The sequence below is a fragment of the Mustela lutreola genome, chromosome 3 (genome assembly GCF_030435805.1).
Source record: "Mustela lutreola isolate mMusLut2 chromosome 3, mMusLut2.pri, whole genome shotgun sequence".
Taxonomy (NCBI): Eukaryota; Metazoa; Chordata; class Mammalia; order Carnivora; family Mustelidae; genus Mustela; species Mustela lutreola.
In genome coordinates, this window is record NC_081292.1 from 186,018,424 (window position 1) to 186,162,602 (window position 144,179).

The 144,179-nt window shown below is 37.8% G+C and overlaps 2 protein-coding genes across 2 annotated transcripts; one reads left to right on the forward strand and one right to left on the reverse strand.

The window, feature by feature from the left end:
• Positions 1-5,107: 5,107 nt before the first annotated feature.
• Positions 5,108-87,939, forward strand: BARD1 (BRCA1 associated RING domain 1). The gene is made up of 11 exons (XM_059168128.1): positions 5,108-5,386; positions 17,030-17,086; positions 22,224-22,372; positions 34,764-35,698; positions 44,416-44,496; positions 46,226-46,398; positions 66,174-66,282; positions 72,278-72,410; positions 72,968-73,060; positions 84,501-84,598; positions 85,623-87,939. The coding sequence occupies exons 1-11, from the start codon at positions 5,244-5,246 to the stop codon at positions 85,953-85,955; spliced, it is 2,304 nt and encodes a 767-aa protein (XP_059024111.1). The 5' UTR covers positions 5,108-5,243; the 3' UTR covers positions 85,956-87,939.
• Positions 87,940-138,127: 50,188 nt separating this feature from the next.
• Positions 138,128-139,309, reverse strand: LOC131827490 (OCIA domain-containing protein 1-like). The gene has a single exon (XM_059168129.1). It carries the CDS (start codon positions 139,161-139,163, stop codon positions 138,420-138,422), a length of 744 nt encoding a protein of 247 aa, XP_059024112.1. The 5' UTR covers positions 139,164-139,309; the 3' UTR covers positions 138,128-138,419.
• Between the last annotated feature and the right edge of the window lie 4,870 nt (positions 139,310-144,179).

Sequence of the window (144,179 nt, forward strand, 5' to 3'; positions counted from 1 at the left end):
ATTCAAAGACACAAATCTCATACCACTTCACACCTGTCAGAATGGCTAAAATCAAAAACACAAGAAATAACAAACGTTGGCAAGGATGTGGGAAAAAGAAAGCCTTGTGCACTTTTGGTGGGAATGCAGAGTGGTGCAGCCGATGTGGGAAACAAAGACAAAAGAAATGTAGCTTAAAATCTCCTTACAGCTTGCAGCCCACTGAAAGATACCCGAAACCGGCAGAGTGGGACCTTCCACAAGGAATTCATGGCTGCCTTGGTGCCTTCTTGTTTAAAAGTAAACTTATCTTGGCAGCAGCTGGCCCCTGAAGGTCCTGAGAGTTTTGCTTCCAGATTCCCTGGATCTTGCCCTATCCCTAACCCCACTAATTAAAAAGTATACAATCAGGCACTCCTCACAGTCCCAGTACAGCCCTTCTGCCCACAGGTCCTGTCCCTTGAGTAGGGAAGTGGTTAAGGTCTAGGCAGGAGCCTGGCCTCGGCTCTGAAGCTATTCCTGGCAGGTGGAGATGCTGAGACAGAGCAGGAACAAGAGGTAAGGGAACAAACCAAGACAGCCCAAGAATCTCCAGGCCACAAGCTTTCCAGTCAGTTCTCAATCAAAGACTGCCACTAAAAGCCCTCAGTGGCAACCCACTCAGGACCTCTCTCACTCTAGAGAGCTTTTTCCTCTCCTTTCAGCTCTCACCTTCACTTAATAAGCTTTCACTTCACCTCACCCTTTTGTGTCTGTGAGATTTGTTCTTCTACTCTGTGAGACAAGAACCCTGTCTCATTCTTGTGCAATACAGTCACTCTGGAAAACAGTGTGAAGGCTCCTCAAAATGTTAAAAATGGAATTATCATATGATCCAGTAATTCTGCTACTGGGTATTTAACCTAAAGAACACAAAACAGTATGGAGGTTCCTCAAAAAGTTGAAAATAGGGCTACCCTATGACCTAGCAATCACACTACTGGGTATTTACTCCAAAGATACAAATGTGATCTGAAGGGGCACGTGCACCCGAATGTTTATAGCAGTGATGTCCACAATAGCCAAACTATGGAAAGAAGCTAGATGTCCATCAACAGATGAATGGATAAAGAAGATGTGGTGTCCACACACACACAGGAATACTATGCAGCCATCAAACCCCCCAAATCCTGCCATTTGCAATGACATGGATGGAACTAGAGGGTATTGTGCTAAGCGAAATAAGTCAATCAGAGAAAGACCATTATCATATGATCTTTCTGATATGAGGAATTTGAGAGGCAGGGCTGGAGGTCGTGGGGGTTAGGGAGGGAAAAATGTGCAACAAGATGGGATCAGGAGGGAGACAAACCATAAGAGATCCTTAATCTCATGAAGCAAACTGAGGGTTGCTGGGGGGGGGGTGGTTAGGGATAAGGTGGCTGGGTGATGGACATTGGGGAGGGTATGTGCTATGGTGAGTGCTGTGAAGTGTGAAAGCCTGATGATTCACAGACTTGTATCCTTGAGGCAAATAATACATTATGTGTTAATAAAAAAAAAAAGTACATGCACCCTTTATTTGCAATAGCCAAAATATGGAAGCAGCCCGGGGTGCCTGGGTGGCTCAGTGGGTTAAGCCTCTGCCTTCGGCTCAGGTCATGATCTCGGGGTCCTGGGATTGAGCCCCACATCGGGCTCTCTGCTCAGCAGGGACCCCGCTTCCACCTCTTTTTCTGCCTGCCTCTCTGCCTACTTGTGATCTGTCAAATAAATAAATAAATAAATGAAATTTTAAAAATGTGGAGTTTAAGAAACAAATGAACTCAGGAAAAAAAAAAAAGACAAATCAAGAAACAGACTCTTACATATAAAGAATTGGTAGTTACCAAAGGGCACTTGGGTAGGGGGATGGGTGAAATAAATGAAAGAGATTAAGAGTACACGGCCTTTTTTTTTTTTTTTTTTAAAGATTTTATTTATTCATTTGACAGAGAAAGAGAGGCAGACAGAGGAAGAGGGAGAAGCTGACTCCTTGCTGAGCAGAGAGCCAGTCATGGGGCTCAATCCCAGGACCCTGAGATCATGACCTGAGCCTCCCAGGACCCCAAGAGTACACTAATCGTGATGAGCGCTGAGTGTATAGAATTGCTGTATCACTATATCATACACCTGGTAACTAATATAACACTGTGAAAATTATCCTGGAATTTAGCAAGTAAATTGTCAGCCATATGCACTGTGACAGGGCAGGGCTGGAAGGAAGGAAGTGGGAGGGAATGTTGCAGATGGGGAGTAACCTTGCTTATTCTCTTGATGAGTTTATTACGGCCACCATCAAACAGCTGCTGGGAATTTCATGAGATTTGGGGAGAGGTACTGGGGCAATGGCAGAGGAAAGAAAAACAAACTGATGTTATCATTGCCCCTGTATCGCCATTCATTTATCAGCACCACACAAATAGGCCAGTGACAACTGTTTGGTCCTTATAGCATTTTACCCAAATGTGAAACTTGCATTTACTCTCATCAGTTACATTATGTAGTAGTTATTTTTTAAGATATTATTTATTTGCCAGAGAGAGTGTGCAGGAGAGCGAGCGAGCGAGAGCACAAGCAGGGGGAGGGTAGGTAGGAGAAGCGGGCTCCCTGGTGGGCAAGGATCCCAATATGGGACTTGATTCCACAACCCTGGGATCCGGACCTGATCCTGATCTGAGGGCAGATGCTTAAATGACTGAGCCACCATGGCATTGTTAGGTCCGTAATCAAAGGAGCGAGACTGATACAAAGCAAAAGTGAAGCAAAGCTTTATTTCGCGCCAAGCATCAGAATCAAACCAACCGCTCCTGAACCGCCTCTTACAGAGAGGGCGACCCCTCCCTGCCTTACAGACTAACTTTTATAGAGCAAAGGCTCTGTGGTTGAGCGTCACACTGCTTGGTAGCTAGGGAGATCATACGCGCGCCCGTGCCCCACTGATTGGATGACTCCACCTTGCCCGACTCATTCCTGAATTTGGGCAGCTGTCTCCACCTGACCTGACCCGACCTTGTATTTGGGCTCTTTGTTATCAGGGACTGGTCGACTATATTTTACTGGTTTCCCAGACTTGCTTTTAAGTAAGTTCCCCTGGGGGGTGGGGCAGGGTCAGTTTAAACTTTACCACATAAACAACAAAATCACTGTTTAACCGGATAGAGCTGCTCTGGCTAAATAGGCCCTTACAGCATCACATATTATGCCCTAATTAAAAAAGCATCTGATGGGGCGCCTGGGTTGGCTCAGTGGGTTGGGCCTCTGCCTTCGGCTCAGGTCATGATTTCAGAGTCAGAGCCCGTATTGGGCTCTCTGCTTATCGGGGAGCCTGGTTCCCCCTCTACTTGTGATCTCTCTGTCAGATAGATAAATAAAATCTAAAAAAAAAAAAAAAAAAAGCATCTGGTAAAAAAATTTAGTGTTGGGGCGCCTGGGGGGCTCAGTGGGTTAGGCCGCTGCCTTCAGCTCAGGTCATGATTCCAGAGTTCTGGGATCGAGTCCCACATTGGGCTCTCTGCTCAGCGGGGAGCCTGCTTCCTCCTCTCTCTCTCTGCCTGCCTCTCTGCCTACATGTAATCTCTCTCAAATAAATAAATAAAATCTTTAAAAAAAATTTAGTGTTATTCTGTGGTAAATGAAGCATTAACAGAAATGGATATATATATACACACATATATAATTATATTAATATTAGCTACTGTTGAGTAGTTATGATGTAGATGATTTTACATTTATCTCCTTCAATAATTCTCCAGATCTACAAAATATAAATATTATTCTCACCTTATAGGAAACTAATGTTCAGACAACTTAAGACTTGATTTAAATCACATAATTATATAGTAGAGGAAGTAGGATTATAAATAGGACTGTTTGGCTCCTGAAATCCCCAATTTACTCCATTACACACACCATAGCATCTCTTCAAGTTCAGCATTTCTAGAGTTTGATTTCTCTGAGGCTCTGCAAAGAGTAAGCAATGGCTTAACAGGGTTAACAATCAATTTCATGATTACCTGTGAGTTTAAGAAAAAAATTGAATTGGGGGCACCTGGGTGGCTAAGTGGTTTAAGCCTCGCCTTCGGCTCAGGTCATGATCTCAGGGTCCTGGGATCAAGCCCCACATTGGGCTCTCTGCTCAGCAGGGAACCTGCTTCCCCCCCTCTCTCTGCCTACTTGTGATCTGTCTCTGTCAAATAAATAAATAAAATCTTTAAAAAAAAATTACATTTGTCTTCAGTAATATTTAGAATTGTTGAATTACTATATTAAAAAAATTGGGTTAGTTTACCATGTTATTATACCCTATAAGATTTTACTTAGTTTTGTCCATTCGGCTTTTACTAACCAAGGGTTTATTTGGAAATGTTATTTTATTGTTTTATTTTACTTTTACCATATAATGTATTAAGTTTTTTCAGGGGTACAGGTCTGTGACTCATCAGTCTTACACAATCGAAATGTTTTAGATGGTTACAGTGTAGCCTAAGGATTGGAGAGGACTTGGGTGGACACAGGGATATCAGCCAGAAGGCTTTGAGAACCATCTAGGTGAGAATGAGACAAAGGGCCTGAGGTGAAGACAGAAATGGGTAGATTTGAGAGTAAGTGTTGGGGTGGGGGATGCAAAGATCTGGGAGTGGACTGAGTGGGGAGGGTGAAGGGTTCTCTGCCTCTGTTGTCCCTATAATATGATGGTCAATGAAGGATTCCTATGTGAAGGGTAGACACAGCTTTAACAAACAAAACAAAAAGCCTGGAAAAGGTGGAAGGGAGGAGAAAGTTACTTTTTTAGAAGAAGGCGGCACATTCAGTGTCATGATCAAAACTCTTCCAAGCTTTCCGGCAGCCGAAACAGCACTCCTTAGAGATGACTCTTAACCAAAAATTCCTCGGTTTGTGGCTTTCCATCCCTTAAGCCTTGCCAACGGTCCCTAGAGCCAAGGGTTCGGGAAAGTCAAGGACCTACATTTTTTTCTCATTTTCACCCCTCCGGGCGGTCTGGACCCGCCCCCTTTCCCGCCAACCGCAGGCCCCACCCCTCCCGGCCCCGCGCGCTCCGGCTTTTGGCGCGTTTCTGCGGCCCCGCCCCTCGGCCCCGCCCCCCCACCCCCCAGCGTCCCTCCCGCCGGGACTCGGGGACCGCTCGGGCTGGGGTCGGGTCGCAGGCCGGCGGCGTCTCGGTCGTTGCCCGAGCCTGCCGCGGCTCCAGCCCTCTGAGGTGCCCTTCCCGGGAAGGCGGGGCGATGCCGGGGAACCGGCAGCCGAGGGTCCGCTCCGGGAACGAGCCTGGTCCCGCGCCCAGTATGGAGCCGGAGGGGCGCGGGGCCTGGGCCCACAGCCGCGCTGCGCTCGACCGGCTGGAGAAGCTGCTGCGCTGCTCGCGTTGGTAAAGACGGACCCTCCGGCGGGGGGCTGCGAGGGCGGGGGGCAGGGGTCGCCCCAGTCTCGGGGGAGGGTCGGGGATCTTTTCAACCCCCGGGATCCCTCTTCCCCTTGCCGTGGGGCAGTCGGCCGGCGAGCAGAGTCCAACCTCCCCTGGGGTCTGGTTTTAGTTATCGAACCTCCCTGGTCCCCGTTCACAGCCTTCCCGCGCGGCTCTCCTGCCTTTTCCTCACCAAACCCAACTAAGGTGGTAGTTTTCGAACTTGAGCGGGCCGGAGACGCGCCGGGGGGCGTGGCTAAGGATGCCGCTCGCAGGCCCCGCCTCCGCGGTTGGAATTGGTGCGGGCGGGGCTGAGACGTCCGCGCGTCCTGCCCGGCGCGGGGTTCCGCGGGACCCGAGCAGTCGCCGCGCCTCTGCGGGGCCCTGCTGAGTGGGCGGCCGCTGTCGCTTGTCGCTGAGCTGGCCCTTTGACCGCTTCTCCGTAGCAGCTCTTTCTGGGTACCCTTGTGGGAGGTAGATTGAAGATAGCAGTGGGATGACGCCGCCCGTCCATTTCTCGTTCAGTTTCTCCTTTCCTTGGTTTAGTCAAAAGCCTGGACGGCTCGGGGTTCCAGCTCTTACAGATGCTGTTTATTATCATTTTTTGTTACTTATTTTCCTTCATGCTGTCGCACCCTGGGAGTCTTCTCACTTCCAGGTTTTCATTATATCTGGAGGCAATCATTTTCATGACTGGCCCTCCATGCTTCTTGTCCTGTAGCTTTTCGTACTGCACACACCAAGGAGGTTTATAAAACGCAAAAAGACTTGTCACCTTTTTCATTTCTTCCAGAAGCACTGATTGAGTGAGGGCACGCTGTGTGGACAGCTCAGTATTTCTGCATCAGTACCACTCAGGCAGGTTTTCTGCCTGCTTGTAGCTGTTCCTGACTGTATTTCTTTTTTGGACTTTCTTTTGATTTGTGTTTTTTTCCCTCTGATTTCCAACCAGTAGAAATTTGATATACATAAAGTACAAGTAACACCGCAGCTTTTTCTTTAAACATGAAATGGACTTAACTGGTGGCTCAGTAGGGTAAGGGTAGGACTCTTGATTTTGGCTGGCATCAGTAATCTCAGGGCCCTGAGATCTAGCCCTGGGTAGGGAGTCTGAAATTCTCTCTCCCTGTCCCCTCTGTCCCTTCCCCTGCTCGCTCTCTCTCTTTGTCTCAAATAATAAATCTTAACAACAACAACAAAAAGAAATGGACTTAACTGTTACAGATCTTTTGCACTTACATTTTGTTTTATAAAACTTCAAAAAATCATCGCACCTCTTAGAAAAGTGGCACTTTTGCTAGAACACATGGAGACATTCTGAGTTGTGTATGTTTTTTCATAACACAGGTCATCCATTTGAGAATAAGAAATTTAAAACTGGCTCTGCTAGTTGCTATAATGAAGCAATTATAATCACATCTTCATAGTTTAACAAAAGTTAGACATTCACGTGCGGTTTCTGTATGGAAGACATGAGGGCGGCCGGCATCATAGTACTTCACCCAGCCTGGAGAGTCAGGCTGCCTGAGTTCAGGTTCCAGCTTTGACACAATGGCCCGGGTCAAATTCGTTGCCTCAGTTTCCCCATCTGAGTGATAATAGTGCTCAACTCATCCACCTGAGTCTCCCTTAATAATAAAAGATATTCGGGGCTCCTGGGTGGCTCAGTGCATTAAAGCCTCTGCCTTCGGCTCAGGTCATGATCCCAGAGTCCTGGGATCCAGCCCTGCATCGGGCTCTCTGCTCAGCGGGGAGCCTGCTTCCCACCCCCCCCCCCCCCGCCCCACTCTCTGCCTGCCTGTCTGCCTACTTGTGATCTCTGTCTGTCAAATAAATAAATAAACTCTTAAAAAAAAAAAAAAGATTATTGTGCCCCTGCAAAGTGCTCTTTTGGCCTTGGGACTTCGTTAGTGAACAAAGACAAAAACCTCAATCCTTAGGACCCTAACCTTCTGTAGGAGGGAAGAAACGAAATGAAATTATACATGTGAAGGGTTGAGTATGGTGGTTGTCATGGGATAAGTGATAAATAATAGCTGTTTTATAAAAATACAAAGAGGTATAGCCTGTTTCCTGAATGGTTCGGGCAAAACAAAGTATGTGATTTATAAGAATAATCTACAGGTTGTCCTAAAATCTAATACAGCCAATTCCACTTTTTATCCCCTTCCACATATTTTTCCAGTTTCTGTCTGAAGTGAGAAGACAAGAAGAGCCAAAGGACTGAAAGTGGACATCAGACTTTTTATAGGTGCAGACTTTGAATGCAGTTCATTCTGTTGGCTGGAGAATAATAGTGAACTCCAGTGATTTTTCTTAAAAAATTAATACATGAACCACTGATGGAATCACTACACTCACCAGTTTCTTTGCATTTTTTAACCCAGGGCTCTGCAAATTTCTTCTGTAAAGAGTCTTTTTATGGTAACTGTTTTAGGCTTTGCTGGCCACAGTCTCTGTTCCTATTCATTTTGTTTTTTTACAGCCCTTAAAAAGAGAGGCATGGGGGTGCCTGAGTGGCTCAGTTGGTTAAGCCATTGCCTCCGGCTCAGGTCATGATCCTGGAGTTCAAGGATCGAGTCCCACATCGGGCTCCCAGCTCTTCGGGGAGTCTGCTTCTCCCTCTGACCTTCTCCCCTCTCATGCTCTCTCTCTCTTTCTCAAATAAATAAAATCTTTAAAACAACAACAACAACAAACCAGGGGCACGTGGATGGGGTGGCTCAGTCTGTTGAGGGGTCTGCCTTTGGCTCAGGTCATGATCCCAGCATCCTGGGATGGAGCCCTGCATAGGGCTCCCTGCTCAGCGGGGAGCCTGCTTCTCCCTCTCCCTCTGCCTCTCCCCGCTGCTCTTGATCTCTAGCACACACGTGCTCTCTCTCTCTCAAATCAAATCTTTAAACAAAAACAAACCCAAAAAGCATTCTTAGCTCAAGTCTGTACAAAGACAGTCTTCTGACTAGATTTGGTGCATAGGCTATGGTTTTCCAAGCTGTTAAAATGAGTAGAATGTCTGAAGTTTAAAGATCCTTCTCAGGGTATATATTATATCACATGAGACTTAATATTTATTCTATTTTTTATTAATTATTGAGACTTAATATTTAGAAATGATTTTATGTTCTTCTCCATGAGTCTTTCTGTTTTGGCACTGTTCATAGTGAATAAAGGGTAGCCAGTTTCTCCTTACGCATGGGAAAAAAACAAAAAGACCCCAAACCGATTGTTTCCACCGCTGCCATTTCCTAGGATCCGCCGGTTATCATTGCTTGAAAGGAGCAACTCTGGGCAGTCTGCTTCTTGCTTTTGCTATCCACCATTCATAGTAGTGTCATATTATTTGAAATTGTGTGTCAGTATGCCCTTTTACAGAGTTTCAAAGTTCTACCCAGTGGGCTGGTGATTACCCCGATTACCCTCACATTCAGCTTGCAGCTGTTATCTATATTGTGTTCCCAGGTGTCACCTGTCTCGTGGAGCATATTGGATCTATTTTGCAGGAAGCATTACTTGTGAGTGAGGGTGGATTGGCTACATTACAGGGCATCCTTTCTTGACCTTTAACATAAGTGTGGCTCTAAGGTGAAGCGGATGGAATTTTTCAAGAGGCCAGATGTGACATTTGTGTTAGGTCCAAGCCTCACAACCAGATAGAAGCTATTTAAAGATTTGGAAAAATGAGACAGGAAGAACATATCATTTGAGAAGCTGACAGAAAGCATAGTTAGTAATAATGTGTTCCTAAAGGAAGTAGGAAAAAATAATAGGAGCTGTAGTGTTAAAAGCCCAAGTGTCATATGACACTGTTTTGTGAATTAAAATAATTAGGTACCTCTTGCCATTTGGGGCGGTGGCGGGGTGGGGGGGTGGGGGAGCTTTGGTCTCTACTACAATATAATTTGGAGTTCTAGCACGTTTTAAATCAACTTTTAGTAAAAAGTAAAATAGTGATCTTGTGATTTTTTTTTGGGGGGGTAGGTGATTTTATTTTTCTAAATCTTTTGTCATTTTAAAGGCAGTCAGGATTGTTTTTGTTTATTGCATAGCTTAGTTTTTAAGAGCATTGATTTTGAACACTGGCTTCAAATAGTGGCTCAGTGATTTTGGATAAATTATTTTATCTTTGTATGCTTTTTCTCATTTGCAAAATGAATTAGTAATAGTTTCTATCTTATAAGGTTGTTATGGGAATTAAATGAGTTAATATTTATAAGATACTTAGAGCAGTGCCTATTATGTTCTAAGTGCTGTATGAATGTTTGTAAAATACAGGATAGATTTCCTGACCCCAGCGTTACGCTTTTGCCTTCATTAGTTTTGAATGTTCAGAAGCATTTTAATAGGCCAATGATCCTTAAATGGGATGATTACTCCTTTGGCTTGCTCTGATGCTGATTCTTCATTAGGACCTCAAGCGATCACTGAGGCACTACATTAGTGATGCTGTGGTGAGACATTTTCCACCCTTAAGGAGCAAATGCTTAACTATAAAGGATAAAATGCATGCAGAGTTCGGGCAAAATTATCATGAGGGCCAAAGAGATGCAGGGAGGAGTACTTGGATGGTGCCAGTAGAGGAAAGCTGAATGCAGTCTTGGAAAGATTTTCATAGAAAAGAAAGGTGGAATGTGCTAATCACAGTATGCTAAAAGGTAATGTAGAATAAAGGAAAGGGAGTCAGGTGGGCAAAGAGTTAAGAAAGGGTCAGATTAGACCCTGTTTAGTGGCCTAACAACACACTATTCAGTTGATTTGCATAGTTCCTATGGAGAAGCAATTCGTGTAAATTTCCTATAATTCCAGTGTCCTCATCTATAAAATGAGGAAGCTGGACTAAGTGCTTTCTAAGACTCCCTTCAGTTTGCAGATTCTATAATTATTAGTTTCCACTAGATGTAAATCGTCATTTAAAACTTTCTTTTGAAGTTTAACATACATCCAGAAAAGGGCAGAAATCATTGGTGTTCAGCTTGTATCATATATCCTTCCTAATTGTGGGATTTACTTACTCATGTGGTATTTTGATTCTTTGATACCTGTTGCCTTCAGTTATACTACACATTTCATAAAGACAGGTACACATTTCGTAAAGACAGGTTCACATTTCTGAACACATAGTTTCTTAGTGTTTGTTAAATTAATGAGTGTATCAAAGAATCTAGGTTAAGTTAGGATCATATTTGAGGAGCCTTTGCAGGTGGAAATACTAGAAAGACCTGGTTAATTTCACTTGCTCACCAAGAATCCTCCATAGGTTCCTGGGGTTAATTACCCAGAGTGAACAATGACTAAGGTCTTAGGGCAAAAGTAGAAGGCAAAGGTCTTTGCCCCTGGGAGTTAGGGCTAGAACAGACCCATCACAGGCCTACACATGCCTGGTATTATATAGGACTTGGGACTGCCAAGAGAACCTTCCTATAGAGACATTGAGCACCTGTTCCTATAGTATAGGGGATCATCTTACAAGTGGAGTTATTGTTATATGGGTCTGGGACTTAGAGGAAAGATTTCAGGCTGGGAGTACACTTGACAGTCATCTGCATGTAGATGGTAATTTAAGTCCTTTTCTAGAAGTGAGCAGGGAAGCGAATATAAAGATGAACGACTGTGTCCGAGCCTTGAAACGCAACATTTGAACATTAGGTGGAAGAAGTGAAGCTTTAAAGACAGTTACTTAGGTACTGATTGCTTTGGAAGAAGGGGAAGAGAGGACAGAGTCAACCAGTACTATTTGAGTCAGATGCACAGGATATTCTCTGTGGCTTATCTGTCTCATAACAGTAGATCCTATTATAGTTAATTGTTAGTAGAAGTCTGTTACCCATTTGGCTTTTGCTATATTGGCTCATTGGTTTATTCAGCATTTATCAACACTAAACAATCAGACATGATTTAAAAAAATTTTTTCCCATGTGATTTAATCTGGCATACAAAATACACAGAAATAAGATGCTCTGTGTCATTATTCATATGCCTTACTTGATAACAATTTTGTTTATTCTAAAGATAGATAAAAGAAATTGTTTAATTGGCTTAGAGAGCCTTTTAACCAAATGTGTTCGTGCACACTTGGCAAAGTAACTTGGCATTTTTCTAAAATGTAAGAGCACTGTGGTAGCTAGCTATTTTGCCTGTCATTAAATAGCAGTTTATCTCATAGAAGCTTAGGGAGCCATTCTGTTAAGAAATAGGTCTGCCTCAGTATTGTAATCTCAACTGAATTTACTTTGCTTTTTTTCTTTGCAAAGAAATTTTTATTTCAGTAGGATATATTTTTTTAAAAATTGTTTTTTCTTACTACTTAGTTCTTCCCTAAGTTATAATCCTCTGGCCACGCCAATCTCTCCAAATCGACTACATGTAAAGTAGCAGAAATATGACTACAGATGGGAAAAAGTAGAGTAGCTGAATTTTCAAGGTACAGAAATCCTGTTACCATGCAAATGTCTTTTCTTATTCTTTTGGATTTTTTTTCTTTCTAATATATATGTATATCAAACAAAGAATAGGGTAAGGATAAAATAGAATTGTTAATATAAATTCATTTTTGCATGTAGTTTCCCATTTGCTTCATTCACTAAGGATTTATCGAAATTCTGCTGTTCATATAGCACCATGCTAGGGAGGTAATAGTGTGGTTGGGGAGCACAGAAAAAATAAAAGTCCAGATTTCTCGTTTGTAGGGCTACAGTCTATTTGGAGACTAGCAGGGAAAATAGGGAATCAAGCAGATAAAAGAGAAAATATTTCTCTTTCAGCATTGATTTCCAGAGCTCCAACGAGATGCCATCTCTCTGGAACTTTATAGAGTATTTCATATTTTTCTGAAGTCATATACTAACTTTGCTTATAAAATCACCTTGTTCAGTTATAAGCCCCTTAATATACAGATTGTGTTGCAGGCAACATTGTGTCCTTACACATCTGGCACAAGGTACAGATTTTGCATAGGTGATGGTGTGGAAATTGAAATCCAAGAATTTCTGTGCCTAAACTTTGTTTAGTGTTGTTTTTATTACATCATCCTGCATAGTATTTGGATGTGTTGGGCTTGAATAGTTTTGGGGGTAGAAGGGAGGAAGGGTATTCTAGGCTGGGAAGAGTAGTCTCAGCGATCCTGAGCTTGGTTTTGGACATTGGGTATTACTTGAGGAATGTTACAGAGAGCAGAGTTGAGAGCAGAGTTTTTGTGGAGGAGCAGTATAAGAAAAGGTTGCCTGCTTTGAAGTTACTGGGTTGTGAAGAACTTCTTAATATTAAGTTTTTAAAAATTGAAACTAATACATGCGTTAAAATATCAATGTATGTGGTGGTCATTAAATAAGTGAATGGCAGGTGAGCCCCAGTCCTTTTCTTTCTTTTTTTTTTTTTTAATTTTTAAAAAAAATATTTTATTTATTTATTTGACAGACATAGACACAGCAAGAGAGGGGACACAAGCAGGGGGAGTGGGAGAGGGAGAAGCAGGCTTCCTGCTGAGCAGGGAGCCTGATGTGGGGCTCGATCCCAGGACCCTGGAATCATGACCTGAGCCTAAGGCAGATGCCTAATGACCTGAGCCTAAGGCAGATGCCTAAGGCAGGCGCCCCCCAAATCCTTTTCTTTAAGGACCCACTATGATCAATTTTTTGTAATCTTTTAATAAGAGGTCGTCTGTATTTATATAAGCAGAATATGCCTCAGCTGGGAAGATGTCAGGTATCAGGAGGTGTATCATGACACATGTAACATTTTCTTGTTGATTAAAATTTAGATTGTTTCTGGTCTTTTGCTATAATCTGTGCTAGAGTGAATATCCTTTTCCATCAGCCTTTACATTTTAAAAATTTTTATTAAAATTATCCATGAACACAGTCAACAAAGTCAATAAAGCAAAGGCAATAAAAACATTCTTTTGCTTCATCTATACTTTAGAAATAGCTTCTTTCATCTCTTAGTTCTTTCAAGATTTACGTCTGCATTTCCAAATGACATGTTTCTATTGCTACTTCTTGAATTTTTCCATTTTAGACATTTATTTATCCACTTTCTAACTTCTTCCTCTAAAAGATGGTTTTCTTATTATCTATTAACTTTCTAGTATGGAAGATGACTCGGTTAGAATTTGTAGTACAAAATAATTTTCAGTCGTTATTTTGAAGGCCAGACATCCCTTGTTGTTACCCTTGAGATGTATTATGCTCTTCTGAATCCTTAAAAAAATTAAAAAAAAATATATACACATATATACACACATATTTATGTGTATACATTTATGACATTTTAGTTTTATTATTTCTTAATCTCTGGACTCTCTTGTTATCCTAAGTAGATAGCTTTGATGTTTTGAAGTTTCAGTTTTGTAAGCATCTGAGTATCTCTAAAGGATAAATTCCTGGCAGGGGAAAAGTTGAATTGAAAGTAGGTGCATTTAAAATTTTGATAGAAACTGTCTGGTTGTAATAGAAGTATCTTCTCAGCTAAGCAAGCTCTAGGCATTGTCAGAAAGCCTGGCTTTGACGTAGATCATTGCCACCCTCTGTATCTGTGTTTCTGAGCTGTACGTTAACGTTCTTTTGACTTGACATGGTCCCCGCCCAGGCTTGGTTATAACACCCTGTCCGTGCTCCTTCCCCTGTGCTCGCGGGCACATACTTCTCCATCACTCCTCCACTGTTGTTCTTTATCTATTAACAGCAACAAAATATATTCTCGCTCACTAATTAGAATAATCAGTACAATTGATCAGTTATTCATAGAAACTAGATTTAATTGCTAATCAAACTAGCATCTCATTGCTAGGGGAAGGAAGGGTCAGAACCATAGATAAAACGTTCAGAGTCATCTTTGAAAGGACATTTAAGTTTAGAAACAGAATCAAGGCACTGAGTGTAGAGTACTATGATAGAAAGCCAAAAGTCTGTGGACTGTGTTATGCGGAAAAGCCTACAATGGAGAGATGGGAAAGAAGCAGTTAACAAAATGCTAAAATAGGCAGAAAATGTGTTATAAGAAAATTAAGACTTAACTGAAGGAAAGGTTTCAGGAAGAACGTTGAGGTCAGTTTCCTTCACAGAAGGGGGAGGGAGAATGAGGCCTGAAAGTGCTTTTGGAGAGCAGGTTCAGCATTGTCGGGAGTTAAAGCTGGGGAGGTAAGGAGACAGAGTGAACACTGTGGAGCCCTCTGTTAGGACCTTCCATCTGTCGGCAAGAGCAGGGGCAGGAGGAGGTAGAGTTAGAGGCAGGAGCGAAACAAAGTGCTGTTTTTTCGGGTGGAGGAGAGAATGCCTACTTGTGCATGTTTAGGCAGATGGAAGAAGAAAGGTGGCTATAATGAGGAGAAGAGACCACTTTAGGAGACAGAAGATAAGGGATCTAGGGAGAGATGGAGCAGCGCATTTTAAGGAAGAGTGACTGCAGGAAATGTTTTCCTCTGAGCCTGAAGGGAGGGTTAGGATTATGGATGAAGAGGTAGGAATGGGTTCAGGTGGTAAAACACTCACACTGTTCGTCTCCAGTCACGTTAATGGAATTTCAGAGCATGGAGATGGTTTCAAATAGCATTTATTCATTTGTTTACTCACTGAAAATAAAATGTACTACTTTGGTAGAGAGACAAAGGTGAAGAAGCTACCAACTAAATTCATAGAGATCCAATCATCTCTCTCTCTCTCTCTTTTTTTCCTTAAGAGAGAGCAAGCAGGGAGAGAGGCAGAGGGAGAGAGTGGGGGAGAGAATCCCAAGTTGACTCTGCATTAGACCCAAGGCTGATCTCTGTCTCATGACCTTGAGATGGTGACTTGAGCTGAGATCAAGTCCAATGCTTAACTGCCTGAACCACCAAGGCACTCCTGCCTCTCTGTCTTTGTACAGTTATCTTGCCTCTCTGTCTGTTTATTATTCATAGCCTGAGATTAGGAGAGGAATGAGCAGGGCCTATCTGGCACTATAGATTGGCATCTGTGAGTGTCTAAGAGGTCAGTGGAAATATGGTGGTGGTGAAGGTGTGGCCTAGGGAATCCAAGGAGCTAGTGACCTGAATGGTGGTCTCTCGAGGTGGAGAGCGACCTGAAGGTGGAGGTTTGGTCGGAGTGATGGAATGAAGAGATACAGGGAATTATTATGATGGGGGAGGTGAAACACCACCACTTCCGAGATCGTAGAGCAGAGCTTGTAATGAAGTAGAATTCAACACACTTGATTAGGAGATAAGAGACGAGGTTTGGTAGATGAGATCATGAACAAAAATTGCAAGAGGAGCATGATCGTTGGAGCAGAGATCATCTTAATTTGCCAGAATCACAAAAGTGGCTGGCACGTCACAAGTCATATTTTTAGCGCTGTGATCTGTGTAGTGTGATAGAAAAATCAGATATTGTGAGTTTTAAAAAAGTAATGGGTTTTATAATGTCAGTGAACACCATTTTTGGTATCTTGAGGATAACATTGTAGATGTGTACTCTGTTTTTAGCATTCTTTCTGAAAGCTCAATTTCACTTTAATGTTCGGATCTATTAAAATGTGCAGCGCGATACTTTTGATCTTTGAAGAAATGTGGAAAACTGTTTTTATTGATATGTGGTAATGTGTACAGAGGTAATGGGATAATAATGGTGTAAATACCTTAAGGTCCTAAGGTTAGTGTAATAAACCAAGCACAAAAAATATACATCCTTTGAGAGCCTTATTTTTCCTGTTTGCTCTCACTGCATTATGCCCCCTGAAAATAATGACTTGATGTGTTTATTTTATTTTTTTTTTGATGTGTTTATTAATAAGTACTGTTACTTACAGAAGCTTATCAAAGGTAACAGGTATTTTGATGGACAATAATTGTATTTCTGTCTTTCTTCCCCTAATGCCATGAATTTCATTCAGTCTGCACAATGTCAACCTGAAGATTCCTATTTGTAGTTGCTTAAAGTACGAAACAGTCAACCAACTGTAAACTGAAAGAATGTCTGTATTTTTGACAAGGCATTGATGAAATGTAAATGGCCACTTAACAATAGCTAGAAGCCAATGTATTTGTATGGGAAACCGTGAATTCTTAGGGTCAGAGTGACCAGATATCCTGATTTTCCTGGGTCAGCCCTGATTTATACCTGGGTCCCAGTGTCCTATTCACTTATCATGCCCTTTCACTTGCAGAAATGTTCTCATATGGATAATATATGGTCATTCTATTTTTAAGCCTTACTTTGAAATGTATGGTCTGTACTTTGAATCATTAAGTGAAGCTATATCTTGGTAGTTGAAAGAAGCAGCCTGTGGTTGGTTTTGCCTGTAGGAGGTATAGAGATCCTGGCACAAAGTTGCTTCTTTGATTTCCCAGTATGTACATTATAAAAAATGTTACACTCTGTACCGAGTTTGGTAGTAGCTATTTGAGTCCAGCAGATGTGTGATGATACAGTATTTAATCGGGTACCAACAGCCTTTCAAATAAATACATCCTTCTGCTTTGAGGAAGAGAAATATGCTAGTGTTAGGCCTTGAATTTATGAAATGTTGGCTGTAAAATGTTTATCTAACAATGACCTAAGTCACTGGATTTATGAAATGTTGGGTGTAAAATGTTTATCTAACAATGACCTAAGTCTTGATTGTTTTCCTTTCTTCAAACAGCACTCATATTCTGAGGGAGCCTGTGTGTTTAGGGGGGTGTGAGCACATCTTCTGTAGGTAAGTAATTTTGATTTGATACTTAGTATAACTACAGTTTTTACTAGGTCATCATCATGTAATCATATTAATAACATTGCGTTATGTGTATGTAGCTCTCGTAAACTGCAGATCGCTCACTGTACATTCGCTCATTTTGATTCTTATAACTGTCTATTTACAAATAAGAGCATCAGAACTCAAAGGGGATGGCTTGTCCAAAGTTGCCAAGCTTACTAAGTACTTGGCAAAGCTTGGGGAGGAAAACCTGTTGTGTGTTTGAAGTATGTCTCTTTTTTCCTTCCAGTTACTTTTGAGTCTAGACTTTCCAACTTATGAAAATCTAATTCTTGTAGTTACTGGGTTGGTTTTCTAGGGCTGCTGTAACAAAGTATCAAAGACTGGGTGCTTTAGAATGATAGAAGTTTATTGTCTCACAGTTTGGGAGGCTCGAAGTCTGAGAGCAAGGTGACAGGCAGGGCTGTGGGGAAGACTCTGTTCTGTGATTATCTTCTACCTCCTGGTGGAGAATCTTTGTCTTCTGTCAGTCTTTGGCATTCCTTGGCTTGTAGAGCTATCACTCTGATTTTCACCTTCATGTTGACACGGCATTCTCTCTTGTGTGCATGTTTGTCCTTGTGTCCAAACTTGCCCTTTCTGTAAGAATGCTAGTTATGTTGGATTAAGCCTCACCTTGATGATCTCATGTTAATTTGATCATCTTAGAAAGTTCCTATTTCCAAAGAAGATCACATTCTTGGGTACTGGACATTAAGACTTCAACATCTTTTTGGGGGACACAATTTAAGCCGTAACAATTACTATGAAGTTAGATCCATGTTTTAGTAGGAAAGCTCTGGTTTATAGATTAGAATACTAGATTTTCATTTCATTCTATTTCTTATTTGGAGAAATAAATTCAAGGACCAAATGTCTTAGTTTAATTGTGAGACAGGGTTAATATAGCCTCCTTTGAGTAGTTTTTTCATGATTTCAGTTACGACTGTGTAACTTTCTGGCATGAGCAACTGTGATGTGAAGTTTAAGCAAAATGAAAATAATTTACTGTGTGACTGCCGCGGGCTGGGGATGTGTGGGAAGCAATTATGCTTGGGATCGCAATTTTCTTTCTGGAAACGTGGATCTGATATGTGGGACATATCCAGCTGGAGGGTGGGATAGGTGATAGTACCTTTACCTACCTGATAACTCCATTTGGAGGGTGACAAAGGATTTCAGACTTGACATGTGCAGAGCATGTCTGTTGGACACTCACCCCTTCCACGGTGCCTGTCTCGGTGATCTTTGTGCCCATAAAGGGCACCACTGATTGCAGAGTTACTCCAGGCAAAAACCACAAGTAATACCCAATTGCTCTTTCCTTCCTTACCACCTTATTAAGTTCTGTCACTTCCATCTCAAAATGTGTCTTGAATCTTGAATTTTTCCTCACTTTTCTCCATATTTACTACTGTTAACACTTTGGTCCAAGCCACTATCCTATTATCTCTCCTCAGATTGTTGTCATAAGTTCATAACTGGTCCCCTTCCCCATTTTCTGCATTCTTATCAGTGGTCTTTTAAAAATATAAATCACATCCATATCATTACCCTCCTTAAAATCCTCCAGTGGCTTCTATTACAGTTAGAATAAAATCCACACTCTTTGCTCTAAAGTTTGGAAGAACCTGTACAGGACCCAATTCCTACCTGCCTCTCTAACTATACTTCCCGCCAGCTCACCCTGTTCCAGCCATCTTCTCTTTTTAGTTCATTAAACATACTGAGTTTACAACTTCCCCAGGACTTTTGCACTTGCTATTTCTTCCATCTAAAATGTACTGCCAAATTTTTGTGAGGCTGACTTTTCATCAGTTACATTTTAGCTCGTATGTCACCTTCTCCAAAAGGCTCCCATGAGTTCTTTTAATCATTTAATCCCCTTATTATATGATGCCCCATTCCTGTCCTCACTTGCTAGTAAGCAGATTGATTTTGTTCTAGCTGATGGACGCACTGTATATAATATATCAGTGACAAATCTGCTGGAGCATATCAAACTCCATGAAATTGTAGGTAGTGGGTGTATGTGTGTGTGTGTTTGTTGAGTGGGAGAGAGATCTGTGCCTTGATGGGGTTCTAAAAGGGTCTGTGACTTAAAATGTTCAGTGAAAGGTTAAGATAGGCATGAGAACATCTTAAAGAGAAGGTCGTCATCTCTATATGACCTGAACACAGGAAAGAATAGATTCAGTGCAGTTTTGGTTCATTTTGATTATGACATGCCAAGAATTAGGGAAACTGTAGTCTTTGCAGATTTGAAGCTATGTAAAACTGTTGAGCAATGCTATAAATATCATGCAATTTTAAAAGATGGTTTGATATATACCAATCTAGTTGAAGCATAGAGGTGGGGGGGGCGGGTTGAAGGGGCACTGATCTTCAGGCATTGACAATGCTGTGGTAGTTTCAAGGTACTTTTCTGCCAATCCCTGATAAAAATAGTCCATGTATTCTTTTTAAGATAGAAATTGTTTAAAACTTAAGGCAGACATAGGCAAACTTTTGGGCTTTGGATCGTTTTACACCCTTAAAAATTGAGGACCCCAAAGCAGTTTTGTTTGTATATTTGCTGTGTGAAACCGAGACATTTAAAAAAATACTATTCAGGGACGCCTGGGTGGCTCAGAGGGTTAAGCCTCTGCCTTCAGCTCAGGTCATGATCTCAGGGTCTTGGGATCGAGCCCCGCATCGGGGTTCTCTGCTCAGCAGGGAGCCTGCTTCCTCCTCTCTCTCTGCCTGCCTCTCTGCCTACTTGTGATCTCTGTCAAATAAAGAAATAAAATCTTTAAAAACAAAACAAAACAAAAACTATTCAGTTAAAAGTAGCAATAATAAACTCTTTACGTAGTAACATAAGTAATACTTTTTTAAGGAAAAATAACCATAAACCAAGAAAAACTAGTGAGAAGAGTGACACTTCTATTTATGCAAATCTCTTTATTGTTTTGCTGTATAAAAGACAGTAGATTCTCATACCTGGTTATGTAATCAGCCTGTTGTGATATATTCTTTTGATTGCAGCATGTGAGGAAAATCTTGTATTATACATGTGTGTAACTAGAAAAAGGAAGGGTGTTTAGTTTTTTCAGGTAATTGTGGATGTTCTTTGATACTACACCATTATTTGGCAAGTGCTTGTTCCTTTAGATTTGTTACTTTGTGGAATCTAAGAGGATAATGATGAGTTTTTGGTATCTGTTACATTAAATTTCACTTGTTTATCCTGTGTTTTGAATGGGTCTTTTACCCAGCAGGATTTTCTTTTCTTTTTCTTTTTCTTTTTTTTTTTTTTTGAAGATTTTATTTATTTATTTGACAGAGAGAGAGAGAGCGAGATCACATGTAGACAGAGAGGCAGAGAGGCAGACAGAGAGAGAGAGGAGGAAGTAGGCTCCCCCCTGAGCAGAGAGCCCGATGTGGGGCTTGATTCCAGGACCCCGGGATCATGACCCAAGCCGAAGGCAGAGGCTTAACCCACTGAGCCACCCGGGCACCCCTACCCAGCAGGATTTTCTGATGTCATGCTTTAGTCATCTGGAAAATATTGACTTACTGAGTTATACAGATCTACTAAGAAATTACATCTGTCCCCAGAATTCTAGATTTATGTTTACTAAATAATTTGAGAACAGTTAAAAGATGAATATTATAGAATGTATAAAATAGACTGATCTGGGTACCAAAGTGGTAGTACATAATAAGTGTCTTACCTAACTGAATCTCATTTTCTTCATCTGTAAATAAGGTAATGATTCTGAACGAGTGGATTGTAACTGTTAAATTGAGGAATCAGTTTCCCTTTTTATATGTGGCGTTTTAAGTTTTTAGTTTTTAAAGTTTTAACTTTTTAAAGTTTGTATGTGGGGTTTTAAGTTTTTTAAAGTTTTTTCTTTGCTTGTAACTACAAGCAAAGAAACTCTAAGAAGTTCCTTTATTTGCTACAGAAGATTGACATTTCATGATTTCAGGGTTGTAAGATTGAGCCCCCTGAGTGTGGAGTCTGCTTAAGATTCTCTTTCCCTCTCTGTCTGCCCACAGCAACCCCTTGCACACACTCTCCAAAAAAAAGGGAGGAAAGAAATTTGACATTTATTCATTTATTGAGTGCAATCTCTCCTAGCTCTACTGTGGTTTACAGATTTGTTCTATAACATTTATTGATGTTACTTTGCATCAGAATTATGCCAGAATCTGGGATGCGGAGTAGAAATGCCACAAGCTTTTTCTGGAAGGAGCTGATATTAGAAGAATCCTCTGTGCCTACAAATGAGTAGGTCCCGTGGAAAGGAATGTGGTGTTTGGGGGAGATGTGGCTTTCATCACTGTTAGGTTCCCAGTCTTGCTGGAGTTCCTCTGGTGAGGCTAAGGAGTGGATTTTTAGGTTTTTTATTTCTGAATCCAGAGATAAGCTTTGGTGGGGGGATTTTGAACCCCACTCCCAATTCTTTTTTTTTTTTTTTTTAAATAAGAGTTTATGTATATCTTCAGATATGCAAAGGATTTGAGATTTAACTACTAGGCAGAAAACCTGTGGTAATTTAATTGAGTCTACAGGCTATAAAAGTGTCTGAAAGAACCAGGTATCTTTTCTCAGAAACCACATTAAAGCCTTTAGACACTTGTCGGTAACAAAACAAAAAATACCTTTCCTGGTGTCTTTGCAGTATTGTTCCATGAAGCACAGTGTTAAAATTTAAGATACGAAAGGTTGAGATGCATGGCTGTTATGCATTTGGTAGTAAATGTGTTTATTTATGTCCCTTTCTGTACTCTTACCCTTTAGAAGCTATAGATTTATAGATTTATTTGCATGAAAAATTATGCAGACTAACGTCTGGCTAATTAAAGCCTCTTAATATTAATTTTCCTAAGGAAATTTAGATTTAGATTGTGTATTAGACTCTTTCAGAAACATTATTTAAAAAAAAATTAGGTTTGCCCATTGCTTGTTAAAACAACTTTTGCTTCATTTACCTCTGTTCAAAGTCTGTTTATGCGTATATTTTGGAATTGAGATTCTGTTGAATGCATTGAGATATATAGATATACATGTTACATATATATATATTTTTTTTTCTTTTAACCTTTTTTAAAGTAATTGTGTAAGTGACTGCATTGGAACCGGGTGTCCAGTGTGTTACACCCCAGCCTGGATACAAGATGTGAAGATAAATAGACAATTGGACAGCATGATCCAGCTTTGTAGTAAGCTTCGGAATTTGCTACATGACGATAAGCTTTCAGGTGAGAACCATCACTGACTCTCTTCCTTAAATAGCTGATGAATTCATATTGATCATATAAAAATGTAAACATCTATCAAGAATTCTGATGACATATTTCAAATTTTAAGATTTACAGTTTACAGTTACTTTGAGAAGTGACAGATAACTTAGAGATAACTTAGAGAAACTGAGGTCCGGAGAGGTTAAATGATCTTGCCTAATGTCACGTGTGTAGTTAATACCAGGAGCAGGAGACACAGAGCCCACTTCTTCTGAGTGTTAGTCCAGACGCTTTCACCACCTGAATTGCCTGTTTTTATAGTTATATAACTGTAAGAATTACAGTTATAGTAATTTCTGGGTAACATATATGGAAAAGAAATTTGTCTTTAAATTCACTTAAATACACTTTTACATGATAGAATACAACTTTCTGTGTGCATCCCTTTTCCAGACTGAATTAATTAGATGAGCACATTTTGAAAGAGCAAAAATCTAATATTGATTTTCTTTTCTATTTAAATGGGGGTTAAAGTTTTTCACATTGTTCTTAGACTCTGTGTATTTACTATGTATCTTCCCATTGTGCTTTCTGCCGAGAACTAATTAGCTAGGGAAAGAAAGTAAAGCATTTTGAGTCTTCATAATTAGATGTTAGAATTACCCTTTTATTGACCAGAGCATGTCATTTTGCTTATGTCCATAGGATAACCTTTTCTTGACTGGCAGGATGCTGTGAATGATTGATATTGTTTATATAAAATGGCTGAATTTCTGTTTTTAAATGTTTTGATCTTAGATGTCTGACACGATGTGTTATTGTCAGCTACTAAAGGTGATGTTGATTAGACAAAATAAACAAGACAAATACTTTGAGTCTTATTGATCAGATCTGACCAGATTGACCATATTTTTAAGAAGAATTTAAATTACATAGTCTACCTATGAAAAGTTTTTTTCATCTGATCATTGTATTAGACTCTGTTCTTTCAGGATAAAATGTGCTATGGTAATAAAGTTTTACTTACTTCTCAGGTGTAAGTATACACACACAGAGTTCAAAAAATACTTACCTTTTTGAAAATATAATACGTGTTATAAATCCTTTTAAGAACACAAAGAGGAATAGTTGCATTATTCATCTGTATTTTCCTTCTTACTCAGAGGTAGGGGTGGTAGTGTTTATTTTCTAATTAAAAAAGTTCAGTATATGATCTCCACCCCCCATACAAATACCATTGACTAAAGAGAGTTCCTGCATCTTTGGCATGTTGGGGGTAGAGAGGTAGGATTGAACTTTTTTTTTCTTTATTAAGATTTTTTAATTTTTAAGTCACTTGCACACCTAGGGTGGGGCTCAATCTTACAACTCCAGGATCAAGAATAAGAGTCACTTGTTCCACTAGCTGAGCTAGCCAGGTGCCCTGAAACTTTTGATTTAAGTGTACAGCATGAAGAATGTTCATGTCTGTGGGAGAATGGCTTGCATCAGATTCTTAAAGACGTGTGGTGTATTAGAAATGTTGGCCATGCATTGACATTGGGGTGCTACCCTGAGAATTCTTTTGGGATGTTTTGATTTGATTTTTCTCCAGTTGCTGTGTGCTAATATATTAACTTGCTTGGGGCTGCAGTAACAAACTGGGTGGCTTAAAAAATACAAGTTTATTGTCTCACGGTTGTGGAGTCTAGGGATTTTACACTGAGGTGTTGGTACAGTTGGTGCTTTTAAGGTCTGTGAGGGAAGGGCCTCTCTGCTTGGTTTGTCTTTGTGTCCCCGTGGTGTTCTGCTTGTATTTGTGCCAAATTTCCTCTTTTTATAAGGATATCAGTCATATTGAATTATTAAGTTCTACCCACTCTACTCATTTTTGCTAATTACATCAGTAATGACTCTGTTTCCAAAAATAAGGTCACGTTGTCAGTTGCTAGGAGTAGGTCTTGGATATATGAATTTGTGAGGAGTATAGTTTAAGGTGTGACAAGTAATGTGACATTTTTTTAAAGTGACATTTTTAATGCTGATCAAAAGGAGATAGGGTAACTCTTGATTGGTAGTGAATTATGGCATAATGGGGTACCGATACGGTACTTTGGAGTGCAGAGAAGAACACGCTAGGGAACTTTTCCAGAAATTTTATTGTGGTTAGTGATGTTTAAATTTTTAGTATGGTTTTCCTATCTTGCGGACTCGGACTATGAAATGCATCCACATTGCATCATTACTAAAGATATTTAGGAGAATCATTGGGTTTAGAACAAGATTTTGAGTGGTGCCTGAGGCCTTGTAGAATGCTGTCTTTCTCATCTAAAAATAGATGTGGTGGGACGCCTGAGTGGCTCAGTCAGTTAGTGGCTGCCTTCCGCGCGGGTCATGACCCCATGGTCCCGGGATCCCATTCTTCCTCTGCCTCTGCCTGCCGCCTCCCTGCTTGTGCTTGCTCTCTCTGAAAAATAAATAAATAAAATCTTAAAAAAAAAAAAACAAAAACAACCCAAAATAGACGTGGAGTTTGGGTAGGGAATTCAGTGATTAATTTTTTGAAAGCCATTTTGCGTTCATTTTCTCATTATAGTGAGTAGGAACTACTTTTGTCCTTACAGACTTTAGCAGTTCTGGCTTCAACATTATTATTATTATTTTTAAGATTTTATTTATTTATTAGAGAGAGAGACAGCAAGAGAGGGTCCCCAAGCAGAGGAAGTAGGAGAGGGAGAAGCAGGCTCCCCACTGAGCAGGGAGCACGATGTGGGACTGTATCCCAGGACCTGGGATCATGACCTGACCCCAAGGCAGACACTTAACGACTGAGCCATCCAGGGACCCCCAACATTACTTATTTTAAGATGAATTGACATTTCAGTTTGGATAACATATAATCAGAATTTTAGGAGCAGGAAGGTCATCTTGAATCCCTTTTTCTGTGGGTGAGGACATTGAGGACTTAGGTTATGCAGGGAGGCCACACTGGAAGTTTCTTGTTTATCATTTAGCTCAAAGCTTTCGTGAGGAGTCTAGGTGTTCATTATATTTGTGGAATTGGGACAGATTGGCAGTGCTAAGGCTTAATTCCTATCCCGAAGACTAAACTTAATTAAAGCAGTTTTAAAACAAACTCTTGGGGTTTGGTTTCAACCATTGGTTCTCTAATGGTAACATCCTCCTTTGTTCCTTTTACAGAAGATGAGAATTCTCATTCTAGAGAATAAGCATATTGAAATAAAAATCTCTGTCCAGATCTGAAAATTACATGGTGCAGAGCCTTGTCTGCTTACCAGTTACCTTGTTATCAGCTTTTCCTCTGAGGGCCTCAAAGCAAACCAGCCTCAAAGGGCATTTGAGTTGGAGAGTGTTGCACTGTCTTTATGGCACGTTCAGTATTTGCTGTAGTAATTCATGTTAATTTATGTAGCAAGTACTTGTAAAAAACTAAAGCGGTATAAGGTGTCCTACTAGGTGAATAGGTACAACCAGTTGGGGACAAACAATGGTTTCTCCTCTTTATAATGAGGAAATTGGAAATGGCTCTCATAAAATAAAGGTATTAAATTAAAGTCTGGCTTAAAAATAATATGATTCTGTTAAATGGGTGTTGAGGATGATGAATTAAGCGGGATGGTTGGATATCTCCTACATCTCTTTTTTGTTTAAACCCTGTAGTTCACAATTTACCTTTCAAATGAACCTTGTTCCTTGCATTTACTATAAAATATATAATTACCATAATTAAGGTGGGTAATTAGGAAGAACTTGTCAAATCATGGACATGGTATATGGTATACTGGAGATAAAGAAGCCTGGTTTATAGTAATACTTTTTAAAATCAGCTTCTAAATACTCGAACAGATTTTCCTTGGTTCAGTGTACTTTAAAGAGAGAAGATTGTCGGTCACAAATTTTTCTGACAACCATTTATGGATAATTTTACCTTATTCTTTGTAACATAATCTGTTTTCTACTAATAGAGTTGAATTTAAAAGTTTATATTTTAAATTGCATCCATCATATTAAATCAGACCTGCAGGTGCTGGTCAGGCTCTGTGAAGAATGTGTCGGTGGTGATGCAGTTAAAAAAAAAAGGAAAAAGCACTTTGATTATGCTTTCATTGCATCACAGTTTCCTTTTCTGTTTCCTGGTTTCCGGAGAGATGCTTGTTTTATTGGAGCGAATTACATAGTGTTTCATATATGCTATGACTTTTTTATAATAGATGAAGATGAACATTTGAATAGTACTGTTGCTGTTGTTTCTTTTTTAAATGGAACTGAATACTTCTTAACTTACAAAATAATCATTCTTCAGTGAAGGCGTTAATGTTGCACAGATGGTAGCAAAGTACTTCCCTTTGATTTTTAATAAGGGACTAGTTTGTCAAAGAGATTTCTCAACTTCTGTTGTGAAACCTATAATAGAGAATAATTTGAAAGGCACACAATGTACATCATTATAATCCTTTGATGTAGATTAATGATAGCTAAATCACATTTTCTAATTGCCTCCTTCTTCTGTGGTTTATTATTAAATTTTAAGAAAAAACTTGGCTAAGCTGCTCCTTAGTAACATGTGTATCTCTGTTCCTTGATGTTTTGTAAGGTTGTCTGAGAAATATTTATATTCAGAGAATAGAATTTTTTAAAATGTCATCATTAAGAAATTTACTATGTAGAGGAGGGACCAGCATTTTTCTTCATGGAATGAATATGACAATTTATCGTGCTTCAAAGCATTCACTCATAAAAATTGTTGTTGCTGTTTAGTAATATGATTTACGTTCCAGCAGGGGTGGTGGTTTTGCTTTTTACGGTCTTAACTTAGATATGCTTTGTAAAATCCAGGATTTACAATCACATTTGCTGTTGTGGTCCTTGCTTAGTTAGGACAAGAAGCATAATTTCAAAAGCAAGTCATTTCTGATATAATCTCAAATCTAGAGGAAAGGTCAACATGAAATATTCCTGAGTGTAGGCATTGTTACTAGATGATTAGTCAATTATTGTGTACATATAAATTACACGAACATATGCTCTTCTCATTCACTTCTAAGGGCCAGGTACACCCGACTATGCAATTGTTTTTTTAAATTTTAGATTTAGATTTTTTTTAGTCAGTTGAGTGTGTTGCTGCTACTTAGCAGCCTTAATTTTCCTTTAAGTGCCTTATTCTACATTTTGTAAATTTTGTAAGTATTAAAGACCTCAGCATTTGACTTGTGTTTAATTGAAAATGTCATCATCTATCTTTAAAATAAATTTTAGAACATCAAATTTAAGTTTTTACAGACTACCAGAGGATTAACCTTTCAGTCTTTCTAATCCTGAGTCTTAAAAAAGCAATCCTGGTAACATTTCATGTTGACCTTTCTTCTAGATTCGAGATTATATATCACAAATGACTTGTTTTTTGAAATATGCGGGTCACCGCAGAGAAAAGACCTTGTTAGAAATTAGACACAAAGTCTCTGTGCGAATGGATACCTCATTCTGATTATTTTTATTTTCAAGATCCCGACCTGATAACACTTTGTGGATCAGCTGATTTTCAGCTGGGACATAAGAAGGGTGTCCCAGAGTTTGACCTTACTCAGATACACGCTCCTGCTTCCAGCTGGGTTTGTTGGCTCCCTGTCTAGCTACTTGTAATGCTTCCATCTGTCCCAGGAGGAAGAGATGGCTTCTTTGGAGTAGAATGGAGTTTGACTGAATTTCTTTGCTAGGCAGAGTAGAAGGTCTATGAAATTTCTACAGAGTTAAATATGAATTATTTGTTTTTTATAATCCACTGTTTAAAAATTTTTTCTTGCCTGTTTTAATTACTGTCTTTGCTTGGCAAATCTACTTATAAAGATTGGGGTTTTATACTCAAGAAATAATGAGGTGGAAGAGGAATAGAAGAATCAATTTTGAACTTGAGAGATTTGAGAGATTGTAGTTTACTAATCCTCTGGTGTATTAATAATTTTAAACTGATAAAATAAGTGTTTTGTGTGAATAAAAGACACAAAAGGAATGAAAAAATAATATTTCATAATGTCCTTTTCCCTTGCTGAGATTTTAAGACATGAGGATGTTGAGAAAAAATGTGTTCCCAGAAACAAATAAGAAAAATGAAACTAAAATTATGTTTTATCTCTTAAATATTAAAACTTTTCAGGAATAAGCATACTTGACAATTTTATATAACACCTTTGTAGCATCAGACACATTTATTTCCTACACAGCAGATGTTACCAGTTCTTAGGAGTAAGATGGCATTCGTTTTCTTCTTAAAGAAACTTAGTTTTAGAACTAAGTTCATTAAAACTTTGCTTTAGATTCTGTAATGGAAGTGAAGGCTTATAAAGGGTTTCTTCATCTTGAATGAAGAGTGACTTCTCAGGAGAAAAACATAATCCGATAGCTTCCTTTTTCTTTTCAGTCGGACGAATGAAACATATTCTAAGTATTCTAGTTGGTCAAAGGAGATTAAGTCTGTGTTAATTTGGAGAATGAGTTATCAGGCAGTAGGAACTTATTTGTCAGGCATTGTTACTCCTGAAAAGTGGTGGTTTTCGAGTTTCACCTGCTGTTCCTGTGCTCGCTCTTTGACTGAAAGAGCCTCTTGGTAACCCAGTTCGTGTAGGAGAGGAGTGCTGGATTGGGAGGCCGACCTCCCTCTTTCTTTTTAACTTTAATTTCTCATCTTTACGTGAGAGAATTGAATGTATGATTCTCAAGTTTTCTTCTTCTAGGCCTTAAAAATCTAACCTTTCATATAAATACTTGTGAGGGTTTAAGAACAGATATCGGATAATTTATTCATCAGTATTTTTTGAGCACTGTTGATCGTGCTCACCACTCTACGGGGCAGACCTGGGTTGGTTTTACCTGTCCGTGTGCAGTGGGAGGAGAGAATGTTTAGGGAATGCTTTTTAAAGAGAAATGAATGGGCTTAAAGGCAAAAACAAAATAAGACAACTTGAAAGGGGAATCCCTGACAGAATCAGAAAGTAGATCACCATACAGCTCACTCACCGACTGTTTCGTAAGCATTGTTAATGGGCAAGATTGGTAGGTCTAAACAAATACAATCCATATAGAGATTATAATATACATAGTCTGAAGAAAAGCTCACTTTGCCTGTATGTTTCCTCTGTTTCATTCTGATGTCGTTTGTGTAGGTTTTCTACACATTTAGCCATTCTGTGACACTGACTGGGTCTCCTACAATTTCTTTCACTCAATTCTGACACTGCCTGCCTGCAGATAAATGTCAGAGCTCCAGGTTAAGAGCTCAGTCCCCAGGGCACCTGGGTGGCTCAGTGGGTTAAGCCCCTGCCTTCGGCTCAGGTCATGATCTCAGGGTCCTGGGATCGAGTCCCACATCGGGCTCTCTGCTCAGCAGGGAGCCCGCTTCCTTCTCTCTCTCTGCCTGCCTCTCTGCCTACTTGTGATCTCTATCTGTCAAATAAATAAATAAAATCTTTGAGGGGGGGAAGGCACAGTGAGGTTTAAAAAAAAAAAAAAAAAGAGCTCAGTCCCATAAGACTCCCCTCCCCACCCCCCTTACCCCACTTCAGATGCTGACTCTGTATTGGAGGTTCCCATGACATCCTTGGGTTTGATTGATTTGCTAGAGTGGCTCACTCAAGAAAATGTTTTACTTATTAGATTACTGTTCATTATAAATGGAGATAACTCAGGAGCAGCCAGATAGAAGAGATTTCATGTAGGTCAAGGAGTGTGCGAAGGGGTGTGGAGTTTATATGCCCTCTCTGGGTGTGCCACTTGCTAAGCACCTCCATGTGTTCACCAGTGTGGAAGTTCTCCAAACCCTCCTTTTGGGTTTTTCTTTTAAAGAAAGAAAAACCTTTATTACATAGGCACAATTGATTAAACCTGTGGCTCTTGGTGATTGATTGAACATGTAGCTCTTCTCCCTTCTTGGAGGTTGAGGGTGAAACTGCAAGTTGTCACCTGGATCTTGATTGGTTTCCTGGGCACCCAGCCCCCGTCCTTAGAGGGACTCCAGAAGTCATCTCCTTAACGGGAGTTTAGGTGCAGTTGAAAAAACTGTGATGCATAAGAGAAGACACCCATTTCCTCTTTATTACTCTGGAACTACGCTAGGCCCTGGAAATGTGACTAAATACTTAAAACAAAAGATACCCGTATGGATTCTCTAGGAAATTACTAGGGTTTTTGAACCTCTGTCCTGGGAGCCATAGATGAAGACCAAATATACTTTCTTACATTACAATATCCACATATAGGGTATACTTGGTGAAAAGTTTTAATGTTTAATTAGTAAAAATAGCTATGGCTTCAAATCCCAGCTCTTTCAGGAACCAAGTTTATAACCTTAAACATGTTTTGTTTTGTTTAATTTAGATAAGAAATAAAAGAGAGCATTCTTTTTTACAACCGATTAAGCTATATTAAAGTGTATATAAAATAGTGTGAAAGTCCTCCTCTACCCTTTTTCCTCAGCTGAAAAGTAGAAAATCCCTTTCTTGTACTGTTTTCATTGTTTAACTTTCTCCTTTTACTTTTATGAATTTATGAAAATATTTGGACATAAATGCAGTAGAACTTTTAGAACACAAATGGGATTGTGCTATGTAGAAAAGTGTCTTGTAGATCTTTGGGTTGTCCATTGACAAATACAGTGACCACATACGATTTTGTAGTCTAAATGCTCCATAGCTAACTGATTGCTGACTGATGAACACTGACTTTTTCCCCTAATTTATGCTGTTCAAACACTGCTGCAGTTAACATTCTTACACATTTATGTTTGCAGGTACATGTGTGGATATTTTCAATATTTGGTAAGAAAGATGACTAGAAGTGAAATTGCTTTGTGAAAGGGTATATACATTTAAAATTTGCAAATATCTTACTGTATTGCCTTGGAAATTCCTGGATTTGATTTGCTAATGTTTTATTTAGCAATTTTTCATCTTTGATCATAATTGGCAAAGGCCTCATCATGGATTCCTGCACATACAGTTGGTTGCAATATAGGAAATGAACTCTCACCTTGGGGAATTGACTTTGCACAATAAGCAGAAATAGGCCTGCTTTTTTTCCCCACTACCACATCCCTCAGGACTGATGCGAACACAGCCCTGAAAAGTGGCCTGGGTAAAGAGCAGCCAGGATCTTGTCTTCTTGCCATGCCCTGCAGTAACATACAGGTTTCTCAGGATCCCTGGCAGCTTGTGTCCTCCACATCAGTGCTTGTGTGTGCCTTCAGTGGTGTAAGCCAGAAACATGTGAATCATCTTATCATCTGCCACTGTCTTATACTCACTTCATCACCAAATTCTGTAAATTTTATCTCCTGAATACTTTTCATGAAGAGTTGGTTTTTTTTTTTTTTTTTTCCTTCCCTTTTTACCACCTTCCCAGTCTGTTATCTTCTACTTATACTCCTACTTTGGCCTCTTACCCATTGCCTTCTTCCAATCTGTTTTCTCTCCAGTCAAGGCTGATCTTGTTAAACACAGATGTAGTCATGCCATCTAACTTACATAAAACATTTTATTGGTTTGAGAAACAGCAAGGAAATCCAGTGGCTTGAATGGAGTAGGGAGAGAACAGGAAATGGAATCAGGAAGGTAGTGGAAGATCAGGTTGTTTCTGACCTGTTAGACGGCTACTAACATTTCGGCTTTTATTCAGAGTCAAGTGGAAGTCTGGAAGGTTTTAGTGACATGATTTGACCAATTAGAAAAGGATCACTGACTGCTGTGTTAAGAATACACTTACAGGGGAGAAAGTAAGTACATAATCAGGGAGATGATTTAGGAGGTTATTATAATAATCTAGTGCAAATTGATGGTGTCTTATACCATGTTAGCAGGAATGGAGGCAGTAAGTGAATTTGGATTTATTTTGTCCGATTTTGGATGTAATTTGCAGGTAGAACTATAGAACTTGCATTTTGCATATAGGTTATGAAAGAGACAGAGGTAAGTTTGATTCTAAAGTGTTTGTCCTGATTGATGATGTGTCATTTCCTGAGATGGGGACAATTGTAGGAGGAGCAGGTTTGGGAGGACGGAGATCAGGAACTCATTTTGGTCATGTTCAGTGTGAAATACTTACTTACTAGGAGTCGACTTGCTTGTAAGAGCTGTTTAGTAGTCAGTTGAATATCAGTCTGGAGGTCATGGGAGAGGTCTGGGCTCTATGTACCCATTTGAAGTTGTTCTTGTATCTATCGATAGATAGATGTAAGGTTACCAAGGGAGTGACTGCAGGTGGAAGAGTCCCAAGCCTTCCCACTTCAGAGCTGATGGAAGGAGGAACACCAGCAGTAAAACTTGAGGCTGACTCCACAGAACGCTTTTGCTTACCTCTTGGACTCCATTTTCTCCTTCTCCATACTCCAGCCACAGTGGCTTTCTGTCCATTGAATGTGCTAAATCATTTCCAACTTAGGACCTTGGTACTTGCTCTTCCTTGTACTTGGGAACCACTTTCCTAGATCCTTATGTGGTTGTTTCCCTTTGTCATTTGTTGTGAGGTCTCATCTCGGAAGAGAGCTTTGCAGAGAGGCCTTCCTTGATGACCTTAGCTAACACAGCTAGGTGTTTGTACAAGAATACTCACCCACAAATGTGGCACCTGGTCTACTTAGAGCAGTGATTCTTTTCTTTCTTAAGCTCTACTGAATCTTTGTGTTTTAATATCTGGTTATTAATTATAACTATTGCTTGGTGAATTTTCACAGGCTGAACTTACCCAGAAAAATCAACAATATTCTGGAAGTCCCTCTTGCCCCTTTTGAGTCATTAACTCCTTTCCCCAGGGGAGTTATTGAATAATTACTAATGTTATTGGATAATCACTATTATGACTTAACATATCAGATCCATTTTAGCTGTTTTTATGTATTCTTTTGTATCTGGCTTCTTTTGCTCAAGAATATATTTGAATATGTAGTTGTAGTTCATTCATTCTCATTCTGGTTTACAAAGCTTGAGGTTATATTAGGTGGACCTAAAGAGTTGTGACCATTGTCTTTAATCCCCTAGATTGATTTTGTCTGAAGTCAGTTGAAGTTCAATCATGTGAGTCCTCCGGTTTTGTTGTTCTTCGGCATGGATTTGGCTATTCCAGGTCTTTTGCTTTCCATATTATAGCTCCTTTGCTTTCTCATGTAAGTTTTAGAATCAGCTTGTCTGTTTTTACAAAACAAAGCCTGGAATTTTCATTGGATTATATTACAGTCTGTAGATCTCTTGGTGAGAATTGACATCTTGGCAATTTTGAGTCTTCTGTTCATGAACAGTGTTTTATAATTTTCATAACTTGTACATACTTGATTAAATTTACTTTAAGTACTTTGTTTTTTTGCACTTTTATAAATACTACCAATTTAAAGAAATTTTCATTCTGCATTTGTTCATTGTTCTATAGAAATATAGTTGAAGTTGAACTTGGTATATTGACTTTGTATTCTGTGACCTTGGTAAGTTAAAGTTACTCGTTAGTTTCATTAAATTTAAAAAAAAATTTCTTTGGGATATTCTATATAGTGATGCAAGTCAATTGTAAATATGTAACAGTTTTATATCTTCCTGTATAATCTCTGTGCCTTCTGTATCTTTTTAAAAATTTTTTTTATTAATTTTTATATCTTTTTCTTACTTTGGTGTGCTATCTAGACCTTTCTCTATGTTGCTGAATAGAAGTGGTGAGAACACACATCTATGCCTTGTTCTTGATAGTAGGAACAAAATGGTAATTGTGGTCCTTTGCTATTAAGGAGGATAGTAGCTCTGTGTATTTTTGTAGATGTCCTTCATCAGGTTGAAGATTTCCTTTCTATCCCTAACTTGGTGATTTTTTAAAATCATAAATGGTTATTGGATTTTGTCTCCTCCCCCATTTCTGTTGACAAAATCATATGATTTTCCTTTAGCTTAGCTATGTAGGAATTGTTGATTTTTGTAGTGAATTACTGATTATTGTAGTGTGTTCATTGTTTTTCAGAAGTCTTTTTAAAAAATTAAGCATCAACAAGTCTTAAATTTTTTTGACTACTGCTTATTAAATCCCACATTGGCCTGCTTGTCCATCCAATATATCTTTTTTCCATGGTTCTTACTACTGTCAGCATGCTGTATGTTCTACTTATTTATTTGCATATTCTGCCCATCCCCAGTGGAATTTAAGATCCATGTTTTGTTCTCTGTTGTATCACCAGTCCTTAGAATGTTGTCTGGAATTAAAGTAGGACTCTGTAAATATTTGTTCAGTAAGTGAATATCTGCTCTTGAGGAACTTACTGTCTAGGAAGGGAGAAAGAGGTACGGAAATGTGATACAACTTAGGAGAACTAAAAAAACAATTCTTTTGGAGCTCAAGATGGGGGAGATTAAGTTCACGTAACAGATTTCTTTTCCTTTTTTTCTATCAGATTTGGAAGAAGACACATCTAGGGGAAATTTATTTAATGATGCAGAAAATAAGAAGAATTCAATAAAAATGTGGTTCAGTCCTCGAAGTAAGAAGGTGCGATACGTTGTGAGTAAAGTTTCAGTGCAAACCCAGCCTCAGGTGATAAATGATGAGGGCGCTCGGCAGGCCTCCATGTACGAATTTGTTTCTGCAAGTCCCCCAACAAGTGTTTGTGAGAGGGCTAAAAAGGCTTCTACAAGATCTAGAAAAAAACAAAAAAAGAAAACTTTAGCTGAAATCAACCAAGAATGGAACTTAGAGGCAGAGAGAGAAGATGGTGAACTTGACTCCAAAGAGGAGTTGAAGGAGAAGCTGGTGTCTTTCTGCAGCCAGCCATCCGTCATCGCTAGTCCTCGGACAAATGGTGAGATAGACTTACTTGCCAGTGGCTCTGTTGCGGAATCACAGGGTTGTGGCAGCTTCACTGAAGTCTCTTTACCGTTGGCTGAGCACATAGATTCTCCAGAAGCGGAGGGCAGGAGTGAAGATGTGACTCCCGAGAAGAAGCTCTGTGAGAATCCTCGTGCGTCAGGTCCCAGTGGGCGACGTGGCCGTCGCAGCGGACCGTCCAGTCCCGTCCCTAAGCGATGCAGGAGCAGCATTCCTGGCACCAGCAGACAGCGCATAGTGCTTGCAGACAACAAACCGTTGCCTGGCTGCTCCTTACCACCCTCGAGCAAACTCAAAGCTGGTGACACTCTGAGGAGGAAAAACAGTAATGCATCAGATGAGTCCACGAGCCTCTCCCCAGGTACACCACCGTCCGCACTGAACAGCCCGAGTTACAGACGGATGATGTCCAGCCCCTCAGCTGCGAAGCTGTCACCCACTAGCCTTCTGGCTGTGAAAAGAAATCATAGAGGAGAGACTCTGCTTCATATTGCTTCAATTAAGGTAGGATGCTTACCCTGAAATAAAGTTTGGGGGTAAGACCAGCCATAAAGCAATTTCTGCAGGGCTTAGGGACTATAACGTAAGATGACTAGGATAATTACCCTACCACATGTGATGCTTTGAACCAGAGAAGAAAATTCGCAGGGACTGCATCCCCACCTCAGAGCAGTGGCCCCTGGGCCCGAGGAGCATGATCTTGTAGGAGAAAATGAATATTTCAGTATTTCAGCTTCTGCTTTGCCAAGGGCTTTCATTTATCTATTCCTTAATGGTTTTGTTGAGTTTTCACCACGTTCTCCTGCTTGCTTCATGAATATAGACAATTGCAGGTTATTGCTGGCTGTACATCTTTACCTAGCCAGAGAGCTAGGGACTGTGTGGGGGGCCACAGACTTGGCGTGTGGCGCATGCTTGTAGTGGGCACTGCCCGGATTTGCAGGGTTGAAAGATGTGGTCTGTACATTTTTCCAATGACCCGGACATTTGACTCTCAGAAATGGCCCCGTGGTTGACCATGAGGGACTTTGTCTGTATCCCACAGCCAGCCGTTTCTTTTACGAGCCTGCTCATTATAGTTACCTCTCTTTATTTACTGCCTTAACACTGGTAATGTGAATTTTTGGGAACGTAGCCCATTTGTCAGGCATGAGATATACTTGCAAGGGTTCATCTTTGCAACCGACTCAAGAACTGTACATATGGGCAGCTGTTAGCACCATAGCTTCGTAGACTTTGTGATCTCATGCAAGTGTTACCAAAATAAAATATGGGAGAGCTTAGGACTGAGTTCGGATAGCTTTTATGATCTGTTAGTAAATTCACAGGAAATCTTTGGGTCTTTTTCATGGATAGAGAACTTCGGGAGATCTGGAGGCCATTGGAGATCCCCACACAGACAGCTGGTAGGCAGCATGAAACATCAGGGAAGAACGTGGAGAAGACATTGAGTCCAGGCCTTTCTACGTTTTTGTATGGAGAAAGGGAAAATCACAAAAAGGAGTTTCCCCAATGGTTAAGAGTTTTATTTTTTTATTTTATTTTTTTAAAGAGTTTACTTATTGATTTGTGGGAGACCGAGATAGTGAGAGACAGTAGGAGCAGGGAGAAGAGGGAGAAGCAGGCTCCCCACTGAGCAGGAGCCGGATGCAGGGACTCTCCATCCTAGGACCCTGGGATCATGACCTGAGCTGAAGGCAGATGCTTAATGGACTGAGCCACCCTGGCGCCCCTAGGGTTTTATTTTTATTTGTTTATTTGTCCTTGCTTTATATTCTAATAAATGGTGAAAAAAGAATATTCTATATCTGATACCAGGGAGGAGGAAAACAGCTAGTTTCTACGTACATGTCCTTTGAACAACTTGAATTTTCAGTTTGTCCCAGTTACACTTTAGTTTATTTTTTGCAAAGCATTAATTTAAAAAATCAGACTATATTTTTTGTCCTGCTTGTTTTATATTTAATATATATGCCCATAAGCTATTGTAATCTTAACTTTTTAATGCTATAAACGCTTCATTAGACATCAGTAGCTAGAATAATAATAATTTTTTCATTTTTCTGACTAATGCATAAGAATGCAGACTGCTTTAGTTTCTACATTTTGCTTTCTGGTAATTATTTTCAGACCACCAGGCAAGCTTCCGTTTTCATTGGTAGAGAATTTTTCTTTTAACCATAATATTAATATATCTTTACTAATGAAGATCTCTAGGAGCTAGACCATTGTTTGACAGACTTTCTTAAAGGGGCAGAGTGAACATTTTCAGCTTCATGGGACATACAGGCTCTACAGTTATTCCTCTCTGCCCTGTCTGCCCGTAGTTCAGAAGCAGCCATAGACAATATGTATGTAAACCAATAAAGTTTGACGTGTAAAATCGTGTGTCTGGCCTATAGGCCATAGTTTTCCTACCCTAGGCCTCAGCAATGGAAAAAAGACACAGAATTTTAAGACCGGGGGAAAAAAAGATGCTATCTTGCAAATTTTCTCCGTTGAAGGATTATTTATCTAGGAAGAGTATTGCCTGTGTTAAAAATTACTCATTTGATTCTCTTGAATTTTAGCAAATACTGTTATTGTCATTTGTTGGCAAATTCTGATACAGTACTTTTAAGAAAAGCTAACGGACTTCTGTTGTTTTTAAGTTACTATTTAACAAAGATGCACTCTCTTAAAAATTTGTTAATGAGTTGAATGAAAACCCCCCACCCAGGTTGATTTTTTTTTTTTTAAATTTTATTTATTTATTTATTTGACAGACATCACAAGCAGGCAGAGAGGCAGGCAGAGAGAGAGAGGAGGAAGCAGACTTCTGCTGAGTAGAGAGCCCGATGTGGGACTCGATCCCAGGACCCTGGGATCATGACCTGAGCCGAAGGCAGAGGCTTTAACCCACTGAGCCACCCAGGTGCCCCCAAGTTGATTTTGATAGAACAAATACTTGGGAAAAATCCCAGTGGATTTATCAGGATATTTATCTTTTTATAAATAGTATTCATTTCACTTTCTGCCCTAGTTTCTCACTTGCAGGCAAGAATGAATGATCTGTGTGTCCTAGAAAAGCACATACTGTGAGTCTGCTATCTCGATTCATGTTTTGTGCCCACCTACTTTAGGAAAAGATTTGAGGGGGCTCTGAAGTTCAGATAGTAAAAATGGAACAAGGAGCAGGGGAAGAGGAAAGATTTCCTGTGGCTGAATGGAATGTAGATCTGATGACCTTTCAGGCAGCCCAGCCAGATCAGGGGCAGTACCAGGTTTTTGCTGTCAGAGGTAGATTTTTGTTGTTGATGTTCTTCCCCAGAGTGTCTCGGTAGACTAGCCATTTCCATTGTTTCAGTCAGCTTCTACGAGTGCACTTGCTTGGTGTATGTACTGAGGGTAGAGGACCCCTCCCCCCAGCAGTTATATTGGGCTAGTTGTCCAAGCTAGTTAGCTTCTCCTCTGCAGGTACGGCTTTGCAGAATCATCTCCGATCTTGCCAACATCATTGATAAAAGTTCTTCAGTACCTTGCCACGCACCTGTCTCTTGGCATCTTTCTTGGGTATAACCTTTCCACAGCTACTACCTTAGTGGAAGTTACTTATCTTTCTTGCCCTGACCTCATGTTTCCTGTTGCTGTCATAGCAAGTCACTACACATTTAGTGACTTAAAGCAAATTAATTTTTCTTTCTTCTTGTTCTTGTTCTTTCTTCTTTCTTCTCCTTTCTTCACCCTTCTTCTTCTTCTTCCTTCTTCAACAGTTCTGTAGATTAGAAGGCCAGTATGGGTCTCACTGGACTAAAATCAGTTTGTCAACTGTGTTACATGCTAGAGGCTCTAAGAGAGAACCTGTTCTCTTGCTTATTTGGGATGTTGCACAGAACTGGATCGATCCTTGTGGTTGGAGGACTGAAATCCTGTTTCTTGCTGACTTTCTGCTGAGGGCCATTCTCTCTCTCTCACTTTCTCTCTCTTTTTAAAAAGTAATCTCTACACCCAATATGGGGCCTTGACCTCACAACCCCGAGATCCAAGAGTCTGCATGCTCCACTGACTGAGCCAACCAGGTGCCCCCATTCTCTTGTTCTTTAGTTTGTGTCCCCTCCTTCTCCTGTCTTCAAAGCTTGCAACAGCAGATGCTTCTAAACAACTCCTATAGTTAGACTGGGGTGACCCGGACAGCGCAACAGAATCTCCCCATCGAAGCTCATTACCCTAAAATATAGTAGAAACTGTAGCACACGGCAAAGTCCCTTTTGTACAACATATTCAAGTTCTGGGGGTTGGGACACAGACAGTTCTGCGGGGGTACGGGGGGTGATTATTCTAACCATCACCACTGAAGTAGCTTCCTAATTTCTTGCCCTGCTTTCCTGTACACTTCCTGTATTCAGATCCCTATATGGAAGCCAGAATAAATTTTGACCTAAATTTTGATCCAAGTCAAAATTTGTCATTCTCTGTTCCTCTACCATAACTTCCTGGCCCACTGAAAATCACATCCACAGTCCTTCCCGTGGCCTACACAGCCCAGCGCATTCATCCTCCTCCAGGCTTCTGCTCAAATGTCAGAGGGACTTCCTAGCTTACCTAAAGTAGCAGCCCTGCTTGTTTTATATTTCTTCCTGTTATTTCCCGACATGATTATAGATCTCTTAGTCTCCTGCCTTTCTCTTTAGAATGAGAGCAAGAATTCTGTTTGTTCACTGTTCTGTCTTCAAGATCTAGAACATTGCCTGGAACATTACAGGTGAATTTGATGAATAAGTGAGCAAATTTTCTATGTCGTCATGATCTGAACCCCATTCCATTCTCTTGTCACACTGAACTTTAGTTTTATGAATTGTTCAGGTACGTTCATTAATGCTATTAATGTTCTTTTCTCTGACTCTTAAATTCTTTCCTTTACATGCTTCCTTTTTCCTTCCTGGCTCTTTGTACACAACCTTCAAAATCCAGTTTACATCCTACCTTTTTTAATAAGTCTCAGAATTCCCAGAATTCGTTTCTTCTCTATGGTGACATTATTTTGTTTGCATTTATATTCATTTAGCTTTATGCTTATGGCATGACTCAAATAGTGTGGTTACCTAGAGCATATTCTCATTTAAAATTTAACTTCAAAATATGAGTAATAACCGCATGTTTTAAAAATAAGAATAAAAGTATTTGTAGTAGAAAACTTCACTTCTATTTTGGCCCCTAGACAACACCCTATTACTGGCAAGCTCTTTTTCCTCCTTACCTTTCTTAAACTTGTGTGTCCTTTGTGAATTTCTTTATGTAAATATAAACGAATGCTTTCATATTAGGACAGAGGTTTCTGTATATTTTCATAGTTGCATTGCTTTTTATCAATTTTTTCTGTTATTTTGAATTATTCCCTTACTGATAGATGCCCATTTGTTTCTATTCTTCTATTTTTATTAACAGTGCTGTGGTAAGCAATCTTTGTTTCATATGTGAGGGGGTGTATCTTTAGGATAAATTCCTGGAACTGGACTTCTGGGCTAATGGAAGACATCTATTTATCTTGATAACCTCTGTACTTGGCAACAGAAGGGTCTTAGTAAATATTCAGTCTGCCTAAATTCAGGCTACCTGAACGTAGACAGCTACTCTGTTGCCGGCAGATTCTGTTTGTATGATTACTTCTCAAATCCTTTTTCCCTTAGAATCATGGATTTACAGATGAGCCATCTAATTTTTGGACATTCAGCACTGTTTGGATGCCAACCCCACAGAGGATTATTCTTGAATTCCTTATTTATACTTTCATTTTATTACACTGTGGAATTTCAAGCAGAATATTCATTAATAGGATGTCTGGGATGTTGTGCACATTCTCATTTAACCAGAACATAAGTGGAGATCCAGTCAGTTCTCTTTATTGCCTGTGTTTCTAGGTGTATTTGAATGTAAATGTCACCTATAGTTAAAATGCTACTGAGAACATTATGTCATAAATGTGAGATTTTATGAGAAAGTGTTCCACCTAAGTAGAAACTACAATAAACACTCATTATTTATTCTTCTGATTCCATTTTTAAAAACTTAGTATTTGATATTTCTTTAGACATAGAGAAAATTTTGATTTGTTATTTTATTATGTCACCTTTCCTTAAAGATTTGTAGTTGCTGGAGTAAACATCCTCAGATTTCTAGCAGATTCTTAAAATGGTAATGATTACTCATAATTCATGCCACAGCATTGAATGTATCATGGAATTGAAAAAAGTCTTGACCTTGACATGTCACGATACACTTTTGATGCAGAAATAATGAATCATATTTTGAAGGCAACTTACAAGGCATGATACACTTAACAAAGTGGGAGATGGGGCAACTTACAAGGCATGATACACTTAACAAAGTGGGAGATGGGAATCTCCTGGGTAGAGAGAACATCCCTTGTGAGGAGTCTCCTTTAGGATTTGCCTTTGTAATTCATTGAATTTTAAGGCATTCATGCCTTAAACATGACATAAAGTCATGTTACTACATGTCCTTCATGCTACCTTCCTGAGAAAGTAGTAAAGGACTCACGCTAACTCGCAGCATATTTTCAAGATTTTAATTTCTAGAACATCTTTTAGATTCAGTATCCATTTCTCCCCCTGTCACCTACCACTTTTATAATACTGAACCTCCTTAATATCGGGAACTTAACCATCCCGGACTAGGTTGTCAGAATCATCTGTGAAACTATTTTATTCAGTAAAGTCTGAGAAGCCAGGGAAGTGTTTAATATATTTTAGAGCTTCATTCTAGATGACTAAAAACAATTTTTTAACAATATCTAGAAGTTTTAGGTAGCCGATTAGTTCATTTATGTGGAAAAGCTTAACCATTTGGGTAAGTTGTCATTATTATAATGTTGGGTACCATTTTTATCAAAATATTCTTAATTGTATTTTAGAAGAACTGGTCTTTATAATTAGGAAAATAGTGTGTGTGTGTGTGTGTGTGTGTTTGGAAAGTTAATTTATACTGCTGTAACATGTATGGATGTGTGAAGGATCTTTTTGAACAAAAGTTTAGCAATAAGAAAATTGATTGTGGTACACATCTCCCTTTATTTTCAGCCTCTTAGGTATTCCTTGAAAATACCAAACCCATTTAAAATTTCTTACAAGCATTAGGAAAAACTCCTTAGACGATTTTTTTTTGATTTTTCTTGCTGAGGTTTAAGAAAATCTCAATTATTCTTTTAAGTTGTGGGGAGTCTAAAAGTGAGTGCTTATTATTCAGAAAATATTCTGTTAGCAAAGACAGTAATTTAAAGAAATCAGAGGCAGAAGTTAATTTATTTTCCAGAAACTCCATACTGGTTCAAGCTTACTCATTTGGTGTGGACTCTATCTATAATTTTCATAATTTTATTTATGTGCATGACCGTAAATTTACATAAAGTAGAACAATGAAATTATGACAGACTTTTAAGTACTAGGGAGGAGAAAGCAGGGTGGGTATAAATAAGAAGCAGTTTGCATGCTGGGTATGTGTTTCAGGGAAGTCTAGGGTTGGTTTGTTAACAGAAGACACTTTGATAGTATGACAAGGTGACATAAAAGAAAAACGGCACTGTCTAGCAACCTTACAAGAGTCTTTAGATTGTCACTATTTCTGTGTGACTGTTTCCCCGTGATTCTTCATCCCATAGTTGTGTTTATATTATTTTATGGACTTCTTTAGGTTAATAGGTTTTCGTGACTACTGTGTAGAGTTAGAATGAGGAAATCTTTTAGAGAGCTTATTGTGTTTTGTGTGTGTGTGTGTGTGTGTGTGTGTGGCCATGGATACTTTCATCTGATGGTTGGAAATGTATGAATGTATGTGGTTCTGGCAGTTCATCTGCCTCTACATTCATGGAATTGTTTCACTTGATCTTAGCCAAAAGGCCGAGAAACGATTCATGGGATTGTTTAAAAAAATTCAAGGGGCGCCTGGGTGGCTTGTCATTAAGCGTCTGCCTTTGTCTCAGGTCATGATCCTGGGGTTCCGGGATCAAGCCCCGCATTGGGCTCTCTGCTCCGCAGGGAGCCTGGTTCTCTCTCTATCATTCCCCCTGTGTGTGTTCCCTCTCTTGCTCTCTATCAAATAAATAAAATTTTTTTAAAAATTCAAATTTGTATCTTGACAGATGTTCCTAGTTTTATTTGGAATTGACTTGAAGATAGAGTGAATGTTGCTAACTAAATGTTAACTTGTACTACAGGTATAGAATTTGTACCCCTAAGATTCTGTGGGAAAATGTTTTTTTAACTGAAGCTAGGCAATTGATTTGAAACATATATAATGTTTATTTTTTAGATCCATTAAGTGTTTAGGGTCATTTTAAAAATTTAGGAACATAAAGATGTATGTTGCCAAGTCTACTTTTTTTCAGTAGAAAACTAAGTAAGCTATCATCTTAAGATTTGCTGTGTTTGAGAGGTAGCCCAAAACAAGCAAATAAAGGTTATTATTTTTAGGAGATTTAATGATTTCTAGATAATCCAGTCAGTAGGGGAAAAACTCATTTCAGAAGAATATTGGGGCTGGGAGTGGGAGAAGAGAGATTTCCTTCTCCCTAAAACTCTTCATAAAACCAGTTGAACACAGCTTTGTCATAGGTGTAACTTTTGCCATATGTAACTTATTCAGCCTTTTTCAGAGTAAGCTGTGTCAGAAGTATTTGGAGAAAATAAGCCATGGTTTGCCTAGAAAAGTAAGAGCAAATAAAGTGAATATAAACTGAATTGATGTATTAAGGATAAATGGAGTAACTGTCAATAAGAAAACAATTTTTAACAGTTTTAGCTGAGTAACCTTCTTAGCCGTAATTTTGCTTTAAACAGTACTTGGAAATTACTTTAATGCATGCTCGAAAAGGATGTTTTTCACAAATGAAGTGATGACTTTAAATACTTCATTATCATCAGTTGATTTTTGGCTAGTGCCCTTTATTTGGTATTTTGAAATGACTTTTGATAAGGGTTGCTAATCGCAGGGATTTTGTACTTGATATTCAAGGTTGGACTGTATGACTTCATGACTTGGTACCTCAGAATAGTTCATCCATATATTACTTCTTACTTATGATTCATGAGTAGTCGGCATTAGAGAAAAGATTTAATTTTGATTCTATCTTTAAGAAGACTGAATCTTCAAACCAAACCTGAATCTCAGTATCTTCTTTTCTTTTTTGATGATTTTAATTTCTTTTTGTTTTTTCATTGTTCTACTAGGGCGACATACCTTCTGTTGAGTACCTCTTACAAAATGGAAGTGACCCAAATGTTAAAGACCATGCTGGATGGACACCATTGGTAGTTTCCTATTTGTTTTATATTCTCATTTTGCTTATGTTTTATTGTTACTATACTTAAAGTTATGTAGTTGTCTATATATTATCTTCTGCAATATACACTCCCTTTTTAATCTGAAGAACTTATATTTTCACCAAGTAAGGGAAAGTGATGATTTTTTCATCTAACTTTTCAATTGTGACAGGTAAGAAATTGGCTACCTTTTCACTGACTACCTTTAGATTTAGGAATTGAGTCACACTATATTGCTTAATGTAGCCAACATACAGAGGTGACTGCTATAACCGACACGAGGCTCCCTTTTGCCACTTTGCATGTCATTGGAACCAGATTTCTTCGAACAAAGAGACGTCAGAGGAACAGGGTATAGGATTGTATCACAAGGCAGTGATTCTTACTGAGGATCTGTTATAGCCTCATTTATACCTACCTAATTGCAAATATAGAGGGGTAGTAGAAAATCTTGGCTTACATTAAACATTTAAAAAAATCTTTTATTATTACTAAAGATGCAATGTGAAGTATAGTCTGGAAAAGAAATGGCACAAATTCATGGAAGCAAATGCTATTTGGGCTTGTTGTGGGCAATTGGAAGACAGCTGTAGTGATATCAGTAGAGGAGGTAAAAACTTACCCCATGACCTGGAATTTATCATAGAAATTGGGAGATTTTCATTAGGCCAGGTATCAAAAAGGCTCAAAGTTGTGTATAATAACTTCTCCCCAACTTTCTAAGCTGGGAGGGTTTAGTCTGGATCAAAGTCACTTTGTTGTTTTTGACTCCACAGGCTAACTAACCTCTTCAGAGAAAGGTCAGTGTTTTGTTTGTTAGTTTGTTTGGTTTTGGTTTTTGTTTTCTGAAGCCAGTAAGGCCAATTGTAGTGAAGTGTGATGAGTGATTTATTAGAGGACCCAATGTCTGATTTGGCTTCCTTTCTCCTAGAAATAGACCTTACAGACATTTCACGTGGTATTTCTTTTTATGAATTGAATAGATATACATAAAAAGCACAGTATGCTAGAGATTTATGGGAGGACAGCATTGTGGCTTCGTTAACAGTTCATTAGACATGAGGAAAGATTTGCACGTGAGGCATCTTGAATATTGCGTTGTTACCTGTTACATCATTCATTCTTTTTGAGTCCTTACCTGTTATTTCTGTTATTGACACCAGCCATACAGTAATCTGTAGCTTCAGCAAATAGGGAAGATCCAGGATCTTGTCCTGGATGTTCACTTTGTGGGGTGGTTCTATATATGTGTGGGTGCCCCACTTAGCATATGGCTAAGTACCTGATTTAGTGAATGCTATTTGGCCATGGAAAATTTCACTTTTTATGAATGATCTAGTTGTTAAATACTTTGAGTTTTTTGTTGTTTGTAATTTTTTACTGTCGAAGAGTTCAGGAACTAGAGTCGGTTTATACATATATAGAGTTGGTCAATTACATTTTCTTTAAAAAAAAAAAAAGTAGGTGACCAAAGGCTCAGATAAATAACCCCTTTTTCCATCAGTTGCATAGATCTTGATCATCATGTATCTGATCATTAAGATTATTAACAGGGCTTTACTCTGGCTCAACACTTATGGTCTGTATGAATTTTTAGGTAGGAACCAATTTACTGACTGAAGTTCACATTTACTTTTCTAAAGTGCAATTTTATTATGATACTAGACATCGTTCTTCCTCATCACCTTTCTCCCTTCTTTTCTTATTACTTAATTAGCATGAAGCCTGCAATCATGGGCACCTGAAGGTAGTGGAGTTGTTGCTCCAGCATAAGGCATTGGTGAACACCACTGGCTATCAGAATGACTCACCGCTTCATGATGCTGCCAAGAATGGACACTTGGATATAGTCAAGCTGTTACTTTCCTATGGAGCCTCTAGGAATGCTGTGTAAGTCGTTCAGCTTAAACACTGTTGTTCAGTTGACTTGTACTCCTGAGTCAAGACTGACGGAACACACCCTTGGAGACCCAGATGGGTGGCTCTCTTTCTTGCCTTTCACAATCGAGGTTAGACGTGACCATTATAGTCTCTATTTAAAATCAGTGTTCATGCCCTTTTCCTTTGGAATACTTATATTTTTGAGGAAGACTTGCTTCTTTACTTTAGAAATGATTGGCAAATTAATTTCGGAAGCTTTGATTTTTCTGCATAAATTCACTTAGTTATATTCTGTAGATTGAGTCATACTTATTAGTGAGAAAAGAATTAGAAGCACAGAAATAACTATTTTGTGTGCTTCCCAGTACTTTAGATTTGTTTTAAAAATTCTTTTTTTTAATGCTTTTTCTGCATATATAGTTAAAATATCTAAGAATTCAGATGTCGGGCAAGTGTTTTCAAGTTATTTCTTAGACTTTCCACATCAGTCAAATGAAGCTCGGGGTAAATTGTTTTGCAGTGTCAGGGCACAGAGATGCATTAGCGAATGCTGGCGGCTGCATTTTAAAATTGCTGTTGTCAAGAGTGTCACAAGCAATTGCCGTATATGGATTTTATATCTTTAATCTATAACTTGGTTCATGTCTCCCCATATATTATTTTACTCTTTTCAGTTAATGAGGGAGTTGAAATGGAAATAGAAGAACTGCCTCTTCATGTCCCCGTTCCTTATATAGGTTTGGAAAGAGCACACAAAAGTCACGCTTACTTTGATTACAGAGGCAAACAAGAATTATAGAATGCAGAGCTTTTAGGTTGTAATTTTTTTATAGCATAATTGAAAAACTAATAATGCAGGAGTACCTTGATGCTGTTAGTTTCAGAAAGTGGGTCTAATATCTTTATTTTCTATCACATATGGTGAGATTGTTGGGGCATACTCAAGGGGACCATTTTTCCATATTTTTGTTTTTCTGGCTTGCATGTGTGTATGCGCACACACGTATCATCTGTCTATATATGTGTGTGTAGACACATGCACGTGGACCAATAGGTATGACCCTCCTGTGGGTATAGCCTGCCATTTGCTAAAGCAAATGGTTGTTTGGGTCAGGTGAAACTGAATAGTTTCCATCCTTGGGTTCTTAAATCAGCCATGACTACTTTAATGAATGGAGCACTGGTCAGGGCGTTAGGGAATTCAGCTTTTATTTGTGACTCCATTATTGACTTTATAGCTTCAGGCAGGTTAATTTCTGTGCCTTGGTGTCCTCACCTATAAAACATGTGTGATGCCTGCTGCCTTTCTATTTCTTCAGAGCATAGTGAGGATTAATGAGCCAAAACACAGGGCCTATCTGGTGGTTTGTACACCATGATTCTTCACTACACCGTGAAGCTTATTAATATACCAGGTGTGGGCATGAGACAGTGAGCCGAGTCTGCCTTCACAGGTGCCTCTCAGATGAATGTGTTGTTTTTAAATAGGCTTACCTAGTGAAGTGGCAGATTTAGGTATAGCTGTAGTGAAACGCCATCCAGTAAGATCTTTCTGTAGCGATGGAAATGCTCTCTCTCTGTGCCGGGCGCTCAGTAGCCACTAGCCATCTGCTGCTGGTGAAGACTTGAGCTGTGGCTGTTGCTACTGAGAAACTAAATTTGAAAATGAACTTTAATTAATGTAAATAGCCACATGGGCCAGGTGGCTACTGAATTGGATAGCTGGTTGATAAAGTGTAGGGTAGTTGGGGAAGAGGATTTATCTGGTGAGAGGTTGGGGATAACATCGGGTGGAGATTAGTGGGGCAGCTATAGTGCAAATAGAGCCGTAGAGTTCACCTGGGCTGTGAGAGTGTGTGGTAGCGGTTTCTAAATACCATTATTCCTTCATTTCCAGACTGGTGGGCATCATTCTCTGGTATTGGCTGTGTTTTTCACTGCTTTATTTCATAGTACTTGTTCAGCTGATCGGCTTTACCAGTTTCCTAACTGGTTTCCTCCTTTTCAGATTATTTTTCTTTGTTCATTCCCACACCGCAACCCAAGAACTTTTAGAAAGATGTCTGGCCAGATCACTTACTTGCTTAAAATCCTTCACTGGCACCTCTTAAAGTTTTTAAAGCAAACTTCAACATGTGGTTCCCAAGGCCCTGGGCGGTGAGGCACCACCGGCTTCTCCAGCCTCCTCTTGCTGCTCTTGCTGCCATCCCCCTGGGCCTCCAGCAGTTTTTCTTCCAGCCTTTCTAAATCATGCCTGCTCTCCTGGTCCTGCCAAGTGCCCAACATAGTCGTACCCACATTCGTTTGTAGTGGAAATGAGTTAAGTGTTTGAATGCGTGAAAAGATGGTGTATGTTTTCCTCCCTTTGGAAAAAGGGTCTGGTCTGACAGCACCAAGAATTGCCTCCTTCTGCTCCCTGATCACTGTTAAGTGCGGAGTGAAAGTCTGAAACCACGTTCCGGGAGCTTGCTCCTTTTCCGGGGTGGTAGCACTGCTTCATGGCAGATGTTAGAGTAAATGACGTGTGCTCCCTGGGCAGAGTCCTTAGTCTCTTGTCCATTGGGCAGCCGTAGTATGTTACCTGCCGTGGGCTCATGGCTTCCCATTTCTGTTGCCTTGACATTTTTAAGATCTGTTTTTCTTGCTGCCAGGGTTCTGTATATTGTCCTTTTAAGTACTGACAAGTGACAATAGATGGAATTCATTTCTTGACTTTCTCGGTTTAAGAGTAGAGCCTGGGGAGAAGGCCAGGGCACTATATGGACTTCTTACTACTTTTTTTCTTTATTTCTTCTTCTTTTTTTTGCCTAAAGCTCTTGTTCATTTTAAGCCATTAATATCTCTGACTCTAGAATCTGAGTTGGCAAGCATATTACTTTAATTTTCTCTGCTTATACTTCTATTTCTGTATATGTCTCTTACTCTTAATGGAACTCTTCTCTCAATAACCAGGACTAGACTCCTCCTATCCCTGAAAGAAGGAGGAAGGGTTGGAACGGGAAAGCGTGAAAGCTGTTCTTCTGTCCTTCCCTCTTGATGGCTTGGTGCTTTGACTAATCAAAGTTGTAGGCAGGTAGAGTTTCTGTTGCTTCTTCTGAGTTTCTAAAGGAAAATCTCCAGCTCTGTAACAGACATTTTCGTAGTCGTCTTCATTCTTTCGAGGTTGAAGGAGTTTTCTTACTTGGATGCCTTCATTTCCTGGGTCTTCAGTGCATCCTGTTAGGTGTTCTCAGACTCTCCCCACTGCTCCTTGACTTCCTCATCCCCCGCTCTTGGATCTGCTCCTTGTTTTCTAGTGACGTGAACAGACAGAGCAGTGATTACAGAGCCCTGTGACACATGCCTTCCTAGGTCAGTGCACAAGATTTCTGTGAAAATCTAGATTAGGGGCTTTACATGTGACTAGAGGCATTCGTAAAAGGCTTTCTAGAGGAAGGAGGACTTCCACTGACTTTTGAAGACGAGGAATAGGAAGGTAGGCTTTTCAGAAGGAGTTGGTGGATATTGAGGTACACGGTAGCCAAGGCCATTTGTCCATTCAGTTCTAGGATCTTTGGCTAGTGACAGTAAGACTGGTGTGAAAGGGAGAAGGATGACCCCTTGGGGCTGCAGAAGGTGGCAGAGGCAGAGAGAGCCCGTGTGCCAGAGGGTTCAGATTTTACATTGAAAAGTTCATCCCGCACAGGAGCTGGGAGCTCAGCGGGGAGGCGTGTCCACTAACCCGGGGAGGGGAGTCTGAGCTGAAGTGGTGGTGGGGACAGTGGTGGCTGAGGGAGGGAGTTTACTCTTTTTATCAGCTGCTTCCTACACGTGAAGTCTGATACACGGTGTTAAGAAATATCTTATTAGGGTTGTGATTGAAATTGAGTAAGGGTATGGATTATAGTCGATTTAATAAATTTCACTTAGTATTTATAGAGATTTTCTAGGTATTTGATTCTTTTGTTGCTCCGGTGAACTGGCTGTTCTGTTAATAAATAGAGCTTGTTATTTCTGACATACAGGAAAGCTAGCTAACACCTAATTCTAAGGGTTGGATTATCATTTATTAATTTCTTACTGCATTTGTCTGAGTTTCTAGGATACTATAAAATAATGTGATAGTTGGCATAGTTGTTCTCTTTTCATTTTTTAAGAAATACTGAATGTAGGTTTACAGTTAGCATTACAATCAATATTAAAAATAAAGATCTTCTAGTTATTTTAACATTTTTTAACAAGACTATATTTTATTGCATGAATTTTCATTTAAACTGAGATAATCTTAGACCTTTTGCTTGTTGATGTCATTAATACATTTTAAAATGTTAAACCGTGTTGTATTCCTGTGATAAGCTTGACTTAATATAGTGTGGTTATTCTTTCTTTTTTTTCTTTCTTTCTTTATTTTTAAAGATATTTAATATTTATTTGACAGAGAGGGAGAGACAGCGAGAGAGGGAGCACAAACAGGGAGGAGAGGGAGAAGCAGGCTTCCTGCCGAGCAGGGAGCCTGATGCGGGGCTCGATCCCAGGACCCTGAGACCAGGACCTGAGCCGAAGGCAGAGGCTTCACCTACTGAGCCACCCAGACACCCCAGTGTGCTTATTCTTTTTTTTTTTTTTTTTTTAATTTTTTATTTTTTATAAACATGTATTTTTATCCCCAGGAGTACAGGTCTGTGAATCAGCGCTCACCAAAGCACATACCCTCCCCAATGTCCATAACCCCACCCCCCCTTCTCCCAACCCCCCTCCCCTCAGCAACCCTCAGTTTGTTCGTAAGATTAAGAGTCACTTACGGTTTGTCTCCCTCCCAATCCCATCTTGTTTCATTGATTCTTCTCCTACCCCCTTAAGCCCCCATGTTGCAATCACCACTTCCTCATATCAGGGAGATCATATGATAGTTGTCTTTCTCTGCTTGACTTATTTCGCTAAGCATGATATGCTCTAGTTCCATCCATGTTGTCGCAAATGGCAAGATTTCATTTCTTTTGATGGCTGCATAGTATTCCATTGTGTATATATATTCCACATCTTCTTGATCCATTCATCTGTTGATGGACATCTAGGTTCTTTCCATAGTTTGGCTATTGTGGACATTGCTGCTATAAACATTCGGGTGCACGTGCCCCTTTGGATCACTACGTTTGTATCTTTAGGGTAAATACCCAGTAGTGCAATTGCTGGGTCATAGGGCGGTTCTATTTTCAACATTTTGAGGAACCTCCATGCTGTTTTCCAGAGTGGCTGCACCAGCTTGCATTCCCACCAACAGTGTAGGAGGGTTCCCCTTTCTCCGCATCCTCGCCAGCATCTGTCATTTCCTGACTTGTTGATTTTAGCCATTCTGACTGGTGTGAGGTGATATCTCACTGTGGTTTTGATTTGTATTTCCCTGATGCCGAGTGATAGGGTGCACTTTTTCATGTGTCTGTTGGCCATCTGGATGTCATCTTTGCAGAAATGTCTGTTCATGTCCTCTGCCCATTTCTTGATTGGATTATTTGTTCTTTGAGTGTTGAGTTTGCTAAGTTCTTTATAGATTTTGGACACTAGTCCTTTATCTGATATGTCGTTTGCAAATATCTTCTCCCATTCTGTCAGTTGTCTTTTGATTTTGTTAACTGTTTCCTTTGCTGTGCAAAAGCTTTTGATCTGATGAAATCCCAATAGTTCATTTTTGCCCTTGCTTCCCTTGCCTTTGGCGATGTTCCTAGGAAGATGTTGCTGCGGTTGAGGTCGAAGAGGTTGCTGCCTGTGTTCTCCTCAAGGATTTTGTTGGATTCCTTTTGCACATTGAGGTCCTTCATCCATTTTGAGTCTATTTTCGTGTGTGGTGTAAGGAAATGGTCCAATTTCATTTTTCTGCATGTGGCTGTCCAATTTTCCCAACACCATTTATTGAAGAGGCTGTCTTTTTTCCACTGGACATTCTTTCCTGCTTTGTCGAAGATGAGTTGACCATAGAGTTGAAGGTCTATTTCTGGGCTCTCTATTCTGTTCCATTGATCTATGTGTCTGTTTTTGTGCCAGTACCATGCTGTCTTGATGATGACAGCTTTGTAATAGAGCTTGAAGTCCGGAATTGTGATGCCACCAACGTTGGCTTTCTTTTTCAATATCCCTTTGGCTATTCGAGGTCTTTTCTGGTTCCATATAAATTTTAGAATTATTTGTTCCATTTCTTTGAAAAAGATGGATGGCACTTTGATAGGAATTGCATTAAATGTGTAGATTGCTTTAGGTAGCATAGACATTTTCACAATATTTGTTCTTCCAATCCAGGAGCATGGAACATTTTTCCATTTCTTTGTGTCTTCCTCAATTTCTTTCATGAGTACTTATAGTTTTCTACTATGAGTTTAGATTTTGTGCCTCTTTGGTTAGGTTTATTCCTAGGTATCTTATGGTTTTGGGTGCAATTGTAAATGGGATTGACTCCTTAATTTCTCTTTCTTCTGTCTTACTGTTGGTATAGAGAAATGCAACTGATTTCTGTGCATTGATTTTATATCCTGACACTTTACTGAATTCCTGTATAAGTTCTAGCAGTTTTGGAGTGGAGTCTTTTTGGGTTTTCCACATATAGTATCATATCATCTGTGAAGAGTGATAATTTGACTTCTTCTTTGCCGATTTGGATGCCTTTAATTTCCTTTTGTTGTCTGATTGCTGAGGCTAGGACCTCTAGTACTATGTTGAATAGCAGTGGTGATAATGGACATCTCTGCTGTGTTCCTGACCTTAGCGGAAAAGCTTTCAGTTTTTCTCCATTGAGAATGATATTTGCGGTGGGTTTTTCATAGATGGCTTTGATGATATTGAGGTATGTGCCCTCTATCCCTACACTTTGAAGAGTTTTGATCAGGAAGGGATGCTGTACTTTGTCAAATGCTTTTTCAGCATCTATTGAGAGGATCATATGGTTCTTGTTCTTTTATTGATGTGTTGTATCACATTGACTGATTTGCGGATGTTGAACCAACCTTGCAGCCCTGGAATAAATCCCACTTGGTCGTGGTGAATAATCCTTTTAATGTACAGTTGAATCCTATTGGCTAGTATTTTGTTGAGTATTTTCGCATCTGTGTTCATCAAGGATATTGGTCTATAGCTCTCTTTTTTGATGGGATCCTTGTCTGGTTTTGGGATCAAGGTGATGCTGGCCTCATAAAATGAGTTTGGACGTTTTCTTTCCATTTCTATTTTTTGGAACAGTTTCAGGAGAATAGGAATTAGTTCTTCTTTAAATGTTTGGTAGAATTCCCCCCGGGAAGCCATCTGGCCCTGGGCTTTTGTTTGTTTGGAGATTTTTAATGACTGTTTCAATCTCCTTACTGGTTATGGGTCTGTTCAGGCTTTCTACTTTTCCTGGTTCAGTTGTGGTAGTTTTATATGTTTCTAGGAATGCATCCATTTCTTCCAGATTGTCAAATTTGTTGGCGTAGAGTTCCTCACAGTATGTTCTTATAATAGTTTGTATTTCTTTGGTGTTAGTTGTGATCTCCCCTCTTTCATTCATGATTTTATTTATTTGGGTCCTTTCTCTTTTCTTTTTGATAAGTCTGGCCAGGGGTTTATCAATTTTATTAATTCTTTCAAAGAACCAGCTCCTAGTTTCGTTGGTTTGCTCTATTGTCTTTTTGGTTTCTATTTCATTGATTTCTGCTCTGATCTTTATGATTTCTCTTCTCCTGCTGGGCTTAGGGTTTCTTTCTTGTTCTTTCTCCAGCTCCTTTAGGTGTAGGGTTAGGTTGTGTACCTGAGACCTTTCTTGTTTCTTGAGGAAGGCTTGTACCGCTATATATTTTCCTCTCAGGACTGCCTTTGTTGTGTCCCACAGATTTTGAACCGTTGTATTTTCATTATCATTTGTTTCCATGATTTTTTTCAATTCTTTTTTAATTTCCCGGTTGACCCATTCATTCTTTAGAAGGATGCTGTTTAGTCTCCATGTATTTGGGTTCTTTCCAAACTTCCTCTTGTGGTTGAGTTCTAGCTTCAGAGCATTGTGGTCTGAAAATATGCAGGGAATGATCCCAATCTTTTGATACCGGTTAGTCCTGATTTAGGACCAAGGATGTGATTTACCAGTGTGCTTATTCTTTAAACAAATATTTTACATCAGTTTGCTAGAATTTTATTTAGTATTTTTGCATTTATAATTATAAGATGAAATGATCTGTTTTTATCTTTAATAAAAGATAATCTTTTATTAAATCTTGCCTACAGATTTTGATATTAAAATTACACTTTTTAAAAAATTTAAAATAGTAGTTTTTTAAAAAAAATTATTTTAAAAATTTTAATTCCCGTGTAGCTAACATACAGTGCTGTATTAGTATCAGGCATCCAATACAGTGATTTAGGGATTCCATGTACTACTCAGTGCTCCTCAAGGTAAGTGCATTCTTTTACTCGTCTTCCCACCTACCTCTCCTCTGGTCATCTGTTTCTTCCTTTTAGTTAAGAGATAGTTTTTTGGTTTGTGTCTCTTTTTTTTTCTTTGTTCGTTTGCTTGTTTCTTAAATTTTACATGTGAGTGGAATCATACAGAATTTGTCTTTCTCGGGTTGGCTTATTTCACATAGCCTGATATTCTAGATCCATCCATGCCCTTTGCAGATGGCATGATCATTTTCTTTTTTTTATGACTGAATAATATTTGTGTGTGTGTGTGTGTATCACATTACATCTTCTGTATTCATCTTTTGATGGTCACTTGTGCTGCTTCCATAGTTTGGCTATTACAGGTAATGCTGCCATAAACATAAGGGTGCATGTCTCCCTTCAGATTAGTGTTTCATATTCTTTGGGTAAATAGTAGTGCAATTACAGATTGTGAGATGGTTCTATGTTTAATTTTTTGAGGAACCTCTACACTGTTTTCCACAGTGGCTGCACCAGTTTGCATTCCTACCTACAGTGCAAGAGGGTTCCTTTTTGTCCACATGCTCCTCAACACTTGTTTCCTGTGTTTTTGATTTTAGTCATTCTGACAGGTGTGAGGTGGTACCTCATTGTGGTTTCGATTTGCATTTCCTTGATGATCAGTGATGAGCATCTTTTCATACATCTCTTGACCGTCTGTGTGTCTTCTTTGTAGAAATATCTGTTCATGTCTTCTGCCCACTTTTAATTGGATTATTTGGGGTTTTTTGGTGTTGAGCTATCTAAGTTCTTGATATATAACCCTTTATTGGATAGGTTATTTGCAAATTACCTTCTCCCCTTCAGTAGGTTCTCCTTTTTTGTTGGTTGTTTACTTTGCTATGTTAGAAGCTTTTTATTTTGCTGTAGTCCCTGTAGTTTATTTTTGCTTTTGTTTTCCATGCCTCAGGAGACCTACCTAGAAAGATCTTGCTATGGCCAATGTCAGAGACATTACTGCCTGGGATCTCTTAGAGGATTTTTGTGGTTTCATGTCTCACATTTAGGTCTTTAATCCATTTTGAGCTTATTTTTGTGTGTAGTATAAAGTAGTAGTTTTCCAGTGGAGTCTTTGGGGTTTTCTATATATAGTGTCATGTTATCTGCAAATGGCGAAAGTTTTACTTCTTCCTTACCAATTCGAATGCCTTTTATTTCTTTTTGTTATCTGATTGCTGTGGCTAGGACTCCTAGTACTATGTTGAATACAAATGAAGTGGTGAGAGTGGGCATTCTTGACTTATTCCTGACCTTTGGGGGAAACCTCTCAGTTTCTGCCCTATTGAATATGATGTTCACTGTGGGTTTTTCATATAAGGCCTTTATTGTTGAGGTATGCTTCCTCTAACCATAGTTTGTTGAGGGTTTTTATCATAAATGGATTTTTTTGGGGTGCAGTTGTAAATGGGATTGCTTCCTGAATTTCTCTTTCTGCTGCTTCATTATTAGTACATAGAAATGCAAAAAAGATTTCTGTGCATTGATTTTGTATCCTGTGACCTTAATTTATTTATCAGTAGTTGTCCAGTTGTTGGCATATAATTTTTCATAATGTTCTCTTACAATCCTTTATTTCTTTGGTGTCATTTGTTATTTCTTGTCTTTCATTTGTGATTGTGTTTTTTTGAGCCCTATCTTCTCTTTGTTTCGTTTTTCTAATGAGTCGGGCTACAGGTTTATCACCTTTGTTAATCTTTTCAAAGAACCATCTCCTGGTTTCATTGACCTGTTCTTTTTTTTAGTTTCTGTATAGATTATTTCTGCTCTAATCTTTATGATTTCTTTCCTTCTGCTGGTTTGAATTTTATATATATTTTTTCTAGCTCCTTTAAGTGTAAGGTTAGGTTTTGTATCTGAGATTTTTCTTGCTTCTTGCTTCTTGCTTTCTTGCTTCTTCTTTTCTAGTCCTGTATAGCTGTCAGCTTCCCTCTTAGAACTGCTTTTGCTGCATCTGAAAGGTTTTGGACCATTGTGTTTTCATTGTCATTTGTCTCCATGTACTTTTTGATTTCTTACCTGATATCTTGGTTGATTTGGTCATTATTTAGTAGCATTTGATATAACTTCCTTGTATTTCTGCTTAATTTTTTTCACGTTTGATTTCTAGTTTCATTTTGTTACAGTCAGAAAAGATGCATGGTATGACATTGATATTTTGGAATTTGTTGAGACTTGTGACCTATGTGACCTATTCCGGGACTGTTCCTTGTGCATTTGAAAGGAATGTGTATTCTGTTTTAGGATGAATGTTCTGAATATATCTGTTAAATCTATGTGGTCCAGTGTGTCATTCACGGTTTCCTTGTTAATTTTCTGTTTCAGTCATGTGTCCATTTACGTAAGTGGGTGTTAAAATCTCTAGTATTGTATCACTATATTGATTAGTTCCTTTATGTTTGTTACTGTTTTATGTATTTGGATACCTCCATGTTGGATGCATCAATATTTACAATCACTTTTATCTTCTTGTTGCATTGCCCCCTTAATGATTATATGGTGTTCTTTATCTCTTGTTACAATCTTTGTTTCAAAGTCTATTTTGTCTGATACAAGTATTGCTGCCCTGGCGTTCTTTTGACATGCACTGGCATGATAAATGTTTCTGTCTCCCCTTGCTTTCAATCTGCATTTGTCTTTAGGTTTGAAAGGAGTCTCTCATAGGCAGCATATGGATGGGTCTTGTTTTTTTAAACCATTCCAGTCACCCATTCCATCTTTTGATTGGAGACTTTAGTCTTTTTGCATTCTAATTATTGATAGGTACGTATTTATTATTGCTGTTTTGTTAACCTGTCTTGTGGTTGTTTTTGTAGTTCTTCTCTGAACCTTTCTTCTCTTGCTTTCTTCTCTCATGGTTTTCTTTAGTGATACACTTGAATTCCTTTCTTTTTATTTTGTATTTCTATTACTGATTTTTTATTTTTATAGGTTGTGTGTAATACCTTCAGTATATAGTAGTCTGCATAAAGTTGATGGTCATTTCAGTTTGAATCCTCCCCCCCCCCCCATTTCCATTTTAGGAATATGATGTTATACTTTATATTACTTTATTTTCTAATTCCCTTGATTGATTTATTTTTAGTGCTTTTGTTCTTCCTACTTTTCTTACCCTTACTTGTGGTCTTGTCTTGACACTGAGAGAGTTCCCTTTAACAGTCTTATAAGGCTGGTTTAATGGTTATGAACTTGTCCTTTAGCTTTTGTTTGTCTAGGAATCTCTCCTTTTCTCTCCTTCTATTCTGAATAATAGCCTTGCTGGATGGAGTATTCTTGTCTTCAGAGTTTTTCCTTTTAGCACTTTGAATTTATCATGCCATTCTTTCTGGACTGCAAAGTTTCTGCTGAAAAATCCACTACAGCCATATGGGGTTTTCCCTTGTATGTAACTATCTTCTTTTCTCTTGCTGCTTTTCAAACTCTCTCTTTATCACTTTTTGCCATTTTATTTTATTTAAAAGATTTTATTTATTTATTTATTTATTTATTTATTGAGAGAGTGCATGCTCACGCAAGCAGGGGGAGGGGCAGAGGAAGAGGGAGAGAGAGAATCTCATGCAGACCCCACGCTGAGTGCTGAACTCAACTAGGGGCTTGATCACACAGCCCTGAGATGATCACCTGAGCTGAAATCAAGAGTTGGCTGAGTAACTAATTAAACTACCCAGGTACCCCCCCCCTTTTTTTTGCCCTTTTAATTACTAAGTGTCTTGGTGTGCAGTTTCTTGGTTTGATGTTGTTGGAGGAATATTTGTGCCCACTGGATGGATCTGGATATCTGTTTCCTTCACCACATTAAGGAAGTTTTCAGTGATTATTTCTTGAAGTAAATTTTCTGCCTCCTTTTTTTCTCTTTTTCTTCTGGTGTATCTATACAAATGTTATTACACTTGATGGACATTGCATTTCCTTAGTCTATTTTAGTTTTGCCCAATTTTTTCCTCTCACCTGCTCAGCTGGATTACTTCCCATTACTCTGACCTCCCAGTTTCTAATTCATTCTTCTGCTTCCTCTAACTTGCTGTTTATTTCACCTAGTGTATTTTTAATTTCATTTATTATATTCTTCATCTCTGATTGGTTCTTTTTTATCTTTTAATTAAGGGTCTCACTGATGTCCTCCACTCTTTTTTCAAGTCCAGTGAGTATCTTTATGATCATTACTTTAAATTCTCTATCAGGCATACTACTTATATCAGTTTTTGTTACGTCTTTTGTGTGGTTTTGTCCTGTTTTTCATTTGGGATATATTTCTGTGTATCCTCATTTTGTCTGACTTTTTGTGTCTGTCTGTGTGTGTTAGGGAAGTCAGCTGTGTCTCCTACTCTTGAAAGTAGTGGCCTTGTGAAGAAGAGGTCCTATAGTGCCCTGCACTGCAGTGTTCCCTGTTCCCCAGAACCTGGCCCTTCTGGAGTGTCTCCTGTGTATGTAGCATGAACCCTGATGTTGTTTCCTGGCTACTTTTCCCCTCAAATCTAGTCATCTGTAGTGCAGTTGTGGGCACTGTTGGGTCCCTAGCTAGGGTGAGGTACGTAGTTTTAATAGGGTGTATGGTAGTCCATGGGGGCTCTCCACCACTCCTCAGACCAAGGCCCTGCAATGAATGCGGGTAGGGAGATGTGGTGTTGGCAAGGCTTGCACAGGTCTTCTGGAGGGGCTGGGATTGAGATAAGGTGGGCTCCAGGGGGCGGGACTTCTTATAAACAAGTTAGTGACTGTTGGCATTGTGCTGTTTCCCTTACGTGGCTGGCAGTTCCTTTGTGCCTGGTGGCAGGGGAGAAAAATGACTCCTTTGTTCCTGGTGCAGTCTCCCTGTGAAACTCCCTCCACTCTGAGATGAGTAAATAACTCTTGGTATCCCCCAGATGGTCCCCCCCCCCAATGGTTTTTAAAATGGTGCTTCTATGCTTTATCTCCCCTGGCTGTCATTATGTTTCTTTAAGGGTGGGAACTCTACTTCTAATGCCCTTTGTGCTCTCCCAGAACCCAACTGGCTGATTTTTAAAATTTTAGGCTTTAACTCCCTCTTGTTATAAGATCTCACTTTCAAAATCAAATGTTATGGGGAATTGTCTTCCCTGTGTGAGCTCCCTGGTGACAGTCTTGTTTTTTCTCCCTCCTCTATGCCCATGGCTTCTTCCCTCTCAGGGATGCGATGGTCTGATTAGCCTCCCACCCAGTCTCTGTTCTTCTTAACCCCTTTTCTGTCTTTCATTGTGGGGTTTGTTCTGCCAGTCTTTGGGTTGTTTTCTGGGTTATTTACACTGACAGGAGTGTTACTTAGTTGTATCCATGAGACAAGGTGATTGATCTAAGAATCCTTTTACTTCACCATCTTCCCAGTCTCCCACTCCACTTCCTTCAAGATAATCACGGATGCTTTCTACCTTTTCTGGTTACTCGAACATGAATGGAGTACCTTTCAGAAATAAACTGTCCCTCCATTTGGCACACCACTGTCAGTTTTATAATTTGCGTAGTATATAATATTTGGAGAGTTCTCCAGTTTTGTTATTAGTAGTTATCACTCTCAAGTAGTAATATATTAATAGTAGAATACAGGTTTAAAGAGAAGATGGATTTTTTGTTATCTCATTAAATTTGTCTTTAAACAGTCCCCATAAACTATTTTGCAGTTTTATCTAAGGCTATGATTTTTTTTTACTTGAATCTTTTTTTTTTTTTTTAAACATATAATGCCCCAGGGCTACAGGTCTATGAATCATCAGGCTCACACATTTCACAGCACTCACCATTAAGGCTATGATTTTTAAGAGAAGACCCATGAAGATCATCTTACTGATTCTTAACACAGGGCACACCAGTGAGACAATGTTTGAGGAAATTACTGTCTTTATTATATTTCTCATATGTATAGCAGAGTATCTCAAATCTATAAAGCTTTGGGTCTGCCTCTGTATATTTTAGTCAAATGTTGTGATAGCTCTTGAGTACTGAATGCCAAAAAAATACTGTCTTTGTTTCCATATACTTGAGGACCCTGTAAGCTAAAGGAGGCATATAAACCTATCTTGAGTCCATTGATTTTCATTGCATTACAGACATAAGGAAGTCATGGCTAATGTAGTTTCTCTTGAAAGCATGTTTGATGGAAGACGTATGTCCTTATACCAAATATAGATTATATATATATGTATATATATTATACTAAATATAGAAAAAATATATATATATTTTAAGTAATCTCTACACCCAGTGTGAGGCTTGCAGTCAAGACCTCAAGATCGAGAGTCACATGCATTACTGACCAAGCCAGTCAGTCGTCCCAACATTTGATATTTTTTGATTGGTTTTATACGTTTTATGCTACTATAAGAATTTAACTTGAATTATTTCAGTTGTGTGTAAGCAAACTTATAGAGAGGGGTAAAAAATTTTGTAACTTAGCCCTAGTAGGACGAAGAAAATCTGAGACAGAAATTAATTTAAAAAACACAAGGACTTTGATAAATTCACCAGTGAAGTCACCCAGTCCTGTATTTCCTCGTGGAGGAAATATGAACTATGAATTTCCTACTGCAAGATTTTGGGACCCTAAGTCTTTATGATTATAGAGGGAATACGGATATAGTAGAAGGTTATATGTATCTACTTCAGACTTGGATTTATTTTTGGTTCTCTTTAGAAGGGAGCAAAGCTTGTATATGAGGACTAAGGGATCCAGATTAGAAAGCTATATATTCTGATATGTTCTGGTATTAAGCTGTCATAAAAGGTAGTAAGACCATGTGACTTTAAATTTTGGAAAGAAGGCTCAAGAGCTATTTTTTTTAGTAATACTTTTATGATTATTATTATTTTAAAATATTTTATTTATTTATTTCACAGACAGAGATCACAACTAGGCAGAGAAGCAGGCAGAGAGAGAGAGGAAGGGAAGCAGGCTCCCTGCCGAGCAGAGAGCCCAATGCAGGGCTTGATCCCAGGACCCTGGGATCATGACCTGAGCCGAAGGCAAAGGCTTTAACCCACCGAGCCACCCAGGCACCGGTAATACTTTTAAAATGTGAAAATAACAATCTTTTTGGAAGTTCAGGATATGGAGAGAGTCAACAACTCAGAAATGTAATTAGGCTCTAAATACCTATGGAAGGCCAGGTATAGGAAAAGAAAGAATGGAATATGATTTATTGCAAAGCTAAGCGAATCTAAAAGCATCTTACTGAATACTGGTGCAGGGAAATCTTGAAACCTACAAGTAAGGCAAGACAAGGTAACTAGGAATTAACTACATACAGTACTATCATTCATATTATCTATCATCTTCACTGTTTAATTTAAAAAACACAAGGACTTTGATAAATTCACCAGTGAAGTCACCCAGTCCTGTATTTCCTCGTGGAGGAAATATGAACTATGAATTTCCTACTGCAAGATTTTGGGACCCTAAGTCTTTATGATTATAGAGGGAATACGGATATAGTAGAAGGTTATATGTATCTACTTCAGACTTGATCTTTTGTTTAGATTTAATGTTAATCTAACACCTTACTGTTTTTTACATCACTCTCCACTTAGAATACTTTCTTACGTGCTTGGAGTTTCGGCTCTGCAAACTCTGCCACTTTTAAAGATAAAATTTTGCATTTAAATGCAGTATTACTTCACTTAACTCTGATTTTACTTGGGTTTTACATGAGAAATTTCCTTCTTATGCACTAAAATAAGAGTCCATTATGCAAGAGGGAAAATGACTTCTGTTTCAACCTCAGATAAAAAGGTTCATATCCTCTGTGCTTCATTTTTGTCTGAGAATATTTATATTGGTGACTGGTCAAAACCTCAGTGGTTTTCCCTCTTCTGCCTTCAGTTCATCCCCCGCAAACATAAAAAAAAATTCTTCATCCCATCAGAACCACTTTGAGTATATGGAGAATAGCATATGCTTTTTTTTTTTTTTTTTAAGAGATGTATAAAGCTTAGAATTTGGTACTTGTTCTGACATTAACACAGTTTTTTTGCAAGGGTGTAGAATTTGTAATTAGAAAATATTACATGGACCGTTGGACCTGTTAATTGTCCCACTGCCCTAGTTAATTTTAAAAAAAATTAATCTGCTATAACATAATTTGTTTCATAGCTTAAAAAAAAGTTGCTCTTTTGAATTTCTGTGCCTTTCCTGCTTCACAGCAAGCCAAGTGACTTGAAAAATTAAAGTCTGTGTGTTTGCAATTTTATAGAATTCATGAAGGATTTCATTCATGAACTGTCTTGGTAGCCTGTCGTGAGTGATAGGTTTAGTATTAATAAAAATGCCTTTTTGCATGAATGTTTGGGACTGGATGCTCTGTATGTGTATGTGCAAATTTGAATTTGTCCATACCCCCCCCTTTTTTTGAGTGGTAAGCCTTCTCTTGGGTCTAGCTAGGGGCAGGTTCTACCATATTCTTGAGTAAAAAGGACACTAAAGGGTTATACTGTATTCTGAACTCTTGCCTTTGGGGTTAAGCTGCAGTGTTAAACACAACAGTTCAATTCTTTAACAAGAACTTCTTCTCATTAGTCTTAGTAATCAAAAAGAACCCTAGTGAGCAAAGTTATTCTCATTATCTTCAATTAATAATCAGTCACATCGATAGTCTTCTGTGCACCTAACGACATGTGACTTTTCTTCCAAATGTTACCGTTTTGCAAAAAAGAAGGTAAAGCTAAGTATGTACATTTATTTATGTATTTATTTGCTTAAAGATATCTTTACCTGAGAGAGAGAGAGATGGAGGGGGAGCAAGCGCCAGTGTGAGGAGGGAGAGAATGTCCAGCAGTCTCCCCTCCCATGGCATCACGAGCTGAGCCTAAGCCATGAGGCAGTTGCTTAACTGACTGAGCCACCCAGGCACCCCTCATTATGTACATTTAAAACCGTTTTTTGTTTGTTTGTTTGTTTTGTTTTTTACAGGAAGTCTAAAGAAAGTGTTAGTCCATTGAAATCTATCATTATGGGGAAAAAAAGTCGTGTGACTTTTTTGTGCCCATGTGATAAAGGAGAAATCGTACGCCCTGTCTCCTCTTGCTGTGGGGTTTGGAAGGTGCCACATAAGAACTTGATTCTCATTTCAGATTTCAGTGGTCCACAACAGAGCAGAATCACGACAGGATTTAATAGGCTCCATCTCCTGTGATGCAGGGCTGAGGTTTAACTGAATATCTTTCCATCTGTAGCATTTGTCTGTGCCATTCTCCAGTTCATTAACAATACAGGAGAGCTTAGGGTTTAGCGGGCTGTGTATAAGCAGGAGCGTCCAAGCGCATGTTTGAAGACCGTATGAGATGAGCTTTGTGTGTAAGGACTCAAAATGTAAACTAGAATCCTGCCAGCCATTTTATGAAGGAAAACTTTAGACAGTAGGAGCATCTCACTTGTTCAGACTGTTGTTTCATTGGTTACTTTTTGTTTGAAACCCACTGGCTACTGATGGTACTTTTGGGAAGTACTTTCATTAACGATGTTTTGTGCTGTCATAGTGGACTTATTCCTATCTGTGTAAAACAAGTATACTGTAGTTACTGTTGATTAACATACTTGCTTAGGCTCTGACATTTTGTTTCTTTGAAGTATGAGATTTACATTTGTATTTTTTAAAAAGTCCTTTGGTATACCGTGATTTTTTTTTTGATGCCATATAATGTGATATCTTTTTTGTTGATTATTCATTTTTGTGCTTGGTGGTTTAAGACCTAGAATATTGATTAATTATCTCGGATTTCTCTTTTGATTGGCATACTCGCAGAATATATGTGTGAGGGGATTGTATATTTGGCCTCTAAGCACAGTAATTTAAGAGAATGGAATTAAGAAGTATCCAGGATAATGGATGAAATCAGCTGCATTTGGAAATAAACTGAGATTGTCTGCTCAAATGTATGGGAATTTGGAAAGATACCAAGTCCAGCACAATAGCTTGTCACTTTGTTGTAAACCAGAAAGCAGAAACATAATACAGTTCTTGGCTGGAGAAGGATGGTTGCCAGAGAAAGGTTGCAAATTCTTGAACCTAGGCCTAAAGGGAAATCTAAGAGTACTGATTTATTGATATTTGTGGGCACATCCCAAGAGGAATGAGTAAACTGATAGTTATGAGTAGCACTCACTAGAGAAACAGTTACTGTGGTTTATTGCTTCATGCACTCGCTATCTCTTCCTGCTCTGCCATCAAAACCACTTTATCCAAGGTCTGACCTTGTCTCCAAGTCAAATTGGTGCTTCTGTCCCTCATCTCTATGCCGTTCACACAGCATCAGAGTTGACACCTTCCTCCTTCCTCTTCTTTCCACTGTTCCCTTGCAGATCTTTTTCTGGACATTCAGTATAGTTTTAAAAAGTGGTATTGTGTAGAAGGACCATGTTGATCGTTTATTGTACCATTGTACCGTGTTCATCGTCTTGTGTCCTGTTGAACACATTGCATGTTCACATGCACTTTAACAGCCTTTACTTGGATATACCATAATTTTAAAAACCATAAAAGCTCATAAAAGAAATGGTCATTTTAGGAAACTTTTTGTCATAATAAATTACATTTTGTATATTTTAAATTATTCTGAAACCATATGTAAGGAAGTGGAAGAGTAGACAAAAGAAACTAATCATGGCCAATATTGACCATTATTGGAATACACAAGAAAGACACAGCTTTAGTCAAGTCATTGGAACTTTGTTCTTTCTGTTTTCTTATCTATGAAATAGCAGATTTGTACTGTTACTGAATTCTCTTCCAGTGTAATATATTCTGTGACTTGTGAATTAGTACATGCTGAGAAGTCTGTGTCCACTTATTTCCGAAACCACCAGTTGATTCTCTTGATGGCTTGACTACTATACAATGTACATATGTATTAAAGTTAATTTTAAAAGTGCCCTGCTCTCTGCTTTATTCATTTATTTATTATGTGACATGCTTTTCTTTCTGCAGATCTGAATGTCTGTCCTGTGTATTTAACTAATTTCTGCATTTGTTTATATAGAATATAGAGCTTAAATTATTTTTATTTGCATTTGAAAGCATTTTTCCCTTGGTAATTAATGATTATGAAGCTATATTATAAATGTGAATATGAATACAGAAGCATGCAGAGTTGTAAGAAAATTCATGTGTATCTAACAATCTATTCAATTAAAAATACTCCTAGAATGGTCTAATGTCAAATTGAAATTTCACAACTTTTTTCCATTGAATTCAGCAGCTTGGGATACTTGAGCCTTATGCTTTGTGTGAATTCTGAGTCATTTATTTTAGGAAAAGTTGTATATTATTAAGGAGGTTGAAAAAATTCTTCCCCTAGTGCATCCATTTAGTTAAAAATCAAGTCACACATTTTATTTACTTAAACCCATCTGTACTTATTTTTGCCAGTAACATATTTGGTTTGCGGCCTGTGGATTATGCAGACGGTGAAAATATGAAATCACTATTGTTGCTACCAGAGAAGAATGACTCATCATCCACTCGCCATTGCTCGGTAGTAAGTATGGATTAGACTTTGGGAAATGTATGTCTTTTATTGAAATTGGTTGTGAAGGGAACATAATAGGAAAATTTCCAGTTAGCAGATTACTTTCAATCACCGAACACTTATCGAACACTTCTTTTGTATTAGGAATTGTGAATTCAATCAAAGACAGTTATAATGAGATTAAGTCAAACAAGTATTTTGTGGAGCCCCTTGTATGTTTTAGGGAGCATTCACACTGCAGCCAATGTGATGGATGGAGCCCTATTCTTAAGGAGCGAACATTGTAAGGAGAGATAGGAAAGGGCGAGACTGCCAATATGTAAGCCTATATAAATGGAATAATCTCAGGAACTTACAAATGTGTGGTTTGGAGATTTTGTAGAGTATAACTGAGCGGAGGTTGAGGACTCCAGGAAAGGCTCTGCTTTAGCTGTGTCCTTGGGGAGGGCCTGCAGAGAGCTGTTGTTTGATTTGAAACTTGAATGAGGAGGAGGAGGCATCCAGGGAAACATCTGTCTGGATGACAGGGGTTCCCTATAGTGTTCCCTGTCGTCCCTCTGTGGATGAGCTTGGTGTGCTTAAAGGTTAGAGAGAAGGTCATACTTGCTGGCGACTAGTCAGTCAGTGTCCAAGAGTAATGGAGACCACTGAAGGATTTAAAGCAAGGGAATGACATGATTCGATATAAGTTGTAGAAAATTCACTCTGGCTGCGTTGTAGTAAGGAGACGGGTAGGAGAAGAGCAGAACCAGGACGATTGTGGAGGCCTGATGCACTGTGACAAGAAGGGATATGATCCTCTGGATTGAGGTAACGAGTGGAGATTGTGAGAAGTGATGAGGTTTAGTGTATATTTTTGAGATAATGGCAACACACTTTCTGATGGATTCTGTATGCAGTGTGGATAAATAGAGCTGGTGTGACTTCAGCCATGGGGCAGATGCCGGTGCTGTTTCCAGGTGTGGGGAAAGAAATCAGTAATTCTCTGCCAATTTTATGTCTGTAAGGCTGCAAGCATGTTGAACAGGTTGGTGTCTGTAGCTTAGGAAAGAGCTATAAGCTGGAAAGTGGAAAGAACGCTTATTCCTTAAGAACTTATGGCTTAGTGGGGACTATAGATGTGAAAAAAGTTCATTATGTACTGAAGTAAATTTATAATAGAAGCCATAAAAACGTACAATAGATTTACAGAGAAAGAAGAAGCTGGCTTCAGGAGGGATCAGAAGAGCTTCACAGAAAAGGTGACAGAGAAGGCATGTAAACTTGTAAAAGTTTCTGCAAGGTGTCTAATAGAATGTTGGCTGCAGATAACAAAACATTTACTCAAATGCCTCAAGGCAGTGTTTTATTTTGTATAAAGATAATCTCAGTAGAGGAGAGCTTTCCTTGGTGAGTTCAGCAATTAAATGGTTGCTGCAGAGACCCAATTTCTTTCTGTCTTTCTGCATTACCATTGTCAGCTTGAGAGCTCATCTCCCCTCAGTGGTTATAGGATGATTGTCACGGTTGTTGGTTGTAGATGGGACAGTGTCGAGTGTCTGAAACCTTCCCCAGGAGCCTGCTACTGGACTTCCCTTATGTATTGTTGGTCAGAACTGGTCACACAATTGGTGTTGATATACCTTGTCTTCAAAGACGGGGTCAGTCCTTGAAAAGTGGATATATCAGTAAAAACTGGGATTCTGTTAGCGTGGAGGGAGTGAGGCGTGGATCCAGTGAGCTTGCCGCACTGGGACCAGGTGTGCAAAATGGGGATGGCCGTCCACATTTAAGGAAGCAACAGCTGAAAGACAAGAAGGTGTAAAGGACCTTTGAAATCTGAGAAACTAGATTGAGTGTGAGAGGAGCACAAGGTGTAGTATTAGAGAGGAACCGGAGGTCAAGAGCAAGGTTGGGATCAGATTGTAAAAGGCTTTGGGTTCCCTGAGGAGGAGTTTGGACATTACTGCCCTACTCAGTGGGGCAGTCTCGGTGAGTTCCAGTGCAGAGGACAGCTCGCAGTGGGCCGACGGGGTGCGAAGCTGTGTGGTAGTCAGAGCCCTGCTGTGGAAGGGTCGGGTGATGTGGGCAGGGAGAGAAGTGGGTTTTCAAGAGGCGTGTGACGGGCACCTTGCAACGAACAAGACAGGGGAAGATGAGAGAAGGGCATGAGTTGAGGTCTGTGCGCAGAGGCCCTGCACGTCTTGTCTAGTGAGGGCAGTGGCACAGTGATTGATCTCATTGTTGAGGATGAGGAGATGAGCCGAGGTACGGAAGAGGGCTGTAGGTGCTGTCGCAGGTCAGTTACCTTTGTACCCTGAGAACTCTCTGTCTCCTCCTCCTCCTGGATGTCAGCTCTGCAAGTGGGCACCAAGCTGGCATTTTGATAATGAACTGAAAGAGAATGTAGAAATCAGCAGTTTAATTTTCTTAGCTTACAAATGAGAACGCTGAAACCTAGTCTGATTTGCTCATGGTTGAGGAGCCATGACAAAAAAAGAAAAAGCAAGTTTGTTTTTTTTATTTGAATGGATCAGTTAGAACTTGAGTTTCTTATATCTTAGGTCAGTACCCCTTCAGTCCCATCACACTTAATATGGCAAAATAAATTGGCATTTATTTTATTCATTTGGACTTGGACTCTCCTGGCAGAACATACAACTAAGAACCAAATTGTCATTTGTCAGTGTTGCTTTTATGAAAAGCTGGAGAAGAATTGTTTTAAATGTGTCAAAAATAAGATGTCATTATGGGATTGTTGGAGTGTGAAAATGGTGCTGTCCTTCAGAGAAGAGGAAATTGGTTATCCTCCTCTCGGTTCGACTGTCCAGTTACCGTTGTGTTTTTATTAAATGTAAGAGACTTATGTTTTCCCCATGTCACACGGACATGGCCTGAGAATATCCTTCCTTACTATCGTGGTGGTAGGTTCTTGGCTAAGGAAGAGATAATGGATGGAAGTCCTAAGTTGAAAGGGTTGTGTCTTTCTGGAATTTCTTCCCTCAGCTGCTGCCAGACTCCCTTTCACTCCCTCTTTTTCAGCCACGTTGGGCTGCCTCACTGTTTCTTGAATCCACCAAACACGTTCCGATTCCAGGTCCTCTACGCTGGCTGTCTTCTCTGCCAGGAACAGTTGCAAGGAGCTGGGTGTACACAGGGCATCCAACCCTGGGGTAGTCCTATCAGGGAGGGCTCTGTACTGCCATAGCTTACATGGCAAAGTGCCTTCCTGTCCTCCCAACCTGGCTTTCTTTTCCCGTACCCCTAATCTGGCAAAATATATTTTTATTTTATCGGATTTTTTCCTCTGTTGTTCTTACATCCCCACAGCCAAGTGCGCAGATACCAACAGATCCAAGACTCTGAATTTTTATTTCTTAGAATGTACCTCCTTATCTCAGGGCCTGAAGAGAATGGCATGGGTATTGAGAAATGTTTATCAGCTCTAAGAGAAACAGCAATGCAGGCATGATGGTAAATGTGTTCACGTATCTGACAAATACTTACTGGGTGTCTGAAATCTATCAGTCAAGTGTTTCAGGCGCTTGGGGATATTGTGGTCTTGGCTAGGTTGGAGCTTCAATGCAAGAATGAAGATGGAGACACATGGGGCGCCTGGGTGGCTCAGTGGGTTAAGCACCTGCCTTCAGCTCAGGTCATGATCCCAGGGTCCTGCGATGAAGCCCCCTTGGTAGGCTCCCTGTTCGGGAGGGAACCTGCTTTCCCCTCTCTCTCTGCCCGCCCTCCTGCTTGTGCTTATTCTTTCTCTCTCGCCCTCTCTCAAATAAATAAATAAAATCTTTTTTATAAAAAAAGTTTATTTAATGTCATTTTACATAGTAACAAATATCTAGAAAATCAAGGTACTGAACCCATGGGATATTTTCTGAACATCTTTTGAACCTCGTGATCCTAAGATCTTTGTTTATTCTAACCAAATTCCTTGCCCACCCCTTACCTCCTGTTCCAAATCAAATGTGTAGCTTTGATGGCCGTTTGCTTTTTTTTTTTTTTTTCTAAATAGTATTTCTTAACTATGAGAAATTAGTGTCAGTTTCTATTTTTTATTCAAATGTAGAAACTATGATAGGAAAATGCTTGACCCACTTTGGTGCTTTTTCTGGGGTTGATGGAAATAGTATCATATGCTATATTTAGAATTGATATCTTTTCACTCTTGTGTTTTGTGCAGAGAACTCATTTAGCTGAAGTAGAGTTATATAAATTAGAAAGCAATGTGTTGCATTTAGAGCTATTTTTGTGGCACTTCCTTGTATAATTATAACTATAATTTTTGAATTACTATTTTTTACTATTATTTAGTGATGATGATCCGTAAAGTGTACCGCACTATTTCCATCTTAAGGAATATTTAGTGTTTAGGTTAGACATGGTTACATCACCTTACAACTTAGAGAATAGGGAAGATACATATATAGAAATATGATGTAAATGTGTGTAAACTTGTCCAGTAAAACCTTTACCCCTTGAACCTTATATAAATAAGTAATTCAGGAAACTGAACTTTTAAGTGCTAAATATTGCCATTAAAAAAAAACCTTTTATAGAAATCTCTTAAAAAATCTTGTATACATACTTGCTTAATAAGTAGTAGAATCCATCAATAGATTTCAGTGAATGAGTTCGATCTGTTTATAGATGTAGCTAAACAACTTAGATGTTTCACTGTAGGGCATCAGACTGAATCATCACTACTCTGATATGTAAAGTGAATATTTAAATACAAAATTTTCTTGAATCTAGATGTTGAACTCTGCTAGTGATCATACCTTCAGTGTTTCACTCGTGTTCTTTAGAGCTTTTGACAATCCAGGAAAATCCTCTGCATATAAAGTCACACATGTCAGAGGGCCCTATGTCTTTTATTTGAAAATTACAGTACTATGTTTGGCTTTTTGTCCTCTAATACTGTGGTGATGATTTGCTTTTTCTTTTCTTCTTTGCTGGGTCATTGCTTGTCTTGTATCAGATAGCTTGTGGCTAACTCTCATTCCAATTCCATTCGTTAAGTCCTGTTGGCTGGTGTTGGAGGTATTATCCATCTCATTGTTTCTTTGAATCTTTCACTTTTTTTTTTTTTTTTTTTAAGATTTTATTTATTTATTTGTCAGAGAGAAAGAGAGAGAGCGCGAGCCAGCACACAGGCACTCAGAGTAGCAGGCAGAGGGAGAAGCAGGCTCTCTGCTGAGCAAGGAGTCCGATGTGGGACTTGATCCCAGGATGCTGGGATCATGACCCAAGCTGAAGGCAGCAGCTTAACCAACTGAGCCACCCAGGCATCCTGAATCTTTCACTTCTAATCTCAAATTCTACCCATTGGTGTCTTCTCTTTATTTTTGTTCTCGTTGTCTCATGTAAGTTCTGTATCTTTCTCTTCAAGTGAAAATATTGGTCATTGTTAGAGCAGTTCTTTACTTTTCATGAGCTATGTTGAGTTATTACTGTTGGTGAATCTGATCTAACTTTTGTATTTCCTTGTCTCTTTTAATTTTCTTGGTTTTAGTAGGTAGCTATTTTGATGTTAAGAGTTTGTTTGCGATTTTTGAGCTCAGTGCAATTAGAAGCTTTAGTGTTCTTTGATTTTTCACATAATCTCAGTTTAAAATAAAAAGACCAAACTGAGTTTTAACTTTAGTGGAATAAGTTAGTGGAGGGGAGATAGGGAATTGATATTTTTTAGTGTTTTGGGTTACTTAAGAAAAAAAAGGCTTCCTAGTGACAGAATGAAGTTGTAAAACCCTACAGAGATCCGATGTAGAATCAAGAAAACAAGATGCCCTGGATTTAGATTGCTATTCCAAAAGCGTTTTATTGGGGAAAAAATAAAGGACTAATAAAATGTATTGAGCATTAAGGCTCTGAGTGACAATTTGATGGAAATTGTGGGGAATTACTAGATAAAGGAAGATAAGAACAGAGTCTCAAGCTTCTATCAAGTGCAAGTCATTTAATATCTTTCTCTAGTCTTTAAATGATTTTAACTCTGTGGTATCTCCCTTAACAGACGAACACTGGTCAGCGTAGGGATGGACCTCTTGTGCTTATAGGCAGTGGACTTTCTTCAGAACAGCAAAAAATGCTCAGTGAGCTTGCAGCAATTCTTAAGGCTAAAAAATGTGCTGAATTTGACAATACAGGTGAGGAGATTTATATACTTACTTTTGGTTCAAAAAAATTTTAAATAAGTAATCCCTTTGTAGACCTCCCTTGATAATTTATATGTTTTAACCATTGGGGATCGGCAGTATACTTTGAATCTTGTAATATGTCAAAAATGTGTTTATAGTTATAAACTACTTATAGGCCCAATTTAGTTAGGAAATAGAAGTTTAAAGCTTTGCACATATTTTGGGACAGAACTGCATCAGAAAGGCAAACTTTTGAGTTCACTCATGACAAATAAATTGTGTGCAATGTAACGCTTTAATTCTTAGTTACAGTTTGAAAATAAGAGAAAAATATGTTTGCTAATATGGCTTTAAGTTTCTTGGTTTATGATCTGATTTTTCATGTTGTTGGCTAGGATGGAGAATGATATTAAATTTAAAAAGTAGTATAAAGATTGTTGCTTTTGAAGAAAATCCAGATTATGAGGTACAGATTATAATAGTTGGAGAATTATTTTGGTTTATATCTTTGTTTCTCTCTTTCTCTCTCTCTCTCTCTCTTTTTTTTTTTTTTTTTTGTATTCTAGTGACTCATGTCATTGTTCCTGGGGATACAGTTCAAAGTACCCTAAAATGTATGCTTGGGATTCTCAATGGATGTTGGATCTTAAAATTTGAATGTAAGTACTGGACTTGGGAGAATGACAGAATGAATTAAGTTGACTAATTTCATTTTGTGTGGTACTCTACTGCCAATAATTATTTAAGGACCTTTTTATTTTTTAACCTCTGGTTAGTCACTGCATTTTGAAAAAGCTTCTATTATTGGTACCATCTAGATGTTCTTGATGTGACCACAGAAATGCTTTTTAGTCTTTTTTAAAGTCTTTTTTTATACACTATGAACTATTTTAATAAAGAATAAATGTATTATATAGTAGACTTTGAAGCTTAAGCAATACATATCATTGTTACGATATATTTAACTTAATAAACACATGTTTATTTTTTTTTTTATTTTTTTTTTTATTTTATTTATTTATTTGACAGAGAGAGAAAGAGATCACAAATATGCAGAAAGGCAGGCAGAGAGGAGGGGGAAGCAGGCTCCCTGCTGAGCGGAGAGCCCAATGTGGGGCTCGATCCCAGGACCCTGGGATCATGACCTGAGCCAAAGGCAGAGGCTTAACCCACTGAGCCACCCAGGTGCCCCATAAACACATGTTTAAAATATACTACCATGATATGAAATAGTTTAAGGCTTTTGTTTTAAGATTTTTTTTTTTAGGGGTGGGTAAGGAATAGAGGGAGAGGGAGAGAGTCTTAAGCAGGCTATATGCCCAGTGTGGAGCCTAACCTGGGGCTCGATCTCACCACCTAAGATCATGACCTGAGCTGAAACCAGGAGTCAGATGCTTAACCTCCTGAGCCATCCAGCCACCCCTCGCTTTATGATTTCTAAAAACTGTGTATGCTTTCTTAGCTGATCCAGTGTATTTTTGGAAACTGTTGGAAGTTTAGACTGCCTTGTACTAACCTGATTTGGAGCAATTACACCGGCTGTTACCCACACCTCGGCTGCAGCTGTATTGTCCTTACCTGCTTCTTGTTGATGGTCAAGCACCACTACTCTGAGAACTGCCTTTTACCTTCCCTGCTCTCACTTACTTGCTTTACTTATCCTTGGATTCACTTTGGACTTCAGAGAAAAAGCTCATACAGGGTTATTTCCTATTCGTCATTAGCTAAAGTATCTGCTTTGCATACAATGGCTAAAATTGGACAGTGGGTATACCTGTCTTTTGAACTAATTTTTAGAAGAGAATAATGGCGGTAAAGGGGTGCACAGGGGTCTTGTGATGGGGTGAGTATCTTGATCCTGGCGGTGGTTACATCGCACAGGGCTGCGTACGTGTTTGCACTGTACAGATCTGCATGCCTGTGCGCACACACAGACTGGAGTGCATGTATAACTGATAAAATCTGAAGAAGCTCAATGGATTGTGTTCGTGTCAAATTCTTGGTTTTGATCCTGTGATCTAACTGCATATAGGGAGTTAGATTGGACACCAGAGGAAGGGCGCATGGGACTTCCCTGCACATTTCTGTGTATCTTCCTGTGATTAATTATTCCAAATTAAAAAGTTAATAAAGGATAACCAGTATTTTTAATGAAATGTTCTTTTTAGGAAGCAAAGATTAGATTAGAATTAGTTTTTAAAAACTCCATGTTATGGCTTTGTGCTTTGAAGTTTTTATGGTAGAAATACTTGATTTATCAAGATCTTAATTGTTATTAATTTGATCTCTAGTTTGAAATTAATTTGGTTTGTAGAACAGTTTCCCTTTAGTACTTGGTATTCATGTCCTTTTTAAATGCAACTACTCCTGTCCTTGTGATGCCCGTCTCCGCTGGGTCAGATCCAGCTAAGTCTGTGACCAGCACTGTCACTTGTCTCTGATCATCCTATCTGTGATTAGTCTGGCCTGGTTATGACCACCAGTTCAAGGAGTATGATAAGCGGTCGGATTGACTGATTATGTACATACCCCCCCCCCAAAAGTTTCCCCTTCTGTCTCATTCTTACTTTTGAATTTCTTTTCCCTTTTTAATCTGTGGTAAGTCTTACTAGGTCTCAGTGTTTAAAACATTTGGTTTTATGACTGTAGATGCTGTTTCACCGAACCTACTCCAGAGGCTTTGCCAGTGGTTGTGGGAAGGAACAGATTTTCGTAATAACAAAGTCTTAACAATAAAGAAGGCATGTGAAATTTTGAATGTTAAGGCATTGCCAGTTAAGTCTTGTTCTTGTGAATATGCTTAACTTGTATCTGGTTAAATATACAGGCTACATGATTCATTTCCATAAAATCTGCCTTCTTTAGGAAATGGAAGTTTTATCATTTTAATGGCTTGGCCTGTCATTTTTATAGAATCACGATGGACTCAAGCTGACTCAGTAGTGTGCTATTTGGGGATGCTCTCAGTGGTGAATAACACCCTCCAGGATGTGTGGAATCTCTTTTTTTCTTTTAATTTTAAAAATTTTTTATTTTTTAGAAGATTTATTTACTTATTTATTAGACACACAGATGGGTGGGGGGCAAAAGCAGGCAGAGCAGCAGGCAGAGGCAGAGGGAGAAGGAGAAGCAGGTTCCCTGCTGAGCAGGAGCCTCACATGGTTTCATCCCAGGACTCTTTGATCATGACCTGAGCCAAAGACAGATGCTTAACCCACTGAGCCACCCAGTGCTCTTGTCGTATGAGATCTCTTTAAAAGTTCATATTCTTGTACTTTCTAACAAAGAATCCAGAGAGAAGTAGGGTCAGGGTTTGGGACAATTACTGTAAATAGTAACTGGGTTTATCAAGAGAAGACAAGAAACTGCAAATACTTTCTGTCCTAATATATATTTCTCACTTTGTTGTTTTTGTTTTTGTATCAGACACGTCAGTTTGATTCTTTATTTATTTATTTGTTTGTTTGTTTGTTTATCAGAGAGAGGGAGGGAGAGAGAGCAAGCACAGGCAGACAGAATGGCAGGCAGAGGCAGAGGGAGAAGCAGGCTCCCTGCCGAGCAAGGAGCCGGATGTGGGACTCGATCCCAGGACTCTGGGATCATGACCTGAGCCGAAGGCAGCTGCTTAACCAACTGAGCCACCCAGGCGCCCTGATTTTTTTTTTAATGTTCAGATTTATTCAGAACTTTCTGAAACAAATAATGTATATTGAAGAAATATGAGATGGACCAAAGCTTTCAAAATTAATTGTAAAGATTTATGATTTATTAAAAGTAGGTCTTGTGGTCGAAGATAGCAGTTAGCTTGCCAGTAGACAAAATCCTGACTTGTTTAACTATATGGAAACTTCAGTATTATCTTTTCATGGGACGTTCCATAAGCCAAGTAGGTTGAAGATGAAATTCTATCTAAACTTTTCTCTGAAGATAATTACCAAAATAATGTAACAAATCAAATGAATTTAAACAAATTAACAGTTCTCTAAGTTCTCTAAGTTTAGCTATTGGAAATTCTCTGTTTAACCATGTTTTGTCTTAATTGGTTACTGTCTCTTATTTTCCCACATTATATGTGAAGAGTATATTACAGTGTCGCAGTTAGTGGATAGACCAGTGGAGATTCTGAGACAAGACTCTACCTATACTGTTGTGCCAGCCATTTGTTTCATCGTATTTTATACATATTCTACAGAAATGGGAGATAACAGATAGGAAAGTGCCTTTAAGATTAAATGTAAAGCTGAGCTCCTGCTTAAGTCCTGGTTCTGGTGCTAATTCGTTACATGCAACTTAGAACCATCATCGTACAAGGGTGAATCTGGGTAATTAAAGACATGATTAGAATGAAAAAATAGAAGATACATGAATAAGTGATTTTTATTCACCTTCTAGAGTGTGAATATGATGGAACTACATCCTAAACATGTAAACTAACCTTCAAAAAGAGGACATAGCTTCTATCGACCTTTCCTCTTAGTACACTGCTTTCAAAATTTCCTCTAGCCTGACCTTTTTTTTTTTTTTTTTTAATTCTGCCTCTTCACTTCTCATCTCAATGTGAAGAGGAGAGCAGATGGCTGTCATCTTTTCTTTTCTTTAATAATATCTCCCTCTTTCCCATTCTCCTCTAAGTTTAGCTGCTGGAGAAGTTTTGAAAGTCCTTAGCAGTGGAGGGCATTGCCATGGGAATGTGCCAAACATTTTACTCTGGACTGGTGTCTTTGGAAGTGCCAAATAGGATGGGTTTTTTTTGTTTCTGTTTTAGTTGAGGAGGACGAACCCAAGATAATCCTTATCCTCTCATATTATAAATAACCTCATATTTAGGTTAACAGACTTATACTTAAATATATTTCTTTAAATTTTATTCAATAAAATAGAATAGAATCTATTTAGTTCTACTTAAAGTTTGTGAATTTTTAAGAAAATAAATATACTGAAGCATTTCTATCAACTAAAATTGATAGGCAACTTCATGTTTACTGAAATCCTTCACAAAAGATTCTGTAGGAATTACTAAAAAAAAAAAAAATCTTTTGATCTAATAGTCCCACTTCCGAGGATTTGTCCTAAGCAAGAAATACAGAAGAAAGAAAAAAGTTATTTTCATTGTTATTCCCGATAGCAGGACATACGGGGGATAACCTTAAATCGGAAATAATTAAGAAATGTTTAAATTATATTCTCTGAAAAACTTCATATTTTTATGTGATAATTATTAAGACAAAAAGTATTATAAAAAACAGGGTTGTTGAAATTTTTAAAAAGCATAAAACAATTATCTTTTCACTTTTAATGTTATCTAAATGAGTGAATGCATACAGGCAAAGGACAGTCAAGACAAAACACGGGTGGATTGATAGGCAGAGGCCTGTTTCGTGACATTTTTAAAAAACGATGTGTGTCTGGGGTGCCTCGGGTCTCAGTCAGTTAAGCATCTGACTTGATTTCACCTGGGTTGTGAGACTGAGCTCCTGCTCATGTGTCAGGCCCTGTGCCCAGGGTGGAGTCGACTTGAGATTCTCTCTCACCCCCTCTCCTAACCCCTCCCCCCACTTGCTCTTTCTCTCTCTCTGAAAAACAAAAACAAAAACAAAAACACCCCATGTGTCTTTTAAATGAAATCCAGGTGCTCTAGGAAGAAACTCAGCTTCTCAAGCTGTCATGATATTTAGAAAGTTTGTCTTCTTTTCCAACTTTCCAAAGATGAATTGGCTGGATAAGGACTTCAGTCTTTATATGGGAATTAGCACTTGTGTATGTGCTTTGCTGTAGTCAGATACACCCAATCTTTTGGGTATAGTTCTGTAGACCTAGCAGGTATGTTTTGTTGTGATGATTGTTCTACCAGTCGAAACGGAAATTCTGATATACATACTTAAAATTTAAATGTATGACTAAAGAACACCAAATACGAGTTTTTAAATTATTATATTAAGGAAAAATTTGGGGCGTTTAAAAAAAAGGAAAGAAGTTTAGTCTTGAACCACAACTCTAAAAAAGCGGATTATTTGGGGGCACCTGGGAGGCTCAGTCAGGTAAGCAGCTGCCATCAGCTCAGGTCATGATCTCAGGGTCCTGAGATCGAGCCCCACATTGGGCTCCCTGCTCAGTGGGGAGTCTGCTTCTCCTTCTCCCTGTGGTTTTCCCCCTGCTTATACGTGCTCGCTCATGCTCTCTTTCTCTCAAAATAAATAAATAAATATATAAAATCTTTAAAAAAATAAAAGGGATATTGGCATTATTCATAATATGAGGTTTTAGAATCGATACCCAAATTTTGCCTAATAAAATCTTGTGATACAGCCTGTAATATATATCTATATACTTAAATATATTTATTTATTTTAGAGAGAGTTTATGTGAGTAGGGGAAAGGGCAGAGGGTGAGGGAGAGAATCTCAAGCAGATCCTGGCTGAGTGCAGAGCCTGAGGCAGGATTTGATCTTACAACCTTGAGATCATAGCCCTGAGACCATGACCTGAGCCAGTCAGGAGTCAAACACTCAACCGACTGAGCTACCCAGCCACCCCAATACAGCATGTAATATATTTTTTGTGGTAGAATTTGATCTGCTTTTCAATATGCATTGAGTAAAATGAATTCAGCATACTGTCCTATGAAGAAATATATTATATATAAATATGTCTGTAATTGGAATACTAGCTTAAAAAGTAGCCAGAAATAACCAGTTGTTAATGGTATTTATATAGAATTACAAAGTTTAATGAACTGTGATAGCATTTTCTGATATCCCTAGTCTAGAAGTTTATGATGGCATGAGTGATACATTTAGCTTTTATTTTATATTTTCATCCTTCATTTCATTGTCTTTGCACTCTATACTGTGGCATTTCATAATATTGGGCTTATTTCTTGTACCAGTGCCAAGTTTTCAGAAATTGCAGGGAGAGTGTAAGTTGTTTTTCCCTTGTTTTTGTCACTGTTGTGAAAGTTTTCCTGTGATGATTTTTTTTCTAAAGTTTAGTGATATCATAGCTTCTTTCCCTAAAAAGTCCAATAGAAAAGCACTTAAAAAATAAATTATTTTCTTTGTACAGCTTGGATATTCATTTTTAATAGAATCAGAGGGGGAATTTCTCAATGTCTTTTTTACTAATACGCTGTTACTTTGAGCTTCATAAATACCCGGTTTGGATCAATGATATATTTGTTAGGACTTTTGATTTTGACATAGAATGATATTTGATTCTTTATTTTTATTTATTTGGGACTTAGGTGTTGGCTGAGAGTGATATTTAATTTTGATTTTCAGTGCTATTTCAATTATGGATAGCCAGTGGCTTCAGAAAAATAGCAGTTCTTTAAAATAGGGGTTTATTTACTGCTCTAGGTTTTGACAAAAGTGAGTAGATTCTGTGACCTTCCATAGAAGTTTAGTTTCCCACTTTGGACATTTAATAGATTTTCGTTTTAAAGCTTTATTCCATCTTCATTGTATTTTATAGTCATTTGTATGTAACTGGATTTAGGAACCAGTTTTCCTACTCCTTCCCATTTCCATGATTTAAAACTATATTTTCCCTTCTAAAACTAGAAAAAAGTGGTTAAGATTAGTGGTTAAGATTCATAAACATCATCAGTTCAAGAAAATACACATTTTTTGATATATGTGCTATTACAAGGTGTAGGAGGTAAGAGTGGTTACTAGAGATTTAAGATAAAGGAATACCTTTCTGTGTAGTACAAGCTTCTTTTTAAAAAATTATTGTAGCCCAGTATTCATAAGCTGCATTAGTTTGCAAAAATTCCAGGCTTTGCTAAGGTAGCCAGAGCTACTTTTAATGACTTGGAGTTAAGCAGTACTTTGGGAATTGGGCTCCTTACCTGTATATAAAAAAGTAATAAATCAGGGCCAAAGGAAAGCTTACCTGAAGTGGTAGACATGATCAGGAATATGTGTGGGCTAAAAGAATGTCTGAATTTTAATAAAAGAGGTAATTCATTCCTATATTTCTGCAAAGTGATAGCATCCGTCAAAATCTCAAAACATAATGGAACATGTGAAAAGGAAGAAAGGATATGAACTTTTTTACAAGGATAGTGGCTCCACACATTTTAATGTATGTATCATTCTGGCATATGTAGAAATCTGTGTTTACATAAATAACATAGCATGTTCATTTAAAGTCATTTTGGTTTGGAAATTATTAGCTGAAAAGCCAGTAAGCGGTCTTGCATATGCTTTGGACTTCTTCAAAAGAGAGAAAAAGTATCCATCTTTCTGCTAAGCTGTTTTAGTGTCTGATGATGGAATAATACCAACTTTAGTAAATAAATATTACAAATAAAACATTTTTGGTTAAGTTTTAAGAAGTGTCTTTTAATTGGTGGAAAATGGCCTATTTAAAAATTGATATATAGAGAGAGAGACTAAGGATTATAAGTGTATGTTTACTTTGGATTACTTTATGTCAATGAATATTATGAAAGCTCTGATATTCTGTTTAACATGGAAGATAGATTTAAGAACTTTCTTGCTACAGTTTAACTTCTGTTGAGTAAATAAAATATTAAAATACCATCCATTATCTCGACTTGTTAATTTGGTAATGTTTTGGCAAGTAGATTCTTTCAAGTCCATTGATGATGTTAACGTATCACATTTAAATTGTTGCAAGTTTATTTTAAAGCATTCTATTTTCCTCGGGGCGCCTGGGTGGCTCAGCGCTTAAGCCTCTGCCTTGGCCTCAGATTCTCACCACAGGTCCTGAGATCCAGCCCCCTATTGGGCTCTCTGCTCTGTGGGAAGCCTGCCTCTCTCTCTACCACTCCCCCTGCTTGTATTCCCTCTCTTGCTGTTTCTGTCAAATAAATAAATCTTAAAAAGAAAGAAAGAAAGAATCTTATCCTTTTCTTCTTTTTTTTTTTTCTTTGACTTGTTTAGTAGATCAAGGTAGTTTATCTCAAAAGAGGTTCACTAGAAAATTGTTTTGAATTGATATGTAATTATCATAAATGTCAATAAGTAAGTGTTGAGAAAGAGTAGCAATAAACTTAATGATTCACTAAGACAAAGCCAAATGCATGTTATTCCCACACCTCCTCTCCCACGGCATTCGCCAGTTCTTGCCATTTGGTACACTTTTTTGTTAATCTCTTAAAAATGAAGATCCTTCTATTTAGTTGTCTATTGAATGGTTATGGGACTTATTGTAAGAGAGGTATAATATGTTAAATCTGACTAGAGAATACCTGACATTTCCTTAGATGCTTTATTTTTTAATAAAATAAAGAAAAAAGATTAAAGAAGAATAAAGACTAAAAAACTGATCTACGAGTTGAAGATATCTGAGTTTTTGTTCTTAGTTGTGTCACTGAGAAAACTGACTAGATCTCTTAACACTTGAGTTTCAGGGCACCAAGGAGGCTCATTTGGTTAAGCGTCTGCCTTTAGTTCAAGTCACCATCCTGGGGTCCTGGGATCGAGTCGCAGATCAGGCTCCCTGCTTAGGGTCCACCCAGTCTGCTTCTCCTTCTCCTTTGGCCCCTCCCCCGCTCCTGCTTTTGCTCTCTCAAATAAATAAATAGAATTAAAAAAAAAAAAAGATTTAAGTTTCTTATCTGAAATGAAGAGATTGATTAGATGATGAAGCATCGGGCATTTCAGATTGGTAGTCTAAGGGCCAAAGTAAATACAATTTAGGTGGACAGCTCAGTCCAGTAAACCATTTTCGTTTTGTGTCTTTTTTTTTCCTTATGTTTTGTGTCTTTATGTATGATGTTCATTTTCCTATTGGTTACAGTCGCCATGATTTCCTGGCCCTGGAAATCGTGTTCCTTATATGTTTACATAACACGTTTTACCTTTGTGGGCACTGAAATTACAACCCTTGGAGTAGATGAGGTCACTCCTAAAGTTTCAAAAAATTCTTGATGTTTTCTATGCTATGACAGCAACTAACAGAACACTTAGTCACCATTCAAGCATGTTTTTAAAGACCTACACACTGTTCCTTAATTTTCAGAGGGAAAAATGCTTTATTTTCTTTCTTCTTGATAATGAAGTAGCACAGACAGAGTTGGCAGATTGTTGCTTAGAATAAGAGAATGTCAGAAGAATGTATTCTTAATTCAACGCACTAATTAGAGCACCGGATTTTTCTTTCTTACTCTATAGAAATTTATTGAACAACTGCTATAAAGCTGTAAATTTTATGACTTGAGGCAGTTACGCAGTAGAAGCACTGGCGTCTTCCCATGGAACTGCTGCCCTAACTGTGACTGCCAGATCCTACACTTCTCTCGTTCCTGTATCTGCTGACTGAAGCTAATAGCAGCATATCGCCAGGATCGATAGATACCATTTTAATATGTTTTTTTAAATATGGTTTCTTAATTATTTTTTTAAATAATTAACCAAATGAATTTGTAAAATGGATAAGCAGCAAGCATAAGCCCAGCCCATTTATTTCTGTGATTAAGACATTTGCTCTTCATTTGTTACAGTAGTTACAGGAGTATTCAGTCCTTGGCTTTATATGCTGTCATGTTCATTCATCTAACGATACTGGTATGAATGCTCTGCGAGTGTCGTTAGGAAAGGAGATTTAGGAAGGGGACTACATGCTTAAGTGATAAAAAGTAAAAATAAGAATTTACATGTAAAATAATGAGCTTAAGGTAAGTCCATGACTGAGCTGGACTGCTAATTTTTTTTAGTTTGGTTTTAAATATTAGAAACCGCATATGATGCAATGTACGCACACTGGCATTGTGTCTGGTATGATACTTAGACCTACTCAAAAATAGTGAGACTCATTTTCAGTATACAGTATATATTTTAATATGAGGTCCATTAGAAAGACAGTTTTTTACACAGTGGGCAGTTACTAAAAATTTTATATATATATATATATATATATATATATATATATATATATATATTTTAAAGCTTTTATTTATTTATTTGACAGAGAGAGATCACAAGTAGGCAGAGAGGCAGGCAGAGAGAGAGGAAGGGAAGCAGGCTTCCTGCTGAGCAGAGAGCCCAATGCAGGACTCGATCCCAAGGACCCTGAGATCATGACCTGAGCCGAAGGCAGAGGCTTAACCCCCTGAGCCACCCAGGCGCCCCTAAAAATTGTATTTTTAAGATGCAGTTTTTATTACATGTAGAAACCCAGCAATTTTTACAGAACAATTGTGTTTATGATAAGTTAGAATAATAATATTCAGAAGTTCAGCATAACAAACTTGGCTAAATACGGTTTTTGTATTAAAAACATTGGAGGAAAGGGATACTAAAACATAAGCAAAATTAACAAATTAAGAATCACATGATAAGGAATTATAGCTATCCCAAGTTGGAGTGTTGAATTTGAGTATACGTTAACAGTCCCAAGTTAAGAATAAATAAATTGAGTCTCTTGACAAAGCTCTGCTTCTGGAGAGATGGAGAATACAGTTAAAATCTCACGACTTTTATATATTAAGCAGTATCTTGGAACATCTCTATTGAAGCAGCTCTAAAGCATTTGAAATATTCACGAAGTCATCTCTAGACTGGAGACTTCAGCTGTGTACCTGTCAAATTCCAAGCATGTCCCAAGCTTTGCTTAACATTTAACAAGCACTCTCGAGTCTCTGCTGGGTGGCCGTCTGAGCTAGGTGCTGTGGGCGGAAACACTTTTCCTTCTGTCAGCTCACTTTAGAGTCTAACAGGAGGTTAGACCTAGGACTCTGGAAACGAGCAGCGCAGCAGATCAGCCCTCAAGTTTAAATCATTGTGGGCTGGACTATATGAGAGACTTTTGATGCACCCTCCTTCTTGTCATTGCTATAAATAAAAATTTAGATTTTTATGGTTGCATGTGAAATAGCATATTGATTTAGGTTTTCAGAAGAGAAACTAAAATTAGTGTTCAGTGCACTTCATTGCTCAGTTCTCTGAAGGAAAGATTTCTTATATTAATATGGAAAACCATTTTTATTACCATTTTGTTTTAGCATAAGTAAGGTTTCTTTTTCTGTTTCAGAACAATAGTTACAATAAATCACCTAGGTCATTTACTTGTTTCAGTGAGAAACAAATACTCACTTGATACTTACTTTGCTTTTATCCTTGTTTTTTGTTAGGGGTGAAAGCATGTCTCCAGAGAAAAGCATGTGAAAGGGAGGAAAAATACGAGATTCCTGAAGGACCACAGCGAAGCAGGCTCAACAAGGAGCAGCTGGTATTTGTGTTTTGATGCTACTTTCGTTGGTCTTATTGTAACTTAATAGTATCGCCATCAGGAAAAATGTCTCTTGCCCTTTCAGCAAGTACAGGTGACTGATTAAAATTTTGATTGTGCTTGTTTCAAGCACTTGATTCTGAGAGATGATCACAATGAGCAGTAGAATCCAGAAGGTGATAATTTCATTCTGTTAATGGATTGTTGACATCTTGAACCTTCCCATAAGCCTTTCCGAATCTGAGGTAAGTCTCAGATACAGAGAGTAACTTGAAAGAGGACTTATGGCTGCTGCTTGGGTTTAGTTTCCATATGTGTGTATTGTCACGTATCGCAGTTTTAATGGATAATATTCCATTATCCTGTGTGTGTATATATATTAGAAAGGACAAAGAAAACTTTTCATAAAAGGCAGTTGTGGTGTGTCTCATAGCTAATTGGATGCCTGACCATGCCTTCATAGTATATTGGACCCCAGGGAAGATGTATCTGGAACCTTGGAGACCACGTGCCCACCAGGGCTGTCCTCGAAACTCGAGGTTGGTCACATGTAGGGACCTGAGTAAGGATGGACAGAACTGGGGCAACAGCCACAGAAATGATGTTACTCGTATAATTTTATTAACTATAGCTGTGTATCCCTGAAGCACATTTCAGATCCCCTAGGAGTTTGTGGGCTTTGAGTCCCCCCAAATGGGATAACATTCTGTAAAGTTCGATGAACAGTTTCTGTTTGCTTTTTAAAACGTGTGTGTGGATCAGAAACATACACACTCCCCCTAACACCTAAAATCTGAGGAGTATAAAGTTCCTGAAAGGGTGACTGAGTTTTAGGAGAAAAATTATAACAAGGAAACCTATAAATACATAAGTACTTTTCTTGACCTAAATACTGTACTTGAAATACAGTTGATCCTGCAGCTTCTTAACAGCTCATGACTATTTATCTTTATTTTCCTCATTCATATGCAGTGTTTTAAAATATTTTGATCTGCTTTTAACGAGCCTTTTCATGTTATTTCAGTTGCCAAAGCTGTTTGATGGATGCTACTTCTATTTTGGGGGAACCTTCAAACACCATCCAAAGGACAACCTTATTAAGCTTGTCGCCGCAGCTGGGGGCCAGGTCCTCAGTAGAAAGCCCAAGCCAGACAGTGACGTGACTCAGACCATCAATACGGTTGCGTATCATGCGAGACCGGACTCCGATCAGCACTTCTGCACACAGTATATCATCTACGAAGATTTGTCTAATCATCGCCCAGAGAGGGTTCGGCAGGGCAAAGTCTGGATGGCTCCTTCCAGCTGGTTTATCGATTGTGTGATGTCCTTTGAGCTGCTCCCTCTTGACAGCTGAATATTGCACCAGATAAATGTTTCAGATTGAACTCACATGGTGCGAGAACCCAGCCATTGCACTGTTTTGATCATTCACGTTTTTATAAATAGGTAGACTCGTTCATACATACTTTTTCCTTAAATTAAAAAAACGAAAGAAAACAAAACCTACCATGCCAGAATTGGAATTCGTTCTGTGTTTACCATTTAGATGCTGAGATTGCTTTGAAGGATTTTTCTTTTTAAAACTGGTGTATGTTTTGATTCATCATGTCTTTTTATTCAAATAATCAGCTATCAAAGATTAATGAGAGAGTACCAGAACTATTGGTTAAAATACAAGCAGTATCGTTACTATCTCAGCCTTTTAATATGTTCTTTGATGAAAACAGTCCACGCTTGCCATGTGCAAAAGTATTTGCCATCCTTAGTAAACAAAGAATATTGTCAAATAACTGATTCTGGCTTTATTGTAGTAGAGTACCTGGTCTGAATGTACCACCATAGGTGTTAAATTCTTCTATCTACGGTTGTCTTCATCTTGTGTTGTGTTTAGTTTCTTAAAATTTACGTGGATGTTAGTTCCTATGTTTTTATCCCTTTTTATCTCATGTAGTCATCAAGAAATCATGATTTAAACCATAGCATTTTTCCTTGGTGGTGAAAATCAACATTGGACTCGTGGTACCTATTTTTATTGTATATACTTGCTTACAGTTAATTATCAATTTATGACTGTGTTTATTATCTACAGTATATGTATATATACGTAGAGCATTTTCTCTAACACATTTTAGTATCAGTATTCCTTAGGTCTCACCAGACTAGTAAATTGTCGATCAGATGTTAATTAAATTAGGGGCCAGTCCTTTTGCTGGTAGACCTCACTACATATTGCTAAAATAATTGTTTTGGAAGGTCTTAATTTCTTCTTTTGTGAAGCTTTTTATTTTCCATTTTTAGATTGCTGTGGAGGCAGAAATTGGGGATTATCTGATTAGAACAGATTTTGTCCAGGTGGTACAAAAGGCTATCAGAATAAATCTAAACGCAGGAGTAGGAAGGGCTCCTTATCCCATGACTGGCAGGGCTGCAGAATAGGAGACACGCCCGAGCCTGGGAGTCCTGGGGAGGTTATTCTGATTGGAGTGTCCGTGTTTGTGAATGAATTGACAAGATAAATGAGCTCATTTAAAAATATTTGTAAGAAGAATTCTTTAACAAGTCTTCCTGGAAACTGAATATACTTCTGAAACATGGGAAGGGAGACACTGTGGGACCTGCCACGTTTGGTCCCTGAGGCTGGAGATTTGTGAAGTACCAGATGAGAGTCTGAAGTGAAGGAACACAGTGAGATTCATTTATTTCCAAGTTTGAGATTCCGCTGATTATTTCAAAATAAATCTTAACTGTAGTTCCTTCTTTAACATGTCACGTTTCCATATCAAGAAACACATCATATAAATGCACTGATACACTGTGGACCCTAACCCTCGTGGGTGGATTAGTTCTGCAGCCCCCTCCAACCACTAATGTGTTTGTCCCACATTTCATTCTAATGGAGAATGATGAACACCAGAGCGCCAAGCAAATCCGAGGGGTTAGATAATGTCTGGATTAAATAATTCAGGGCTCTCCGGGATTTTGGTTGCCATTTTTGATATATAACTGACTTCTGGTCACTGTCTGTTGTCTCATCGGTCACATTCCTAGACAGGTTTGTGTCTGTTCCTCTGATGTGGACCCCTGTTTGTAAAATAACTTTGGGAGTTGCTGCCTGGTCTCCATTCATTTCCTTTTATCTTCCCCCTCCCTGTTGTCCCCTACTATTAAGCGGTTTTATTTTGTGTTTCTTTAAATATTTATTTTGACAGCAGTTGGTTGATGTTAAGCTCTTGAACCTTATAATTTCTGTGTAGGTATGCTTGTAACTGTTTGCATTTTTTCAATCACAGATTCAAGCTTCCCTTTTCTTGACTATAAATCATTAAAAGTTATTTGTGTTTCTGTATTTGTGTATCTTCTTAGAGAAGTAGTTTACTTTTATTCTGGGCTATGGAAGAGTAAGACTTCGTAAGACCTGGGAGGAGACCTTTGAGCTAACAAAAGCTTATCTTTTGGAACACTTAACACATTGTAGTTCATTTTGGATAGAAATATTTCTTAACTATATTAGATACTTTACCACCTTAAATAAATTGTCTGAGTACAATGTAACCTTGATAGTTTGGAATCATCATTAGGAGGGTCATTGACTACACAGTGATTCCTTCATGGTTCCATTAAAGCCAGAGGGTCGTCAGCTTGTCCACAGTGTCACCTGGTTGCTTTTTAATGCCTGCATTTTGTAGCTTCTTCCCTTGGCAGCTGCTAATTTAAAGCTACTTTTCTATTTCCTTTTTTAAAAAAAATTTTTTTTAAAGATTTTACTGATTTATTTGAAGAGAGCCAGCGAGCAGGGGAAGGTTCCATTAAAGCCAGAGGGTCGTCAGCTTGTCCACAGTGTCACCTGGTTGCTTTTTAATGCCTGCATTTTGTAGCTTCTTCCCTTGGCAGCTGCTAATTTAAAGCTACTTTTCTATTTCCTTTTAAAAAAAAATTTTTTTTTTAAAGATTTTACTGATTTATTTGAAGAGAGCCAGCGAGCAGGGGAAGGGTCACAGGGAGAAGGAGAAGCAGAGTCCCCACTGAGCAGGGAGCCTGATGTGGGGCTCGGTCCCAGGCAGCCGCTTAACTAACTGAGCCCCCTGGTATCCCCACTTACCTATTTCCATTAATACTTCACCCTATCTAATTTTTTTTTTTCTTTTGACTTGCTAAGGAATGAAACCCAGGAACCATATTAAAATTTTGAGTGAGTTGAGGATAAATAAGCAATGTGTGATGGTTTTGGTGATTCACCTAAGAGATTTTTATAGAAAAGATTTACCATTTATTCCACCTGTCTTGATTTCTTTTGAACCTGCTTTGTGAATATGGTGATTAAGTGACCTCTGCACAGGTGAAGATTATCTTTTTCGAGGTTTGATGTTTCTGTGGGAATAAGAAAATGCAGGGAGGGGCGGTCCCATCGCACATTAGCTGTAATTACTTCCTTGGGTTGGGGCAGAAAAAGTCCGTTGTGATCTGAAGGTTCGTGGACCTCATGACAGCCACAAATGTGTATTCTCTAACCAGAACACAAAATGGTGGGAAGTGGTGCTTATTTTATTTAATAACTGTAAGCCACTATTTTGTTTGAACTACAAGTTGTGCATTTCATGTATGAGCACATTATAAATGAAAACTAAGTTCTTAAAAAAACTATTAAAACAAAGACGAAGGGGTGCGCTTGGGTGGCTCTGTCGGTTAAACGTTTACGTTGCTTTAGGTAGCATAGACATTTTCACAATATTTGTTCATCCAATCCGTGAGCATGGAACATTTTTCCATTTCTTTGTGTCTTCCTCAATTTCTTTCTATAGTTTCTTTCTATAGTTTTCTGAGTACAGATTCTTTGCCTCTTTGGTTAGGTTTATTCCTAGGTATCTTATGGTTTTGGGTGCAATGGTAAATGGGATTGACTCCTTCATTTCTCTTTCTTCTGACTTGCTGTTCATAATGTAACTGATTTCTGTGGATTGATTTTATATCCTGACACTTTTGGAGTGGAGTCTTTTGGGTTTTCTATATAAAGTATCATATCGTCTGTGAAGAGTGAGAATTAATGATTTCTTTGCCGATTTGGATGCCTTTTTTGTTGTTGTCTGATTGCTGAGGCTAGGACCTCTAATACTATGTTGAATAACAATGGTGATAGTGGACATCCCTGCCAAGTTCCTGACCTTAGGGGAAAAGCTCTCAGTTTTTCCCCATCGAGAATGATATTTGCTGTGGGTTTTTCACAGATGGCTTTGATGATATTGAGGTATGTACTCTCTATGCCTACACTTTGAAGAGTTTTGATCAAGAAAGGATGCTGTACATTGTCAAAAGCTTTTTCATCATTTATTGAGAGTATCATATGGTTCTTGTTCTTTCTTTTATTAATGTATTGTATCACATTGATTGATTTTTGGGTGTTGAAACAACCTTGTAACCCAGGAATAAATCCCACTTGTTTGTGGTGACTAATCCTTTTAATGTACTGCTGGACCCTATTGGCTAGTCTTTTGGTGAGAATTTTTGCATCTGCATTCTTCAAAGATATTGGTGTATAATTCTCCTTTTCTATAGGCTCTTTGTCTGGTTTTGGGATCAAGGTAATGCTGGCCTCATAAAATGATGAAATAAAAGTAACGAAATGCTGTTTTTTCTCCAGTTCCTTTAAGTATAGGGTTAGGTTGTGTACTTAAGACCTTTCTTGTTGCTTGAGAAAGGCTTGTATCACTATATACTTTCCTCTCAGGACTGCCTTTGCTGTGTCCCAAAGATTTTGAGCAGTTGCGTTTTCATTTTCATTTGTTTCCATGAATTTTTTAAATTCTTCTTTAACTTCCTGGTTGAACCATTCATTCTTTTCTTTTTTTTTTTAAGATTTTATTTATTTATTTGACAGACAGAGATCACAAGTAGGCAGAGAGGCAGGCAGAGAGAGAGAGGAAGGGAAGCAGGCTCCCTGCTGAGCAGAGAGCCCAATGTGGGGCTTGATCCCAGGACCCTGGGATCACAACCTGAGCTGAAGGCAGAGGCTTTAACCCACTGAGCCACCCAGGCACCACCCATTCATTCTTTAATAGGATGCTCTTTAGCCTCCATGCATTTGAGTTATTTCCAGCTTTCCTCTTATGATTGAGTTCTAGTTTCAGAGCATTGTGTATGAAAATATGGTAGGAGGATCCCAATCTTCTGGTATCAATTGAGACCTGATTTGTGACCCAGGATATGATCTATTCTGGAAAATGTTCCATGTGCACTAGAGAAGAATGTGTATTCTGTTGCTCTGGGTTGGAATGTTCTGAATATATCTGTGATATCCTTCTGGTCCAGTGTGTCATTTAAGGTCTTTAATTCCTTGTTGATCTTTTGTTTGGATGACCTGTCCATTTCAGTGAAGGCGGTGTTAAAGTCCCATACTATTATTGTATTATTGTCAATGTGTGTTTCTTTGATATTGTTATTAATTGGTTTATGTAATTGGCTGCTCTCATATTGGGGCATAGATATTTAAGATTGTTAGATCTTCTTGTTGGACAGACCCTTTAAGTATGATACAGTGTCCTTCCTAATCTCTAATTATAGTCTTTGGCTTAAAATCTAGTTTATCTGATATAAGAATTGCCACCCCAGCTTTCTTTTGATGTCCATTAACATGGTAAATTGTTTTCCACCTCCTCACTTTAAATCTGGAGGTGTCTTTGGGTCTAAAGTGACTCTCTGGCAGACAGCATATCAATGGTTTTTGTTTTCTCTTTTAAATCCATTCTGATACCTGGTTTCTTCTGATTGGGGCACTTAGCCCAGTTACATTCAGGATAACTATTGAAAGAGATGAGTTTAGTGCCATTTTATTGCCTGTAAGGTGACTGTTAACTCTGTATATTGTCTCTGTTCATTTCTGGTCTGTTTCTTTTAGGCTCTCTCTTTGTTTAGAGGACCCCTTTCAGTATTTCCTGTAGGGCTGGTTTGGTGTTTGCAATTTCTTTTAATTTTTGTTTGTTCTGGGAGCTTTTTATTTCTCCTTCCATTTTTCAGTGACAGCCTAGTTGGATATAGTATTTTTGGCTGCATGTTTTTCTCATTTAGTGCTCTGAATATATCATGCCAGCCCTTTCTGCCCTACCACATCTCTGTAGAAAGGTCTGTTGCCAATCTAAATTTCTACTGCTGTGTGTTACAGACCTATTGTTCTGAGCTGCTTTCAGGATTTTCTCTTTGTCAGTGAGACTTGTAAGTTTTACTGTTACCTGACATGGTGTGGACCTATTTTTATTGTTTTTGAGGGGGGTTTTCTGTGCCTCCTGCATTTTGATGCCTTTTCCCTTTGCCAAATTAGGGAAGTTTTCTGCTATCATTTGCTCCAGTATACCTTCCTCTCTCTCTTTCTTCTTTTTCTGGGATCCCAATTATTCTAATATTTTTTCATTTTATGGTATCACTTATCTCTCGAATTCTCCCCTTGTAGTCCAGTAGTTGTTTATGTCTCTTTTACTTAGCTTCTTTATTCTCTGTCATTTTGTCTTCTGTATCACTAATTCTCTTCTCTGTCTCATTTATTCTAGCAGTAAGAGCCTCTATTTTTTATTGCATCTCATTAGTAGCTTTATTTCAACTTGGTTAGATTTTAGTTCTTTCATTTGTCTAGAAAGTGATTTTATTTCTCCAGAAAGGGATTCTCTAATATCTTCCATGCTTTTTATTAGCCCAGCTAGCACCTTGATAATCATCATTCTGAACTCTAGTTCTGACGTATTACTAATATCTGTATTGATTAGGTCCCTAGCCATTGGTACTGCCCCTTGTTCTTTTTTCCACCTTGTCATTTTATCCAGGTAGGAATAGATGAATGAGAGAACAAAATACTAAAAGTTAGCAATGACCCCAGAAAAATATACACTAGCGAAATCAGTAGAAACCTGGAACTAGGGCGAGAGGTAAGGGGAAAAAAAGAAAAAGAAAAAGAAAAAATATATTTATACATATATATCATATATAGTATAATATGTAATTTATATATAATAATTATATATAATATATAGTTAATATTATAATAATTTATATACACTTGATTTGGGGTATATTTTTCTCTGTTAGAAGAAACTATTTCCCCAGATTTTAAACAATGAAAAAATATATACAAAAATAAGGGTAGACATGATGAAGTGATGGAATATGAATGTAATAATGAAAATTAAAAAAGATTCTAAAAAAGGAATTGATAAGAAGTTGGTTGTAAAAGAAAGAAAGAGGAAAGAATGATCAGGCTGGAGGCTAGAACAAATCTATATGCTAGATTTAGGGTGTATTTTGATCTATTATAAGAAATTGTATCCCAAAATTTTAAAGAGAAGAAACCCTATATGTATACAAGAAATAAGGTTAAATACAATGAAAGGATAAAGATGACTATAACAATGAAAAATTTAAAACGATTTTTAAAAAGGTATTGATAAGATAAATAGTTAAAATAGGGGGCACCTGGGTGGCTCAGTGGGTTAAAGCCTCTGCCTTCGGCTCAGGTCATGGTTCCAGGGTCCTGGGATCGAGCCCCGCATCAGGCTCCCTGCTCAGCGGGGAGCCTGCTTCCTCCTCTCTCTCTGCCTACCTCTCTGCCTACTTGTGATCTCTGTCTGTCAAGTAAATAAATAAAATCTTAAAAAAAAAAAAAGATGTTAAAATAGGAAAGAGGCAATATTAAAAAAATAGAATAAGGAAAAATAAAATTAAAAAATTCAACTTTGAAAGACTAAAGGATCATGAGGAAAAAGTCATGAAATCTATGTTTTGCTTTCCCCTAGCTCTGGAGTTTTGCAGTTCTCATTGATCCAGGATCCTGGTCTTGGCCCGATGTTCTTGCTGATCTTCTGGAGGAGGAGACCTGTTTGCAGTGCTTCTGAAATGTCTTTGCCCAAGGTGGAATTGCACCGCCCTTGCCATGGGCCAGTCTAAGTAATCTGCTCTAGTTCACTCTAGGTAGCTTTCTGTTCCCTGAATGCTTTCCACAGAGCTTCAGAGGATGAGAATAAAAATGGTGGCCTTCCAATTTCTGGCCCTGTAGGAGCCAAGAGCTTGGGCCTCCACTCCTCAATGAGTGTTCAGAAAAAAGCAGTCAACCCCTCCCAACTCCCTGGTCTCTGGACGCACTCTGAGCTCACCCATCCTGTGACTGAGCACTTCTATCTCTGGTACATGGCCCCTTTGGCGTCTCCAAACCCAGCAGATTCCTGCTGTCCACTCCCATGCCTCTCCTCCCGGAGGAGGAAGGAAGGGAGTCTCCAGATCTGTGGCTTGTGGAGTCCCTGCTCAAAGAGCAGTGGTCTGATTGTGCCTTGGATCACAGTTTAAGGCAATCCCGAACTGAGAGCCCATAGTTTGGCTCTGTCTTTCCAGCCAGCTTCCCTGCTCTGATACCTGGAAGCTCTGCCACCCTCAGACACCCCTGGTCTTTTTGTGTCCTCATGGGTCCTGAGACTACATTGTTGCTGTGAGGGCTCCACCCTGTTTTAGACTCTGGAGCTACATCCCTCACTGGAGCAAACTTCTAAAAATTATGATTTTGTGCTCTGCTGCTCAACTGCTTGCCAGGAGCTGGTCCCTGCCCCTGCAGTCTGTGTTCCCATGGCTTTGGATTCACTTCTCTGCATGTCCTACTTTCCAGAATGTGGTTGATTTTCTGTTCCTAGAATTAGCAAGAAATTCTTGAGGCCAAGGTCAAAGACATTGCTGCCTGTGCTCTCCTCTAGTATTTTGATGGATTCCTGTCTCACATTTAGGTCTTTCATCCATTTTGAGTCTATTTTTGTGTGTGGTGTAAGGAGATGGTCCAGTTTCATTCCTCAGCATGTGGCTGTCCAAAATTCCCAGCACCATTTGTTGAAGAGACTGTCTATTTTCCATTGGCTATTTTTTCCTCCTTGTCAAAGATTGTTGACCATGGAGTTAAGGGTCCATTTCCAGTATTTCAGGTCTGTTCCATTGATCTAAGTTTCTGTTTTTTGTGCCAGTACCATACTGTCTTGATGATTACAGCTTTGTAACAGAGCTTGAAGTCTGGAATTGTGATGCCATCAGCTTTGTTTGTTTGTTTTTTCAACATTCCTTTGGCTCTTCAGCGTCCTTTCTGATCCCATACAAATTTTTGGATGATTTGTTCCAGCTCTGTGAAAAAGTTGGTAGTATTTTGATGGGAATTGCATTGTGTCTATAGATTGCTCTAAGTAGCATAGATATTTTAACAATATTTGTTCTTCCAATCCATGAGCATGGAATGTTATTTCATTTCTTTGTGTCTTCCTTAATTTCTTTCATGGGTGTCCTATAGTTTTCTGAGTACAGATCCTTTGCCTTTTCTGTATCTTTTGGTTTTGGATATGGTCGTAAATGGGCCTGACTCCTTAATTTCTCTTTCTTCAGTCTTATTGTTAGTGTATAGGAATGCAACCACTTTCTGTGTGTCGATTTTATATCCTGCCACTTTGCTGAATTCCTGTATGAGTTCTAGCAATTTGGGGGTGGAGTCCTTTGGGTTTTCCACATAGAGTATAATGTCATCTGCAAAGAGTTAGAGTGTGACTTCTTTGCCAATTCTGATGACTTGTATTTGTTGTCTGATTGCTGAGGCTAAGACTTCTAGTACTATGTTGAATAGCAGTGGTGAGCGTGGACATCCATGACCTGTTCCTGACCTTAGGGGACAAGCTCTCAGTTTTTCCCCGTTGAGAATGATATTTGCTGTGGGCTTTTCATATATGGCTCTTATGATATTGAGGTATGTACCCTCTATCCCTACACTGTAAAGGGTTTTGATCAAGAACGGATGCTGTACTTTGTTAAATGATTTTTCTGCTCTCTTGACAGGATCATATGGTTCTAGTCCTTTCTCTTATTTATGTAGTGTATCTCACTGATTGATTTAGGGATTTTGAACCACCCTTGCAGCCCAGGAATAAATCCTACTTGGTCATGGTGAATAATCTTTCTCATGTATTGTTGAATCCTGTTAGCTAGTATCTTGGTGAGGATTTTTGCAGCCATGTTCATTAGGGATATTGGTCTGTAATTCTCCTTTTTGGTAGGGTCTTTGCTTAGTTTTGAGATCAAGGTAATACTGGCCCCATAGAAATAGTTTGGAAGATTTTCTTCCATTTCTATTTTTTGAGACAACTTCAGAAGAATAGATATTAGTTCTTCTTTAAGTATTTGGTAGAATTTCCCTAAGAATCCATCTGGCCCTGGACTCTTGTTTGTTGGGGAATTTTTGAAGACTGCTTCAATTACCTTACTGGTTATAGGTCTGTTTAGGTTTTCAGTTTCTTCCTGTTTCAGTTTTGGTAGGGATTCATCCATTCCTTCCACATCACCTAATTTGTTGGCATATAGTTGCTCATAATATGTTCTTCTAATTGTATTTCTTTGGTGTTCATTTTGATCTCTTTCATACATAAGTTTATTAATTTGGGTCCTTTCTCTCTTCTTTTTGTTAAGTCTGTCCAAGAGTTAATCAATCTTATTTATTCTTTCACAGAACAAGCTCCTAGTTTTGTTGATCTGTTCTACTCTTCTTTTCATTTCTGTTTCATTGATTTCTACTCTAATCTTTATTATTTCTCTTCTTCTGCTGGGTTTAGTCTTAAACAACTAGGACCCAGCCTTTCTGACTAATTTTTCACCTCTTCACTTCTCTCTCCATCGCTGAGTAAAGTGTCTCCATCTGTGTGGCCTCTCCTACCCATTCAGCTAACATTTGTTTTGTTTTGTTTTGTTTAGGCTTCATCCTATGCATACATTTATTTTGGATACCAGGACTGCTTTGGCTTCCACACTAGAGATATGTAACCCTTTATTCACTTACTTTGGCTTTGGACATCTAGAGTTAGTCTATAACCCAGAAAAAACATTCTTGTCTTTTTTTTTTTTTTTTTCTCCTCAAGCTCATACACATGTAGCTTTTATACCTAAAGGATTAAACCCCAAATATACTTTTACTTCCCATATTTTCCCATATAATTAAGCATTCTCATGTATAATTTCCAATAATGGTATGGTAGCCTATCAACAAGATGTATACTAATTTAACTAAATCCCTGCTCTTTCATATTTGGAATGTTTCAATCATAGATAAATCTGTATAAATATTGTTATGATAAGTTTTGTTCCTGGGGGAAGGAGGAAGTTTTCTTTAAAATGTCAAACTAAGTCACCATCTGTCATTACCATCTCTACAAAATGCAGGGCACACCCTACCCATTTAAATTAAGGCCTCTGGTTATGCTTAAAGTACAAATATTAGAAAATGAACCTTAATTTATTGCTGTGATTTTCATGAGTTGATGAGATTTCAATGTAAGTTTCAAACACTCCTGCTCTCGTGGGTTAGAAACTACAGAAAGAAAAAAAAAAAAGGAAAAAAGGAATCTTAGACCTTTTGGTAGAGACCTCAGAGATCACTTTGCTTGTGTTAAGATGAGGAAACTGGCCCAGAAACTAGATCATATAGCTCATTGTTAGCAGGGCCCAGATGAAGCACATGTGTTCCTTTCTTCCTGCCAAACTGCCTCCCAACCTAATTACTTCTTCAAGTAAATTGAAGTGTTTGCTGTTAAAGGAGCCTGTGATCTTTACCTTGAATGAACTTAGTGGGCTGGCCTATGACATCTAGAAGGGGAGATGGCATCATGTTGCAGCCCCTACTTCTACCTCAACAGACCTTCCTAATTACTACATCTGTTTCTGAATCCAAAAAGGGTCTTAAAATATTTTTCAACTTTGGTTTCAGGCAGCCACATCAGTTGGTGAAGTTGGTTTATCAGCTAGGCTGTATTCATCACCAAACTGAACAATGTCTTAAAAATGTAGGTGACCTTTATATGTTTGTTGCTGTCCCCACAGCATGCCAGGAGTATAGGACACATTCCAGTCAATAATTGTGGCTCAGTACAGAAATGATTCTCAACTGGCAGACCATGTCCTCCCAGTTGGGAGTTAAAGGAGGAAGAACAACAACAATAACAAAAATAACAAAAAGGAAAGACTTCAAAATAGGGAAGGTGTAGAAAGGAGAAATGTATTTGAAAATGCTTTCTAGGTTTTTTTTTTTTTAAAGATCTATTTATTTGACAGACAAAGATCACAAGTAGGCAGAAAGGCAGACAGAAAGAACGGAGGAAGCAGGCTCCTCGCTGAGCAGAGAGCCCGACGTGGGGCTCGATCCCAGGACCCTGGGATCATGACCTGAGCCAAAAGCAGAGGCTTTAACCTACTGAGCCACCCAGGCGCCCCTCTAGGTTATTTTTATGTCTGTACTTACCACAGTTGCAAGGCACTTCTTGGCACCATTTATTGTTGAAAATTTCCTTGTGAAACTAGGAAATTTCGATTCAGGTACCTAATGCAGTGCAGAATGTGTGTCTGTGTGTGTGTGTAAATGTGACCATGTAATATATATAATGTGTCTGATTTCCCAAGACCTACATTTTTAAAGCTGAGGCATGTGGAACTTGAAGTAGAATACGATGATGCAGGTGCAGTAATATCACTATTCTCATTGTAATAATCATTTCCTTGCCCTGTGAGAGCTAAAGTCTGATACCTGGTAGTAAGTTCAGACTATTTTTCTGGACAGTAGAAGTAATAATTAGCAAGTGCGATGTTTATTTTAAAAGGGAATTAATACATTCTGAAAAATAAATGAAATCTAAAGATTTTTCTTTCCTATTGACCTTTCTTTTGCAGATATGTGACAGAAGCACAAAGAGTAGGCAATTGACTTTCAGAAGGTATCCTCTTATTAATTTATTTATTTTCAAAGATTTTATTTATTTATTTCACAGAGATCACAAGTAGACAGAGAGGCAGGCAGAGAGAGGAAGGGAAGCAGGCTCTTTGATGAGCAGAGCGCCCGATGTGGGGCTCGATCCCAGGACCCTGGGATCATGACCTGAGTTGAAGGCAGAGGCTTTAACCCAGTGAGCCACCCAGGTGCAAAATGCTGTGCAAAGATTCACTAGCAGTTGCACATATGAGTTTTGTCTTTTTTTTTTTTTTTTTAATTTTAAAAGATTTTACTTATTTGACAGAGATTACACGTAGGAAAAGAGGCAGGCGGACAGGGGGAGGGGAAGCAGGCTCCCTGCTGAGCAGAGAGTCTGATGTGGAACTCAGTCCCAGGACCCTGAGACCATGAGCCGAAGGCAGAGGCTTAACCCACTGAACCACTCAGGCACGCTGTTTTTTTTTTGTTTTTTTTTTTTTTAAAAAAAAAAAAAAAGATCTGGTTTTACATTTTCAAAAGAGGTTCAGAGTCTGATACTGATTTACTAACAAATTTTTACAGTGATTCATTGGATTTTTATTGGGTATCAAGCTGTGTTGCTTACTTGGAACAACTGAGGTGAATAAGACATGGCTACAACCCTCAAGGGGCTTGAGCTCTAGAAGAAGAGTCAAAAAAGTAAAGAAGTAAAATAGAAAGTAAAGATTTCACAGGCATTGTTCTCGGTGAGTCATAGCTGTGACCTGTGCAGGAGGAATGTGATGGTAAAAACCTGAACACGATTGGGCTTTTCCATGCCAGAACATACTTCTACAAGTCTACCTCACCTGCTTGGGAGAAGACGCAACCATTGTTTGCTCTGTACATAATCAAGTATTTTTTGGAAGGGCACCTGGGACTCATTTTTAGGATGGGATGACTTAGTATTCACCATGATATTCACTAAGCATTTTTTGATTCCCCTTGAGTGACACTTCTTTCTTTCACAAGAATGACACTTTATCAGTATTTTATTAGAGAGTTTTATTTTTTCTTTTAATTAAGAAGAGAAGTCAAAAATAGGAAATGCAGCTTGCTGAAGCCATGAATAGAAAATGAGTCTTTTGCTATCAGTGTTTAATTTGCTAAGTTAGCAAATTTAATCTCAAGATAATTTAAACATTAGTTAAAGCTGTCCAGCTTTATTTCATCCACCTTTTGGAAAAAATGCATCATTTTAATATTCATGCTGGTTTTCTACGAATTCAGATATAGTCATTAAAGGAAGTATTCTTTTTTTAAGGTAAAAAATGTGTTTGCTTTTTTTTTTTTTAAAGATTTTTATTTATTTATTTGACAGAGAGATACAGGGAGAGTACAAGTAGAGCAGTAGGCAGAAGGGGAGGGAGAAGCAAGCTGTCCACTGAGCAGGGAGCCCAGTGAAGGGCTTTATCCGAGGACTTTGGGATCATGACCTGAGCTGAAGATGGCTGCTTAACTGACTGAGCCACCCACGTACCAATAAAAAAATGTTTTTTAAATGAGTTGTTGATACTTTGAAATGTTCTATTTTATAGAAAAGTAATTTGTATACATAGTTTAAAAAGTGAAATAGTGCTAGGAGATTTAGACTAAAAGGCTTCACTCTCTTGTACATCTTTCTTAGTTTCTCTTCAGAAATAATCATTTTGTACTCTTTTTGTAGTTTACACTGGTATTTGCCTTCTATATAAGAAAGTATGGGTTACTGCATTCTTTTGATTAATGTATTTTAAACGACTGTGATTTCCTATTATGGTATCTGATTTTTTTTTCTTCTTTCCATTCTAAGATTCCTTCTTTCCTTTCTAAATTATTCCAAACAGATAAATTTTTTCTCAGGGCTTTCACAATGATGACTATGGATGACTATAGTCCCTGCTCCTCCATGTTTTATTGTAGTGATTGCATTTCCTTTTTGTAAACCTTTTTGTTCTTCTTACATTTTTTATCAGTTTCTAAACCTCTGTCTACAGGTTTGAACTACAAATGTATGTCTACATTTTCAACTACTTTCAACTACTTTCTGAAATCTTTGAAAAAAGTCTCACAATTTAATATTTCTCCTAGACAAAACTAGGTAATAGATTGGCTTGTTTCTTCCTGGAAACATACCTCCTAAATGCTTCTGTCTTCTCTCTATAGTGTGGACTGCTTACCAATGAAATCTGCAAAGTTTTTATCTTGTGACTCCCCTGCTTTTCCAGATCGTAGGAAACCCCTTTGCTTCTCTTCCCTATTGGGGGAAGAGAGGGTCCCTATTTACTGCTCTACACCTATATTGTGATTAAGCATATCCTCCAGCACCTTCACGAGAAAAAATACAGTTTGCATATATTTTGGCTGAAAAATGTTTTCATTCTGCTATCACCTGTGACTTTGCTTTAATAAATAATTCTTAGATGGCAATTATTTTCCCTCAGAGTGGGGTTTCAAGGTGTGAATCAGCACCTCCCTTCTTGTCTATGCCCATCTGCAGGCACTTGGTTTAGAGCTTCCTCTGCCTAGGAAGTCATTTTCACTTGCCATATATTGTGTTGAGTGTTATGTCAGATTACTCTGGGTATTCAGCCCAAGAAAGTGAAGACAGTGGATCCATGTCTTAACCATCTATACTTATACCTTTCTTTTCTTTTTTTTTTTTTTTTAAAGATTTTACTTATTTATTTGACAGAGATCACAAGCAGGCAGAGAGGCAGGCAGAGAGAGAGGAGGAAGCAGACTCCCCACAGAGCAGAGAGCCCGATATGGGGCTTGATCCCTGGACTCTGGGATCATGACCTGAGCTGAAGGTAGAAGCTTTAACCCACTGAGCCACCCAGGTGCCCAGATACTCATTCATTTGAATACCTTTTATATGTAGTCATATATAATTATATATTTTACATATAGTTAGTAAAAGTATGTTTAGATTACTTATGCCATTTGTAAATAATTGGGAGTACTCTTATTTAAAATGGTGTAATGTGGCCCTTTGATAGTAATGCTTGATAAAAAAAAAAAAAAAAAAGATTAGTCATGTGAGTCTTGGGCAACTTACCAACAGAACATACACATAGTTTCTTTTCTGAATGGGATTTGAGCCCTTGAATGATTGAATCATTTCCTACCCTGATAAGCCCACTGATTCTATTTGTAGTATTTTATATACAAAATATCTGTACTTCATGGATAATCTTTTAAGCAGCAAGTCTTTCAATCTAATGTTTCTTGGCCAGGCACTTTTTTCTTTAGGTAGAACTATTAAAATTTATAAATTTTGTAACCTAGAAATAAAGGCAGTATTAATAGGAGGTTGTCTAAATGGCAAATGAAAGTCATCTAGATGTAGGGGAGGTAATGGGGATTTTTAAAAAGCCTAAGAAAGAGCTATCAGTAATAACCCCAAAAAAGATAAGGCCAATTGATGACCAACTGGGTATTTTGGGGAGTGGAATATCAAGTAGAAACCTATTGATTTCCTATAACCATGGTTGAGGAAAAAGGAAGAAAGGACTAATTAAATATTTAGAATAATTGTTTTGTGTCTTGTTATATTACACTATAATAATTTCTTAAGAATTGGCAGGTATGCAGAAGGTGGAGGGTATGGTCCGGGATGGCAGCCTAGCAAGATCCTAAATTCACCTCCTCCTGGAACACACTGAGTCTACAGCTACATATGGGATAATTCCTCTGAAAAAAAAACCTGAAAACTAGCTGAGCAGCTCCTTCATAAAAAGTAAGTTGCTGGGGCACCTGGGTGGTTCAGTGGGTTAAAGCCTCTGGCTTTGGCTCAGGTCATGATCCCAGGGTCCTGGGATCAAGCCCCACATTGGGCTCTCTGCTCAGCAGGGAGCCTGCTCCCCCCCACCCCCACCTGCCTCTCTGCCTTCTTGAGATCTCTGTCAAATAAATAAATAAAATCTTTTAAAAAAAGTAAGTTGCTATTGCCTTAAAATAGACTGTTGTTTAGATAGGATCTTATGTATGAGCCTCATGATTACCACAAACAAAAACTGATAGCAGACACACAAAAGATAATGAGAAAAGAAATTAAGCATAGCATTAAAGAAATCAAACCAGAGGGGAAGAAAGCAAGAGAAGATGAAAGGAAAAGAGAGGAACTATAAAACAGCCAGGAAACAACAAAATAGCAATAAGTACGTACCTATCAATAATTACTTTTAATGTAAATGAACTAAATTTTACAATCCAAAGACAGAGAGTAATTGAATGGATAAAAAAACAAAACAAAGAAAAAGCAAGACTCCTGTATAGGTTGCCTATAAAATACTCACTACTGATGTAAGGAAACACAGGCAAAGTGAAGGGATAGAAAAACAAAATTCCATGCAAATGAAAACAAAAAGAAAGCTGGGGTAATTCTAGTTACTTCAGACAAAGTAGAATTTATTTTATTTTTAAAAAAGATTTTATTTATTTATTTGAACGAGAGAATGAGTGAGAGAACATGAACAGGGGCAGAGGGATAGGGAGAATCAGATTCCCTTCTGAGCACGGAGCTCAGTGCAGGGCTCAATCCCTGGACCCTGGGATCATGAGCTGAGCCAAAGGCAGAGGCTTAACTGACTGAGCCACCCAGGTGCCCCTAACAAAGTGTACTTTAAAACAAACACTGTAATGAAGGTAAAGAAGGGCATTACTTAATGATAAAGGGGGTCAATCTAACAAGAGGATATGATATTTGTAAATATTTATGTATTCAAACATAAGAGCACCTAAATAAAGCAAATTTTAGCAGATCTACAGGGAGAAATTGACATCAATACTATAATAGTAGGGGACATGATTACCCCACTTGTATCAATGGAGAGGTCATATAGACAGAAAATCAATAAAGAAGGATCTGCCTTTACTGGCAGATAGATGGACTTAATAGATAAAAAACATTCCATTCAGTCGCACCAGAATATGCATTTCTCTCAAATGCACATGGAACATTTTCTAGGATAAACAGTATGTTAGTCCATAAAACAAGACTCAATAAATTTGAGATTGAAATCATATGAAGCATTTCTTTCAGACCACAGTGGTATGAAACTAGAAATCAATTATAAGAAGAGAACTGGAAAGATCACAAGTATGTGGAGACTAAACAACATGCTACTGAGTAACCAATGGGTCAATAAAGAAATAAAAGTAGAAATCAGAAAAATACCTTGATACTAATGAAATGGAAATACAACATACCAAAATCTATGAGGTACAGATGCTCAAAAGTTTATTGTTTGAAATCTGTACAAAAGCAGTTCAAAGAGGAAAGTTCATAGGATGCAAGCCTACCTCAAAAAACAAAAAACAAAAAAATCCAACAACAACAAGAAAATATGAAACAATCTTTATACTTAAAGGAATAACAACAAAAAAGAACAAATGAAGCCTAAAGTGAGTAGAAGGAAGGAAATAACAAAGATTAAAGTGCAAATAAGTGAAATAAGACTTAAAAGACAATAGAATAAATCAATGAAACTAAGAGCTGGTTCTTTGAAAAGATAAACAAAATTAATAAACATTTAGCTAGACTAACCAAGAAGAGAGACAGTTTAAATAAATACATGAAAGAAGTTACAAGTGATACCACAGATAAGGATCTTAAAAGACTACTTTCAACAATTATATATGAACAATTTGACAACCTAGAAGAAATAATTTCTTAGAAACATATAATCTCCCAAGACCGAATCATGAAGAAATACAAAATCTGAATAGACCAGTTACCTGTAAGGAGATTGACTCGATAATAAAAAACCTCCCAACAAATAAATGTCCAGAACCAGACAACTTAACTTTTAAATTCTACCAGACATTCAAAGATTTAATTCCCATCCTTCTCAAATTCTTCCAGAACACTGAAGAGAAGAGAATGCTCCCAAACTCATTTTACAAGGGCAGAATTACACTTATACAAAAACACTGCAACAAAAGGAAAATTTCAGGCTAATGTCTCTGATGAACATAGACACAAAAAGTCCTAACAGAATTCTTTACATAGTTTGTTCACAAGTTGAATTCAACAATACATTAAAAGGATCATACATCATGATTGAGATTTATTCCAGAGATGCAAGGATGATTCAACATCCACAAATCAATCAAGGTGATGTGCCACATTAACAAAATGAAGGATAAAAATTATATAGATGCAAAACAGGTCGACAAAATTCAACTTTATTTATTTATTTATTTGAGAGTGTGTGTATGTGAGTTCATACATGCTCATGGGAAGGAGGGACAGAAAGAGAAGAAGGAAAGGAAGAAGAATCTCAAACAGGCTCCATATTGGGTATTGAGACCAACAGACCTGGGGCTCAATCTCACAACCTGAGATCATGACCCGAACAGAAATTAAAAGTTAGACACTTAACAGACTGAGCCAGTCAGGTGCACTACCCCCTTTTAAAGAGAAATACTGATTTTAATTCACTACAAGGTAAACTCTAGGCATCTTTCATCTTTCAGCCTAAAAATTAGCAAAACTGTTGAAACAAGGCACAATTTTCCCCATACTTGTTACGTGGTTCCAGTTACAAAAAAAAAATATATATATATATATATATATATATATATGAAAATGTTAAAACATAAAAATAGAAGTCTGTGATTTTTTAAAAAAGTGTTTAAAAAATTTCCCACAAAACCTGTCAGCGTTGTTCCTTATCCTACAAAATAGCACCAGTAAGATGAATAAAAGTGTTAAAAACCATTACGACAGCATTTCTGAAATGCAGTTTTTCCGACCTCCTGTTCCCCTAAAAAACAACTTCTCATGGAATACAAAAGGACTAAAAAAGTCTCTGGAGGGAAGGTCCAGCTTTTATTACAATTTTCCCCTGCATTCTCTTAGACGTAGGGAAGGTGCAAGGAATATGCTTGTGCCCTGGCTGTCACTAGTTCTTAGTTTAGAAAAAGGCTGAAGATTTGAAGTGTCATATTTCTCATGTGGGGACCTATGCCTACAGAGTAGTCTGGAGGGCAAATTTTGTGGGCAAGTGGGCATTCTTGCCGAAGGCTCCTCCTTTATTTCCTTCACGTGAGAAGGAGGGAGACAGTGAGGAGCCAGCCATACCTGTCTATATAATATACAGAAATTTATAACTCAGCCCACCTGTTCCTGAGCTCCCTAGAGGGAGAAACTGAAGGCACAAAGATGGATTTAGCTGAGGGTGGCCCTCCCCTAAGGTTTGTGGGGAAAAAAATATCCCTGAATGTGATGATGAGGTCATCCTTGCTGAAATCATCATTATGGAAAATACCCTACATGCCTCTACTGCAGGTCCTTTATACTGAGGCCAGGGGAATATGCTGGGTAAAATTCAAGAAAGACGTAAGGCATCACTTCCTCTTCTGCTAGCCCTAGAGAAAGAAAAGAAAAAATCCAGGGACCCTAAAATGTCCCTTAGCTAAATCGACATTTATTTATGATAAAAACTCAACAATGTGGAAATAGAGAGAATGTACCTCAATGTAATAAAGGCCATATATGACAAGCCCACACCTAACATCATACTCAGTGGTGAAAAGCTGAAAATCTTTCCTCTAAGATCATCAACAAGACAAGGATGTTTACTCCTACCACTTTTATTTAGCATAGTATTGAAAGTCCTAGCCAGAGCACTTAGACAAGAAAAAGAAAAGGCATCCAAATTGGAAAGGAAGTAAAACTGTCACAGTTTGCAGATGACACGATTTTGTATATAAAAAACCCTAAAGACTACCCACAGAAACTGAGAACTAATAAATTCAGTACATTTTCCAGGTACAAAATCAGAATGCAAGGATCTGTTGTATCTCTATATACTAACAATAAGCTATTAGAGAAATTAAGAAAATAATATCACTTACAATGATATCAAAAATAATAAATGCTTAGGAATAAATTTAGTCAAGGAAGTGAAAGATCTGTACGATGTAAACTATAAAACACTGACAGAAGAAATTGAAAAAGATATAAGAAATTGAAGAAATGGAAAGATTCTGTGCTCATGGATTAGAAGAATTAATATTGTTAAGATATTCATATTAATCAAAGCAATTTATAGATTTAATGCCACACGTATTGAATTCCAAAAACATTTCCACAGAAATAGAATAAATAATCCCAAAACTTGTGTAGAGCATGAATCACCTCAAATAGCCAAAGCAATCTTGAGAAAGAGCTGAAGACATCCATACTTTCTGATTTCAAGCTGTAGTAGAAGGCTGTAGTAATCAAAAACATTATGGTATTGGCATAAAAACAGACACATAGATCAATGGAACAGAACAGAGAGTCCAGTTATGAACTTACCCATGTATGGTCAGCTAATTTATGACAGAGAAGCCAAAAATATATAATGGGAAAATGATAGTCTCTTTAATAAATGGCATTAGGAAAACTGGCCAACCACATGCAAAAAGAAGAAGAAGAAGAAGAAGAAGAAGAAGAAGAAGAAGAAGAAGAAGAAGAAGAAGAAGAAGAAGAAGAAACTAGACGATCTTATACACACAAATTAACTTAAAATGTATTAAAGACTTGATTGTAAGACCTATAAATATAAACTCAACCCAAACCAACCAACCAAACAAACAAAAACCAGATGGTAAATTCCTTGACATTGGCCTTGACAATGATTTTTTGGATCTAACTTTAAAAGCAAAGGCAATGAAAGCAAAAATAAACAAGCAGGACCACCTCCAACAAAGCTTCTGCATAGCAAAGGAAATCATCAACAGAGTGAGAAGGCAGCCTACTGAATGGGAGAAATATTCACAAATCATATATATAATAAGTGGTTAATATTCAAAATATATAAAGAACTCCTACAACTCAACAGCAAAAAGCCAAAAAAAAAGATTTTAAAAAAGGCAGAGATTTGAGTAGACATTTTTCTGAAGAAGACCTACAGTTGGCCAACAGGCACAGGAAAAGATCACTAATTATCAGGGAAATGCAAATCAAAACTCCAATTAGATATCCCATCATATCTGTTAGAATGACTATTCTCAAAAGGTATAGAGAAAAAGAAACCCTTGTGCATCATTGGTAGGAATGCAAATTGGAGCTGCCACTATAAAAAGGAGTATGGAGATTACTCAAAGAATTAAAAATAGAACTATGTATGATTTCCACTTCCGGCTATTTATATAAAGAAAATAAAACACAAATTTGGAAAGATAAATGCAACCCTAAGGTCATTGCAGCATTATTTACAATAGCCAAGATATGGCAACAACCTGTGTCCATCAAAGGCTATATGTATATATATATATATAACTTGATCGTAAGAAAGAATGACATCTTGCAACTTGTGATAACATGGATGGACCTTGAGGGTGTTTTGCTATGTAAAATAAGTCAGAAAGACAAATACTGCATGAATTCACTTACATATGGAACCTAAAAACAAATTAAACAAAACTCATGGATATAGAAAACAAAATGGTTGCCAGAGGGGAGGGGGTTTGAGGGGGTGATGACATGGGTAAAGAGGTACAAACTTCCAGTTATAAAATAAATGTCATGGGGTTGTAATGTACAGCATGGTGATTATAGTTAATAATATTGTAGTACATTTTTATAAGTCACCCAGAGGATAAATCTTAAAAATTCTCATCACAAGAAAAAAAGTATATAACCATATGAAGATGGATGGTAACTAGATTCATTGTGGTGATCATTTCTATGTGTGTGTGTGTGTGTGTGTGTGTGTGTGTGTGTGTATCAAATCATCATGTTCTGCTCCTAAAACTAATATAGTGTTGTATGTCAATTATGCCTCTTTAAAAAAGAAAGAATCGGCAGGTAAGATAAGCCTGTTTACTGACAGATAAGCTTGTCATCTTGTGACTTTTCATCTATACAATAAGTCACTGAACCTACTTTGGATAGTAAATAATCTATAGAAAATATCATATTCAGGTGGTTATCTCTATGGAATATCTTAAATATCATATAATAATTTTTGAAGGAAAGGAATCCATAAAACAAAAAAGAGGAATTTAAGAGTTAAATTTGTCTTTAATGGGACCATCCCAACTAAAATTGTCAGCATGTGCTGAATGTCAGGAAATTTTGAATTAGAATCTTGATCCTGAGCCATTTCCTTCTTTTGTTTTGAACCTTTTCCCAAAATTTTGTTACTTTATAAATCATTTCCATTTGTAGGTGATCTTCAGGATCTCTAAAAATAGCACACTACTTCAGTTGTCTTGTTTAAAATGTTGCATCACATGTAAGCAAAAGTGCTACAGAACTGGAGCTCAGAGTTTTTCCCTCCTGATTATCAGATTTTCCTTTTTCTCCGTTTTATATTTGAGTGTTTTCTTCTTACCATTCTGTCACCAGATATTTTTAATAGTTTTTTTTTCTTATTGTAAGTTGTCTGCCTCCATCTCTCTCTTTTCTTTAAGTTTTTATTTCAATTCAAGTTAGTTAACAAATGGTGTAATATTAGTTTCAGGGGTAGAATTTAGTGACTCATCATTTGCTTACAATACTGAGTGCTCATTACAAGTGCCCTCCTTACACCCCATCACAGATTTAACCAGATTTAACCCACCTTCCCCTCCACCCCACCACTTCCTGTCCAGCAACCCTCAGTTTGTTCTCCTTAGTAAAGAGTCTGTTTTATGGTTGACCTGTCTCTTCCCCCCTACCCCATGTTCCTCTGTTTCATTTCCTCCATCTTTTTCCTATGTATTGAACAGAAGATTGATTGTGTTGTCATTTACTTACTTTTTTTTTTTTTTTTTTTTGCTTTTGCCAGACTTCCATTTACCTTGATACTACCATTTGTCTGCTTTGCTTTGTTTTTGTACCCATTGTCATCTGTTCAGTGACATTCAGTCTCAAATATCTGATCTTCAGTACTCTCATTTTCTAGCTTTGTCATCCAAGAGGAAAATGTATTTCACAGGACTCTTGGAATTGTCTACTTTTGTAAAGCTATCTGAAGCCTACTTTAGTAAGAGCAATAATACTTTTTTAAAAATTTTCCCTATAAATTATTGGTTTTCATTCTTTCTTCCCTACCCTTTTCCCCAGATTTTGGGTTTTACTTCAACATTTACTCAATGTAGCTATCAAATAATTGCTAAATTTTTACTTTGTTTCTGGTGAAAATCAATAATCCTTTGGCTCTTATTACAGAACTGTGATCTAATTTACATACCTCCTTAAAGCTAGGACTATGTAGTGATCCTGGCAGTGAATGCTTTCTTGCTGCATGCCCTACCATGACCAGACACCATTTTCATTGCTTCACATGTGCTAAATAATTCTCAGAGCAGCCTTAATTTCCTCACTACTATTTTTGTCCATTTTTAAAGTGGGACAGGCTCTGAGAGGTTAAGTAATAAAGGAATCTTCAAGAGTTCCACACAACGCAGAGTACTAACCACTATACGATCACGGCCTCTTCAAGAGTTCCAATGCAAGATGGATGAAACAGAAATATAACCCATGTAGAATAATGTCCAGGTTCATCGCTGATGGCCTGGCTGAAATAGATAACTATGGTTTTTCCCCTATATGCTTTAAAATATGAAAGTAATGTGATTTTAGTATGCCTGCATTTGAGAGAGGACAGTGGCCTGTATATACTTCTTTTGCCTCTGATCTTATAAAATTCATTTTTATCCTTTCATAATATGGGTCATTTCAGAGAAGATTTTTGCTTACTAGGTAAAATATACTAGTAATAAAAATACATAAAAGAGGAAAAATCTGTCCCATCTAGTGAAAAAAGAACATTAAACAATTTGGAGAAATATTTAAGTGCGGGGCTATCTGGATTTTGCAAAAAATCCAGAACCAAGTTTTTAATGTTATAGGCTTGAGTTGTCATTATCCTTGGAGAAAGATAGGCGTATTTGTTTTTTGCATTATGAGTACAGCCAGTTTCACTGTGGCATTGATGGAGTTTGCTGGCTTCAGCTGCTGGGTTTTTGCTATTATTAAGATAAGAACTGATGCAATCATACAGAAACTCTTGGTATTTATGTAGATGTACTCTATGGCTTGAAGGATTCTGCTCTCCCTAATTTCAAATCACTGCTAGGCATGGTTGGGTCAGTACAATGTTCCTCAATTTCTTGGAGCTTTGCTACATATTTCTGCCACATAAAAGTCAAGGATGTATTAAATTAAATCACCCATCTCTTGATAATAAGATCGGTGACTACCACTCTTATATCAGAGCATACTCTCATATCCACAACTGAAGATATCAAGCATTTCTGTCTCTACCAGAACAAATTTAAGTATTTCCTATACAAATTTGAAATAGAAAATTTTTCCAAATATTTATGTTTATTTTATATAATTAAGAACATGGCATTGAAAACATTTCTTCTTATTAATGAGGGGTTCTTTTTGACTTGTATATCATTGCTGACCATGGTGACTCTAAAATCAGAATTTAATAATATTTTTGATTCATGAGAAAAGATAGCACGTGTTTTGCTCTCTGTAGCAACCTTGGTTCTGCAGAGGAAGTGGTAGTAAAAAATTCATTTTTTTGGTGAGTACACTAAACAGATGTGAATCAGAAGACACATGGGAAGGAAATATATATTCTTGTGAGCACCATTTTTGTAAAGTCTCATTTTTCAATAACCACACTTTATATCCCTGTCCTTTACAGTATTTTATAATTTCTAATATCACATAAAATAAATTTACACTTTCCTCTTCAAGTCAGCAGTTGTAGGTTCTGCTATCAATCCCTCAAGCTAAAGTATATTTTGTGGTTTGAAGCAGCATGATATAGTAGCAACAGCATTAGACCAGGAGCCAAAGTTCTGGGTTGACGTCCCACTGGGCCATTTACTGTCAACCAGTACAAGGCCTTTCAGAGTCTCGTTTTTTGACCTATGTCAAAAAAAAGTAGTCTTTTACTATCCCAGAGTGGCTTTGTATATCAAGTAATAATGCATGTGTAAATTGTTAGGTCCTCTGTAGATGTAAGGAATTATAATTTAGGAGGCTTCTGACAACATACTAGCTTTTCTAAATTCAGGTTTATTCTTTTGGGGGGAAAATAGCTGATAGATGTACTTGACCAAGGCAGACAAAGTTATTGGCTGTCAAAAGAAATGGGAAGGGTTTTTGACATCAAATAAGTCTGATATTTTAGAGATGAATAGTACTTCCAGAAGTTCTCCAGTTCCAAGATATACATTTACAATAATTATAATATTATTGTCAAATTATTTACAACCTATCTAAATTTGAAATATTTTATAGATGCCATGTAACCCAAGGTAAATCAAATGAATGATACCTTTAATAAATGCCTTCTACTCTATTAAAATTATGGAATATTTCTGTTGTACATACAACTATGATGCAGGTCTGATAATAGCTTAGATTATTATTCTTTCTTCATATGATTCTAAGGTAGTAGTTATTTATTGAAAAATCTTATTTACATTTTTAAATAAGGAGATATCATTCAATGAATATGTTTTATTTCTAAGGCTCATAATTTTTTTACAACAGAATATAAAGGATATTTTCTTGAGTTATTCATAATTATATAATCTTTGTGGTATAGGAGAATCACAAATTGCAATCAAGTTTAATCTTTACATTGGAGTCTCAATCATGAATGGATTCAGTATCTCCTTCAAGAATTAGAAAGAGAAGTTTAAGTGGGATAGAATATTAAGTTCACAAAGTAATCACAGGAAAGGGATCTAAAATATGTATGTAGTCTGAAGTTTTGTTCTTTACAGTGTAATAAAAATATGTGAAATCAGAACTTAGCTATGAACTTGTAAACTTGCAAAAAACTATAAGATTTCAGGAAATATATTCTGAAGAGTAGTCAGAAAGCAAAGGTCAGTTCAGTATGACTAACATAGAGATGGTAAGTGATTACCAAGAATGTTTTTCTTTTTTTCCTTGTTTTTCTTCCTTCTCTCTCTCTCTCTCTTTCTTTCTTCCTTTTTCTTTCTTCTTCCTTTCCTTTCTTTTTTCTTATGATTCTTTAATGAAGGAAAACATTCCATCCATAAACATTATTCTCCTCAAAATAATCTCCAAAAGAATATGCCTTTCATTAAGATTTTTACATTAATCAAAAAGTCTTTACACTGTATTTACTTTTTATATTATAAATGTGTATCTGTGAAAAAGCATTGTTTCTTAAGTAAATATTTACCTGATGTCCAGGTCTACTACTAGTCATATGTAGGCTCTATAGAATTAAAGATGAGAAGACACAGTTTTTGATTCATGAAGATAAGTTTTCCCAATTTAAACAAGTTTAGGAATCATTTTAAAAAGCAACAAAATTTTAAAATTTAAGACAAAACCAAATTGCATTTTCCCACTTATCTAACATGGGAGGGTGTATGTGTGTCAGTTACATATCACTGTAATAAAACTTATTGGCTTTTGGCTTAAAAACTGGGTCATATTTCATGAAGCTGGGGCTTGATTAGATTCACTTGAATGGTTCTGTGCAGTATGGTATCAGCTGAGATTGCAGATACTGTAGATTTGACTGGGTTGGGTCCTTTAATACAAATTGCTTATATGACTGGCAGTTGGTATTGACTACACAACCCCCTTGTGTCTTTGTTCTTCTCCATATGGCCTCTCAACTTAGATTTGGTTTAGACTTCTAAGGACATTCCAGCTGACTTCCAAAAGAGAGTAGTATTTTAAGCAGTGAAGGAAGAAAGTTCTCTTGAAGCAAAATCTCTTGAAGTCTGGTCTCAGTAGTTACACATTATCATTCTGCATTTGATCGATTGAAGCCTATCATAGGGTCAGTTCAGATCCAGGGGAAGGGAAATAAAGCCCACATCTCAATGGAATGAAGGATTGAAGAATTTATAGCCATCTTTAATCCATGCCGGGGAGACAATTCTCCATGTTTGGTGAGAAATTGTCATGGCATCCTAAACATTATTTCAGATTCTGCCATTACTTAGATTACTTGCTTTTTCAAAACATCCTTGTTCATTGCTTATTGATTTAAAACAGGGTTCATATACATAGAACATTATGATTTTGGGGAGCCACATGAGTCGTTCAGTCGGTTAAGCATCTGACTCTTGATTTTGGTACACGTCATGATCTCGGGGTCATGAGACTGAGCCCTGCTGCCAGAATCCACACTCAGCATGGAGTCTGCTAGAGATTCTCTTTCCCACCCACTTGTACTCTCTAAACAAACAAATAAACATTGTAACTTTTTGATGTGGCACATAGCTTTGGAAAAATATGTGTAAATGCTGCAGAGTACTTACCATCAGTACATTAAAACAGAAGAAAAAACTTATATATTTTTTAAAGGTTTAATTTATTTATTTGACACAGAGACAGATTGAGCACCAGCAAGGGGGAGTGGCAGGCAGAAGGAGAAGGAGAAGCAGGCTTCCCGCTGAGCAGAGAGCTGGGTGTGGAGCTTGAGAGAAGGAGAGAAGGAGAAAGAGAGAAAGAGAAGCAGGGTTCCTGCTGAGCAGAGAGCTGGATGTGGGGTCCAGGGATTATGACTCCAGCTGAAGGCAGATGTCTAGCGGATACCTAACTGACTGAGCCACCCAGGCACCCCCAAAACTTAAATTGTTTATGCTCATTGTTTGGTTAGACTTGGTGGGCTGACAGAAATTTTGATTACTGTTACACCTGCTCTTCATAGCAGAGAATTTTAGTTGTTGCCTATTATAATTCATTCTCTTCTCCTTCCTTAGTATAGATTTATAATCTTTTAGCCTAACTAAAAGACTGCATTTCCAGGTGTCCATTGCAGTTAGCTGTGTGATTAAATACTAATGGTCAATCACAAGAAGTATTTGCTTTACAAGAGCCTTCTTGTCTTCTTTCATCTTACTGTTCTAAGTGGTTAGGTTTGCTACACAAGGAAGACACCCAGATATCAGGGACTAGGAAGCCAAAATGATTGTGGTTCCCAGATGACATTGTGGAGAGCCTATACCTGCTCAGAACTGCCAACCTCAGGATTTTTTTTATTAACATATATTATTAACATATATTTATCATATAATAAAAATATTATTTTTATTAACATATAAAATATTAGTTAATATTTTTTATTAACATATTTTTTATTAACATATATTAATTCACAGGTCTGTGAATTGTCAGGTTTACCCTTCATAGCACTCACCATAGCACATACCCTCCCCAATGTCCATAACCCCACCACCCTCTCCCTATCACTTCCCCCTGACAACCCTCAGTTTGTTTTGTGAGATTAAGAGTCTCTTATATTTTGTTTCTCTCCCGATCCTATCTTGTTTCATTTGTTCCTTTCCTACCTCCCAACCCCCCAAATGTGCCTCTCAACTTCCTCATATCAGGAAGATCATATAATTGTCTTTCTCCAATTGACTTATTTTACTGAGCATAATACCTTCTAGTTCCATCCATGTCATCGCAAAAAGCAAGATTTCATTTCTTTTGATGGTTGCATAGTATTCCATTGTATATATATATACACCACTTCTTTATCCATTCATCTGTTGATGGACATCTAGGTTCTTTCCATAGTTTGGCTATTGTGGACATTGCTGTTATAAACATTTGGGTGGTTACACATGCCCCTTTGGATCACTACATTTGTATCTTTAGGGTAAATACCCAGTAGTGCAATTGATGGGTCATAGGATAGCTCTATTTTCAACTTTTTGAGGAACCCCCATGCTGAGTGGTTGCACCAGCTTACATTCCCACCAACAGTGTAGGGGGGTTCCCCTTTCTCTGCATCATCGCCAGCATCTGTCATTCCCTGACTTGTTGATTTTAGCCATTCTGACTGGTGTGAAGTGGTATCTCATTGTGGTATTGATTTGTATTTCCCTGATGCCGGAGCCTGACGTGGAGGACATTTTCAGACACATGAAAATCCACATCACCTGGATGTCTTCTTGGCAGAAATGTCTATTTATGTCCTCTGCCCATTGATTGGATTATTTGTTATTTAGGTGTTGAGTTGGTAAGTTCTTTATAGATTTTGGATACTAGCCCTTTATCTGACATGTCGTTTGCAAATATCTTCTCCCATTCTGTCAGTTGTCTTTTGGTTTTGTTTACTGTTTCCTTTGCTGTGCAAAAGCTTTTCATCTTGATAAAATCCTAATAGTTCATTTTTGCCCTTGCTTCCCTTGCCTTTGGCGATGTTCCTAGGAAGATGTTGCTGCGGCTGAGGTCGAAGAGGTTGCTGCCTGTGTTCTCCTCAAGGATTTTTGATGGATTCCTTTCTCGCACTGAGGTCCTTCATCCATTTTGAGTCTATTTTTGTGTGTGGTATAAGGAAAGGGTCCAGTTTCATGTTTCTGCATATGGTTGTCCAATTTTCCCAACACCATTTATTGAAGAGAGTGTCTTTTTTCCTTTGGACATTCTTTCCTGCTTTGTTGAAGATTAGTTGACCATAGATTTGAGAGTCTATTTCTGGACTCTCTATTCTATTCCATTGATCTATGTGTCTGTTTTTGTGCCAGTACCATACTGTCTTGATGATGACAGTTTTGTAATAGAGCTTGAAGTCTGCAATTGTGATGCCACCAACTTTGACTTTCCTTTTCAACATTCCTGTGGCTATTCGAGGTCTTTTTTGGTTCCATATAAATTTTAGGATTATTTGTTGCATTTCTTTGGGAAAAAAGGATGGTATTGTGATAGGAATTGCATTGAACATGTTAAACATGTAGATTGCTTTAGGTAGCATAGACATTTTCATAATATTTGTTCTTCCAATCCATGAGCATGGAACATTTTTCCATTTCTTTGTGTCTTCCTCAATTTCTTTCATGCATACTTTATAGTTTTCTGAGTACAAATTCTCTGCTTCTTCGGTTAGGTTTATTCCTGGGTATCTTATGGTTTTGGGTACAATTGTAAATGGGATTGACTCCTTAATTTTTCTTTCTTCTGTCTTGTTGGTGTAGAGAAATGCAACTGATTTCTGTGGATTGATTTTATATCCTGACACTTTACTGAATTCCTGTACAAGCTCTAGCAGATTTGGAGTAGAATCTTTTGTTTTTTCCACATAAAGTATCATATTATCTGCAAAGAGTGATAGTTTGACCTCTTCTTTGCTAATTTGGATGCCTTTGATTTCTTGTTGTTGTCTGATTGTTGAGGCTAATACTTCTAGTACTATGTTGAATAGCAGTGGTGATAATGGACATCCCTGCCATGTTCCTGACCTTAGCAGAAAAGCTCTCAGTTTTTTTTTCCACTAAGAATAATATTCACTGTGGGTTTTTCATAAATGGCTTTGATGATATAGAGGTATGTACCATCTATCCCTACACTTTGAAGAGTTTTGATCAAGAAAAGATGCTGTACTTTGTCAAATGCTTTTTCAGCATCTTTGAGAAAATAATATGTTTTTTGTTCTTTCTTTTGTTAATGTATTATATCACATTGATTGGTTTGCAGATGTTGAACCAACCTTGCAGCCCTGGAATAAATCCCACTTGGTCCTGGTGAATATACTTTTAATATACTTTTGGATCCTATTGACTAGTATTCTCGTAGAATTTTTGCATCTGTGTTCATCAAAGATACTGGTCTGTAATTCTCCTTTTTGATGGGGTCTTTGTCTTGTTTTGGGATCAAGGTAATGCTGGCCTCATAAAACGAATTTGGAAGTTTTCCTTCCATTTCTATTTTTTATAACAGTTTCAGGAGAATGGGAGTTAATTCTTCTTTTAATGTTTGGTAGAATTCTCCTGGGAAGCCATCTGGCCCTGGGCTCTTGTTTTTTGGGAGATTTTTGATGACTGCTTCAATCTCCTTACTGGCTATGGGTCTCTTCAGGTTTTCTATTTCTTCCTGGTTCAGTTGTGGTAGTTTATATGTCTCTAGGAATGCATTCATTTCTTCCAGATTGTCAAATTTGCTGGCATATATTGCTCATAATATGTTCTTGTAATTGTTTGTATTTCTTTGGTGTCGGTTATGATCTCTCCTCTTTCATTCATGATTTTATTAACTTGGGTCCTTTCTCTTTTCTTTTTGATCGTTCTGGCCAGGGGTTTATCAATCTTGTTAATTCTTTCAAAGAACCAGCTCCTAGTTTCATTGATTTGTTCTACTATACTTTTGGTTTCTATTTCACTGATTTCTGCTCTGCTATTTATTATTTCTCTTATTCTGCTGGGTTTAGGCTTTCTTTGTTTTTCTTTTTCTAGCTCCTTTAGATGTAGGTTTAGGTTGTGTATTTGAGACCTTTGTTATTTCTTGAGAAAGGCTTGTACTGCTATATATTTTCCTCTCAGGACTGTCTTTGCTGTGTCCCAAAGATTTTGAATTGTTGTGTTTTCATTATCATTTGTTTCCATGAATTTCTTTGAATTCTTCTTTAACTTCCTGGTTGACCCATTCATTCTCTAATAGGATGCTCTTTAGCCTCCATGTATTTGGGTTCTTTCCAGCTTTCCTCTTGTGACTGAGTTCTAATTTCGGAGCATTGTGTCTGAAAATATGCAGACATGTGCAGCATGTGTCTGAAAATACGCAGGGAATGATCCCAATCTTTTGGTACTGGTTGAGACCTGATTTGTGACGCAGGATATGATCTATTCCATGTGCACTAGAGAAGAATGTGTATTCTGTTGCTTTGGGATGGAATGTTCTGAATATATGTGATGTTATATCCATCTGATCCAGTGTGTCATTTAAGGCCTTTATTTCCTTGTTAATCTTTTGCTTGGATGACCTGTCCTTTTCATTGAGGGCGGTGTTAAAGTCCCCTACTATTATTGTATTATTGTTGATGTGTTTCTTTGATATTGTTATTAATTGGTTTATGTAATTGGCTGCTCTCATATTGGGGCATAGATATTTAAAATTATTAGGTCTTCTTTTTGGACAGGCCCTTTAAATATGATACAGTGTCCTTCCTCATCTCTTAGTAGAGTTTTTGGCTTAAAAATCTAATTTATCTGATATAAGAATTGCCACCCCAGCTTTCTTTTGATGTCCATTAGCACAGTAAATTGTTTTCCACCTCCTCACTTTAAATATGGAGGTGTCTGTGGGTCTAAAGTGACTCTCTGGCAGACAGCATATCAATGGGTTTTGTTTTCTCTTTTAAATCCATTCTGATACCTGGTTTGTTCTGATTGGGGCACTTAGCCCAGTTACATTCAGGGTAACTATTGAAAGAGATGAATTTAGTGCCATTGTATTGCCTGTAAGGTGACTGTTAACTGTATATTGTCTCTGTTCCTTTCTGGTCTGTTTCTTTTAGGCTCTCTCTTTGCTTAGAGGACCCCTTTCAGTATTTCCTTTAGGGCTGGCTTGGTGTTTGCAAATTCCTTTAATTTTTGTTTGTTCTGGGAGCTTTTTATTTCTCCTTCCATTTTTCAGTGACAGCCTAGCTGGATATAGTATTTTTGGCTGCATGTTTTTCTCATTTAGTGCTCTGAATATATCATGCCAGCCCTTTCTGCTCTGCCATGTCTCTGTAGAAAGGTCTGTTGCCAATCTAAATTTCTACTGTTGTGTGTTACAGACCTATTGTTCTGAGCTGCTTTCAGGATTTTCTCTTTGTCAGTGAGACTTGTAAGTTTTACTGTTACCTGACATGGTGTGGACCTATTTTTATTGTTTTTGAGGGGGGTTTTCTGTGCCTCCTGCATTTTGATGCCTTTTTCCTTTGCCAAATTAGGGAAGTTTCCTGATATCATTTGCTCCAGTATACCTTCTGCCCCCTCCCTCTTTCTTCTTCTTCTGGGATCCCAATTATTCCAATATTTTTCCATTTTATGGTATCACTTATCTCTCAAATTCTCCCCTAGTAGTCCAGTAGTTGTTTGTCTCTCTTTTCCTCAGCTTCTTTATTCTCTGTCATTTGGTCTTCTATATCACTAATTCTCTCTTCTGCCTCATTTATCCTAGCAGTAAGAGCCTCCATTTTTTATTGTACCTCATTGATAGCTTTTTTAAAATTTCAACTTGGTTAGATTTTAGTTCTTTCATTTGTCCAGAAAGGGATTTTATTTCTCCAGAAAGGGATTCTCTAATATCTTCCATGCTTTTTTCGAGTCCAGCTACCACATTGAGAATCGTCATTCTGAACTCTAGATCTGACATATTACCAATGTCTGTATTGATTAGGTCCCTAGCCATTGGTACTGCCTCTTGTTTTTTTTTTGTTTTGTTTTGTTTTTTTTGGTGAGCTTTTCCACCTTGTCATTTTATCCAGGTAGGAGTAGTTGAATGAGAGAAGGAAATACTAAAAGGTAGTGGCAACCCCAGAAATATATATAATAACCAAATCGGAAGACACCCAAAACACCCAAAACCAGGGAGGGGGAGGGAGGAAGAAAGATGGAAGGAAAGAAAAAAAAATATATATATATATATACACATATATGTGTATATATATATGTATATAAAATGATCTGGTGAATAGAACAGAGTCACACACTTGTTTTTGGGTGTATTTTGATTCCTTAGAAGAGTCTGCCTCTCCATATATAAAGAAATAAAAACTAGTATATATACAAAAATAAGGGTAAACACAATGAAGGGATGGACTATGATTATAAGGATGAAAATTTAAAAGATTCTTAAAAAAAGTAATTGATATGATAAGAAGTTGGTTGAAAAAAAGAAAAAAAAAGGAGAGAATATGATCAGGCTGGGGACTAGAACAAAGCCATGTGCTAGATTTAAGATATATTTTTATCTGTTGAAGAAACTGTATCCCAAAATTTTAAAGAAAAAAAAAAAACCTATATCTATAACAAAAATAATCTTAAATACAATGAAGTAATAGAATAAGACTATATGGACATTGGGGAGGGTATGTGCTTTGGTGAGTGCTGATTCACAGACCTGTACTCCTGGGGATAAAAATACATGTTTATAAAAAATAAAAAAATTTAAAAAAAAAAGAAGAAGACTATAACAATGAAAATGTAAAAAGAGTTTTAAAAGGGTATTGATAAATTAAAATAGTTAAAAAAGGTTAAAATAGGAAAGAGGAAAACTAAAAAAAATAGAATAAGAAAAAAATAAAATCAAAAAAATTTAACTTTGAAAGATTAAAGTATCATGGGAAAAAAGCCATGAATTCTATGTGTTGCATTCTCCTAGCTCTGGAGTTCCACAGTTCTCATTGATTCTTGAACTTGTTCATACTAATCTTCTGGGAGAGGCCCTCTTGCAGTGATTCTCAAATGTATTTGCCTGTGGTAGAATTGCACTGCCCTTGCCAGGGACCAGGCCAAGTAATCTGCTTAGGTTCACTTTTGGGAGTTTTTGTTCACTGCAGGCTTTCCATACACTTTGGAGGACGGGTATGAAAATGGTGGCTTCCCAATCTCTGGCCCTATAGGAGCTGAGCACTTGGGGTCCCTCCCTTGGGAGGGTAAAGCTCTCAATCACTCCCGCCTCCCAGTTTCCAGCCACATTCCATGCTAACCTGGTCTGTGACCGGGAGTTTCTGTTTCTGGCCCACGGCCCCATTTGGAGTGTCCAAACCCAGCAGATTCCTGCAGTATGCTCCCACACTGCTCCCCTCAGAGGAGTAAAGAGGGGGTTCTCCCTGGATCTGCCACTTGTGGGGTCCCTGCTCGAAGAGCAATCATCTGACTGTACCTTGGATCATGGTTTAAATAACCCAGAGCCGAGATCCCACTTCTCAGTTCCATCTCTGCAGCTGCTTTCCTGCTCTGATACCTAGGAGCTCTGCCACACTCAGACACCCCTGGTCTTTTTGTGACCCCTGTGGGTCTTGAGACCACACTGTCCCTGCAAGGGCTCTATCCCCTGCTTAGCCTCTGGTATGATGTCCCTCAGTGGAGCAGACTTGTAAGAATTCCAATTTTGTGCTCCACTGCTCTACTGCTTGCCAGGAGGCAGCCCTCCCCACAAGGTCTGTCTTCCTGGATATCACCTCAGATTCACTTCTCCACAAATCCTACCTTCCAAAAAGTGCTCAATTTCTGTTCCTAGAATTACTGTTTTTCTCTTTAATCTCTTGTTGAGTTTGTAGGTGTTCAGAATTCTTTGATAACTATCTAGTTGAACTCCTGGGACCCGATGATATTTAGGTCTCCTACTCCTCTGTCATCTTGCCCCTCCCTGCTAAATTTATATTTAAGTAGTTCTTTTTCTTTTAATGTTATGGAAAATGTAATTCTTTTCTTAACTTCCTTTCCTCATTTTTTTACTGTTAAGGTATAGAAATACAACTGACTTCTATATACTGCTTTTGTATCCTGCAACCTTTTTAAACTCATTTTTTAGCTTTAATAGTTTATCTGTGGCTTTGTTATAATTGTCTATACTCAAGATAATTTTATATGTGAATAGAGAAAGTTTTACTTATTCCTTTCCATCTGGATGCTTTTCATTTTTATAATGACTGATTAATTGATTGACTGCCTGATTGCCCTAGGTAGAAATGCTATTACAGTGTTGAATTGAAGTGGCTAGAGTGGACATACTTATCTTGATCATAAAGGGAAACCAGTCTTTCACCATTAAGTATGATCTTATTCACAGGTATTTAATAACTGCTCTTTATCAAGTTGAAGAAATTTCCATCTATTCCTAGTTTTCCAGGTGTTTTTGTAATGAAAAGATTTTGATTTCTGTCATTTTTTTTTCCATCTAGTGAGTTGATCATATAGTGTTTATTCTTATTCTATTAATATTATATATTACATTGATACATTTTAGTATATTTCAAGACCCTTTCATTCCTAGAATAAATTCCACTTAATCATAGTAAATAATCCTTTTTATATATTGCTGGATTCCTTTTGCTAATATTGTGTTGATGGATTTTGTGACTATATTCATAGAAGATATTGGCTTGCAGTTTTCTTTTTTGGTGATGTCTTTGTCTGGTTTTGGTGTCAGGGTAATCCTGGCTTTATAGAAGCAATTTTGGAAAAAATTTCCTCCTTCTACATTTTTTGGAAGCATCAGTAAAAGATTGGTATTAATTTTTCTCTAAATGTTAGGTAGAATTCACCAATGAAGCCATCTGTGCCTGGGCTTATTCTTTGTTTTTGGTTACAAATTTAATTTCTTTTTCTCATTATGGGTCTGTTCAGATTTTTGAACAATTTTTTCATGAATTAGTGTTAGTTTATATTTTTCTAAGAATTTGTTTCATTTAGGTAATCAATTTTTCTTGGCACACAGTTCTTCTTAGTATTCTCTTTAAATCTTTTTTATTTATGTAAACTCAAAAATAATGTTCCCTCTTTCATTTCTGATGTCAATAATTTTAGTCTTCTCTCTTTTATTATTGGCCAGTCTAAGAAAAGTTTTGCCAATTTTGTTGATCTTTTCAAAGAACCAACTTTTGGGCTTATTGATTTACTGTTTTATTTTTCTATTGTCTCACTAATAACTATTCCAATATATATTATTTCTTTTTGTTTGCATTTCTTCTTCTAGTTTCTTCATGTGCAAGGGTAAGTTGTTGATTCAAAATTTTTTTAAATATAGAAATATAGAGCTATAAATTTCCTTCAAAGAACTTATTTGTTTTATCACATAAATTTTGGTACATTGTATTTCCATTTTTATTAATATAAAATATTTTCCAATTTCTCATGTGATTTCTTTATCAATCCTTGGTTATTTAGGAGAATATCTATTTTTGATGTTGGATTATGAGAAAAAAAGGGGAAAAGTAGATGCAGAATGTGAATTTTTATAATTTATAGTGTGGAGCAGATCCTACTCTACAAACATTACTTGCAACTAATAGAATATGTCATTGTTTGTATTCATCCTATATCTATGTTCCTTTATTATTATATATTCCAAGATGGCATGCATTGATCTTCCCAAGATTTGATCATGTTTTCACCACCTTCAATAGTCTATATGTCTTCTAATTTGATCCCTGTTTTCCTGACTGTTCAGCAATCAGTGAAACATATACTTTTTTTTTTCTCCATCTTGAGAGAGCAATGAGGACAACAAAGAAAGTCAAATATTTATTATATCTTCTATTTTCAGCATAATAAGAGTTTCAGTAGAAAAGATCTGAAATTTAATGGACTTTTTATGTTTTGTACATGTTATTTTAAATCATTGCAAAACCATGTGGTAAGGAAAATTGTTCCATTTTACATATGAAATTTAGAAAAATTATGTAATTTTAAATAAAATTTCAATAACAAATGATACATCTGGGATTTGAACACTTCTGTGCCATGTCTGAGGCCATATCCTTTCCACTGCAACTACAAATAAGGAAAGGGCGATCCTGACTACAGGAGTTTTACATTAAGCATTAGCACGATATCAGCCACACCCAAGCTGTACAAACTGCTCTCTACTATCTTAAAACTCCCACTTGTTTATTTTCCCCTTAATTCTTACCAAAATATTCTCCATCAAATGATCTCACCTTCAAATGTGTTGATTTTTAAAGTGTTTGATATCTTCTTTACATATAGCTCTTTTCTCTATTTATTCTGATTATTGCATTATTAACATTTTAGCTACAATTTCCATGCCTCCACATCTTGGAGATACCTAAGGTAATATGCATAATTTTGCTGTACAATTCTATCTTCATTTTTCTCATGTTTTGTTCCAGTATACTTGAAGTTAAGATGATTGTTCTTACCACTCATCCTTTTCATTCTTCTATTTTTATTCTTTTGCCACAGCTGTTAATCTCCCCCATCATCTCATTGTGATTTTTTTAAAAGATTTTATTTATTTATTTGACAGAGGGAGAGATCACAAGTAGACAGAGAGGCAAACGGAGAGAGAGGAGGAAGCAGGCTCCCTGATGAGCAGAGAGCCCAACACGAAACTCAATCCCAGGACCCTGAGATCATGTCCTGAGCTGAAGGCAGCTGATTAACCCACTAAGCCACCCAGGTGCCCCATTGTGATGTTTTTATGGCATTTTCTCCATTGCTATTGTCAGCTTAAGACAGGAGTTTAGTGGTGAAGGAGATGGATTTCAAAGTTAAACTGTTAGCTTCAAATTCTTGCTCTGCATCTGACTCAAATTGTAAGAGCAGGAGGAAGTCACGTCACCTCTTAAAACCTACCTCACTAAATTACTGTGAGCTTGAATAAGTAGACACATGTAGAGGGCTTGGAGTGGCTCGCACAAAGTGTTCAGCATCATTAACTATTATTTTTGTTACTACTATTATTTGTCTGCCACTATTGGTTGAAATATATATAATTTTTTCCAACAAAAGTATAAGCTGGAACTCAGCCTTCTAATATATTTTTTAAGATTTTATTTATTTATTTGACAGAGAGAGAGAGAGAGGCAGTGAGAATGGGAACACAAGCAAGGGGAGTGGGAGAGGGAGAAGCAGGCTTCCCACTGAGCAGGTAGCCTGATGTGGGGCTCAATCCCAGGATCCTGGTGTCATGACCCAAGCTGAAGGCAGACAGCCAACAATTGAACCACCCAGGGCCCCTAGCCTTCTAATATTTCTAAAAGAATTTCTACATGGTAGCCAGTGACTTCCTACAGTTTCTCCGTTTTTTCCACTATTGCATTGATAGCTTTTCTTGAAGAAACTCATATATATGTATATATATATAAATACACACACAAATATATGTGTGGTCTGTGTGTGTGTGTGTGTGTGTGTGTGTGTGTGTATATATATATATATATATATATATGCATTTCCTCCACGTGGCAGTGTATCATAATGGAAGAAGCTAGATTTTTTTTTGTCTTGAAAAGAGTTTCGTAAACTTCATAGGACCTGATTCCTCTTTTTTTTTTTTTTTAATCAAGCACAGGGCTAACAATGGTCCTACAGAAGCTTTGGGTTACCTTTAACAGAAGGGATGCATCATTGTATAATTCTAGGAGGGCCCACTTCCTCCAGTTTTCCCCCTAGCCAGTATCTTCACAGTATTTTGATCTTCTCATTATTATCTTGTAACTTTTCTTGTAACTCTACATCTTCTCTAATAAGTGTTTCTCAAATCTTGTTCTTTTGCAAAGAGACCTTTGTCAGAACATCAAAGCATAAATTCTGCATTGGACCTTCTGTTCAACCTTGAGGTGAAATATAAACCTTTATGTTTCTCCATGGATAGAGCTTTATATCTTTAAAGAATGGGAGATGGGGGAAATGCTTTTGGTAAGAGTACTCATTAGCTCTCCTGCTTTGTCAATTTCCTTTTCTTCTCTACATTTACTTCAAGCCAACCTTCCAACGGAAGATAATTCCAAATAATAATAGCTTTCCTCAGCAGTTGCACTAAAATAGAAATAATCTGAGGCACTTGTAAAATTACAGTTGCCAGGGTAAGACCCTTGATATCCTGAATCAGAATCTTTGGGTATAAGTTTGCATAGATAAGTATTTTTAAAATAGCATCCAGAATAAATACATTTTTTTAAAAGATTTTATTTATTCATTTGACAGACAGAAATCACAAGTAGGCAGAGAGGCAGACAGAGAGAGAGAGGAGGAATCAGGCCCTCTGCAGAGCAGAGACCCCGATGTGGGGTTCGATCCCAGGACCCTGAAATCATGACCCGAGCTGAAGGCAGAGGCTTTAACCCACTGAGCTACCCAGGTGCCCCAGAATAGATACATTTTCTAAATTCTTACTTTCCCTTTTCTTAATACGCCTATCAGTCTAAATAATTTGTACTTCTGGGTTCTTCCTTCTTGTTTTCTGAAAAAATTCGTACCTTTGTCTAGTAGTCTGCCTTCTGGAGATTCCTTTGCCTTATTTCCAACTTATATATTAAAAAGTTTATTTCAGGGGCACATGGGTGGTTCAGTTAATTAAGCATCTCCCTTTGGTTCAGATCATGGTCTCAGGGGCCTGGGGTTGAGTCCTGGATTGAGATCCTTGCTTAGTGGAGAGCCTGCTTCTCCCTCTCCTTCTCCCTCTGTGCTTTCTCTCTCTCCAATAAATAAATAAATTCTTCAAAAAAATTAAAATTTTATTTCAAAACCATTTTAATTTTTGAGTGCTCTTGATTTTTAAATATTACCAGTTTATGTTCTTTTTGGTCCCCTTGATATCTTCTCAAGGGGTATATTAGATTTGTTTGGAATTAACATGGCTATAGGTTATCTAGATCTAGAAATATTTTCTAGAAGCTGTAGGATATTTAAAACAGTGTTGAGGAAAACATATTCCCAACTTTAGAATTGTAGTGAAGAAAATTTCTTTGCAGTTTTATTACTAAAATGATAAGATTCTGAAAAATCATCATTCCAATTTTATTCTTGTTCTCTGCATGTAGTATCCCCTTCAATATCTTTGAAGATACAAAAATAAATTCCCTTTTATCTGGGGTCTTTTATCTTGATTTTTATCTTTGATATTACAGATTTTTCTCAGCTTCTGGATGTTGACCTTGGATATTCAGTCAAATTCTAGAAAGAAGGACTGATGGGAGAGAGCTCTATGGGAACAGGCAAGGTTAGTAACACCAGTCTCTTAACTTTTATTTTTTTTTCCACAGAGTGAAAAAATATACTAGATTGAAGGAGCACCCATGGTGTCAGAATCAGGAGGGATACACACTCACTAGCTGTCCTAGTTATTCCAAGATCACCAATGCAAGTATGGAGCTATGAGGGTTGAGTGGGAAAGGAATAAACTTTCCTGTAATGTACATAGACTTAAAATCAGTTACCCTGTTTTCTGCCCTTCTCCCCTTTCCCTCCTGTCCTTTGTTTTACCTGCTCTTTTTCTTAAGTCTAGAGGCTTGATTAGTTCTCTGTGGCCCTGAATCCCATTTTGTTTAAACTCTAGGTTACCACTTCTACAATTCTGTCTCATTTGTCAACATTCCTCCATCTGTGTTTTTTATCTTCTACAAATATGTTGAAATAGCTCAGCTGCTAAAGACCTGTATTTAATCTTATAGGTATTTTATCCTTCATTGTCTTTTGAGTAAGTTTCAATAAAATGAGGAGACAAATCATATTTTCTGTCAAACTACAATCTTGCCTATCTAATCTATTGTTGTTCTGTAGTGATTCCAAGTGATGTTTTCCATCTCTTCTGAGACTCAGCCATAAATTCAGGTTTGACTCTGTTATATGAATAATTAGCTTGATAATGTGATGCTCCAAGAGCCTTTCTACTCTTTGAGATTCTCTCTCACCAGTAAGAGTTGTGGGTAGCATCTTGGTGTCTTCCTTTGCTCTGACCAATGTGTATTGTATCTGCCCCAAATTTTCTAGTTTCTAACATTGCTACATAATTTTTTCCCCAGCTGATTATTTGAATAGAAATCTGGTAGAGTGGAGTTAATGTTATTTAACTTGGAAATCCTTTCCAGGTCATTGATTTACAAATAAGGACATTAAGCTACATTATGGTATAAAGTGGGCTTACATGCATATATATCTTCTGACTCTTTCTCTAATGTTCTTTCTTTCATACTACATCACTGCTACGAAATGGTTCCTTGCTACTGACTGGTTCCTGAAGCATGAATTATTTCAGGGTAACTAATATCATGGACCACAAATATTAATAGTTCATTTTATCTTTTTTTAAAAATCTTTTTAAAAAAAAATATTTTATTTATTTATTTGACAGACAGAGATCACATGTAGGCAGAGAGGCAGGCAGAGAGAGAGGAAGGGAAGCAGGCTCCCTGCTGAGCAGAGAGCCCGATGTGGGGCTTGATCCCAGAACCCTGGGATCATGACCTGAGCTGAAGGCAGAGGCTTTAACCCACTGAGTCACCCAGGCGCCCCAATAGTTCATTTTATCTTTATATCTTAAATTCTGACTGTTGAATTATTTGTATTTATGTTGAGCTAAAATCTGTACCAATAACTAATACTAGCTGGTATTGACTTTTTCTTAAATTCTTAAGAATAAGTTTATTTTTTTCCCAAATAATGACCCTTCTTTAACAGATTTACCTTCTTTGTTTTTTAATCTCTTGCCACATAAATTTTTCTTTTTTGCTTCTTTCAGATTTCTTTTTGAGTTTTTAATTTATGGTAATATACACATAACATAAAATTTACTGTCTTAACCATTTTTAAGTGAACAGTTCAGTAGTGTTAAATACGGTCACATTATTATACATCCAATCTCCAGAACTCTTCATCTTACAAAACCAAAATTCTTTGCCTAGTCAATAACGCCTTATTGGCCCTTCCTTCAAGTCCCTGGCAACTTTTCTGCTTTCTGTCTCAATGAATTTGAGTACTCTAAGCACCTCATATAAATGGAGTCATATGATACTTGTCTTTTGTGTAGGGCTTATGTCACCTAGCATAATGCCCTCAAACAATGTTTTACAATAGGATTTCAAGTCTTCTAACAACACCCCTCCCACTCTGATTTTTTTTCTCTTTATCCATATCCCACTCAAGAAAGTGAGTCCCAAACAATACATATTAATCCAGGTATAGTCTGAGAGTCACCGAAGAGACCTCACTGTGAACATTACATTTCTAATAAAGAATGTGTGAGATTTTTCGGTTGCCTCCTGCCACTATTGGCTCATATTGAGCTTTGCTATCAACTCAAAACTGCTAAATCCTTTCAGCTACTTTTTCCCTGTCACCCCTGCCCCTCCTGCCCCACACCATTGTGTATCACCAGGCACGAAGAACATTAGAAATTGCATATTAAGGTCATAATGAGATTTTAAAAATCTGCATAGGCTCAGCATGGTGAATGAATTTTCTTATGTAGTTTCTTCTATAATAACACTTCATATTTTCATTAAACTCTGGTCGATAGGTAGAATGAATACAGTGACTTTAATAGAGAGAAAATAGTAAAAATTACGAATATCCACTGACCCTGTCTCCAAATGCATGTTCTATGATGATCCAGAATTACTATGCTAGACACATTTTTTTATTCCCCCACTTAAAGCACAAACATATGAAATTGAATTTTTTCTTTGCAAACACACATTAGTTTACATTTAACAGGCTAGCAGTTCTCAAAATGATGTCAAGCCACATTTATATGGCTGTGATAAAATGGGTGGTGAACCTCAGTATAGGTCATTTGTTACTAACAAGAGTACCAAAGTTTATAAATGAGTTACCTTCTTTTAAAAATTAAGGTGGACCCAAACCTATCTCTCTCACCTGCTTTCTGGTATGAGAGAGAAAGGGTTGAATTGTAATTCATCATCTGAGTGGAAATCACACATATTCCCAGCCTTGACCCTGGAATACAGTGCTGTTAATGTGCTGGTGATACATGAGAGATTATGAATCACTTAAATATGTGTGTTATAATTTTAATTATTTAAAAAATTACCAAATGAGTAAATTTATAATAAGGAAGAAAGTGAGAATAAGGAAAGTGTAAATAGGAAGTAAATCTAAATTCTGTATTACATCCATGGGATTGTTTAAAAACGTTTCAGGGCCAAGTTGCTTTTTAGTTTGTTTCAGCAAAATCTGCATAGCCATGGAAATGTAAACATGTGAACATCTTCATCATAGGTGTCAAAGCTGAAAAAAATATTAAGAACCACTACTCCAGGCCAGTAGGATAAAATATATCTGGGAATATAGATATAATTTTTTACACTATAAAAACCTCACACACACACACACATATGTATATACTATATTTTATGAAACACTTGAAGCATCAGTATTTCAGTAGAAAACTATCTCATACTGGTCAAGTTCCCTAAGAATATAACTCACTAGGCCCTGCTAGGGTAGCATTTTTGTAAAGTAGTAATTAAATGGATTACATTTTACCTTGTGAAATAATAAGTATTCATGGTATTACATGTATCTGTGAGTTTGAAAATTGTTCAGCAGTTACAATTTACAGTATTTCCCTCTAAATACATGTAAGCTTCTTAAAACTATAGTGGGCTTTAATATACTATGAGCACTTGTAGAAAATATATATTTCAGGATGTAAAAGATGATATACTTGCTAATAAAAATAGTTCATATATTTATCAATATATAGGGGATAGAGAATTCTATACATTTTAACTCAAAACCATGCATTAAAAATGTAATCAAGCTGAATTACTTTATAACTAAATAACATACATATTGTTATAAATAAAATTATAAAAAAGAAAGCAAAATGAAACAAAGCACAATGTAGTCAGGATGCCATGGAGAAAGCAGAGATTGGCTTTGAGCACTAAGTAAGGTTGCCTGGCTGGTTTTGCCTTCCCCTAAACCAGAGGCTGCAAACAGCAAGCTGTGGGATGTGTGGAGTTCACAGATATGCTTTATCTTTTATATTTCTTAGAATGTTTAAACATTTTTTGAATAGCTGTTAATATTGAAACATTGGGAGCTAATATATATAATTCTGATTTCTCACTTCTTTTGAAGATGCTGATGGGCCTACATTCTCTGGGGCAGCAATTGGCTGGACTGCCCACTGCTGGCCTTTTTAGTATGGGGCCTATGTCCTCCGGTCCTCCTTTGTTTTCCCAGGACCATGTTCTTTTATACTAAGAGCATCTCACTCATTAAAGTACCTGCTTTTTTCCTGTAGGATTTATATTTGAGACTTATATTCCAAATAATTCTGTACACTCCTTCCATATTAATATTTAAAAACATTACTCTCCACACTTTTGAGTGCTTCTAGTTGTCTTTAAATAAAGTTTACAGTCTCTTTAGTAGCATTTTAGTAGCATTTAGTAGTATTTAGTACTATTTTAGTGGTATTTTGTCCTACCACATGCATGAAGATTCCCTATCTTCATTGTATAAACCCTTCACCTTGCCATTCCTCACGTGCTGCTATCTCCACCTGCTTCCATGCCTTTAATTAGTAAACTTTCATGACCTACAACACCTTTGGGGTTGGCTGAATAATGTCCTCTCTTGGGTGTGGTCATGCCCTAATTCCTGGAATCTGTGACTATATTACCTTACATAGCAAAAGGGGGGCTTGTAGCTATGATTTAGTTAGGGATCTTGAGAAGGGGATAATAATTTTATTATTATTTAAAATTTTATTTATTATTTATTATATTTAAATAATATTATATTTAAATAATATTATTTATTATTATTTAAATTTTATTATTATTTAAAATAGAATAATAAAATTCTATTTTTTATTACCCAGGTGGGCTTGATGTAATCACACGGATGCTTGGAAGAGATATGAGAGATCAGATTGGAAGAAGGTGATATAAAGACAGAGGCAGAGATGGGAGTGAAGTGGTTATGAGTTAAGGAATGCCTAGAAAGACTTTAGAGCTGGACAATGTGAAGATTGGATTTTCCTCTGGAGCTTCTAGAAGGTATCAGCCCTGCTGACACATTTATTTTTGCTCCCTAAGACTTACATTAGACTTCTGACATCCAGAACTGTATGACAGTAAATTTGTGCTGTTTAAGCCACTAAGTTTGTGGTAATTTGTTACAGTGGCAACAAGAAAATTATTATAATCTTCTTCTCTATCTTTGCTTATAAAAGCTACCTTCTTGAAGCACTTCTGGTTATCAAAACTGTGTGATCTCTCACTGATTTCATATCTTGGTTTTTCTACTAGGATGCAAAGTCATTGAGAACCAATCCTTGGTGATTCAATGTTGTATTTTTCCAGGACCTACTAAGTGTTTGAGAACAGTTAATAGTTAAGAAGTATTTGTTGAGTGCAAGGAAGAAGGGATAAGAAGGGAAACTAGGACTATTGGTGGCCAAAATGGCCATGCGGAGCAATCATAGGGAATGAAAATAGCTTTTATGCTTTGATACCTTGAAATGTTAGTATATCTTAATTACTTGCATTGGCCTGATAAACCTAAGGAAGAGGAGAATAGAGAAGAGAGGAGAGTGAAACTTGGTTAAAAATGCGAAGAGTGGGTTTCCTTTGCTTTCTCTTCTGTTTGGATATGGTAGGGATCATGTAAAGTCTACATTGCCTATTGGAGTACCAGAAAAGGCAATTTTGCTCAATGAATTTTAAGTTTCTTTCTTCACTGATTTAAGTAATCTCTACCCCAATGTGAGGCTTGAACTTATGACCCAAGATCAAGTGTTGCAAGCTCGTCCAACTGAACCAGCCAGGCACCCCTGCTCAATTAATTTTAAATTCTACCTCTATTGAGGTCTTCTCTTAGATGCCTTGGATTATGGTATTTCAAAGGCATTTTTCCTTGTGGGGCTTTTGATCTAGGCTATTACTCCACTCTAGAAATTATAGATTCCCTTTGCAGATGAGATCAAGATAATTTTTCTTTGTTTTTCTGACACACATTGGAGTAGGTTACAGCTGTCTAAATGGACAATGTATTATTTCAGTGCAACCTAGATAATGGCATCCAAGCAAAAAGTCTCCAGGGAAGGTTACATATTTGCATAATGTCATCGAAGGATTGTGTTTCTGTATTAACTGACAGAGATGGGCAATGACAGGATGCCAGACAGCTGCATTGATGACAGAGCCTCTGAAAATAGAGTGCATGTTCTTTCAAGATGACATCAGCCTTCAATTATAGGGAGATAGGAGCACACCCAAAGGATGGAGACATGGAAAGACAGGAAAAGAGCTGCTGAAGAGTTCACAGGTTAGAGCATGGTGTTTGATTACTGAAGGAAGGAGGGAAGGAAATGTTTTAATTATGTTAGACTTTTGATAACAGAATGTGAAACTTGGCCCAAATGGTTTAAGCATTCTCAAATGTTAGTATATCTACATTATTTGCATTGGCCAGATGAATGTAAGAGAGATGAGAATGCAGAAGGGAGAAGAGTGGAGCATAGCTAAAATGGGAAAGTGGATTGCTAAAGGGCTGATGAAAGAAGGCAACTAGTTTAGGGTTGGGCTGATAGTTACTGTTTTCCATTTCATGTTGTTGATCACAACTTAAAAGCTTTTTTTAAAGTTTTTTATATGTGTACCTGCAGTGAAATGTGCCCTAATTCTGTGGTCCTGTGTAGGTGCACAAGGAAAATTTCTGTTTTGTTTTTTACCCATCCCAGTGAAGACCTCAGCACTTGGTTCAGTTCTTCAGAAGACTCTACCTGTGTGTGAACGTCTTAGAGCATGACATAGACATTACTTGACATTTCACGGAGGAGATGATTTGTATATATGTGTGTATGTGGTGGTGGTGGGGAGTGGCTCTCTAACATGAATCACCAGCTCTGTCTCAGCAACTACTACTCAATTTATATTTTCAAATCCACTGAAACACAGGGCCTTCTGATTAATAGGACCCCCCTATTTTTAGAAGGCAGATAGCAATTATCTTTTGTTACCTATGCATGCTGTTGGGGTTGTAGCCAGTACCTAAGTGGCTCATTGACAGGTTGGGCTCCCAGAGGCACACACTTAGATGAAAACTTTATTTAATTTTTATTTTTTTAAAAGATTTTGTTTATTTGAGAGAGAGAAAGAGAGGAGGAGAGCATAGAAGGATAGTGAAAGGGCGAAGCAGACTCCCTGCTGAACAGGGAGCCCAATGTGGGGCTTGATCCCAAGACCCTGAGATCATGGCCTGAGCCAAAGTCAGAAACTTAACCAGCTGAGCCACTCAGGTGCACCTAGATGAAAATTTTAGTGTAAGTAGTTTATTTAAGGTGTTCCCAGGGGAAACTAGGAAAGTGAGGAGAGTAGAACACAAAAGGAAGAAGCCAAGCAAAGGTGGAACCACAGACTAAGTCCTAGACTTGACTTGGTTTTATGGAGTATAAATTATACCTCATAGTTTGTACTGTGAGGCAAGAAGGCTGGGCTTCCATGTTCTGGTACCATCAATCATTGGCCAAGGGCCAACTTGAAGGGTAATAGACTCATGTACTTGAGGCTCTGTATATGCGTAGGCTAAGGGGACTTCTGTTGACTAAGGTCCATCCAGCAAAGAAAAGGTACCCCTGTGGACCCTGAGAGGCAAGTATACATTGAAATTCACAGAAGGGCATAAAGAAACAGGAAGAGGGATCCAAAACAGATTTAGGCTGAGTACCACCAGTGTCTGCTACCTTTATCAAAGTATTCTTTCCAAAGTGAATGTTCTCTTCAAAAGGAGCTCTTAGGGACATTTCCCCCTCCCATTTTATTTTTATTACCCCATCACCAAAATGAATTCCCTGCTCTTGAATATTATAGTAGGAGTTAATCAAGGTAAATTGCCCCTTCAAAATATCAGAAGGAGGGGGACAGGCTATACAAGTCAAATCTCTAGAAGGTCTCCACCCTCTAGACTCCATTTGAATAGTAAACTGACTTCCTGGATTCTGGTCCGGTGCTTCCAAATGACTTAGTTATGGTATTTCTGGTGATTTTCTAGATAATCTATAACTTCACTGGTTTGGGAGTGACATCTTGATGAAAGATTTTCTTTTGATGGTCTTTCTAGGTTTTAACCCTGCTCTGAACTACTGAAATTCATCCTCTCCTATTACTGATGGTGATGTTGGTAATAATAAAAGTGGCAGTTATCATTTATTGAGTACTTCTCAGGCAGTTTAGGTATAAATTCTCACTAAATTCTCATACCGACCCTGAGAATGGGTATTGTTATTTTCCTTTCATGGATGAGGAAACTGAGGTTAAGTAGAGGAAAAAAACCCCAAAGTTCTCCAGGACCTTTCTACTCCTTCCACATAGTACAATGGGCGGGTGTATCTGACTCCACCCCCACATCTCCTTACATCCCTGCTCTCTCCTGGGCAACTAGCTTTTGAAGTTTATATAATCCAGGCAAATTAAAGGCAAATATATGTTTGTTTTCTTCAAGGTCAGTAGTAGGTTGTCTTATTTAGTGGGGCCTATTGACAAATGACAATCCATTGTATGACCTCTATATGTGGACTGTCAACTAATAGCAAAAAAGATAACTATTCTTTTTGCAGCCTAATTTTTTTTTTTTTGAATTGATGGTTTCTGTCCTCGTTAAAGGCTCTTAGCATATCAAAAAGGTGTTTTAAAAATCACTCTGAGAATCCAAAGAGCAAACACAAGCACATTTTGATGTATTCATAATGAGGCTAGCTACTTCAGTTAATAAATAGGCCATAACACTAAGAACAGAAGTGCCCCCCAAATGGTCCACACAGATGAGTCTAATGATGTGCAACGTCCCTGGGAGCTTGACATTTCTACAATGCTTTGACTCCTATGACACTATTGAGATGTTAGAGTCCAGAAGAGATCATCTGCATGGGGACCAGCCTTTTATTTTCTTTTTAAAATCTACATTAAACAAGATTTAGGTTATTTTAATTTTCAAAATCTATAATGGAATTTGATTAATTTGTCTCTCAAAGTAGCAGCTTTATTTATCACCATCTTATGATGAACTGGTTATCAGTTGTGTAATAAACTGTGCCAAACTTATGAAATATTTAAGAAAATATTTTATTATCACACAATTTTGTGCATCAGAAATTTGGGCAGAGATCACCCGGGTGATTCTTTTACACTATGTGGCATCAATTACTCAGTGGACTTTAGTTTACATTTGAGCTTTTGAAGTAACTCAGTGGATGGGTTGAAGTGAAGAATGAATGCAGCTGAGGTAAGAATAATGCATTGGAAAATTAGATTGAGGGAGTCTGTGAAGGCATCAGAAAAGGGTAATAAATGAGAAGAATGAGAGAAAAATTAAGAAATATGAAGGCTAGATATAGAAATGTCAATAACTTTTTAGAAATATTTATTTATTTTAGAGAAAGAGAGCAAGAGAGAACATGAGGGGGCGAGGGCCTAATGGAGAGAGAATCTCAAGCAGACTCCCCACCAAGCACAGAGCCCAAGGTGACATCACAGCTAATCTCATGATCCTAAGATCATGACCAGAGATGAAATCAATAGCTGGATGCTCAACTGACTGAGCTATCCATGCACCTCAGAAACCCCAGAAAGAGAAAAGAAGAGTTAATGGAAGAGAGAAAAGACTTAAATCAGAAATGGTGGATACATGTTTAACATACAGATGTCAATAGTATTCTCCTGCAAAATATAATAAAAACTGATTAAAACATATAAGCAAATAAGATCTCAGGATGTCTAGGTGGCTCAGTTGGTTGGGCATCTGCCTCCTGCTCAGGTCATGATCCCAGGGTCCTGGGATCAAGTCCCCCATCGGACTCCTTGCTTGGTAGGGAACCTGATTCTTCCTCTGTCTCTGCCTGCCACTCCCTCTGACAAATAAATAAATAAAATCTTTAAAAAAAGAAAAGAAAAGAAGCTCTCTTTCATTATAATAATAGAAATTATAAAATGTCCAATAATCTTAATAGAATGTACAGGATTTTCAAGTAGAACAATGTTTTTAAGTTTCAAGTTAGTAAAAGGAAACTTAATAAGTTAAGTCAGGAGATATAGGATCTCCTGGATCCTATATCAAGGATGAGGTCATGTAACATAGTAAAGCTGTATTTCTCTCCCAAATTAATATTTTAAAACTCAATGCAATTCCAGTTAGAATTCCTAAAGGATTCTTTGATAATCTTTGAGAATATGGTTTACCAAAATTTAGATGGAAAAATAAAAGCCATGAATAGACATAAGCTTTTATCAAATACTGGGATGTATTACAAAGAAAGAAAAACAAGATTGTATTGGTACAGAAAAGGGAATTAACTAGTGAAAGAATATAAAGAGCCCAAAATTAGATCCACATATATGGGAATTTGGGATAGGATAGTCATAGCATTATAAATTAGTAGGTATAGGTTAGATTATTAATAGATGATCTTGGATAAACTATTTCTCTATGGAAAGAAAAAAATAAAACTGTATAACTAATGCCATATGGACCTTAGAGGAGTAAAAGATTTAGACTGACAAAGATAAAATTATAAAACTAAACATAATACACTATATGAAAATATCTTTATGACTTTGGGTTATGGAAGGATTTAAAAAAAATCAGATTCCCCAAAGCACAAACCATCAGTTAAAACTTCATGTGTTTGAATTTTATCACAAATTAACTTTTTTTGTTAAACAAAATTTGCCATAAACAAGTTAAAATATGATGCTAGATTGAGACAAGATATTTGAAACTCCTAAAATATAAGAAGGGATTAATACCCAGAACATAGAGGACATGTCTAACAATTTACAAGGAAAAAAAGAAAACCTAATAAAGAATTGGGCAAAGACAAGGAATAGGTAATTCAGAGAAAGGGAAATTAAATGGTTAAGATGTATATAAAGAGATGTTCGTTTTTTCAATAATTAGAAAAACATAAATTAAATTTATGAATAGCACCAATTTTGCCAAAGACCTAAAGTGAGAAAGTCACAGTGAAGATGCGAAGACCATGGTGGCAGGAATTCTTATATATAGTCGTTTGAGGAGTATTGATCCTGACAGTGCTTCTGAACATTAAATGGGCTCATAAGCCCATTTTTGTGTATATACCTTAGAGAAACTCTGGCACAGACCCCTAAGGAGACATGTTTGAGGAAGCTCACAGCAGCATTTTTATTGGGCAAAATTTGGTTTTTGATAGATGTGGTAGAAGCACATGGTGCATTATCATATTGCTGTCAGAATTAATCAGCTAGATTAACAAATAAAATGAGGTTAGAATTCTAGAACAGTTTAAGTAAAAAAACCCCTGTTAACACATTATGAGATTCAAATCTAAATCTAGTATCATTTGTGAAATTTTGTAAAATACAAAAGCATTTTAAGGATGCTTTTTTTTTTTTTTTGCATGTTCCTTTATGTTTTATTCACCATAAACATTAATAAGTGAATACAGCAAACACTGGAGAAAGGCTTTTTAATAATTTCTGGATGTAAAGCTTAACACTTAAAATTATGCTTGCTCCCCCCACCCACCCCAATTCAACATACAGGTATGTATTTTCATATATGCTGATCCCAGAGCAGACAATCTCTTTACAGTTTCTTAAGAGAGTATCCTTACCCTGTAACTTAAACAATTTCACAAACTGTATGTGATTCTAGTATAATACCATCATTCAAACAGTTCTTCAAGAATACAGCCACACAACATTCACATTAAAATCTGTGTTTTTAAACATCATTTTAATAAGCCAAACCACAAGAACCCAGGTTCTAGTTTTAAATGTGTTTATGAAGACTGCTGCTGGGCTCAAGGCATGCAGATTTTCATGACCACCTAGATGAAGCTGGATATTGAAATGCCTTCAGTAGGTCCAATGATGCAATTTTTCACTCATCCCAAGTAACTCCATATTTGTTTACTTTGACTTCTTTTTTTGGCATTCTTTCCTGTATAGGCCTGACTGAGGGGTCAGTCTTATGTGTTAAAGTTACTTCATATGACTCTCTGTTCTTAGTCCTTAATTCCTCATATGTAATATTTTTTTTCTTAGGACTTTCTTCAGGGTAGGGATCAGGTCCTTGGGCAACATGATCAGTAATACCAGTGGGAGTAGATTCATTCATAGAAGCACTGAATGGAATTGGCTCATAATGAGGAAGCATCTCTTTTTCTATGTTGTCTGCTGCTGGAGACGTCACAAAGGATGAATGACCACTCAACTTTGAGTCATATTTTGACTTCTGAGAATAGTGCCCAGATGGTGAAGATCGCCGTGCCTGTCCTGAGCGTAAAGCTTCTCCAAGAGGGGAATTCTCAAGATTTCTGAACTTCTCTTGGCAAGTTTTCACGTAAGAAAGCTTTCCAGCAAAGTATCCCATGATACAAGCAAATATAAGTTTAGGGATGGAACCATATTTGGGATGACTTGAAAGGATTCCTTTACTAATTAATCCTTGAGTAATCAACATACTTGTTGCAGCCAAAGGCACAGATATGAACCAGAAGCTTTCATCGTTGCACTCTGTGAAGACTCTTCTTTCTTCCTCTGTTGGAATGTAATCAGCCCCTATGTGGGGAATTGGTCTTGGAACTTCTGCATTCGGCTCTTGAAAATCAGCTCTCCCATTCATTTTTCCTCCGGACCACAGCGGCGATCGCGCGGCGAGCCGAGGCGATCGGGGGCAGAAGGCCTCGAGGGGACCGGAGAGGGCTCAAGGAGGAAGAAGAGCCCGCGGAAACCCTCAGGCGCGCGGCACCGCAGCAGAGTTGGGGGTGGGGACCATTTTAAGGATGCTTTTTTGGTTGTTGTTGTGGACAAAGACAAAAATTTTTTTTAATTAAAAAAATTTTTTTTAATAAACATATAATGTATTTTTATCCCCATGGGTACAGGTCTGTGAATCGCCAGGTTTACGTACTTCACAGCACTCAAAATAGCACATACCCTCCCCAATGTCCATAACCCAACCACCCTCTCCCAGCCTCCCTCCCTACCCCTGGCAACCCTCAGTTTTTTGTGAGAATAAGAGTCTCTTATGGTTTGTCTCCCTCCTAATCCCATCTTGTTTAATTTTTTTCCTTCCCTACCCCCCAGACCCCCAAATTTGCCTCTCAAATTCCTCATATCAGGGAGATCATATGATAATTGTCTTTCTCTGATTGACTTATTTCACTAAGCATAATTCCCTCTAGTTCGACCAATGTTGTTGCAAATGGCAAGATTTTGTTTCTTTTGATAGTTGCATAGTATTCCATTGTGTGTGTGTGATCTTCTTTATCCATTCATCTGTTGATGGACATCTAGGTTCTTTCTATAGTTTGGGATTGTGAACATTGCTGCTATAAACATTTGGGTGCACATGTCCCTTTGGATCACTACATTTGTATCTTTAGGTAAATACCCAATAGCGCAATTGCTGGTTCATAGGGTAGCTCTATTTTCAACTTTTTGAGGAAACTCCATGTTGTTTTCCAGAGTGGCTGCGCCAGCTAGCATTCCTACAAACAGTGTAGGAGGGCTCCCCTTTTCTCTGCATCCTCGCCAACATCTGTCATTTCCTGACTTGTTAATTTTAGCCATTCTGACTGATGTGAGGTGGTATCTCATTGTGATTTTGATTTGTATTTCCCTAAAGCCAAGGGATGTGGAGCACTTTTTCATTCCTTAGTAGAATGCTCTTTAGCCTCCACGTATTTGGGTTCTTTCCAAATTTCCTCTTGTGATTGGGTTCTAGCTTCAGAGCCTTGTGGTCTGAAAATATGCAGGGAATGATCCCAATCTTTTGGTACTGGTTGAGACCTGATTTGTGACCCAGGATATGATCTATTCTGGAGAATGTTCCATGTGCACTAGAGATGAATGTATATTCTGTTGCTTTGGGATGGAATGTTCTGAAAATATCTGTGATGTCCATCTGGTTCAGTGTGTCATTTAAGGCCTATATTTCCTTGTTGATCTTTTGCTTGGATAACCTGTCCATTTCAGTGAGGGAGGTGTTAAAATTCCTTACTATTATTGTATTATTGTCGATGTGGTTCTTTGATTTTGTTATTAATGGGTTTATGTGGTTGGCTGCTCCAATGTTAGGGGCATAGATATTTAAAATTGTTAGATCTTCTTGTTGGACAGACCATTTGAGTATGATATAGTCTTTGGCTTAAAATCTAGTTTATCTCATATAAGGATTGCCACCCCAGCTTTCTTTTGATGTCCATTAGCATGGTAAATCATTTTCCACCTTTTCACTTTAAATCTGGAAGTGTCTTTAAATCTAAAATGTGTTTCTTGTAGACAGCTTATGTACGGGTTTTGTTTTTTTATCCATTCAGATACTCTGTGTCTTTTGATTAGGGGCATTGAGCCTTTTACATTCAGGGTAACTAGTGAAAATATGAATTTAGTGCCATTGTATTGCCTGTAAGGTAACTGTTACTGTTATATCTGTTCCTTTGTGATCTATTCTTTTATGCTCTCTCTTTGCTTAGAGGAGCCCTTTCAATTTTTCCTGTAGGGGTGGTTGGTTGTTTACAAATTCTTTTAGTTTTTGTTTGTCCTGGAAGCTTTTAATCTCTCCTTCTATCTTCAATGATAGCCTAGCTGGATATAGTATTTTTGGCTGCATGTTTTTCTCATTTAGTGCTCTAATTATATCATGCCATTTCTTTCTGGCCTGTCTGGTCTCTGTGGATAAGTCTGTTGCCAATCTAATATTTTTACCATTGTATGTTACAGACTTCTTGTCCCAGGGTGCTTTTAGGATTTTCTCTTTGTCACTAAGACTTGTAAGTTTTACTAGCAGATGATGTGGTGTGGATCTATTTTTATTGATTTTGAGGGGGTTCTCTGTGCCTCCTGGATTTTGATGCTTGTTCCCTTTGCCATATTAGGGAAATTCTCTACAGTAATTCATTCCAATATACTTTCTGCCCCCTTCTCTCTTTCTTCTTCTTCCAGAATCCCAATTATTCTAATACTGTTTCGTCTTATGGTATTACTTACCTCTCGAATTCTCCCCTTGTGGTCCAGTAGTTGTTTGTCTCTCTTTTGCTCAGCTTCTTTATTCTCCATCATTTGGTCTTCTATATCACTAATTCTCTCTTCTGCCTTATTTATCCTAGCAGTAAGAGCCTTCATTTTTTATTGCACCTCACTAATAGCTTTTTTGATTTCAGCTAGTTTAGATTTTAGTTCTTTTATTTCTCCAAAAAGGGCCTTTATTTCTCTGGACAGGGCTTCTCTAATATCTTATCTCCCATGCCTTTTTTGAGCCCAGCTCAAAAAATAATTGAGAATTGTCATTGTCACCTTGAGAATTGTCATTCTGAACTCTAGATCTGACATATTACCAAAGTCCGTATTGATTAGGTCCCTAGCCTTTGGTACTGTCTCTTGTTTTTTTGTGGTGAGTTTTTCCACCTTGTCTTTTTATCCAGATAAAAATATATGAATGAGAGAATAAAATACTATAAGGGTGGCAAAGACCCAAGAAAAAGATACACTAGCCAAATCAGAAGAAGAAAAGGGGTAAAAAGAAATCTAAAATAAATTTAAAAAATTTTAAAAAAATTTACCAAAAAAATTGGTAAATAGAACAGAGCCACCCATTTGATTTTGGGTGTATTTCTGTCTCTTAGAAGAAACTACCTCCCAAAATTTTTAAAAAAGAAAACTTATTTATATACACAAAAATAAGGGTAAACACGATGAAGTGATGGAATAAGACTGTAATGATGAAAATTTTAAAAAAATTCTAAAAAAGGAATTGATAAGATAAACTGGTTGGAAAAAGAAAGAAAAGGAAGTGGAGAGAATTTGCTCAGGCTGGAGACTGGAACAAAGCCCTGTTCTAGATTTAGGGTATATTTTGATCAATTAGAAGAAATCATAACCCAAAAATTTTTTAGAAGAAAAAGCCTTATATGTATACAAAAAATAAAGTTAGATACAATGAAGGGTAAAATAGGACTAAAATAATGAAGATTTAAAGAGATTTTTTTTCTTTTTAGAAAGGCATTGTTAAGATAAACTAGTTAAGAAATATTAATAGAGGACAGAAGAAAAGTTAAAAAAAGCAGAATAAGAAAAAATAAAATTAAAAGAATTTAATTAACTTTGCAAGACTAAAGAATAATGGGAGAAAACCATGAATTCCATGCTTTGCTTTCCCTTCCTCTGGAATTCCGCTGTTCTCCTTGATCAGAGAGCTTGGCCTTGGCTGGATGTTCTTGCTGATCTTCTGGAGGAGGAGCCTGTTGTAGTGATTCTCAAATGTCTTTGCCTGAGGTGGAGTTGTGCCACCTTTGCTAGGGGCTGGGCTAAATAATCTGCTCAGGTTCGCTCTTGAGAGCTATTGTTCCCTGAACACTTTTCATAGAGCTCTGGAGGATGGAAATGAAAATGGCAGCCTCCCAATTTCCAGCCTGGAGGAGTTGAGAACTTAGGGCCCCACTCCTCAGTGTGCCTTTGGAGAAAAGCACTCAATCACTCCTGTCTGCCTGGTCTCCAGCTGTGCTCTGATCTCACTTGGCCTGTGACCGAGCATTTCTGTCTCTGGCACACAGCCCTGTTTGGAGTCTCCAAATCCATCATATTCCTGCCACTCTGCTCTTCCAGTGGATGAAGGTGGGTCTCCCCAGATCTCTACTTGTGGGATCCCTGCTCAAAGAGCAGTGGCCTGACTGTGCCACAGTTCACGGTTTAAGGTAACCCCACTAAGAGCTCACTCCTTGGTTCCATCTCTATAGCTCTCTTCCCCGCTCTGATACCTGTGAGCTCTGTTACACTCAGACACTCCTGATCCTTTGGTGACCCTGCAGCATCTGAGACCACACTGTCCCTGTGAGGGCTCCATCCCCGCTTAACCTCTGGATCAATGTCCCTTAGTAGAGCAGACTTCTAAAAGTTCAGATTTTGTGCTCTGTTGCTCCACCGCTTGGTGGGAGATGGCCCATTCCCCACAGTCTATCTTCCTTTGCTTTGGATTCTCTTCTCCACACATCCTACCTTGCAGAAAGTGGTCGATTTTCTGTTTCTAGGATTGCTGCTCTTCTTCTCTTCAATCTTCTGTTGGACTTATAGGTGTTTGGAATGGTTTGATACCTATATTGCTGAATTCCTGCAACCTGATGTCATCTCAGTCTGCTACTCCTCCACCATCTTGACTCCCACCAACTAAGGAAGCATATTTATCTAATACACATGAGGACAGTATATTAGGGGCTACTTTAAATACAGTGAAGTAGGTATCTAAAGATCAGGACAGGGAATGTGATGTAGACAGAGAAACAAAGCAGACAGAGAATATAATAAAGTAAAGTGAACAAACTAGGGGTAATGGTGTGCCATAAGCAAAGCACCATTAACTTAGTTCTGTGTATGTAAGATAAAGGAAATGAAGACAAAGAGAAAAAAGGGAATAAGAAAAATGACAAGAGTTGCAGAAAAGAGTGAAGCAGCACCAAGGGACCTTGTGAAGGAGGCAGGCCCAAATCAAAATTCAGGCCCTGTCTTGACAGGCAGAGCCAAACAGAGGCTTTCAGTTCTCTAAGCTTCTGTGCTTCATCCATCCATCCATTCATTCATTCTGTAGGAAATTTCCCTTCAAAGTTATTGTTGATGATGATAATGGGGACAATGACAACTACAC

What these genes read in the sequence shown, in the direction of transcription:
- LOC131827490 (XM_059168129.1), bottom strand. Translation starts at nt 139,163, where the DNA reads ATGAATGGGAGAGCTGATTTTCAAGAGCCGAATGCAGAAGTTCCAAGA.
- BARD1 (XM_059168128.1), top strand. Translation starts at nt 5,244, where the DNA reads ATGCCGGGGAACCGGCAGCCGAGGGTCCGCTCCGGGAACGAGCCTGGT. An exon ending in CCACTCGCCATTGCTCGGTA is followed by an intron (nt 66,283 to 72,277) that starts GTAAGTATGGAT and finishes CTCCCTTAACAG; the next exon opens with ACGAACACTGGTCAGCGTAG. An exon ending in TGCTGAATTTGACAATACAG is followed by an intron (nt 72,411 to 72,967) that starts GTGAGGAGATTT and finishes TTTGTATTCTAG; the next exon opens with TGACTCATGTCATTGTTCCT.